The sequence below is a fragment of the Cyprinus carpio genome, chromosome A20 (assembly GCF_018340385.1).
Source record: "Cyprinus carpio isolate SPL01 chromosome A20, ASM1834038v1, whole genome shotgun sequence".
Lineage (NCBI taxonomy): Eukaryota > Metazoa > Chordata > Actinopteri > Cypriniformes > Cyprinidae > Cyprinus > Cyprinus carpio.
In genome coordinates this window covers 16,515,078-16,631,658 of record NC_056591.1, presented here as the reverse complement: position 1 = coordinate 16,631,658, position 116,581 = coordinate 16,515,078, and the positions used below count along the sequence as shown (strand labels likewise).

The following is a 116,581-nucleotide window of genomic DNA, read 5'->3' as shown; positions in this document are numbered from 1 at the left end:
TATAAACTCAGAATTCTGACTTTATTTCTCTCAATTTTGAGTTTACATCTTTCAGTTCTGAGTTTACATCTTGCAATTATTACTTTTTTTTTAAATTCTGAGTGTAAATCTTCTGGGAATTTGGCCAAATTCAAAAAGGTAATTGCAATTTTTATTTTTCCTCACAATTATCTCACAATTTGGACGTTTCATCTCAGAATTAAATTATAAACTTGCAATTGCCAGTTAACATCTATCAATTCTGCAAAAAAAAAGACAGAATTGTGAAATATAAATTCAGAACTGTGAGAAAAAAAAATGTTGTCTGAATTGTGAGTTAAAAGGTCACAATTTCCTTTTATTTTTTTATTTCATGATGGAAACAGGCTTCTATATGATACTGATATATTGCAATCCCTAAAAAGATGATGTGACTAAAATATAGACATGAATAATTCAAAATTTAAAAAACATTTGGCTCAAAACAAAACATAAATACTGCAGAAATACAGAGCCAGTAAATCTTTCTTCTACTTATTACCACCATTGGTTTCAGGGAAAGTCTACAAATTCATGCAGATCAGAAAGAGACTAAAGTGTCATGGGAAACATAATGTATAATGAAGTATACTGGGAGTCAGTTCATTTGGTGGCCTGCTGACCAGGCTTCTGGGAATAGTTTTGCCCAACACTGATGAACATTTAAGGCTGTATAAGTGAGTTTCTATGAAAGTAGGCTGTAGGTACACTGAATTTGTGCATGTGTGTGTGTGTGTGTGAAACCAGCCATTCCTTTATACATCAGGGGCTGAGGTCTGGTGGTCAGGGAATGAAAGAATAGTTTTGCTGTTTTCCCCTGCCGAGTGCCCCGGATGGTCAAAGGTGACGATTTTCCCTGGGTCTGGCTTTGGATTTGGGTTGGACTTGGACCCAGGAATCCCTTCTGAGTCCATGCATACCAAACACACCAAACAAAAAGAGCAAATTCAAGAAAGAGAAGTAGAAAAAAGGTATTCCTGATCATGAGAAAAACAAGGAATTATGACTCCTAACCTGTGATTATTTTTATCGCTTAACTAACAAAAATGCTCACTTTAGCTGTTTATATAAATGCTCACACACACACACTGACATTGCAACCAGACAACGATAACAACCACAGCTAAATGAGTCCTAATTAGACCTCTGAGATTTGTAGTGTAAACATACAAAATCAGATAACATATCAATCGCCTGATCTCTAAACACACTGGTGTGATCATTTACTTACTGATAAACTGTAAGAAAGCAAACTAGAGCACTATTGTTTATGTGATCAGCTCCATCCTTTCAGACCATCATATGAGTGGAGCAGACACACGCATACTAAAAATATCCACAGAAGCAATAATTCCACAGCTCAGAAGGAGATTGTATGTGTGTTTGTGCTTGAAAATGGCCATAGTTACTGTAATAAAATAATGTGTTAGAACTCTAACAGAATTACATCTTCTAAAGAAGGTTATAAATCATGTTGTGAGCCAAACCATTATTGAACTGACTTGGTGTGGTCAAGTGGTTAAGACAATTTGGGATGGTAACCAAAGGTTGTAGGTTAGCTTTCAGCATTGTGCTTTTAAGCTCAACGAGCCTGTGACTGTTATTTTAAATACTGTATTGCAATTTGCTTTTAATAAAAGTACCTATTAAAATACTAATAGTATACACACTTATTAACCTATTAATGTCATAAATTAAAAAAAAAATTAAAAATTAAAAATGTTAAAAAAAAAATGTAAATAATTTTAAAATGTAAACAACACACAATCATGTACGTTTTGCCTTATAAAATGATGTCTAATGCAGTCTGGAAAAAATTAAGGAACTTAGGATCTCCAGCTTGATTCATCATCAGTCACATAATATTCCCAAAAAAAAAACAACACTTTGTATATTTTGTAAAAAAAAATGTTTATACGCTTAAAATTCAAAAAAAACAAAATAATCCACAAAATACACTACATTATTGTTTCTCCTCTATGCCCCGCCTTCCTGAAAAGCGTAATTTTTTACAAAGCTCATCGGTCTGAAAAGCGAGGTGTGCTCTGATTGGCCAGCTATCAAGTGCGTTGGGATTGGCCGAATGCCTCAAGCGTGTGACGGAAATGTTACACCCCTTACTACAATGTGATGTGTGTCCCGGTCAGAACACCGGCACTACAAGACAAAAACAATAAAACAAACTACAAACGAGCCATTTGTTGCATCCAGTAGCTGACCTTGACCTAACACCTTCAAGTTATAAGTAAACACAAACTTTGACTCCTGACCTTTAAAAAAAATAATAATAATAATTTCTTCATTTAAAATGTCAGATGTTTTACTTAAATATATCTGAATAACAAAGCTGGTCCAGGCCTATATTAGCTTTAGCCTACATTATATGAAAACAATAGCGCATTTCTGATTAACCTGAAGTCACAAACCAACCCAACATAACCGTCCCATTGACAAACATTAGTAATGTGTCAAATTCTAACTCCTTCCCATCTGAAACCATTAGCAGGATAAACAAGACATTAAAAGGGTCATATGATGCGATTTCAATTTTTCCTTTCTCTTTGGAGTGTAACAAGCTCTTGGTGCAAAAAGAAGATCTGTAAAGTTGCAAAGACTAAAGTCTCAAACCCAAAGAGATATTCTTTATCAAAGTTAAGACTCTGCCACGCCCCCCTAAAACGGCTCATTCAAACACGCCCCCACATATCTACGTCACTATGTGGAAATATTTGCGTAATGCCACCCAAATGTTCACGCTAAAAAAGAAGGCGTGGTTTCAGTGACCGCAGTTAGTGTTGAAGCGGCCATGTCAGGGAGATGCTGTGTGTATCTAGGCGAGAGCAAAAGCACTTTATTTGGCCTTCCGAAAGTAGATGCATTTAGGAATATTGTAAGATTACTTACAACAGAACAGCAACGCATTTTATGGACGACCGTTTTGTGAACCTAAGAGAGGAGGTAATTCTGACTTTATGACAATCTGGCACTTCTGAATCAGCTTCTGTATGTGTGTTTTGTTATTAAAGTATTTGCTATTGACTGTTCAAATGCGGAATTTTGTGCGTTGTGTGTGTGTGTGTGTATGTGTGTGTGTGTGTGTGTGTGAGAGAGAGAGAGAGAGAGAGAGAGAGGGTCACACAGCTAAGACATCCATCAATGAGCCTCACAACTGACTCTGTCACCCTTTACTCCTTAAACCTATAGTAAAAAAAATGACATTAAAATTAAGGACATTATTAACTGTCTTTACATTTATTTTGAAACATAAAGCTCGTGATTAGGGAAAGGGGAGTTACATTTCTGACGAGTGCTTGTGGTGTTCGGCTAATCACAATGCACTGGGTCAGTTGGCCAATCAGAACAGACTGCGCTTGTCAGAAGGAGGGGCTTTGTAGAAAATGATGCGTTTGAGAAAGGCCGGGGCATAGAGGACCGACAATAATGTACAGTATTTGAAAAATAATGTGTTTTTTGAACAGTAAAGCATGTCAACATATTTTGTTACACCAAATACACAAAATAATGATCTTTAAAAATGCATCATATGACCCCTTTAAGAAACAAGGAACAAGGAATGAATCAACTTTGTTTAACCAAATCTGGCATTATAAACAAACTGAGGTGCAGAGAGCCCAAACAAGCCTTCCCAACACTATTATCTCATACTCCTTCTCTTTCCTATATCAGAGATGTACATTAAAGATCATATAATTCAGTATCTACAACTTTCTAAAGACTAAATACCTTTCACAAAAAATTATGAAGGGCTTCATAAAATCAGGAAATGATCAGCGTGTTTCTCAGAGAAGGGAATTTTTTTAAACAAAGCATTAACACATGTTAGACTGCACCCCATGAACACAATCAAGCCTAGAAAAAAAAACAGTGAACCACCCCTTTAAAAAATTTAAAAATGAGATATGCATTTATACAAATTCACAAACAATTCACCAAATTGTAAAGTGTTTAAGATTGGCATGAGACTGTCTTAAGTCATACATCCTGTCTATTGTTACATGGTAATGTCTTAAGGGCAGGACACTGTTGTCCCTGGTGACACATGACATTGGCATCATTTACAGTATCACTTTAAAAGGGTCATGAACTGAGAAATCAAAATTCCCTTGATCTTTTAACATATAAGAGGTCATTGTACTATAAAATATCCTGTAAGTTTCAGAACTCAAAACTTTCTTGTTAGTCTAAAAATAGCTTATATTGAAGCCAGTCTTTCAAAACGACAGCTTGTGGAATGTGCCACTTTATGACGTAATAGTGTGGATGGTAACATACAAGTTTACATTATACAAATGTTCTAAAGACTGCTGAATATATGAAAGTATACAAGTATTACAGTTTGTATCAGTATGTAAGTGATGCATAGTGGAAGCAGGAAGGGAGCATAAATGCTTTCTTTCGCTCCAAAATCACTCTTACTCTCCAATATCACACCAATTAGCTTATGGCTAACTAATCATCTTTAAGCTAATGGATCATTTTGAAACATTTTTAGCTGAGGGGAATACGCCGCTATCATGCTCTGTTTTTAGGCTGATGGCTTATTTTGAAACCATTTTCAGTGGCCATTTCAGAAATATGGCCTACAATCTGAATCTAACTGGCCAAATTATATTTAAAACATAAGATACTAAATATTTCGTTTTGATTTAAAACTGCTGCATAAAAGCAATTGTATAACTTGTATAAAAGTAATAATAATAATAAAAAAAAATCCAGTTTGCTCATGTATACTGCACTTCTCCATTAATATACACTACCATTCAAAAGTTTGGGCTCGGAAAGATTTATGTTTTTGAAGAAGACTCTTATGCTCATCAAGACTGCATTTATTTGATGCAGTAAAAAACAGCAATATTGTTGAAAAAAAATAATACAATTTAAAATAACATTTTTCTATTTTTAAATATTTTAAAATGCAATTTATTCCCACTAAAGAAAAACTTATTATTATGCATCAATACTCTTGTCTTCAGTGTCACATGATCCTTCAGAAATCAATGTTAAAAACAGCTAACAGTGCTTTTTTGAAATATTGATTCATTTTCAGGATACTTTCATGAATAGAAAGTTCTTGTATTTTGTAACATTGTTATTAATGTCCTTACTGTCACTTTTGAGCAATTTAATGCATCCTTGCAATATTTTTAACAATGTCATTAATGTCACTACTGACAAATTTAATCAATCCAATCAAAACATGATGAAATAACCCCAGTCCTGGTGGAATCACCCCAGTCCTTTGAAGATATATAATATATAAAACTTTGAAGTGCATACATATAATATATATAGAGAGAGAGAGGGTGTATATAGAGGGGGTTTCTGCTGTAGGGGTGTCGGTGGGCGCAGATGGTACGTTAAAGTAGATCTATCATGTTTGGCAGAACTTCAGCCCTTAAGGGAAACTGCATTCTCTTCACCTTAAATCATTACACCAACACAAGGCCATGTGCTCGTCCCATAACATTCACACCCGCCTTTTGTCTTGCGGACCCAATCCATAGTTCATTTCGAGTGCAGCCTTTCAAACTTACATCTAGCATTCGATTTTCTATGTGTGCTGCTATTCCACATATGTGTTCTTCAGGATCAATAATCGCATGACACTTTCATCAATAAGTCATTAACCAGCATATTTTGCGACAGTGCTTAACAAATCCTTAAACAAACAAATACTTAAAAACATAAAGAAAAAATCAAATTCTATTCATTATGTACTGATGACCTGATATATTTTGTTATTGACTTGTTCATAAAAGTATTAACCGTTAAAGTAGGCAACAAGACTGAGTCTCCAAACTTACGTATTTTAATCGTTTTGCTATCAAAACTACGCAACTTCACATTGAATACCGCATAGCGCCAAACAATACTTGATGTCCTCCGCGTGATCAACACAGCCTGAGTCTCAATTCCCAGGAATATGTCACTGGCATGTCGCGAGAGATCGGACAGTTGATGTAGGATGCTGGTGAGCGTATGGCAACAAACTTCTTCCACAGAAGAGAACAAAACTGCTTTGCGAACCCTTCGCCCGTCCGGAGTCATGAAGGTCTTGTCGGAGCCATCGCTCCCTCTCAACCTGCTCACCAGCTGAGGCTCAACGGTTCTCTCGGGGAACGGCATTTTAAATCTTGTTTAAATTTGAGATGTACATCGGGTTTAGGCGATTTAAAATCCAAACGATGTATCCCAGAAGTTGCCGTGTGAAGAAGGTCTGTTTACAAAAGGTCCCGCCATAATTTTTTGAAAGATGCAGAAGCGGTCCGGGACGTTGCCGCTGGTGTTCGGGAGCATCGGGGAACATGAGTTTGAAAGCAGGCAGGGAGTCGAGACGAAACCGTGAAGAGCGAGTATATGGAAAACACGGAGAGGCTTCCAGCCACCTGTAGGAACTGGACCTGGATTGGCGAAATCACACAGCGTTGAGGGAGGGAGAGGTTACCTGCCTTTAAGCGTCTGCTGCGTGGAAAACCCGGGATGGATAAGTTACTGTGGTTCTCGCGGAATTCGAGCCTCTTTAATTGCATTTTCATGTATTTTGTTTGAATGTGCCTTAACATGTAACATTCTTAAACCAATGTAAATACTTAATCAGCATTTAATTAATACTGATTAATGTTTCTTTTTATTAGTATTTATATTTTAAATACAATATTTATTTTATATTTTATTCAAAGGGATGTCATATTTTATTCAAAAAATGTTGGCAGTCTTACAAAGTACATTAACTTAAACAGATTTAATTCTAAATATTATTTAATAAATAATATTGCATAAGACAAAAATTCATTTAAACCATTTAAAAAATTTTTATAAAAAAAATAAAATAAAAATAAAAGAATTATTTTCCATAAAAAGTGAAAGCCATAATTCATATATACACATAAAGTGCTTAAAGACAGTAATCAATAAGTTTGGTATGACTTAAGTTTAACTTAAAATAAGTTAAAATAAGTTTTAATAAACCACAGCGCTAAATATCAAAAGTTAACAGACAATTTATATACTTAAACATTTACAGTACAGTACAGTTCAATTGTACAGTATTTTATTAAGTATTAAGTAGTTTATTTACAGTTGTAAATTAGTTCTTAAAACTTTTGGAATCACAAAATTAATCACGGTTAATTATTTTAAAAATTAAATAAAATTAAATAAATAAATAAATTCTATAAAACCTATTTTGCTTGCGAAATGAACAAAAGCTGGTGTTTTGAAATGCCTGTTTAATATCTACACTATAGCGCCATCTTGTGGTTGCAAATGAAGTATTTTCTTAAAAACCCAGAGTGCCAGGAAGGATCCGATAGTTGTTTTTTTGTGTGTGTGTGTGTTCTGCTGAAGTGTTAAGGAAGAGGACTATTGTTTTTTGCGGCAATGGAAACAGCTGAGACAACATTTCTGGATGTGAGTGATAATACTCACTTTCCTGTTCACATTGAACCTGCTTAAACTTCCTTTTGCATTGGGAAATCATGACCTGTGGCTGACAGGACTACAGTGATAAGTCACAAACTGCTCCAAGCTACCATTATACTAGCCTGTTTGTTTGTACATACAGATTCATAAATGTATAATGAAATGCACAGATTTTTTTATGTTGACTTTTAATTGGGATGCAACTTATTGGTTCTTTAATGTATGAATGTATGCATTTAATTCACAAAATGTGTTTTTCTTTCCTGTGGGCATCTATCAATGTGGGCCATCAGCACAAAAAATAAAAAAGGGGAAAAAATTAAAATAATGTGACAAATAATTATAAAAATACAAAAATCCAGCACATCTATTAAATTATCAGCCCCCCAAAATAATGTATGTTGTGTAATGGATATGTTTAAAAAAAAAAAAAAAAAAAAAACTAACTAAACTTAAACACATTTTATCTATATAAAAACATTGTGAGGCTAGGTGCTTTTTAAAATGAGAGTGATATTTATTTTTACATAACTAAGTGATAGGGCACATTTTTGTTAAAACATTTTAGTAATAGGAGATTCAGTGGAAATGCTATTTTTTTTTTTTTTTTTTTAAAGGTGTAGAACATGTTTTACCCCATTTCTCAAGAATTAGGGAGACGCTAAGACATCGTCTGAGTATGTAAAACATGCACGTGACTAGAAGGGTATCATAAAAGAATCAAGACGTACATACAGAGGAACGCAAGTTTAATCAAATATACGCTTCAGGACACTCATCCTTGAACGCATACAGATCAGATCACACTAGCGAAACCAATACAAAAACACTTCTGTTCATGCCTTTATGGTCAGAAAGTCACTGGAGTTTCCACTTTAAATATGAAGACAATTTTAAAATCAGTTACCCTATTGCTCGTTGTCTTTTTCCCCAAGTGCTGCACTTTCAATACCATGCCAAACGTTACACTTTCACTATACAAAGGCCTGAAGTCAGTATTACACAAAGTGAAAAAGGAAAATACATGGAAAAAAATAAACACAGGAACTTTTGCAACCAATCAATTGTACATGTGACATTAATGTAGTCTTTGGACAGCGTTAGCACGATGGTCTCTATGAACACTGAATCATCACAGCTCTTAACACTCCAACACACTGCTTTATTCATCACGTGAACACAGTGTAACAGCATCTGTGCCTGTATATATGGACGATGTTTGATCACAGTTGGCTAGCAGTGGCTTGCATTGCACAGGAGTCTTTGACATACAATCATGAGCGCGACACATTTCACTCAACAATACAGCCAGTGATGAATCCAGAGTGGCTAGAGCAGATATTTTGGAAGAAAAAAAAAACTCAAATTCTCAGGAACTTCACTGTATTAATCTTCAATGCACTGAACAGGCAATAAATAACAGAAAATTGTTAATCAGCAACTCAAACGCAGCTTTTGATAGTTAGTCTCAATCAGCTATACAAACACTTCATTATTAATATAATGACAATGAGAGATGCTTGTTATTTCTGCCACAGAGAACAGAGTATAAGTGTGACGAGTAGAAATTTAAATCAATATACATTAAGTTTTAAGTTCTTACATGGCTGTTTGTAACTACACGCATTAAGCAACAAAGAAATGACCAAACTGAAAGGCAAGAATATTTCAAACAACTATTAAAAGTCAATACTGATAAATCTCGCATTGACGACAAATGCAAAAAAAAAAAAAAAAAAAAAAAAATCGAACACAAACAATAAATCTCCAGCTCTGTGGAAGCAGAAAAGCGAATGACGGAGAGATGAGATATATGTTATAGGACTTACAGACACAAGCATGACCCTACTCTACCACAGAGATTAATAAATATTAAACGTTTCAGACAATTCATCTGGTTTAGAAAATGCGGCAAAATCTCTTCTCGTAGCAGCCTCCAGATCCACCTTTGCAATGTTAGAAAAGTCCTTTCCATTCGTTTTATCTCACACTCACCAATGCACTTCAGTTCTGTGTGCTGATAGGAGGAAAACATGAGTACAGATGCACGCCATTGGCTGATTTACTCAGTGTTGACCTAAATAAGGAAGTATTCCAGGAGTAAGGCGTGTTAGTGTTTGCTCCGTTGTTAATTATCTTAACATGACATTTGTAGGCCGTTTTAATTAGGATACACTAATTTATCCTGTTCCTCTTTGGATGAAATTAGAAGATGGAGGCTGAAATTAGAATATCAAGCATAAAATCATAGAGTACATCTTTTAGAGTGCAAAACAGAGGTGCCAAGTACATGGCCCATTCCTACTGGACTCAAACAGCATGACAGACACACTCATGAAGTCTGCATATACCTCGAAACACGCAAGCACACACACTCATGTTAAATCTCTTTGTCCCTCACCCAGTAGTGGACATCCCATACATTTCCTTATGTTTGATCTTTCTTTTTATTCCATCTATTTTTTTACATACACGCACGCATTCCTGTCCCACAGTCTTGACTCCAGGCTTATCTGGTGTAATATACTCTGTAGTAGACGGTTTTAGACCTCCAGAGCGAGTAGGAGTTGTCAAACTTGAGCAAGTATATACCACGGCCGGGATACTGGTGACTCCCAGCGTACACCTCCTCATGACAGTCCCGCCGGTACACCGGCACTACCTCATCCACCTGCGGTTTCCCAGCCTCTTTCTTGGCTTTCTCATCCTCAGACTGGCCCTCACCTGAGAGAAAGACAACAGGACTTAAATCTACAATTCATACAAAATACACAAAACGTAACAACAGACAATTAAATTAATCAATCTATCTAAACTAACCGATAATTTTGTATATTTATTTGCGTTTTATATTTAATTTTGTTTAATACCAATAAATCAATCATTTTATGACCAATATTAAAATTCTATATATATAGTCTAAATAAAAAATAAACATTATAATGTACAGTATTAAAATGAGATTTGGCGCTTACAGATTCGCTAAAGATACATTTCGATCTGTTATTATTAGTGTCTTAATGTGAGCATTACATGGGTAAAATAAGTCATCTAAACGTAAAAATAGAAGAAATGAGCAAACGTAAATATCCAATATTAGCCAATAATATGGAACCAAAGAATCAAGGCATGCGTTCCTCACCTTCTTCATCCTCGCCTTCGTCACTAGACTCGCTGACGTGCACGCTGACTGATGCGTTAGTAGAGTCCGTCCATTCAAAGAAGACTCCGAAGCCAACGTCGTAATAGTCAGTGGCAAACTCCCAGAAGAGATAGGAGCCCTCCTCATGGGTGGGAACCCGGACGGTCACCACTTCCCCCCGGCCCACCGTGATCACAGAGTCCACATCCTGACGGATCTTCTCTTTAAAGTCTTTTATCTGCGGCCGGGTCCACATGGAGGGGGCTGCTATTACAGGTGGAGAGTCTGAGAACCAGGAATATGGTACATTACTCAATGTGAATTATTTTTATTATTTTAATATTTTAAATTAGAGCTGGGCATTGACACATTCCACATTTTGATTTGATTTCATATTAATTCACAAGCTTGCAATTCAATTCAGATCTCGATTTAATTTGATTGGATAGACTCGTGTGGATATACAGGTCCTTCTCAAAAAATTAGCATATTGTGATAAAAGTTCATTATTTTCCATAATGTAATGATAAAAAAATTAAACTTTCATATATTTTAGATTCATTGCACACCAACTGAAATATTTCAGGTCTTTTATTGTTTTAATACTGATGATTTTGGCATACAGCTCATGAAAACCCAAAATTCCTATCTCAAACAATTAGCATATTTCATCCGACCAATAAAAGAAAAGTGTTTTAATACAAAAAAAGTCAACCTTCAAATAATTATGTTCAGTTATGCACTCAATACTTGGTCGGGAATCCTTTTGCAGAAATGACTGCTTCAATGCGGCGTGGCATGGAGTTTTTAAAAGCCTCAGGAATCTTTTGCAGGTGTTTAGAGTTAATTAGTTGATTCAGATGATTAGGTTAAGAGCTCGTTTAGAGAACCTTTTCATTATATGCTAATTTTTTGAGATAGGAATTTTGGGTTTTCATGAGCTGTATGCCAAAATCATCAGTATTAAAACAATAAAAGACCTGAAATATTTCAAGTTGGTGTGCAATGAATCTAAAATATATGAAAGTTTAATTTTTATCATTACATTATGGAAAATAATGAACTTTTATCACAATATGCTAATTTTTTGAGAAGGACCTGTATATAGGCTGTTATAATAGGCTTTTTCTTAAGAGGAAATTGAGAAAAAAAGTGTAATAGCTATTTATTGTTCGAATTTTATAATAAGTTTAGACTTTTTTTTCACATCAAAAGTAACAAAGTACAAAGCTTATTGCAATTTATTGGATGCGTGGCAAGTTACAAATAATGTTTAGTAAAGTTTTGTTTATACATCAACTGAAAACAGCATAGACTAAAAGAGAGATTCTTGGCATTTAAAAATCAATATCAGTTATTTGAAAAGAGAACAGATTAAAATTATTTTCAACCCAGTCCTATTTTTAATTGAAATGTACCAGAAAATGAGATTCTATAGCATCCACAAATCCCTTAAATGATAATTAAAAAGCATTTGAAACCCATGTTCTTCTGTAATCTGACATACTGGAAATTCAGCGAGACAAAAATGTTAGACAAGACTTGATTTTACCCAATGGAAATAGACTGGATGCTAAAAAGTGGGTGCTGCATAGCAAAACTCACCAGTGGGTCCATTCTCAGTGACCTGGTCTGCGGGCTCCAGGTCCGGCTCTCGTTCTAAGCTGTCAGTAGTGGACTCTGCCTGGCCGTTCAGTGTGGGAGCCTCCTCTCCAGCAGAAGGCGCTGACACCTCACTGGCCTCTAATGTAGACAGCACTATAGCATCCTCCTGTTGTTTCTGCAGAGCAGCCTGGAGAAAACCGTGGAAACAATGGCATGACACAACTGTAAATAAATACATTAAAAAAAAAACAGTCCAGAATTATGATAAATTACATTCTAGAACTTGGTAAAACTAAATTTCCAACCTCGCTCTCTTTGAAATGATCGATTAAAACACCACTTGTCAAGCTCAGGAGCTACAAGCTGGACCAAGTTGTGAATTTTGTACACAAAAAAATAAATAAAATCAAAGTCCATTACATGACAATAAAACCAGTTTAGCTTTCAGTGACAGATGAGCAAAACACATTAAAATAATCTACTTGGTTACTGCACATCTGCAGAACAAATGCTACCACTGCAGTTTTGTTCTTTATTATACAGTCATTATTAACTGGTGGGTTGCAGGTCTGTTCTGATTGAGAATTATAAAATGTGACTAGTTACATAACAGTGCATAACAAAATAAACAGGCTTAGCTGAGGACATATACAATACCGTTCAAAAGATTGTGGCCAGTAAAAAATGTTTTTGAAAGAAGTCTTGTGTTCTTTACTAGGGCTGCATTGATTTTATCAAAAATACAATAAAACCATTTACATTGTGAAATATTTTACAATTTTTAGATCTCCATTTTAATATGCAATTTATTCCTGTGATGGCAAAGCTGAATTTTCAGCAGCTATTACTCCAGTCACATGATCCTTCAGAAATCATTCTAACATTTGATAATTTGCTGCTCAAGAAATATTATTTATATCCATGTTGAAAAATGTTGTGCTGCTTAATAACTTGTCAGAAACAGTGATCATTTTTCAGGATTCTTTAAATATTAGAAGGATCAAAAGAATAGTATTAATTTGAAATGGAGATATTTACTGTCACTTTTTTAATTTAATGCATCCTTGCCTAATAAAAGTATTGATTTCTTTAAAAAAAAAAAATTATACTGGCTCCAAACTTTTGAACAGTAGGGAAGTTTTTCAAACTGTAGTCATGGATCACAAAAGCATTGTAGACATGGGTGGGTCTGGGAGAATGAATCATGGGCTCTCACCTGCTGCTGAGCGAGCTGCACCTGATACAGCTGCTGCATGTACTGCTGATAGTGCTGCTCCTGCAGCTGTCGAATGAGGATGAGCTGCTGCTCGGGACTGTCGGGGTACTGCTGCGCTGCATACTGCTGGAACTGCACTGCTGTCTGCGCATTCAGTGCAGCCATGATCTGCTGCCTAACACATCAGAGAGAGTGAGAGAAAAGTAATCAAGCGTGTGGCTCACTGGGATTGCTTAGTGTACCCATACACTACATAACTTTGAAAATCTGAATACTACCACAAAAGATAACGTGTTCTAAAATCTGGTCAAAATAGGAAAATATTTTTGATATACACCGACTGGATGGAATCATACTCTGATTCTGGACAAAAGTTGTGTGGTGTATTCCAGCCTTGAGTTTTTCGTCACACATTTTCACACAGTGCTGTTTTACATTAGTTCTGGGATAATTAAAGCAGGTGTCACTCACTTCTGCTGCTCTATACGGAATCGTTCCTCCTCAACTTGTCTTCTCTCCTCCTCTTCTCGCCTCAGCCTCTCCTCTTCCTCATGCCTGCGTCTCTCCTCCTCCTGCCGCAGCCGCTCACGCTCCTCTTCCTCTCTACGCCGCTGCTCCTCTTCCTCCCTCCTTCTCAGGAAAAACAAGAGACCATACACAACATAAGAGACATCTGTGATGTTACAGAGAGTGTTCAGGTTTTCAGAGTTATTTAGGAAGAAGTTTATTTTATGTCAGCATGTCGGATCTCTGAAAGAATTCTATATCTCAAGAGAGGGGAGAACAGTAAATAAGTTGAATTTAAATAAGTGAGACACTAAAAAGGTGAGAAGAAATAATCGATAGAGAAGGAAAATCTATCATCTTTATCTGCAAGTCTGACCTCTTTCTCTCTTGCTCCTCCTTTTCAATCTTGTGTGACGTGACGAAAGGTGCAAATAAACTGCAACATTTATTTAACAGATTTACAAACTCCAGCATGGCCTCGTCCTTCTCCATGTTGCCCAAAGATGCCCATTCTTTTCTGAAAAAGTTACAATTGTTATTCCAGATCCCCATCTGTATATCCACAGCAAAATCACAAACTAAAAAATTTTTTATTAATCAATCAATAAATAAATAGCATTTAAACCCTGTATTTATATATATATATATAAAACACTTCCTATTTATTAAATGAATAACTTTTAATGCATTTAGACATTGATTTATGTAAAAAAAAAAAAAAAAAAAAAAAAAAAACCTCAAGGAAAATTCACTAGCACTAAATGATATTCATAAAAAATTGCTAATGTGACTCCAACAGCAGGGAAGTGCAGTAAGGTCAAAGATCAAATCGATGCTTACCTGCGGTCATTTCCCAGCACATCGAAGAAGCCCACCTCAGGGGAAGCATCTGGGTTGTAAGGGCCCTGCAACACTTGCTTGTGGAGGGCAACCAGACGGAGTTTATCCTCATAGGTCGGGTGGAATGCTTTCCCATCTTTCTCTGAGGGAAAACAGTGCAAAATGATGGATTTCAAATTTCAACTGGCTCTCATTACATTAGAAAAAAAAGATTTCCAAACTTCTTTGTCAGCCAAATCACTCTGATGCTAAATATTTACTTGACGTAAACCCTGAGACAATATTTCACATGCTCATGGTTCTCTGATCAGTCCCATGAGATGCATCTTTTTTTGTTGTTGTTGTTCTAAAATGATTTATTTCATTTTAAAATTAAGATTGATTTAATTAGTAGCTTTACACCAACTCACAAAGGCAAATCCCAGTTTAGTCAAAGCCATGAAAAGATGATTATGATTTTTCTGTAAATTGTGCATTAGAGTTTTTTTTGTGCACATTTGCTTTGAACGTCATGCACCAGATACATAAGACACCTTAATGCTCAGCTGGTATCTGAAACATCTTGAACAGTACATTAGTTGTGCATTAATTAGAGAGCACTTAACAGACTATTGAGCTGATGGACACACAAACAGAATGTATTCATCAGCCCACAGGCAAGAAATGGGTGTAGACCTGCGGAAAGGACTAAATATTTTATTGAACAAAATTTACAGCGCTGGTTTTACCGTCAAGGAGACCTACCTAGTACAGCACTAGTGGTTCACTAGTCTACTTTGAATATTTCTGCCATCTCTCATATAGAGTCACTTTGATTTAAAGTCAGGCACATGACACTCAGTGGTGCTGTCACCGGTTGGGGCAGGCAGTTTCTCTAGAGGTTCCTAACCCTGAACACGGCGACCTATATAAGCAGAACTTTTCAACAACCACCGATAACCGAAACAGGCAGGACAGCGACTTCACTAAATCGAAACAACACCGCGAGATCAACCTGTGACACAGATGTGACAATGCTCCTGCATGTTTGTGTTCAATCGATGTCTATTCGTGTGTATAGTGACATAAGCCTTACCTTTAAAGAATCTGAGCGCCAGTCCGTAGAGCTCGACTAAAGAAAAGCCCCATTTCCTCTCGATCGAACCGCTGCTGGCAGGTTCGCCCTCCTCCCCATCTCCGCTCAGCTCAGGGTTCCCCGCGCTCTGCCCCGCCGGCTGGCCAGCGGACGTCTCGGCCTGTTCCTGTTCGCCCTCGGAATCCGGGCTCAAAGTCAAACCGTCGATAGACACTTCGAGCCGGCTTGAATTTGCACTGTTGAGGTCGCCGCTCTGAACCTCTGTCGCCATCGTGCAGAATGTCAGCTGAAGCAGCCACGTACCTACTTCCGTCCTGCTCCGCCGGAAATTCCGGCAGCATGACGTAGAAATGTTCGAATATAAGAGCTTCAAACCCTTGAAATATTATAATGCAATGTTTATTATGACAGAAGTTCCATATACAAAACATAAAAAGGTCTGACTCAAAAGGATTTTTTAAATGACTTGGATTAAACAATATCGTATAATAAAGTAACAATCTCGTAATGTTTTACATAAAAGCTGTTCGATACCATATATTTATATATAAATGATTTTATGTTTTATTTAAACATAAAATAAAATGTTCTATTTGCATAATTTATCACTTCCATTTGCACATTTATCAATATAAATCACATTTGGGCATGTTTTCAATGTATGCTCTAAATACAAAATAATAATAATAATAATAACAACAATAATAATAATAATAGTAATAATAAAATAAAAAATAAAAAAGAAGAAAATAAAATAAAAAGTTTAATAATAATAATAATGACTAACTATTTACTGATAAATATGCAAAATACTCATCACTTATAGTAAGACACAATTCCCCTTAAAATGAATAAAGAAAATAATTAAATAGGCTATACTTTAATGTTTAAAATTACCAAGACTTGCATAAGTAATTTGACAAAAGACAAAACACACAAAATTCAATGATAAAAATTATAATATTTTGTAAATTTTATTTTATTTTAATTTGATAAAGAACATCATACAGCTGTTTAATGACAAGATGTAGGCCTGGTTACATCAAATTGTTCAAAATACCATAGATACTGCAGTTATTGTGACCACAATAAAACTGTTGTTCGGTATTATAAAATTCGCTATTAGTCATCATGTCTAAATAAATAAATGAAAACAAATAACAATAATCTAAAAGTTTTTTTTTTTTTTTTTACTGTTTGAACAACACCACATTTTAGGTTAAGCTGTTTTATTTTATTTTCCAGTATTAACAATAACTGTATTAATTAATTAACTACTTAACTGGTATTTTGGTAGTATATGTGGTATTATGGTTATTTTATAAGGGTAGGTTCCAACAAGTGCAGTTATGTCAGATGCTTAGACAGCTGTTTGTGAACTGCATGTAAAGATTAGCCTACTAAAAAAAAAAGAACTGGTGAACATCCATATTCATGTTCTCACAAACCATACTACGGTAATCTTATATGGTATAAACCGCTGATTTGACCATCAATGATGATATTTTTTTTTTTTTAAGTACAAAGTTTTTTTTTTATTATTATTTTATTTTAAGCAACTGCTTATACTTTTGTTCATAGAGGCGTACTGCATCCCTCCAACGCATGAGTGTAGTTACACAGCCTATCCAGCAGAGGGAGATTCAAACTATAACCTTGAACTTGAATGGAACCTTGAATTGAAATTTACAAAGAAACTATTACCTAATTTCTGCCAGTAATCACATTGTCCTCATTAAAACACTGTCTAAATACAACTAATAAAACTGACCACATAATAACCATTTGATGCAATGACAATAACTTAATTTCAGCTTTGACTACAACAAGAAAACCTTTCAGCAAGACAACCTAAAGCAGAACCTTGATCCTGCCTTATCTCTCCCAACTTGAATTTTAGGAAACAACCCAGAAATATAGAAAGAAAACATAGCATTGATCTTGGGGGAAAAGGAGAAAAAAATCAACACGTAGGCCTAAATTCAAACGTAAACCCGTAACCTCGAATTTAGGGGGAAAGAAAGACAATAAACGTGGAAATACACAATAAGCAAATATTCAGCGCACATCTGAATCACATCAACCAATAAGCAAACATGATAAAGCTAAATTTGGGAATGCAAAGAAAATAATGAAAATTGGGAAGGCTATCTTAAAACCTGTAAATTATGAAGTAAATGCAGAAAATGCGAAACTAAGCAAAGAGAATTAACTTGTTAATGGGACATTTAATAGAAGAGAGAGAAATAAGGTAGCTAAATATACGGGAAAAAAAAACTAACTAAAACTTGAACAGAGAGAAATAAAAAAAAAATAAGAAAGAAAGAAAGAAAGAAAGAAAGAATTTGTTTACTCATCTGATTCGTGTATACTCAATAGGCATAGTTCAATCCATTTTGTCCAGCTGCTCGCTTTTTATACATTTTCATGCGTTTGCTTGTTCTACATCAAGTGATGTCACTATTGCGACGTCATAATAGTATTCCAAAAGCAATAGCATTCCATTCCATTTGCATTCCAGAGTAGTCAAGTTCGGTTCACTATCCAGCGAACGCTCAAATGATGCTACAGCGCGTGTTCTTCATTCCATTAAAGACAAGTGAATGATTCAATCTATTACCTAGCCTACTAAAAAAAAAAAAAAATGCTTTCGAACCAGAAGCAGTCGTATTTTAGCAAAGCCAAGTTATTAATCTGAACCGTTTCAATCGTATCACAGGTTATTTTATTTAGGCTACTTCATTCGTGATACCTTTGTACTGTAAATGTAAGTGATTCACCGAGTAGCCTAAACATAATTTACCGGGTAGCCCATAAACATATAGACAGAAGACACTTAGCCAGCATTATGACAGTAGATTGTTAGAATGTGGTATATTAACCCCAGTAATTTCTTTGTATCGTTTTGTAATTTCTTTCTCAAGCCAGTCCCTTACCAACAAATATGAAATCTCAGAGAATAAAGATGTTTTTGTTGGTTATGTTAACAGATATGTACACGATAGGATTGTCCCCGATGTTTTAATGAAATAATAGCTTACTTGAAAATATGTTAATGTTTGTCTTTCTTTTCTGTTTAATTTTATAGTTTGTTGGTATGGAGCATCAAGTATAAAAAATAATTTAAAAGTAATTCTCTTGACACTGTGCTCTCATGCTCTTTAATATCAATAGGGGGCAACAGAGGATGCTTTTACTGAGTCCTCAGCACTCACCTCAATTTCTTCAGCCAATTTTAACATGGACAGCGTTAAACAAAAAGCATTTTGTGAATCACATAATCCTTTTTAACTTAATAGTTCTCCCAAATATGATATGACCATCATTTCGTTGCAAACAAATTATTTTCTGTGAAAAACAGAAGATATTTCGAAAAATGTTTTGAATATTGTATCCATACAGAGCAAGTCAGTGGGGTCCAAAACAACACTGGACATTAACTTTTTTTTTTCTTAAAAAAAACGAAGCTTTCTAATACTTTCTAAATGTGCCTATCATTCATTTAGTCTGATGAGTTCTTCATTGCATTTTGTGTTCATTCCACTGTATATCCAGTTCTAGAATTACAGACTGTAGAAGTGAGATATGGCAGTGACAAAACAAATAGAAGTACATTGTTCTGTGTTTGCTTCAGTAATGGAGAAGTTCTTACTTAAGCAAGCTATAACTAATGTAGGTCAATTCTGTGAAACTTACACATAATGAAAAAATGTCCTATTTAATCAAATGATTTTTTTTTTTTTTTTTTAAAGCTATAGCAGTAAAACGATTCTGTCAGTAATTATCAGATATGTAAAAGACAACTGTTTGGGGGAAGGAACTAGTATTTCTAGAGGACTGTTCTGCAAAAGGGTTTGAGAACCTGTATACAGGTCAAAGATAAGATAATGTTTCAAAGGTCATGGCATGTGCAAGACTTTCAATATCATTCAAAACTTGTGATTATTTTTAAAGGATTTTTTTAAACTTATGAAAAAACAACAACAAAAAATTTAACCAGATGAGAAATAAATTAGGCATGCATTATTGCAGCACAAACACATACAAGGTTAATAATAATAATAAAAAAATAAAAATAACCTAAAAGGTTATTTAAAAAAAAAAAGAAAAAAAAAAGTTGGTGAGTCTCAGTTGGTGCACTGGTTCTCATTACTGGATCTCATTTCAGGATGTTACCCTTGAGTTTTTAGTTATTGTGTTGCAGTATTTTGCCTAATTTATTAAGATAAAACTTACAGTGTTTATATCTCAGATACATTAGGAAATGTTAAAGATTCTATGTACAAAAGGTAAATAGTACATATAGAAAAATAAAAACAATCTGCATTAGTACTACATATGGAGCATGTCAATTACAAAATTCATTGATATAAAGAAGGCTTTTTACACTCTGCTGTTTTAACACATAGACAAAAGGAATGACCATCTCCCTTTATGATTTGTAACTGGAATAATTTCTTAAAAAAAAAAAAAAAAGATTTTATCCATCATTTACTCAACCTCATGTTGTCCCAGTCAAAAAAAAAAAAAAAAAAAAAAAAAAAACCTTACAAAAAATAAGTATGACTTTCTTTCTTTTGTGGGACACAAAAGACAGTGTCATACAGGTTTGGAACAACATTAAGGTGAATAACTGATGCCTGAATTTCCATTTTGATCAGTGCTAATCAGTCTGTCAGTCACAATGCTGGGCACTTTGCCCTTAATTAGCGCATTATCACATGGTAAACGAAGTGCCATTGTCATTGTACGAGCCATCCATAGAGCGGCGAGTGGAAATGTACATTTCAGTGGTGGCCCGCGAGGAGCGTCTCGCTGACATGTAGTTCTTCCCCACGCACCAGATGTCCCGTAGGATCTTCCGGAAATGGTTTCTGAAATTCACTCCAATGAAGGCATACAGCAGGGGATTGAGACAAGCGTGCAGATACGCCAAGCTTTTCGTGATGGTCATGGTCAGCGCAAGAGAGTCCTCATGGCTGCATTCCTGAAGTTCAAAGATGTTGATGGTATAATACAACAGCGCCATATTATAAGGCATATGGCAGACTACAAACACAAGGACCACAGTGAGGACCACACGCACTGCCTTGTGTCTCTGAAAGTTCTTGGCCCGAAGGAGGGTAACAATGACACTGGCGTAACAGAATCCCATGATCAGCAGAGGTAAGAAGAAACCCAATGCAATCTGAGAGCTGGGCACCACAGTTTTCATCACACGTGCAGTTTTGTTTGACTTAAACATGAAAAAGCACACATATTCCTGTTCGTTACTGCTTAAAATGCTGGATTCCAATGGGCTGGGTTGGTAGCGCTCATAAAACATGAAGGTGGGCAGTGACAGCAGCAAGGCCAACAACCAGACGGCTGCACAGATCAGGTGGCTGTAAAGCAGAGTGCTTGAACGCAGCCGGTAGGACCGGCGGGCCTGTACGATGGCAAGGTAGCGATCTCCACTAATGCAAGCCAGGAGCAGCATGCCACTGTAGAGGTTCACGCTGTAGATGCCACGCAACAACTTGCAAGACAAGTTCCCCATGGACCACCCGTGCTGCTCGCTGTAGATTATCAAAGGCAAGGCCACCACAAACAGGATGTCAGCGATGGCCACGTTCAGTAAGTACACGTCAGTCATGGACTTGGTTCGCTTGTAGAGAGCGTACGTCACAATTACGAGGGCGTTGCCAATGAAACCAGCAAAACAAATGATGGGGTGAACAAAAAACTGGAGGAGGTTTTCCATGTCATGATTGCGGTCCATTGAACAGGGTTCCACGATTTCATAGTCGGTGTAGTTGAGGTCTGTGCTGTTGTATTCATATTCATCCATTTTCTCCATTTGAGACTGTAAAGACAGTAAGAAAAAAATCTAAATGAATTGGGAAAATTATTAATTTTATTGCTGAGGTCACTTGTCATGATGAAGCTGCCTGAATGAAATTAAACCATTTACTACGACTTTTGCCTCAAAAAACTCCTAATTTGCTGCTTATTAATAGTTAGTAAGGTGGTTGTTAAGTTTAGTTACTGGGTAGGATTAGGGATGTAGAATATGGTCATGCAGACTATGTGCTTTATAAGTACTAATAAACAGCCAATATCTTAATAATAGTTATGCTAATAAGCAACTAGTTAATAGTGAGAACTGGTCTCTATACTAGAGTGTTACTGCTTGTTTAAATAATAAAGAAGAGATTTGTTCCTAATTTTCCCTAAGAATGCATAGGCAGAAGTTTGTCATCATTTTTCTACGGCCATATAATATTCTGTACAAATCTGTGAGTGTGAATTATAAAACAGAAAAACTCTCAGTGCAAATGTTGCTTTGTAATTTGACATTTTACCTTTACAGAAAGAGGAAATCTGCAGAAAATTAGGTCACGGACATATCAAGAGATCCAACGCATACAACAAATATTAACTGGCCATTAGTCTTGAAGATGATGTTAGTTTAGAAAAGTGTAGCATTTCTCAACCAAATTACTTCTTTCCACGCATTCATAAGTTTTATAACAAGCATCAAGTGTGAAAAACTAGGCAATTGATAACGTCATGTTTCATAGGTTCAAGAAAACACATTCAGTTTAAAAAAAATAAAGGCTGTCTTAATTAAATAAGAACACATACAGTATGTCCGCTTCATGTACACAGGAAAAAACTGATGGAACTGAAGCATAAAAACATTTCCAGACAAGGTTTTTTTTTTTTTAATGTTTTTCGTGTATTCGCTAGCTACTGGCATACCTTAGAATCAAGCAAATTCATTTATTGCTATGAAAAAGATCATGCTGTCTATCTATATATTGGTTTATAGCGCATCAAACGTTGTCCTTCTCTCAGTGGGCATATATCAGCTTTTATACTGCATCTCAATTAAATGCAGATCCTGCACACTAAAGCCTTCAAACTTACATTGATTCAAATTTGTTACCCACAACACCAAGACTAACATAAATAATTTATCTCTAGTTCAGGTAATTACATACATCGGTATTAAAACAAATAGGCACAAATAAGACTTATGTTTCAGTCTAAAAATTTAACATGTGACTTAAAAAGAAGTGACTTACCAGTATCTACACAAACAAGTCTAATGGAATGCAGTGACAGGTTTCTGTTCCTTTTGGTTTCTGAAGAGGAAAGGCAAGTTGGGAACGGCTCAGCTGCCTAATAAGAATGACAATTATCAGACCTGAGCGAAAGGCGGCACTTCACTGCTGCTCAAAGAGCGCCGTGTAGGAACATGTAGGTGTGAGTGTGAGACCGTCAAAGCTGTCTGACACACGTGTGCTGTTTAGAACAGATTATGGTTTCATGTAAAAGGTTGGCGCTACACCTCAAACAGAAATACCCAACATTCACTTTTAGCACTTTATTCATTGTTGAAGATTAATTTCACTGTGATTTCTGTAACACTGTCACTGACATTAAAACTGTTACACAACTCAATGACTTGGGTATTATTTTCAACAGAGAACTCACAATTTGCTACCTTTTCATTTCTGTCCTTTCGTTTTTTTTTTTAATGGTAATAAAAAACAGGAAGAGTCAACAGTCAGACTGTAATGAATTATTTATTGTGAACTAAATCCATAAATACATAAAGTATAAAACAAGGAACTGGCATTTAGATGTCAAGCAACATCTTCCATGTAGTCAGCACCCAAACTTATCTGCGAGACGCTCACATCCTGAGTGGTTTCATCAAGCTAGATGAAAAGAAAGTGAGAGAAACCAAATAAAATAATGAGAATTAGAGTCAATTAGATCTAAAATTACAGTCAAGGTAAAACAAAAGGCTATTATTTTTGTTATACTATCCCCTGGTTTCACAGTCAAGACTTAAGCCTAGTCCCAGACTAAAATGTAAGTCTGAGCGGTTTCAACTCAAAGAAACTTGCACCGATTGATCTTAGAATATGTCAGTGCCCTTGTTTTGTCTCAAGATGCACACCAGTGAAAAAAAAAAAATTCTAAGGCATGTTTACAAAAATTACTTAAATGTCCTAATTGAACTATGGCCTAATCCTGGTTTAGCCTAAGCCCTGTCCGTGGAACCAGGCTGTTGAGTACTTATGTTACTTCCTCTCACTGCCTCATCGGGCCCCTTTAAGTACCTATATTTGCAATTAACAAAAACATGTCACTCTCACTTCTTGCCTTTACACAATGCATTCTTATCCATGAGGCCACTCTGTTGACATTTGTCCCTCTTCACATAGAATTGTGAAAAGTGGGGCCATAATTAACTGACATTAAGAATAACCACATCAATGTTGCATTCATACTGGATTATAAATGTCAATCATTTCTTTACAAGCATAATAAGGGAACAGTTCATCTGAAAACGATCAAGACCTAGTCATTTAAACTCCTTTTGAAACAAGCGATGTCAGCACAACTAATGGCACGTTTTTGAAGATGGAGAAAACAATACCTTATCGCTTAAGTCAGGTCCCTCTATCGACACCTCCTCAATCTCCTCATCGATGCTCACTTCACTCTTAGAGTTTTCAGAACGATGACTGAAGAGAAATTATAGAGATGACAAAACTTCATCAATATTCAGAACGAGTAAAAATAACATCTGATGGGAATGTTCTTTACCTGTTGAAGTCATCATCATAGTCAAGATCTTCATCTGCAAAGTATTTATTTTTTTTTGAACAGGAGAAATGTGAAATGTGATAGTGAGTAGAATTTTTTGATTTGATGGTTAAAAAAATATTGAACAAATTATTGAAGAGTTCCTACCCAGCAAAGGGGATGCAGTTTTCTCATTTGGAGCGGGAAACTCTTTTACACCCTTATCTTTAGATCTAGACGTACCTAAGAAAATATGGAGAAAAGATATTAAATCAGTGTCAAATGCATATCAGTTAGGGAAATCTTTAGGCACCTCATGAGTTGATTCAAATATCAATCCAGAAAGTCACAATCCCACTCTGATGATTCATGATGTTTATCAAAATTTTTTAGAAACCTTTGGTGGGTTAAATTATTTGTATGATTACACATAAACGGCATACTAAAATATGTCAACTCTGCCCACAGACAAAAAAATAGCACGTATAACAGCATCAGAAGCAGCTCTCATTCTGTGTAATGGAAACTGTTCTGAATGGCCTGATTCATGTGCAAATACTTTTATTCCCTTTAAATATTTGGTTCATATCTGAATGCAGTTTTTTTTTTTCATGTTGTTCATGTTAGATGTTTTGTAAAATAAATGCATTGTAAAATAAATCTCATTCAGCCTTTTTTCTTCTCTGAAGCCACAGTTTTGTATGCTTAGTGGATATACATATGTCGCTTCAATTAACCCGACATTTACAGTTTTTTGGGGAAAGTTCATGTAAATTTTAGGATCCATCCAGAATCATCTGAGAAGGAATCTTGATTGATTTCACAAATGGTTTGCTACCATTTTTGTCAGATGAATGATCTTTCTGGCTGCTCTCAGGAGATCCTCCTGCACTCTTTAGCTGCATGTCTGCCGTGAATGCTTTTCCTAAACTGCTGCCCAAGCCTTCTCTCCTGGAAAACAGACCAGATGAGACTCTTCGTGAAGTGAGCTGACAGCCATATAATGAGAAGAGAAAGAAGAGAGAAGTGCTGGCAGGAGACAGACATGAAATGGCCCAGCTCACCTAGGTTCAGAGTCAGAGAGCATGTCCTCTCCATCTCCCTCTTTATCACTGCCGATAGCAGACAGGCTGAGGCCAGACAGAACAAGAGTATGTTCATCCACACATACATATACACATAACACCAAAAAGAAGGCACTGAGAGAGAAAGAAACAAAGAAAACATGCAGAGCAAATGCAGAGAAGGAAAGAAAGGAGAAGGGAAAAGGTTAAAAAAAAAATGTGATTGTAGTCACTGCACTACTCCTGTTCTTTTGGTATCAGCTGCTGGATTTTCCTTTTGACAGTATCAGGTAATGGTGATAAGGTTTAAACGTTATGGTATAATAATGGCCACCTTCACACAGGCAGTATTTGACAACTATATTTATTAAAAGTCATAAATCAAATTGTGTTCATATAGGGTCATCGCTAGATCTTGGCTGGGTAATTTATAGACAAGCATAAGCGATATAAGCTGCCATATGATGTCAATGATATGTTTATGATAATGATTCTTATTTTTTATTACATTATCTCACAACTCTACCACTAATAGCTAAAAAAATGAGAGAAAAATAATGAAACCAATTAAAATAAGGATAATAAAGAAATAATCATAATGTTAAATAAATCCTTATTTCATAATTACATTTCACATATACATACTGTATACATATAAGCACTGGATGTCATTTAAATATAGCGATACCCCTGGTTCATTTGACATTTTTCAGTAGTGGATCAAATATTGTCTGTACGAATGAAGCCAAGCTCTAGTTGTAATCAACACTTGTAATGAAAGTGACACAAGTAAATATGAAAAATTGCTATGTTCATAACATAATTTTTTTTTTTATCACATTTATCAAGATATTATTTAATCAGTTTTATTTAAATGTGGTTGTGATAATTTAAGGGGCCAATTAAGATGTTGAAATCGATTATTACTCTTGTTTATAACCAAAGTGTGTGTGTGTGAATACAATGGTAGTAAACTCTGTAAAACTGGACTGACCATAGTATTCTGCTACTGTATGAACATGAACAGCCTCAACTGGAGTTAACAGCCTGATTTTGCACCCATGGGTTAAGATGGATGCAGTGGGCTTGAATGGCAGTGTGATCACTCCATGCACACTCACTCATTGAGGCTAGTGCCCCTCCTCATTTGGGATAAGGATCGCCCTGACAGGCTTCCTTCCCTCTGCCAGTGCTGACTTCTCACAGGGTGGGGGGGGGGACACATACAGAGCACAGACACAGTTACAGAAAGAGGGAAAGAGAGTGGCAGGTACAAAAAGCAAAAGAGGGGCATGTTGCAACATACAACAAAGCTCCAAAATCTACCTGTTATCTGTCATAGTCAAAATCATAAAAATGCGAATACACAAAGAAAATAGGAAGTACTTACTGTTTCTGCCCTGAATAAGGCTTATCTGCCAAAGATAACTCACTGTTTTCACATGCAGCATTAAGAGACAACAGTAAAAAGGAGAAGATACAGGTCAGCACTTCTCTGTATTTTAACTAAGAGCAGAATTGTGACTTAAGGGTTGGTCATATTTAAACAGTAAAAAATGAACTACAGTTATGTGCTTCAAAAACATGAAAAACCCAGATCTATGTTTCTGAAATGACACTCAAAGGTGCCAGCGGTTAAGATCATTTCGTTTTTATTTGCTCTTTTAGTCTCAATAGAACATGTGGGCACTGAAAAAGTCATTGTTCAAAGCGCTGAATAGAAACCTGCTCCCACTATGAGTGTCAAACTAGGACTTTGATGAATGACATTTGACACTGACATTTCTATTTTCATTTTTTATATATAGCATTAACAAATTGCTTTTCATTATTCTTTTGCTAAATGGTTTTCTTTTTGGCATTTAAATAATAAAATAATAAAATTCACACGTGGGAATATTTGTATACATTTTTTGTAGTATTTTATTGTTACATTTAACTAAAATTGTTAAGATAAATTAAATAAACACTATTTCTCAATTTTAAGTAGTGATTTATATATTTACACTACTGTTTTCAATTAGACTGTTATTGTACTCCTTTTTAATTTTTTTTCTATTAATTTATTGCCTCATTTTATTTTTAAGTGGCATGCCTTAATATATCAACAGTGTGACCGGTCCACAAGAGAAGCCATAATTGACGATTTCTCCAAGTGAAGGTATCCTTACCAGCCATAGGTCTTCTGAGGTTTAGGAAGAGGATCATCAAAGAACGAGTCTCCTTCATCCTCATCCTCCAGTCCAAACTCCAGTGCTCTCCTCAGTGTGGTGGGAAGGTTTTTCCCATCACCTAACCCCTCCTCTGACACTTCAGACACTTGAACAGACCCTCTGTTCTTCTGAGACCCCAGTGTTTCACCAGGTCTTCTGTCTCCAGCCTATGGGAAAGTCGCAATATTATCAACATGCTCTAATAACATCATGAGGCCACAAGCGTCAGATTTCACCTAATGCAATAAACATGAACAATAAGCATCATCGGCTATGTTCATGTAAAGTTACTACCTGTACGATTCAGTTTGGAACCAACAGCTGCCCATTTTTGTGTTATGTGTACAAAAGTGAGGTTCCATAATGAGCAAGAAGATAAAAATCAAAGAAAAATGCTTTCCCTTTGACCAAGTGCTTTTTTAAACATGACATTCTCAAGTAAAATTCTGGGAATTCCTAAGAGTAGACGATTAAAAGATTCAAAGTAAAGAACAACTCATACAAGAAAAGTAGGTTGTTAAAAAGCCCATTTTGAAACTGGCCCACGTTAAGAAAAATGCTGCGTCATTCAACCAACTCACAAATCGATCTATTACTTTGTATAGGTCAATTTTCAAAAGAAAGGTTTTTACTTGAGATGAAATGTTACAGAATTAGTGTACATATCCAAAGGCAAGAGGTTAGTTGACATGCTGAATCTGGTTAATAAAAAGGTGTTAGTAAGTGTTAATTCATTTATTTTCTCTATAGTATTGGGTGATTAGTGAAAGCCTTGTCAGTATCTTTGCTCTCAATCTTTTTGCAAAGACTGATCTAATTTGTATTGTGTATTAGCTTAAATCTGCTCTGCAATAGCCAGTTTACTATATCAAGTGCTAAGATGGTTCCAATTCAACCATGGGCTATGTTTAACACCATTACACATAGAAGCGCTTTTTGCATCCTGAATACAAAGCAGTAATTTTGTCTTGAGACGTGAACTTACACTTGCACATGTGATAACAGTAACAGGAAGGAGCACAAATCATAATTTTGTCACGTCTACCTAACAACAGCCAAATGTGTAGACACCACCCATTTATGAATCATTTGTGAGACCTAAAGGAAGCCACATGGTTGAGCTGATCAAAAGCTCCTGTATCAGAGCCGACGCACGTGTGCTTTACCTTTGGGTCAGCCTTTGCTTCCTGCGCTGAACTGTGCTTAACAAATCCTTTATACCTGGGTATCTGAGCACCAGAATACAGCCATCAGCTTCCCTTTTACAACCATGACATGCTACCCTCACTGAATCGTACATGATATGGATGAAGAGAACAAAATAAAAACATATGCAAAACAAAAAAGGAGGAACTGTTGTAGGAATAAAAACACACACAAAAAACAACAACAACTACTGCATGCAACAAAAATGCATGCAAATTTGAATCTGACACATGAAGTAACTTTCATAAAGGTTTGGACAAAAATCTAAATATCTATAACTTTAAATTGATTGTATGTTTGACTTACCCAATGGTATAGTATGTAGAAAACATAAATGATGAATAAATGTCATTTAATGTAATTTGGAGAGACACAGGAATATAGAATTAATTTAAGAATTAATAGATTGATTTGTTAATTTAGGGCCACAAAAAAAAAAAATTCTTAAAGAAAATGTATATAAGAATCTTCATCTAAAATAATCATTTGGTTGCATAAAAATTCTCATAAATTGATTAATGACTAGGTAATTAAATGTTTGAAATTCCCAAATGGTATGGTATGTGGAATAATATGGAATAAGTGAATAACTGTCAAATAATTCATTTAGAAGAAATCACACACACACACACACATACATATATATAAAAATAAATAAATATTATAAATAATATTTATATATTTATATATAAATAAATAAATAAATAAATAATATATATATATATATATATATATATATATATATATATATATATATATATATATATATATATATATATATATATATATATATATAAACAATATATGAATCTATCTATCTATTTATCTATACACACACTTTTTTTTTTAAAGGCATAGGTATGTGCATAATATATGGTGTGTGACACTACATTCTTGCCTACACTCTGGTAAAATCCCTTTCCCATTTGTGAAAAAACTTCAATGACTGCATGAATTTACTATTGTGCATCACCCACCATCTAAGATATAACCCATGATAAAAGATATGCCGATAAATCAAACACAGCTACACAATACTACACCACGCATCTTCTATTCATAAAACCAAAGATGTTCTGGGGTTCAACATAAGGAGCTGGATGAAATGAAAGTAGAACGGATGGAAATTGTGCATGCAATAAAACTAAACTTTTTAAAAACGTGTTGCAGATTTTGCACATGAACAAGCTAACAAAAGCCAGCTGTGGCTTTGTGGTTTGTTATTTTTTACATAGACTGGTAGGTGAAAGACAAAATATTACACACGACAAAATGTAACTCATTCGATACACAAAGAATATCATAGATTATAAACTTGACAGAAGGTGAGAGGAAAATGTGTGAGAAAAAGATAAGCAGAGATAGAGAAACAAACAAAGAAACACAGGAAGTTAGTTTACCTTGCTGGCGGAAGACGAAAAGATTCTATCTTCAGTAGTTTTACTTGAGGAGTACAGTGCATCGCTACTCTCACTGGTAACCTATAAATGATATTACAGGCCTCATTACAGAAATCATAAAAAAAAAAAAAGTGCTAAAATAAATCAGAATGTGTTCAAGGTCACTCACCACACTTCGACACTGTATGAAAAAGCATTTGTACATTCCCAGGAAGTCCTGAAAGTCTACAGCTACGTAAAGTTAAGAAAGAAAGAAAGAAAGAAGTGGAAGACAAAACTCCATTAGCAACTATTGCAGTTTATTTGTCAATGAATGACAAGTTTTCCAGACACATGAAATTTGCATCCCTTAAAATAATGGAAAACTAAACAATATCACAAATACTTACTATTGCTTGTTTCCTTGCCTTTGGTTCTAAATTCCTCAGTGACGTAACTGTCCAGCATGTTTCTTTTTATTTGCAGATACAAAAAAAATAAAAAATAAAAATATTAGTCAACTAATATAGAATATTACATTTACATTTAGTCATTTAGCATACGCTTTTATCCAAAGTGACTTACAAATATTAGTCATATTAGTCATTGAATATATGTAGCCATTCATAGAAACTACAACCAAAATGTCTAAAACCACAGTGCATTAAGTACGATCAATTGATCTGTAATAATGATATTTTCTTAAGAAACATTTATTCTGAAATACACTCTTTTCCCAAGTCACAAGAAAGGCCATGACCACAATGCCAATAACCTCAACCAGACATGATTACAGAAGAGCAAACCAACAATGTGGGAAGATGTAAACGCTTTCAGTCATCACAAAAATGAGGGTTTCAGTACCAGTAAATTCAGACATTTCCTAGAGTTCGTGTCATTCAGAGTCCACAATGCTGAAACAAACCTGCTGAAGTGAGGAAAAAGATTGGCAAAAATGCCAATAACTGCATCTCTGCTGATCTCGCCACTCCTGTTCTGTGAAATCAAATCAAAAGATATAAATTACTCACAAACGTTTTTATAAATAAATATATTATATTAATTTAGCTATTAATTACCAAATTATTATTATACAATAATTATAATGACTAATTATGACCAAAGTAGTATTACAATTAATAAAAAAATATAAATATTAATTTTAAAAACAGTAGTATTTCAAAATTAACAATTATATATTATATGGTATATTGTATGAATTATTAATGAATAATAAAAATATTAATAAAAAGTTACCTTGTCATGACTGTCAAATTTCTTGCGGGCATCAGCAATTTGGCGGGGCAACAATTCCTAAAAACCATTCACAAACGTTACTACAATAATTGCAGATTACACTAAGCAGAAAATTAATATAGAACTCCTAGAACAGTTGAAATTCTTTGATTATTTTAATATTTAAAATTAATATAAAATAGTATTTATTTTATACAAATGTGTAATTTTCATCACATGCTTGGGACAGTCACGTTGTGCACTTACAAACAAGACAGGATGTCACAGTGAACAATTATGAAACTATAGCATTTGAAGTTTTGTCTGACATGACAGTAGTCATGCAGCGCTATGGGCTGGATTAAACAAATGCACGTAAGCTGCCCACAAAACAGGACAAAATCTCTAGAAGTAGGACAAGCTTGTTTTGCACAAGTATCTTAACAGGAAATCCTTTTTTGCAGCAGCAATTAAAGATGTTCATATACATCATCCTTCCCTTGTGTGACCTGAATAATTTGCCTGGGGTTTGTGATGTGTGGGTAAACTGGTGATACGAATCAAACCGAGATGTGCTCTCCAACCACAAGTGAAATAAGTGGGTTAGAACTATTACTAGTCTGTGACTGGATCTGTTCCTGAGAGTGCATCAACCCTACCTGTGCTTACTGTATGTGTGGGTGTCAAAACAGGTTACAGAGAGATCTAGACAGATGACATGGACTCAGTGGTGGTAAAGTACCTTGGGACAAGTTCTCTCGGTCAACCGTTGATCTCCCTAAGAAATGGAAGACAGGAGAGAGAGAAAGTCATGCTATCTGAAAGACATGAATTCATCCGATTGGCTGAAACACAGAGCATCAAAGATCACCTCTGTCTTGTCCTTATGCCGGCCCCTCTTCACCAACTCTAGAAGGAGAGGGGTGTTTTTATTCACCTCCGATTCCGATATGCCAAGCTCTTTAGACAGAGTTTCTCGACTGTCGATCCCATTGAGCTGAATAACACATAGTAGGATACGTTAGTTCAGATGTAAGAGATATGAGGTCACAGAGGACATAGCATAGCATATTCAAATCAATCAACCAATCAAAAAATATTTACATGAATTTCTGAATGACAGCTTCAAACTGTGTATCACTTACAGCGTTGTATATTATATAACACTGACATACCGTACTAATTTCAGGTTGAAACACTGCTAGGGTGAAGTCTAAATTGAAGACTTGCAGGAAGTCAATGATAAGACCTGCTACCGAGCGACCTACAAGAAGAGAAAGACACGGTGAAACGGCATAATTTTCCAAAGCAAACATTTAGAAATGTAAGCAAAACATCAGATCAAAAATAAATACATTTCACAGAAAATTATGTAGTGTATGATGATGAGCAAATTTTTTTTAGCTTTAGTCTATGATTCCATCCAGTCTTATTATATTTTTATATATTATTATATATTTAACATGTTTGATATTTTGAGCTGATTTTAGAACACATCTTGTCATTTCTTGTGCATCTCCTAGCAAAGAGATGCATGTGGCCGCATGAGTTTGTTGTGTTCAGAACATCCTGAAAGTCTGAGTGTGTGATCCTCTGTCATTAAGTGTATGATTATGATATATGTTTTTTTTTTCTGTAACCATTTACAAAGTTGGCAAGCGTATTATGCCTAGTGTTTTAAAAATCGTGTTGTGTATTACAACCTGTTACAACCCAAATCATCATCACATCAAAACCAGACACATACAACTAATAAGAACAGACCTTTTTTATGGAATTCATACTTACCATCCTTTGTGTTAAGGGACTTTTTCAGGTTTTCATTGACAAGAGGGGATTTATTCTATTCAAAAGAGTTGACATCTATATGACACACTGAATTTTTTTCACAAGCAAAATAACGTTCATGCAAAAACATACAATTAACATAACAACAAAAGATACAATTTATGATGAAAAAAAAAGCATTCAAACTATTTATAATTACCTCAACTTTGTCCTGCTCTTCCAAGGCAAGAAAAACAGCTGCACGTAGCTCTGCCTGTAAAAACAGAGAGACCTATCATCACTTCATATGTCCTTTATTTAGACATATTTATAACAGTACGACACCAAACAGACTCACTGAGGATCAAAACAGCTCAAAACTCAAATATATTACTGAAGCTGCAGTTAGTAAAGAAAAACTTGGACAGATACGGTATAACTGCAGTTATAAAAGGTACAGCTCATTAAAGGCATTATATTACAGGTTAAACCAGATTACGTGTTGCCTGATCATTTTAGATGACTTCCTCGATACCTGTGAGTCCAACACTTTACCAAAATAAAGCAAAACAAGTCTTTGGAGCCTTGCCGGTTAATTAGAAAACATGTTTTGTTTAATATTAATACAGCCAAGATAAACAACGACACTGTAGGTCTCATCTTTAGTAACTGAGGGTTATATAAGAGCGCAGTGTCATCACTCAATGTTGTCACACCAGTGGCTGTTGTCCATTTGTTGCCCATAACAACTTTAGCATCACTATGCTATGCTAACAAACACTGCGCTAAAAAAACAAATATGTCCCGTATGAGATCAGAATTATTCCAGCCTCATAAAGACTCAAAACGTGTTTCGAAATAGAAAGGACAAATACCTTAATTTTATTCAAAACACCGCTGTTTTCCAAGTTTTGGATCAGTAGATCTCTGAGTTCCGTGTCCTCCTCTGTCGCAGACATCTTCAGTTTGTGTCATGTGACTATAGGTTGGAAACCTGCGCAACCTGGCGGCTATCCACGGCATTGCATATTATGGACCTATGCTTATGCTACTACTGTATGTTGTAGATTTGTAGATTTTTCTGCTCTAATTAGGCAGTAATTCCCTCTTGCCATTAGGACGGATGGGATCCTAACGGACATTAGACCTGGAGCTCGCCTTAGCTCATGAATATTAAAAAGGTCATTGTCAAGACGGAATACAATTTAAGATATTTTGGATGAAAACAGGGAGGCTTGAGACTGTCCCATAGACTGCCAAGTAAATAACAGTGTCAAGGTCCAGGAAAGTATGCAAAGCATCGTCAGAATAGTCCATCTGCCATCAGTGATTCAACCGTAACGTTATGAAGCGACGAGAATACTTTTTGTACACAAAGAAAACACAAATAACGACTTTATTCAACAATTCCTCACCTCTGTGTCTCTCCAAATCAGCGTAGCACCATTTTGGCAATTCTGAGCAGTATGCAGATGGCATACGCTCTTCTGTGTCAGCCACGCCACAGTGACACATTTTTTACCTGTATTTACGCTGTGGTTTGAAAACAAACAACGCATCGCTGCAACACAGCTGACACAGAAGAGCATATGCCATCTGCGTACTGTTCAGAATTGCCAAAATGGTGCTACGCTGATTTGGAGAGACACAGAGGAGAGGAATTGTTGAATAAAGTCGTTATTTTTGTTTTCTTCGTGTACAAAAAGTATTCTCGTCGCTTCATAACGTTACGGTTGAATCACTGATGGCAGATGGACTATTCTGACGATGCTTTGCATACTTTCCTGGACCTTGACACTGTTATTTATTTGGCAGTCTATGGGACAGTCTCAAGTCTCCCTGTTTTCATCCAAAATATCTTGAATTGTGTTCCGAAGACGAACAAAGCTTTTACGGGTTGGAACGATATGGGGGTAGGTGAATAATGACAAAATTTTCATTTTGGGATGGAGTATCCCTTTAAATTCATGAGTCAACACTTCAACGTTCTAATAATTTACTTCCAAGTAGAAATAAGTGTAGCTAGTTTTAATTGCTCGTGTCAAGGGTTTTACTTCCATTTTTTCCATGACAAAAAAGCCAGCAATTCTGACTTAAAAAGATTTCTGAAAAAGCACATTTCAAAAGCATAAAATACAAAATATGTCTTTGTATTTTACAATGACCAAAAATACTTTTTTTTTCTGATTCATAGTAGACTTAGTAACTTACATATGCTGGGTTATTCGTGTTATGTAGTATGTCCTACCTTCTACTCTCTTAAAATGGATATGCCATTGTTGTAATGTATTTATAAATAAATGTTTATAAATATGATAAACATTTATAAATAGAAAATATTTATATAATATTTTTATTTCTATAAAGTGTATGCCAGACTATCGATGACTGTTAATTATAGCTAGAAAATATACACAATTGTAAGACAATTAACAAGATATCTAACTGGTTTAGTATCATCATGATGGCAAAAGCCCTGTTTTGTCATTAAGGGCTATTCAAAAGTATTTGAGTATTTGAGTATTCTGACAAAATAAACACATTTCCAAGCAACTTAAAAATCTTTAGTATTTTCTTAGATGTTTTGTCAGTGTAACATATCATTTCTGCAGGGCTATTTTGTACTGGACTGTAATGACAAATTTTTCCATCTCTGCTGCCTTTGACACATGATAGTCACATGACATGAACACCCTTGACCAAAGATGATAGCCTCCAGGTCACGTACTGAACATGCAACTGCCACCGAGATGAATGCATATTAATTTTTTTTACTCCAGGTATCATAGGCCTCCTTGATGCAAACCTATATAACATCATTCAAAAATGTCATTACGAACATATATGTTGAATAAAAGGGACATGTAATGTGGCAACACAAGTTTTATTGAGTAAGAGATGTCAACACCAGCATGATAAAAATTGTACAAATTTCACAATTTCAAAATGAAATATCACTGCAACTTATGATCTTAAACACTTAGAGCAAAAAAAAAAAGTATCATACCAACAGAAATCATGCCATGTGGTTGAAAAAAAAATAAGAGAGAAAAACAAAGAGTTGGATAGAGAGTAAGAGAGCAAGAGACATTAAGAAAGCTATGCTTCTTTCTTTCTTTTTTAATAGAAAAATCCTGGTTTAAAATGGTTAATTAAAATCCATTTGAAATGGAAACTTGTAACCTGATGATTTCACAATTATTAATAAGAAAAGTATTCTGCATTCAAGCATGTGACACCATAGATAGAGTTTTCTGTTTAAATAGTCACAGATAACCTTTGAAGTAGATAGTACAATATGTGCCAACTGAAAATGAGCAGCGGAATTGTGCTTAAAATCCCTTTTCCTGTCAAATCAGTTATGATAGTGGATGAGAGGATATTGTATTTTGCTATCAGTGTTGTAAAAGCGTTACTATCTTGGAAATAAGCTGCATACACAAAGCTTTCGGAGAGAGAAATGTGCTGTGGTTGGGGAAGAGATGTCTGGATATTACAGAACAATAAATAAGAGTGACTAGCACCATTTGCATGAGCTCTTGAAAAACATAATGCTAGCCGTAATAAAAATACAAAATCATAGAATTAAAAAACAAAGCCCCATGTAGAGCATCAGCAACAACCGGAGTCATTCCACACTAAAAATCACTGTGACAGTTTGGACTCATGCTCGATAAATACAAACAACTTTAAAATCCACCACTGAAAATCAGCCCTATTTGTGACTTGTCTTGATGCTTTGAATGGGCTTTGACTAAATGAAGATGAACAGGGGGTTCCCAGACTATAACTGTACATGTCCTTAAGATATTATGGAGTAATATGAACTGGTCGAGTCAATAATCAACCCTCTGTATGCCCAAAACTGTCAACACGCTACTGTAATCTAGATTTCATCAAAAATGCATCCAATTTCCATAATTCTTAGAGCTTAAAGTGCCACTGATTTCTCAGAAATGTAAAAAATAAGCAATGAAAGTGAATCGCAGGTTACCACAGAAGGCAAGCTGACCTCTCTTAATGCTGTATATAACTGATTGGAGTTCACTAATTGTAATATGATGAGTTTGCATTGCTGATATAGTCGTATTTGTTGTGCACTTGTGACCAGATGAATCTCTACATGATTGTTTGGACAAAATCTACAAGGCAAGTGCTCCATTACTATGACACAATGACGTATGGATGGTGACATTAACCCTGTATATCCAGCACACCGATAAACATTCACACACAGATTTACTTTCCTCAAAAAAAAAAAAAAACTTCCCACAATTCAAACGTCTGGGCACCTCCTTGGTCTCCTGAAACAAATAAAAACACCAAAACATGGAAACAAAGGTGTCCCTGTGCAAAATCGAACATGAGAAATGTGAACTCATAATGCATTCATCCTTTAGACTTAATCACCCATGTTTAGACCCTAAAACATGACTGTATTAAAAGATTTATATAAAACTCAATACTTTACATTTAGTAAAAAGATTTGTCAGCTTTCTACTATGGTAAGAATAAGAAATTGCATATACCCAAAATTTTGCATCCCATATCTAAATAAATGATTGATTCGTTATCATATATTGCTGATATTCTGTCATACTACCACTAACATTTTACGATCATTAAATTAATAATTAATGTTGGATTGTCTCCTTGAAATTTTCTGTAGTTGGTGGCCTCAACCAGCCGGGTGTTACATTTAGAGAATGGACTTTGAAAAATCTGAAAAGCTGTGAAATATTTCTTGGGATTTACACCAATGAGTTTCCGTGTCATGATGTTTGCATTCACAATTTTTTTTTCTATTTTTCCATCTATTTTGGGAATTAAAACAAGAAAAAAAAGAAGAAAGAAAAAAAACAACTAAACAACCAAGCAAAAATAAAAACAATACACATACTGCATTAGAGTGCCCACACTGACCACTATAAATATGATTTCAGAACCAAAAGACAATGTTTCTCAATATTTTTACAAAATGTACCCAAAATCGAACCACAAAAATGAACCACTGTACACCCATTGAACAGCCTGCACAGCACATTAGTTCCCATTACTTCCATAAAGAGAAGCTCAGATCGAAGCTGATTGCCCTTACATTCCCTCTGCACCTCTTTAGATTTAAAATAATGGATGGTTTTTGTTTACAATTAATAAATACATATACACTAAAATGTGCATACATTAGCATCTATAAACAGTACATCACATTATGTCAGGTCATATGAAAAATGTACAAAACATGAATGTTCCTCAAAACATTTGCCATTGGTAGTCGTCATCTTAAAGCAAGGCAACAAATAAGTTATGTATTTTTTGTCAAAAGCATAACAGAATCATAAATAATGGCAAATAATACAATAAATTACAGCAGCAAAAAAATCATATTAGTTATCCATACTTTTTACATGATGGGTTTCTTTTGTTTCTTAACGCTCTGATCACATGACCCCATTACTCGGCCAATAACAGCCAGTCGCAAAGCTACACTTGGATGCCTTGAACCGCTTGCTTTATGTTCTCCAAGAGGGCCTTGTTCTCCGGGCTCTGGTACTGGTCCTGGTGAGTATACATATCTGTCAAAGTGCTCACGTAAGTGTCAAAGTTTTGCTCGTTCATCGGCTCCTGTGGAACAGATCGGGATCATTGGAGGTCGAAAAACAAACTAATCATAATATGTTCAATCAAACAGACAATCAAGGCTTAAGACAGAAAGGGAAGGGATATATTTAGGGAGGAGTGAACCCACAAAGCTGACTTTAAAGCTAAATATAAGCTAGGGTTTTAGAGAAAATACATCTGAAATGCAGGGCTTGACCAATCACATTAAATGGTCACTATAAGACTACTACACTGTCTATAAAAATATATATCTGATGGATAACAAAAATTAATGCACATACATAATGTATGCATGCACTGGTGTGAATTTCATGCTCATGAGTATGTAGGTAATACTGGCATTCACAAGTGATATCAAACAGATCGCCATGAATAGCAGACAGATATCGATGAGTATCACTGTGCCTGATAAAATAATGTGTTTTACAATAATAACATGAGTTTACTACCAAAAATAAATATGGCTCATATTGCAACCCCAGCTTTCTTATTCTTATCGCTATTCCCTGAAGTGGATTATGTCAATATGTGTGGCACTGATACACTCTATGGACCTTCGTGATGCATACACATCGTACTGTGTGTTACAAAAAGGGGAGGACTAGGGAGAGGAAAATGATAGTGAGGAGAAGGATAAAGTTAGACTATGGAAAATGAATCTCTTACTCTGTGGGGCATCTGTAAACAGCAGTAATTTTTAACAGGGGCCTCTTTCAGTGGCATCGGTTTCTACAGAAGGGAGAGGTGTAGAGAAAAGACTATTAGCCTGGCTCAATAAAACGGACATACTTGACTTTACACGTGGAAGCACAGAAGACCAAGTTCTGCTTGAGCGGCATGACACATGAACAGGCAACAGTCGTCTGATGTTAGTGCAGCTTGAGGACCTCTCGTGCGCACTCTAAATAGCATCCATCAACAGTGGGGGTGGAGAATTCAGGAGCCATATTCAAGAAGACATGTTTCAGTTGTTTACTAACATGGCTGCCACATTTGAACGGGGCTTGTCCAATTGTGCCCCGGCTCAATGTGTAGGTGAAGGCACTGTGATTTGATCATGTGGGAGAATCTGATCCACAGCGGCCATGTTGTTACTCAACTGAAAAGCAGTTGTTGGAGTGGAGGTTGTTTTTCTACAATGGTCTGTAAAGGGGAGTGACCTCAGCACAGAAGCATATGGAACCGCGAGAAACTCAACAACAGACATAAAGAAGCAGATGGGAGAAACAATAGAAACCGGAATTTCATCTCTACTGTCTGAAATGCAAACTCAGGCCCTGGCTTTCAACAAGAGGCAGTCTATAGTCTACAAGAATATTCTAAGCAGATAAACATTTATTGTAGGTGATATATTAACAAACTATTTTTAAATGATTCAGATTTTTGCAATTGTAAATATAAAACATTTTTATCCTGACTTCACTGATATACAGTATATATATATATATATATATATATATATATATATATATATATATATATATATATATATATATATATATATATATATATATATATATATTCTTTTACCCTTACACTCTGAAAAATAAAGGTTCTTTATCAGCATTGATGGTTCCATGAAGAACCTTTAACATCCATGGAACCTTTTCATTCCACAAAAGGATCTTTAGAATGGAAAAAGGTTCTTCAGACTATTCAAATATTCTTCATATTTAGAAAAAAAAGAACTGTTCACTGAAAGGTTCTTTAGGGAACCCAAAATAGTTCTTCTATGGCATCAGTGTGAAAACTCCTTTTTGGAACCTTTATTTTTAAGTGTGTATGTGAGGCCACATGTCTTTTGGCTCTTACCATGTGTGGAAGCTGGATGTTGGCAAGACTGTTGATGAGGGACTGGCTGAGGTTGGCGAGCTCATGCAGCAGCGAGTCATTCTGCTGCTCTATGACCTTGTTTTCCTCCTCGATGGACTTCAGGTTAGTCTCCATGGTGGTGATCTGGCAGGAGGGAGAAAGAGAGATAAAGGCATCTCTGTGACTGAACACATGGCCAAAGCCTGATGTGATAGATGGCAACTGCTCTTACTTGAGTCCTTAATTTTATCATGTCTGACTCTACTTGATTGTTCGATTCGTTCAGGTCTTTGATTTCTTCATCCAGTTGTTTAATCTCCTCATCATTTTCTATGCCTGGAAGGGAACATTGAGAAATTCACTGTAAAAAATGCCACTGATGGCAAGTAATTTAAATAACAAAAAATGACGTACCTTTACTTGCTCTCTGCTTGATTGTGAGCATTTCAACCCCAGTCATCCTTGCCTTCTTCATAGCAGATGTGGCACGGGGACAACCGGATAGACTACCGATGCGTAAAAAACAAAACCAAAAGAAATGGATCATTTTTATTCTCCAATTTAAACATTCTACTGATGAAAAATGTAACATAATTTTACAAGAGTTGAGAAAATAATTTCTGCATTATTGTGCATTTTTTCATTTAGTTTATTGGCTAAACTTAATTTACTTTCCTCAGGTTTTGAGAATGTATGTAGAAAATATGCCTGCTGCATTAAAACTACTTAAAGGAAAATAAATAAATAAATGCATAACTGATTCACATGCATTTATTGTTTCAAAGTTTTCAAAACGACAAACTCACTGCAAAATATAATTTTTGTAATCAGCATCTTTGTCCTCAAAAAAAGAAAAAAAAAAAAAAATCAATAACCCTTAAACAAGATACATTTACCAGCAAAACTTTATGACAATAAGACACGTTTTAGAGAATATATCTTGAAATAATAGTATTTTTGTTTCTTACCCCACTGGCTAATTGTTTTTCTTATTTTAAGAATAAACTTGAGACAAGAAGAAAAAAAGGCCTAAAGGGTACCATTTTTATATTTTCAAAGTTTTATTAATTTTACCATGTGCTTTCGTCATTTTTATTAGTTTTTTTATATTTCTATTCAGATTTATTTTATTTTTAGATTTAGTTATTTTAAAAATTTAAACCTATTTATTTCAGTTAGTTGCCAAAGGAACATATCTAGTTTTCATTCAAATTTTATTTTCTAATATTCATATTTTATTTTATTTCAGCTTTTATTTCAATTACCAAAAGCATTTTTTCAATAGTTTTTGTTTTAGTTAACAATAACAATAATTTTACTTAATAATAAATAAGTTAATATTTTTATGTCTTAATAAAATATATCTTGTTTTAAGAATGTTGAGATATTTTGATTAAAATTAATGCAAAAATACTGATTAAGAAAAGGATCTCTTGCTATATAATGGCCTAGCTAAGAAACGCTCATGTACCTCCGGTGGGTGAGGAAGCTGCCGCTGACGTGGCCTGAGCCATCACAGCCTGGGGTGGGGCAGGTCATGCCGTCTGTCTTGCCAGATTTCCAGGAGAAAGGCGCTCCGTTTACATAACCATCTTTCTGACGCTTGGCGGCCAGTGGGCAGCCGGATGCACTGCGGTGGGATGCATACTTCCCTGTCACATGACCTTGGCCATCACAGCCTGGCACAGGACACCTAAAGACATTGAGCACAGCAGAGACGAGTTCACACACAAAAGCACACACACATAGTGAAGTTCCTTTCGCAATTGTCCTCAGTAGTCGATTTCGACTTCAGTCCTCCTGTAAGTTACTACAAACAATATTCAACTTTCAGTCACTTTGGATCGTTGAAGGAATTTAAAAAAATGCACCTGATTGGCTCCTGGTCATCCTTGTCCTCTTTACTGTGCATTATTTTAATACCACTCTTCTTTTCCCCCGGACAAAACCACACACACCACAGAAAAAAAAACACATACCAAAAAAAAAACGCCAAGGGCTTCTCTTTGAACTTCTTTGAATCCACTAGTGGCTAAAACGTTACGTGAAGTATTAAATCAAATTTTTTATGTGCATATTTGTGAGTCTTCACCTTCTGTGTGAGGCATAGTTGCCTGTGATATGCCCAGAGCCATCACAGCCAGGAGTGGGACACCTGCAAGTAATGAAAACATGAAACAGATTAGTGTAACCTCAGACAGACCTCATTTTGAGGGTCAGTTGAGGTGCTGTGTAAACACGAGAGCGCGAGGGCTTACTTCAGATCCTGGGAGTTAGATGTCATCATACCACGCATGCCCTTGTCAGCCAGTTGGCAGCTTGATAGCCTTAAGAGAGGTTTTTAGAAGCATGAGGCATGGTTTACTAGAACAGCTGCATTATTAAAGCTACTAAGGTGCACTCAGGTCACTTTTTTCATTAAAAACTTTTGTAGATAAATGCAAATAAATGAATTGCATTTTTTATGACTTTAAAATTATATACACTTTTATTAGTAGCCTAAAAATGCTGTTTTATTGTACATGGATGCTAAGATCATATCACCAGCTGAATAATACTGACTTGATCTTGAATTAATTAATCATGACTGCCTGCCAATAGTGCATTTTTACAAATGCATTCATAAATAAAAGCTTTTGCTTATATAGTAAGTCCAAGATATACACACAATATAAATAAAAGAATAATGAGTGTGCATTTAACTTTTGATTATAATTTAACATTTTTAATAGAAACATTTGAAATCATTTTAGCAGCCAGGATTTAATTCAGTCAAATATTTGAATTAAATATTTCTTATTATTGTCAATACTGAAAATGGTGTTGCTTAATATTTTTAGGAAACTTTTTTTAAGGATTATTTAATGAACAGAAAGTCAAAAAATCATCAGCATTTATTTGAAATACAATCATTTTATAACATTGTGTCTTTACTCACTTTTAATCAATTTAATGCAACCTAGCCAAATAAACATTAATTTCTCGTATCAATGGACACAGCAATATTTAAATAAAAAAGAAAGAAAAAATTTTTTGGTAGATGCTAAGCTTACGTGAGGAGCTCCTTCTTGCTCTCCTTGCAGGGAGCATATTTGTGTTTGGGGCTGGGGAGGGACACTTCTGAAAACTGCTGCTCTTCCAATAGATCCTGAAAGGGGTCCAGGTCATCCTGAAAATGAGGAGGGAGAAAGAAAAAGAAAGATTTCAGAGTATATTATGATGCAATATAAAAGGGAAGAATAGTACAATGGCCTGCTAGTAATTACATAATATACAGCGCAGTTCACATTTAAAAGAATACCATGTTTTATAACACTGAGCACAAAATCTCATACAGCCTAATTTGCATTCATTCAAGTTCCCCAACAATTTAGCAAAAACATAAATTCCCTTTTGAAATAATAATAACAACAGTTATTATTTAGCAAGTCTGGGGATTCATTAATGAGTAATTAATTTAATAGAGGAAAATCCGTTTTCAAGCAATAATCTCCAGTGAAGTGAAGGCATGCAGTACCAGCACTCTACACTAGATGTCCTTTCAGTCCTTCAAAAGAACAGCCTACCATCCTTCATATCGCTACAACAGGAGAAAATACAGCTTCCCCAACCAGTTAAGGTTTACACAAGGACAAAGCAACCGTTTGGAAATGACTAAATTGTGCTCCAATTAACATGTCACACGCAAACAATTTTAGATGACAAACAGGTCCTTTTGCTTGGCTACAGTGAAAACGAAAATGGGGGAAGGAAGACTGCGCAGAAATCTCTGCCTATGGATTGCATTGGAAGTGGGCTGAACACATAAGCAGAAAACTGTAATCTTATTATGACTATTGCTCATCTACCAACTGCCTTTTTAGCTAACCAGTTAGCCACTAAAAGCAAGTACCTCCTTGTGGTCCTCGTCCAGGCGTTTGATCTTGGTGTAGTCCACAGGCAGGTCCCAGCAGTCTGCTGTGCTCATCTGGTAGCAGTGGCTGTTGAGCAGGGCCTGCCGCTGGGGTGACATGGGCTGCAGGGGGGTCAACACTGTGCCTCCACTGCCCTCCCCCATCCCTCCAGCCTGGCTCAGATCCAGGGTTCCGTTCTCATCCCCATCTCTGTCATCAGGGCTCTGTCGCAAAAGAGAGAAGAGAGAGGAGGACTGATAAGAGAATAAAGAATAAAGGCAATAATTAATAGGTAAAAAAAATGAGGAAAAAGCAGAGTGAGATATGGAAGGGAAGGATGACAGATGTGGAGGGGTACATGGTTCATACTGTTAAATAGATTTAAAAAATAATGATTTTAATATATAATTTATTATTAGTATTTGTAATGATTTGTTTATATAATAAATGCTGAAAAAAAAGAAACCCCAAAATATTAAATTGTATTTTTTGGTAACATATTAGTCTGAATGTAAATCAAAATTGATAATTATTTTATTTTTTATTTTTTGAATATTGCAGTGTTTATTATAAATGATTTATCCATGCATTTAATTTGTATTAATTCATGCATATTATTTTCATATTTCAAAAATACATAATGATAGGTAAGAAAACCATCACAATTTCTGTTTCATGTCTACTTTAAAGAAATGACAAAAACATAACCAAGGGATCTCCAAGGAGAACCAACATGCGGGGCATTAACTGTGTGTTCAGATACCTAGACTGAAACATTAGTTTTGTGGTTCAGTCCCATTAACTTAGAATTGAATTAACCTTCTTCCCTCTACCCTGAGTTGGACATAAATAATTAATATAGTTGCATTGTTTGAACATTTGCCATCTTTATTTACACTGTTGTTGCTGATTTTGTTGTCACGTGTGGTAATTAATTTCTGGTGATGTCAAGCTGTATTTGTACCTCTACTTAAAATGATTAGTTAGTTAATTGTTTGCTACCCTTCTCACGTTTTCACGTTTCATATAAAGTCTTAAGATCCTGTGGGATATTATGAGCCAACAAGCACTTTGTTCTGTATGTTCACTACCATTTAGAAGTTTGGGGTCAGTATTTATTTTACAACATTTTATAAATGTTTTCTTTTTAAACTTCTGTTCATCAAATAATCCCAAAAAAGTGTATATAAGTTTTCACAACAATATTAAGCAGCACAACTGTTTTCAGCATTGTTAATAATAAATATTTCTTGACCACCATATTAGAATGATTTGTAAAGGATCATGTGACATTGAAGACTGGAATCATGAATGCTGAAAATTCAGCTTTGCCATCAAAGGAATAAATAATATTTAAAAACATATTAAAGTAGAAAAAAGTTATATTAAATGTATTATTATTATTATTATTATTATTTTATCAAATATATGCAAGTGAGCATAGGAGACTTCTTTCACAAAACATTTCAAGTGTTACTGACCCCAAGCCTTTGAATGGCATAAAAACATGATGAAATGTAACGCATAACACTGAACAATTTGCATACAACCCTTAAGCTTAGAAAAAAAAGTATTTCTACAATTCTGGCAAATTTTGACAACATTATTAGTTCAATGAATACATTTACTTATAATTAAGTGGATGAATTCAGCTAAAAAACATGGAAGCAGTTGACAATATTTTTTTTTAAAATTCTACAACCACTTCAGTTTTTTAGATTGGGAAAGGATGGGAAGAGAAAAGATATGAAAGAAGAGAGTGCAAACATCATCTTTGGGTGCCCTACATCTCCATGCACAGCTGCTTATTAGTATATATAGAGCCCTGCAGCTCCTCACTACCTCTGTCCCTCTTTTTCTCTCTCTCTCATTCTCATCCCCACTCCCTCCAGCCTGCTGCCTCACTGTCCTTAAAGAGAGGTCATTGTCTTTCCTATATACCCAGAGGGATGCTGGGAGAGCTGGCTTGGCTCAAACCACAGCTGAAATCAACATTAATTCTACTTGTCTCAGTGATAGAGGGTTGGGGCACCACTACCCCAGCGTTCCTGCAGCTGCCAGTTTCCTCTGGTCTCCTCCAGCCCTGTACTCTCATTATCACCATACAGATTATGTCTGAAATCGATGTGTCACTAAAGCAACTGTGGCTCTTTCAGACCATTAGGCTCATATGATGACCCTGAGTCTAGCAGAAAGGACCTGCAGGAGCTCTCAGAGATGCTGCTGTCATTCACTGTGTGAAATCGCACCCTGTGCAAATGAGCTCTAGGAGAGGACCAGGGGTTTGCCCCGGATGACTCTAAACTTGCATGCCCTCATTTCAGTGCACTACATTTACTACCATACAGCACAGTCACACAGGAAGGCAGTGCAGAAACATTAAGAAATACCCAGTGAGAGAAAGAAAAACATAATATAAGCAGTACAGGTGGGTGAGGATGAGAGAGGAACTGGCAGGAAAAAGTTGTTGACCCTCACCTGTGCCAGGAGCTCCGGGCCTTTCCCAGTGAGGCTCTGGGGCATCTCTCTGCAGCGCGTGGACAGGTTGAGGATGGCGGTGGCAGCCATGTGGGCGGCTTCCATGTCGTGCGTGTAGTCGAAACTGCTCTTGCTGCAGGTGCTGCTGGCGCTGCTTCCTCCTCCCCCTCCCCCTCCTCCTCCTCCACAGAGGAGACTGCTGCTGCTGCTGGGAGCGTAGCTGCTTGTGGTGCTGCTGGCCGGGCTCGAGGTCTTACAGTAGCGCTTGGCTGCACACATACACATACACTAGGTCAGACGGGCACTATGAACTTGGATAGATGGATGAATGGATGGGGGAATAGAAAAACAGACAGATAGAAAAATAGATGGATAGACAATAATGGAACAGATAGAACAATAAACTGAATGATTGTTAGAATGGTAGATAGGCTAATAGAACGATAGATAGAATGATGATAGATAGATAGATAGATAGATAGATAGATAGATAGATAGAAGGGCAGATGATAGACAGAATGGTAGATAAAACGATAGATTGATAGACACACACACACACACACACACACACACACACACACACACACACACACACACACACACACACACACACACACTTATTAGATGATCTGATTTTTCATGAATGCTGTCTGAAATTGAGTGTAAGTCAGAAAGAGAGTGTAGAAGAGGGGGAGAAATGGTTTGACAGTGTATCTAAGACCTGCATGGGAAGCATCTATACAGCATTTCGTTTTTATATAAATCCACATTCATTGAGAAACCCTGGTCTGCAACCAGACACAACAGAACACCGAAATCTGTTATTGACTCAGGAACTGTTATTATCCTCCAATACTGGAAGGTGACAAATCAGCTGCTAAAATGCAGTTATAACCACTTATTCAAGATTTATACTACTCTCCCATTTGATCGTATTTTTCATCCAATTTTGCATTGAGACAAATAGCAATGCTTTCATTACAACTAAACTGGGTGTAACTAATTGATGTTGCCAACTGAGTCTAAATGAAGTGCAGTTAATTCCTAACATTAATTAAATGTTATTCTCATTATTTTTTTTCCAGGCTTAATTTTCTTAATTTGTCTCATTTATCAAAAAACTGCATTTCTTTGATAAAGCATATACAGGCAAGTAACATCACTTGCAAGAATGCTCTTTAATTTTCGAGATGTGGTATGTGTTCTGATTTCAATAACATTGTCTATATTATCACTACAGGGCATGCTGTAATGCTCCTTATGGGCAATCAAGACTGTCCTGATGTAATAACCATGAGTTATAATGAAAATGAGTTATTTTAAGCACAGCTAATGAAACCGTACCAAAATATCCCACTGAATTCTGTTGACAGGAAATCTCTACGATTTCTGGCTAGGGCGTGAAATCAACTGCTACCATTTTGAACAAAATCGTTCCAGATAATTTGATTCCTTCACAAATGTAAGTATGCCCATTTATCAAGAACACGGCTGCAGTTGCGAGCTACAACAATGCACATAACCAATCACAAAAAAACTTCAAAAATGAACTGAACAAAGAAAAACAATGTTGGACAAAACTGACAAACACACATCCAGACTTTAGGTTTTTAAATCTGGCATCATTCAAAGATCTGTCTGCATCTCTCACTGTGGACCAGTAATGGAAAAGTTAACACCTACATAACTACTTTCAATATCAATAAATGCACACATATTTTTTGCTATTGTTAACTGATAAGAGAACATCTCATTAATTTCAATCAGCCACACATTTAATGTTTGCAAAATATACAGAAAGAGAGAGAATATCGTGATATATGATAAAATGTTCATTTACAGATGAATTTATTCTTACATTCTTTACAAATACGCATTTGGTGCTCAAAAATATCTATCCAGCCATAATTAAATTAAAGGAGCTGCATGCAAATTAGATATCCCTTCATTGGGTTTGTGTACCTAGGTTATTAATCATTTCAGAAGCCAATAAGTAGAGTAGGATTTCCAATAAAGGAGCACTGAACTCGATGACTGCCTGTGAAAAATCCAAGCTAAAGCTTTTATTAAGAGAAGGCTTTCACTTCAAAATAGAAAATAAAAGTAATTGTAAATGGAAAATACCACAAGGACATCTGGTAGTATAAAACTAATTCTAATCTTATTTCCATCTGATCCCCTAGAGAAAGACCAGTTTATCAATTCTGACTCTTTCTACTTCACCAGCTTCAATAACAGAGGAAAGAATAACAAAGCCAAGCTTGCCATCATATTCTTTGGGTGAGGTGTCTCGCCCATGGTTCTTCGGGGTGAGGGACCTCTTGCCATACGCATTAGGCTGGTTGTCATAACTGCTGCTGTAGTCAAAGCTGGCTTTGGAGTACTTCTCCAGCTCCTTGGCCAGGTTGGATCGCGGAGTACTGGTTGGGACGTTATTTTTGTACCCATACTGTGGGATCTCCAGCTGTTTTACAAAGCACATGGGTCTGGAACAATTAACAAAGGCAGGGAATCAAGGTCGGGAATCAGAGTCCTAGACATATATTGTACTTAATGTCAACATGAATCACAGTTCTCAACCCATGCTATATTCATTATGTAACACATTTTCAATCCTCTGGATTCATCTCAAAGACGTAGTTCCCCCCAAAATTAAAAAGATATATATATATATATATATATAAAATGTTTAAATTACTCAAATCACTAAAGCACTATGAAAATACTTTTACACATGAATAGGATTAATGTACTGTTCTTACAAATATTCAAAGCAATACTTATTGCATTACTAAATATTATGGCACAGAGGGTCTCAAAGTACCTAAGGACACGGTCTGACGCCTGGTTGGACTTGGAGCTGTCGCAGGGGTGATGTTTCTCCTGAACCTTTGCCATCTTCTCGGCGGCGGCTATGGGACATCCCGAGAGACTGCAACAGCAGCAGAGCAATTTATGTAGGGTTAACATTACGTTACAAGCAGCATGTAAGGGCACACACACATACACACTCTCAAATGCTCACACATGCCCTAGCAGAGAGCAGAAGTTGGAGTACAAAGTGCGATATAAGGGAATGTATAATTCCAGCATATGGAGACAAGTCTGTCAGAGAGAATAGTCTGCTTTTTATGACATTCTCTCAATACAGACTTCCAACGTGTTTGCAAAATCCTGGTACACTTGTGTGCGGTACATGGGGATATTTATGTATGAATTATGCATCTCATGTGGCCTACTTCTATAGTATGAAGGCAAAGCTTTGCAGATATCTGCTGGGCATTTCTGGCTGGCTGGCTTCAGAAAGCTCCTCACAGCGAGATACCGCAGTCATTTCAGAGACACACTACAGCAAACTGAGCTTCAGAACATCCAGCTACGCTCCCTTGCTCTCCTTTTTTCTCCTTTCTCCCTTGCTCTCTTTCTCCCTTGTTGTTTCTTCCTCTCATTACTCTCTCTATCTTCATCTCTGTTTGTTTATCCCATATTTCTGTCTCATTTCTCTCATTTTTCTATCGTATTCTCTCTCTCTCTATGTAATCCTTTGTATAGTTGGGAACTGTATTCTTATCGTCTATTTTCTTATTGTTTTCTGGTTATACGGAATCCATTCAGTCACTCTCAAAAATAAAAAATAACCAGTAAGAGACAAAAATAAAAACATAAAAAACCCTCACGCTCTGAAATTTCAGAAACACATAAAGCATAAAAGTACTTGTGCATTTACAGGAATGGAATTTGTGCTGACTGAGAGACAGAAGGACGGCTGTCGCTATGCTGAGTTGCCATGACAACCATGCGATGAGGTAAGTGTAGACAAACCATATATACTGTACAAGGTTGTTATATTCCACTATTATACATTTTGTTTTCTTCAGCTCAACCCTTCTAATAGTGTGTGTGTGTGTGTGTGTGCTTGTCCCATAGGAGCTGTTCCATATAACATGGCCTGCAGCAACTTCGGGTGGAGACTGCATCTGTCTGAATGTACAGCATATGCACATGGAGGCACATCTTAACTGCTTAAGTGTAAGTCTGTGAGTGTTTGTACATGTGGATCTCTCATTCTTAAGATACCAAATTCTCTAGCTTCTTATGCATATAAAATTGTTATTATTATTACTATTGTTGTAGAAAATTTTCAATTTTTATTATAAAAAATGTTTTTGATACACACACACACACACACACACACACACACACACAGATATACAGCACATATATGTATATATATATATATATATATAATATATATATATATATATATATATATATATATATATATATATATATATATATATATATATATATATATATATATATATATATGTATATGTATATATATATATATATATATATGTATATATATATATATATATATATATATATATATATATATATATATATATATATATATATATATATATATATATATATATATATATATATACATACTGTGCGTGTTTGTATAATTGTATTATATACAGTACAGTATCCTTAACTACAGTATCAATTAAATATAATTTTAAAAATAATAAATATTTATAAATACTATATTACCATATTTATTTTATATTTATATTATTTTATATAAATGCTTATTTATATATTTTTAGAGGCTTTTTTTAAGGTTTCAAAAGTTGACCAAGTCCCTTGTTCCATGTGGGAACAGAATCCGGAATCTCCAGTCTGCATGTCAAAAGTGGCAATGTGCAAATAAAATATTTGAGCCTAGAGCTATGTGTTTCTACGATCCAGCCGAGCTCAGTACAACATAAACAAATCAGTCCCTCTTCTTCTTCCTGAAAGAAAGGCTTCATCTAAATCTACATATTCTTCTTATTCCCTATATAAAGTGTGTAAAAAGACTGGAATATCAGTCCCCACAGTGCTGCCTTTTTCTTCTCTCCACATCCCTTCCAGCTACTCACCTGCGGTGGGAGTTCCTGTTGCTATTTACATGGCCGCGTCCCGAGCAGCCAGGCGTGGGGCACTTTAGAACATTCTCATACATTGCAAGAACGGACAAACAGAGAGGAGAGGGCGAGAGAAGGTTAGAAGGATCCAGAGTGAGTGTGAAAGCCTTGTGTTCCATTAAGCAGAATGGGCTCAGTGACAACAGCATGCACATGCTCCTAAGAAACGTTCCAGCTGAAATCAGTTAATCATAAAGTTAATCACGGCCACACCATATGGTGAAAGAAGAATCTAGGCATGCAATGTGTTAATGGCATGCACGTTGTGTGAAAGCATTGGCGTACAAGGAAAAGAAACCTCTCTTCAATAAAAACGGATTTATTTTTGGTGAATTAAATGAGTCTTGCCATTAGGTTGTATATGACAACCTGCAGCGCTACGTCTCCGGGCCTGCAGTAAACTGACTCAGTGACATGATCCTCATCCAATTAGAGCTGTGACTAGAGGTAGTGATGAAAAAGTTGCTTTGCATCTGAGAGATCAGTGCAGCCATACTGAGAAACAGGCTAAAATTACACATAAGCACCAATCAGCACATCCAGACAAGCAGAGGTTGTTCATATGAGAAAGAGCGCCACTACTTCGGGTGGAGGAAAAAATGCACTCAAAACATGCCCGCAGCACAGATGGCATGTAGCAAACAGGAATGGGAACCAATGTGCAAATAGCCTTTCATATTCGGCTTACTTTCTGGTGGCACGCGGTCTTTGTGGGGGCAGCCGGACAAGCTTCGATGGTGAGGATAGAGTCCAGTGACATGGCCCGTGCCATCACAACCCGGGGTTGGACACTTGCTTTCTTTTTCTCTCCCCTTGACTCTGTAAGCAAAGACAGTTATTGGCATATCCTGTTACAGGCACAGTAAGCGAATCCCATTAACCTGCTGGATTCTTTGTGATAACATTTATGTTCCTGTTACAGCTATTTTCAAACACTGTCTGTTTGCTTTGAAATTGGATACTGGATAAAGAATATAGCTTGAATGAGACTTGTGGCTGAGATTGTGTTGGATTGTAATTAAAAAAAATTTAACAGTCACGGCGCAGAGGAATTTATAATCTATTATAATCTAATATAATTAATATAATATATAGTTTCATAAAGATGAAATATACAACTGTACGCACTGAGAAAAAAGAGATGATTTACAATCAATTTACAGTATGAAAAGGAATCGCATAAAATGAGACAATCGAAATAGGAATCAGAGTCTTTCCTTTATACATATAAATGTATCAATGATTTCATCTCATATCATTTTATTCTACAAAGACATTTTACTACAGGTTAAAATGTTCATGTGTGCTATTGATATTACAAGCAACCAATTCATATTCCTGCTGTTAAATAGGTTAACGTTTCCACTATACCAGTTCCCCAATTTTATCTTGCAAATGAAAACCTGCAAGAAAAATATGTTCAGTTTTTACTGGTTTTGGTTCGCGGTGTGCATAGCTTCTACCATGAGACTAGGAAGGGAAAACCAACAAACAGCAGTTTCTTCTAAAATCGTGGATACATTTATCAGTACATGCATTCTCTTTTATTCAAACCAGTTTACCTAAGTGAACACATTTGTAAATCTTCCCTCTTTTATTAGCCAAAAATAACTGTCGTAGAACTCTACAAGCATGCAAAAATAATGCTCCTTGTCAGTCAGAACAGTGAGATCACTCGACATGTTTAATAATGATGCTCCAATAATTAGCGCCAAGAATAGTTTCTGGAGACGAGGTGTGAAATCATGGTGTAATTCTATAATTACACGACCCTCTGACTTGCTGTGGTCGTGCACTGAAAACAACAGCAAACTGATCTAAGATAGGAAGCACAGAGATGCAAATTGAGCAAATGGAAGAAAATGTGCCATCTGAGCAGAGACAAATGATGAACCTTTTAAAGTACTATATAGGCAGAGCTTTTAGGTTTGGTAACCAGAGTTGATCTGAGGATCCTCAACACTATAACGTACATTTGTTAAATGTGATATTGAGATGCTCCTATAGTTTCTGATTGCTAATATCAGAGGACGAGGAGATGGCTCATTCCCAAAGGTAGTGGGTGTGGATTGGGAAGGATTTGAGGTAACAAACCATGTATTGGATCCAAGGGATGAGATTTGCCTTCTTAACGGGCCGTGCAGATTGCCATTACTCATGCCTGACAAGGTAAGTCTCTGATGTTACCATGTCAGCCTATTTTAGCAGCATAAGCTGTTTTCATTATGGAAGTCGCTACCAGGGTGACCTGAGTGTTTAAACAAGCCCCAAAATGTTTCCGTCTCACCAAAGTGACCCCATAGTCATCAATGTCATCGGAGAAATGTGTGAAGGAATGTTAAGTGACCCAAGACACTGGGGAACAAATGCTGCAACAGCTTTCAGGACAAGAAAATTATATTCATATTCAAAAGGACTCTGTTTGTGCAAGTATGCTCCTTAATGGAAACTTGATTCCACCTCAGAGTAAAAAATAAAACTGTTAACTGTGCAAAATGTTTAAAGTAAGAAATAAAAAGTCACACTGGAATATATAAAGTTGCATTTACAAGAAACAGTCACACTGTGACATATAAAATAACACAAATAGGAGGAATAAAGACACAATTGTGAAATATGAAGCCATATTATGAGATACAAAGTCACAATTGGGAGAATTAAAGTCACAAATGTGAAATATAATGCCACATTGTGTGATTTAAAGTCACAACAACAAAGTGTGACAGATAAAAAAAGGTAATTGTGAGAAAATGTTTCACAATAAGAAATAAAAATTCATATATAAAGTCACATTTATGAGAAAGAAAGTCACATTGTGAGATATAATATCACAATAAGGGAAAAATAAAGCCACATTTGTGAGATATGAAGCCACACTGTGAGACATAAAGTCAAATCGAAATAAAGCAGCATTTGTGAGATAAAATTTCTCAGTATGAGATTTAAAGTCACATTTACCAAAAATAAAGAAATAGAAAAAGGAAATTCTGACTTTTTATCTCACAGTTGTGACTTTATATCTCACAATTGTGAGAAATTAACAAAATCTTACTAAAACCTTTTTATTTAATTCCTCAGTGGCAGAATATGACTTACTATCTACTGAAATCTCTGCTGAAATGCAAAATCTCATTAGAAGTTTTATTTTTACCTTTAGGGTAATATGCTCTTTTTGCACCATCATGATGGAGTCGGGCCTTGCGTTCTTCTGCACTGCTGCTCAGCCTTGGGCTGTGCTCTCCATGAAGACGCTGATTGTCCCTCCGAGCCACCATCTGTTCTGATGCCATTCTGTCTCGCATAACCTTGGCACGCTCGGATTCGAGAGCAATGGCCTTTTCCAGCAGCGACAGGTTGCCTTTAGTCATGTCAAAAGCTTCATCGGAACGTTCGGAGGCCACTGACGTAGTGTCCTCATCCCCTTCCTGGGCACAGCTAGAGGGGTAGCCTCTTGAAGCAGGGCTGAGCTGCTCCTCCAGTTTCATCAGATTGACCATGTCTGAGTAGTTCCTCTCAAGAGGTCTGTGCTGGTCCATCTGGCAGCTGTCATACCTGGGCATGTGATGCATTGGAGGCTGCTGCTGCTGCTGCTCGGCCTGGTGCTGCACTTGGTCCTCCACCGTGGACCGCTCGGACGTTTGGGTCTCACTAAGTTTGCGGGCCAAGTCGAAGCACTGGTTACGCAGACACTCCAAGCTACTGAGACACACTTCCTCCTCACTCTCGTCTGCATGGCCCCGTCCGTTAGTGTGGCCAGCTGAGCCAGTATCCCCAGACCCGGCATCTGCGTATCCCTCATCGGGAAGCACGGCCCCGTGTCCCTGGGCCAGAAGCTTCAGGGAGTCCACGGTCTCGCGAACCACATCGCTATTCAAGTCAACGCTCAACTCTCCCTTATGACCCCCTTGTTCGCTCCCTTCATCTTCATCCTCGTCGTCATCCTCACCTGCACTGTTGGAGGAATTGCTGTTCATCTCTGATTCAGTCATGGCCTGGTAGGCAGCATCCTCTGCGATTTTACCAAGGTTGAGGAGGGACTTGGCCACCAGCTCGTCATAATTCTCATACTCCTCATTGTTAATGCTGTTGTTGTTGTTGTTATTGTTATTGTCCTTCTCAACTATTTGACTGGATTTTGATTGTCCACCACTGCAATAATTGTCATCTGAAGAGAAAAGAGAATAATTTGTTGGTTAAATGCAAAAAAAAACACAAGGAATTTGACATCACTTTATTTTAATAGTCCATTTTAGACATTCTGCTAACAACGAGTAACTTTGCAACTATCAGTCACCTACCAGTCTTTAGAGTATTAGTATCTGCTAAAATTATTTTGATGTTCCTCCAACAGAAATTCTACTGTTTGTAAGTAACTTTGTAATTACATGTCAACTAATTCTATTAACCCTAACCCTAGCCTAACAGTCTACTACTACTCTACTAATACACTAAGGAGATTAAGTTGACATGTACAGTAGTTGCAAAGTTACTCATAGTTAATAAATTGTCTTAAGTGAATTATTGAAATAGATTAAGATTTTCTAAACCGCTCCTCAAATACATTGCGCACTAGGGCCTTCCACCCTGTTAAAAGCAAGTGGCTTGAGCGGCATGATAAATTCACAAACGAAATGTCAGTCCTCTCTATAATCTGAAGCAGCCTGAACACTATCATTATGAAAATGTAACGTCTCATGAACGATAGCATTGATGCAGCAAATCTAAGACAAATGTCACGCCAGGGTTTCATGTACAGCTCGATGACACAGGTATAAATTGATTTAAATAATCAAATGCAATTTAGCAAGATGGTAACTGCCATTATGCTGCTGAAATATATTTAAGTATTCGGCAATAGAAACAGATGAATTTTAGAGAAACGGCAATATGGTACATGAATCATCAGGCAGCCTTTTAAATGCTTCACTAGACATATTCGTGTTCTATAACATGTAAGCAGCACAGGCTCCTCTGAAAGCCTCTGAATTGTATTGAAAAGATTTTAGTGTTGCTAGTATTTGGGACAGAGGCAGATGAGACTGCAGGGATAAGCAGAGGATGAGGTGCTCTGTTTCTGGAGCCAGAAATATCCTCAGGAGGAGCCCATTTTCACCAGGGAGGGGTGGGGGGCTGAGTTTATTTGACACCTCCTGGAACGGTGGCGTGCATGTGTGGAGGGGGGCCAAAGTTAATAACTCAGAGAGCCTCTTCTCTCTATTACTCTGGAAGTACTGTCACAAGCGATTGAGGACACCAGAGAGTGAGGGTGAGTCGCATACTAAGGAAGCAGTCACATCTGCTTTCCTTCAGTGGTGAAATGGGAGTTGGATTGTTCCATGCTGTAAAATTCGCATTAATTAGGATGGTGAAGGCCGGCCATTCTCTGCAGGGTGTATGTAGATTTCATTGTGATTCAGCAAATTACACATACTGTATGACTTGAAACTAAAACAGCCAATTTAAGAAATAAAACATTGACTTTAATGACTGTATATTCTGTCAGTTATACTCCAAAATGTCGGTTGACCTACAATAAGCTGCCCTTGATTCATATTTCATGAAGCATTCTGTGTGTCAGAGCAACAACATGTCCTTCTGTAGATTCTAAACATTACATTTCCTACTAACATTTTCCAGAATGTTCATATAACCAAGAAAGAAACATTTAAGCATAAAAAAATGAACATTTTCAACGTTTATGTAACTTTCAGTGTTAACTGGGCATAGCTAACTGGGAACATTCTCACAATTTTGGCTAATGTTGTGTAAAAGTTATCTTAAATATCTTGTAATAACATGAATAGAATGTTCTTTCAACATGATCAGACTTGATAAAGTTTTTTACAATTCTTAAAAACAAACAAGCAAGCAAACAAACAAATGAATAATGAATCAAGTGAGAAATGTCTTTGGAATGTTCTTAAAAATCATACACTTTATTGTTTCCTGTTTTAAAACCATTGTTTCCTGTTTTAAAACCATTGTTCCATAACTATAAACACTTTATTGTTTCCTGTTTTAAAACCATTGTTCCATAACTATACAAATGTTCTGGAAATCGTTAGCAGAATATGCAATCAATCAGAGAAGACTTACCTTGCTGATGACTATGATTTTCATAGTATTCCTCTTCCTCATGGTCATCTTCATCATCCTCCTCTTCGTCCTCTTCCTGCTCTTCATCATCCCCATCCTCCTCCACCACTTCCTCATCCTCTTCTACCTCTTCCTCCATTTGCTCTATCTCCTCCACCTCCTCTCTCTCCACCTCTCCATCTTCCTCTTCCTCGTCCTCTTCTTCCTCTCCCAGTTCCTCATTGTCATCTGAGCACTCCTCTTCTTCATCGTCCCCTTCCCCCTCCTCTTCTTCCACTTCCTCTACTTCTTCCTGTTCCCTCTCCTCTCCCTCCTCCATGGCCTCATAACTTTCATACATGGTGGGCACTCCATCAGCCATGGTTAGAAATGGACGGTGTTTGGAAGCAGGCTCCTGTGGAGGTTTCTCTTGAGTTTTCCTTTTCTTAGCCAAGGGGCATCCATACACACTGCACAACAAAATGAAAACAAAAACAAAGAGAATTATGCTCAACAGTTCTGAAAAATTACCTTGAATCTGCGAAGAGTGTCTGTGCCAAAGCTCAGCCCTCAGAGATAAGAAGTATTAGAATTCTTTAAGACATAACAAAGCATTAATAACCACTGGCACATTTATTCATGTAAATGCGTATGCTGCTTGAACTCTGGTCCCACAAGACAGTGTTATTCCTAAACCACCAAGACTCGTTTATGAGACTCATCCTCCAAAATATAAACAAGGCAAAGCTAATTCTAGCCTTAGCCTTAATACTCTTTTTCAAAGTATATTTCTGATTGCTAATACTTTTATTAATTTAACCTTATCCTCGAGCTTCCTTTAGGTTTGTAACCTCAAACCTTTAGCTCAGTTAACAACTGGGATTCACAGTAGAGTGAGGCTTTGTAGATATAAACTGGGTTGCCTAGAATCAGAAAAGCAAGCCATCACACACACTCACACACATTTTGAATGAGAGAACAATCAAAACATTTTTATAACCTGTTCTTGTGGCTGTTGTGCTTGTTCAGGGCTCATCAAACTGTGAAACTTTCTAAATTCAGATCCTTTTGCAGGCAGTTATCTTTCGCATCCTCAGATGAGGACATGCGGACAGAGGGCTGCTGGAAATAAAATTCTGTATGTGAGTTATAATACTGTATAATTGACAAGGGTTCAGCCTGAAAAAAATGGCATGGGAACCAATTTTAAAACAATGATATAGCAAACTCGTTACAATTATGATTACAATAACAAATAATCTGGATGATTAAAATACTATTTTTCACTGAAAAGTCATAACCTGAATATTAGCAATTTTGTATTATAAATAAGTGTGAAAATTATATAATAATTAAAAATAAAAACTGCTTCACAGCATTAGAATTAGAATATGGTGGAGACAAAATCAGATAAAAAGGTGTGTGTGTGTGTGTGTGTGTGTGTGTTGGTCCCCCTAAATGACCACCTATGATGATCACCACAAAAAATAAATAAATAAATAAATAAATAAATAAGTAAACAAAAAAAAATTACTGAAATATTCTAAAAGCTTATTGGACATATTAAAGCAAATCCAATCCTTAAAATCTGCACCGTAATAATCATTCATTAGGATTTTATAATACTAACAATAACTGTGGTAACAATGGCATATTGGCCACTATGTCTTAAGAGTCCATAAAATCACATTTTTCAACCTCATAACCCTACAACACATCAGTCGGGCTGTTGGTGTGAGGTTCCCATTTTCTCTTCATTGTTTTATTGTTTGAAACAGGTGCTGGTTATAGAGGCTGTGCTTCTATGTGATGGTGTGTTGTGCGGGCAGGCAGCCAGCATCGTCTGTGTGGGTGAGAGCGTTTCGCGAACGACTCGGAATGACCTTGGACACCTTCGCGTTTCCCACTGGCAGGCCACGCCAATTAAAATTCCACAGGTAATTAAACCACATTTGAATACGGGAGCAGCGGAGGCAGGCTTTGAGTGGGACTAAGGTAATTATGGCCGAGAGAGAGAGTGAGATAGAGAGAGAGAGAGTGAGAGAGATCTGCGAGCCTTTCAGAACTGCCGGGAGAAATAATGACTTCAGTCAGACAGCTCCTGGTGGACAAATCCTCTGATGAACTTGACTAATACCAGCAATGGCCAGAATATTAGCCCGGACCTGCTCCGTTTGATCATTTCCACAGCAACCGTCATAATAACGGTGCAAATATTGCTGTCAAAGTGGCAGAATGATGAACGAGAATAATTTCTCCGTCTGTTTCTAAAAAACATGCAATTATTTTTTAATTAAAAGTCTTCAAATAGTCATTTTGTTACAATGAGGGACCTCAGATTAGCCAACACAAATGCTCTTTGGTTTTAATTGGCCTGAATACCAAGAGCATGTTCAGGCTGCAGTCTATTGTGGATTCAAGCTGCTGTGGCACCAGGTACGTTCTCGCAGAGTATGACACTATAGGGCCGTGGAGGCGAATTCAGCAGCTACAGCTGGCTGTTCGTGTTCGAGTTGCCATAGGAGCGCGCAGCTCCTCCGTGCTCCTACACTGCAGCATCCACAGGCATGCGTGGCAAGGCGCTGTCACCATGGTGATCTCCCCCTCAGGAGTGGGATTTGATATTTCAGCAGACAGACAGAGTGAGAGAGCGAGAGAGATCAGTGATTCTGAGCCTGACAGATACTCCCTGCTAACTTCCCTTCATTCTGTGCCCTCCCAAAAAGCAGAACAAAGGAGGTGCTGGTGTTGTGCATTCTGCAAGGTGCTTTCTGTCTCTGCAGCTCAGTTGCCTTCTCTGCCACTGCGGAGCCCGGTCCCCCTCTGCCTAAAAACACAGTGTAAAAACATCACACTACCACACTCACTGAGAGGCTGTTTGCGGTGATTATGTCCTTGGTGGTTCAATTTACCGCAGAAGCTCGTGAAATCTGACCCTGAAGCGGGGTTTTACATCTCACCATGGCCTTGGGAGGCATAAGTCTGCCATTCACACAGGTTCGGATCTACGTGAGATATCAGATGGATGGAAATGTAATACAGAGGGAAACTACAGGATTCATCCAATGGGAAAAGCATCTCTCTTAATTATAAAGGCATGTTGTATGGGTTAAGATCACACAGGTACACACATCAGAAACTTCTGTGTGTATAGCAAACTGGGGTCTGTCTAAAATGGCCAGGGAAAATAACTGAATTGTGAGCAAAAATTGCACTGCAAGCAATATGAACTAGTGCAAGGATATTTCAAATTCATTTTTCCCATTTCTTCACAAAACAGTGCCTTTAGTTCATAATAAAAACACAAAATATATATAAATTTGTCATCACTTTAGCTTGGGGACAAGTTCTCAATATTAATTAACTATTTTAATATGACGTTTGCCTCAGTAAACTCCTAAATACTGCTTATTAATTGCAAAATTTATATATCTGGAAAAAAAAAAGACAGACTTATATTAGTAATGGAAGTTTATTAGTAATTGAATAAATGATCCAATTACTGACTTATTGGAACAGCATACTGCTCTTACTATTTATATGATATAAAGATATTGCAGAAATATTAAAAGTAGTATGCTAGAATGCAATACTGAATTCAGGTAGTGACTTGTTTTGTTCCTTAATGAATCAGTATTAATGAATGAATCATTTGAATGAATGATTCAACAGCTCACTCATAAAGACAGCCAGTTGTTTTGTAACTAAATGAATCTGTGTTATTAAACAAATCATCTGAATGAATCAATCAATGACTCACTCACAAAGACAGTCATTTGGTGTCACCTACTGCAGTATCAATGTAACCTGCAGAAAGAGTCACTGAAAAAACAAAAACAAATGCACAGCCCGAAAGTCTGTATAGAAGCAAAAACAGACAAGTGAAGTGATACAAACAGTATATCAGTGGACTATATATCATCATTTGCAGAGGCTACTCATCCAATCAAATATATGAATAAGAACTGATTGCAGTATGAAATAATCTATATTAGATGCTACAAAATATTCAAACACAGAAGCTTAAGTTGAATACAAGATTGTCTAGTTGATCAGAAATTTGACACGCTGCATCACAAAAGATTAGACACAAGAGATTCAGTGTTATTTGTATTGCTTGCAAGTAAACTCTTGGGGTTATGAAACAGGTCCAAAGTTCAAAAAAGTTGGATATATCCTGTTGCATAATGTTTTGCTGACAGACTACAGTATATAAAAGAGTCATATGGATCATCCGCACAGTTGAATTAACAGTTTGGGCGAATTACAAACCCCTCACAGATAACAAACAAGCCCTCGGCATGTATAGCACAGATAATTTAGAATGACTTGACGAGCACAAAGCCAACAGACCACATAGACTGCATCCCGAAGACCCATCAAAAAAAGCGAGTGAGTGAGAAGAGAAGACAGGACAAAACTGCATGTGCCACCCACACAGTCCAGAGTCCATCTGTTTGCATGCTGCTGGTGAGTTACCGGCACACAAATATGATTTCTCCCTGCTACATGGAACGAAGGTGTAAATTATGGCCTAAGGCAATAAATGAACACCATCTGTAAGTGTCCATCATGCTAAATCTCAATCAACTCTTGAGAAGGGAAAAGACAAAGGGATCCATCAGCAGCTCTGTCGCAGCAATCGAATTGCTGTGGTCACAGTTCCATTGACTTCCATTCAACCCAAAAGACATTAATGTTGATAAAACACTCCATTAGTGCAAATAGCATTTTACATGTGAGTGGTTCTTAAATAACTATCGCACAGACTTATATTTTTTGACCTTAGAATACTTTGTTACTGCTAATTTTTAAATTGAAAGTGGCACTATTCCCAGTACTAAAAAAAAAAAAAAAAAAAAAAAAAAAAAAAAAATGGAAATGGCAGCTCTAAAAATATGCTATGGTATTTTCAAAACAGCAGACATCTGATATATTCTGATCATTTTGAAGCTGTTAAGGTGGTCCCTCTTTGATTCAAACATCTTTTGGCATTTAAACACATCTGTTTCGTTTTAACCATTGTGAATTTTTATGAATGGCATTTTGTGCCGCAACTAAACAGCTGTTTGAGAGCAAAGTTGAACTGCGTAATTCATTAATGTACCTTTCTAAACAGTCATTCAGACCATTTCTCAATGAAAACAAACGTGTTTCAGCTGAATCAAACTTTAAGTTTTGAGAACTGTTTTTTTTTTTTGCCTCATTGCTAAATAATAACGAACTGACATGTCAAGGTCTGCTGTTTATTATCAGAAATATATGCTTATCCTCCTCTTGAATGTATAAATTGTGTAGGTTTTTCATGGTCTCTCCCACAAGCTTTAGTACAACATGCTTATTTTCATCCCTGTATTGGCCTTTCACACTTCACATATTCCCTTACAAAACACTGCATCTACATTGTCTCTTTGTTTTTCTGGTGGGAGAAAATACAATGGTGGATGAAAGAGGCTGGCATTAAAATCTGTGCACTGTGGCTACCACAAAGGAAGAGAGACCAGACTTGTATAGAGCAGGGAAAGCAGGCAGGGTGTTATATTGATGAAAAAAAAGAAAAAAAAAAAGAAGAGTGAGCATACAGCTATACCATTCTCTGGCCGCTGCCACCAGCTCTTGGCTCAGTTCCCATTCTTTTAGTGAGTGCTACCTGTCAAGCCCTGAATTATACAGCCCTTGGCTTCAGCCTACGTGAGTCATCCATCAGAAAGGGAGGGAAAGCGGGAGGAAGAGAAAGAAGACTGGAAAGAGGGATGGAAAGAGAGCCACAGAAGGAGTAAGGGAAAGGTTGAGGAACAAAGAGACAGGATGTAGGGAAGATAAAAAGAAGGAGGAGCGCAGAGAGGAATAGAAAATAGGAAAGTGGAATGAGAGAGAGAGAGAGACACAAATGGAGAAGAGGAGGAGGAGAAAAAGAAAGAAAGAAAGAGAAAAGGGGCACTAAACACAATTTGCACAAAGCAATTACTAAACCCTGTTAAAATCATAGCTGTCACACCTGTACTGACACATCCTCTTATTATGAGTCTCTGCGTTTGCTAAAAGGGATACATTAAAATGAGGAATGCACAGATAACATGTTTTTAGGAAGGGTATGCAACATGGAAGGTTTTTAGATAACAAGAAAATGGCACATTCAAGGATATCTCTGTTATTTCTAACATTTTAACATAAATGCAACACCATTGGTCCATTGCAGCAGTGCAGCAGCTATTATAATTGGGAGGAAAAATACATTTATTAATTTGTCTCACCACATTTTGTGCTTAATAATTATATTTTAAGAACTGAATTTGCTTTTCAACTACTGGGCAAATATTATGTCATGTAATTTATATTTAATTCCAATTTAATAATTATTAACAGCAATAAATGAGTTAAAGTGCAGTTGCATTTACTGTTGTTAAATTCAAAAGGAATCCGTGCAATCAGGAGTTTTATGTGAGGGAAAAGTTCCTCAAGAAAATTTGCTGCGTTTTTTGTATCACTCTGCAGACTAAATGAAAATTGCAATAGATCTGTCGCTACTTCCGTTTCATTGCGACTTGTTACTATAATGTTGTGTTATTTTTCTTATTGCTACACTAATTGTTTTGTACTATTTTTATTTTAGCAAGAGAATTACAATAATATACTGGAATAATATACATTACAATATGACTTAAATTCAAATTAATATTTCATATGTATGTATTTTCCTATTTGGTGAGACTCAAAAAATGAATCCCTTACATACACTGTTAGAAAAATACACTTTACAATAAGGTTCATTAGTTAACAGTGTTAACTGTATTAGTTAACATGAACTAAGCATGAGCAATACTTCTACAGCATTTATTGATCTTAGTTAATGTTAATTTCAACATTTACTAATACATTATTAAAATCAAAAGTTGTATTTTTTAACATTATTTACTGCACTGTGAACTAACATGAACAAACAACGAATAACTGTATTTTCATTAACATTAACAAAGATTAATAAATACTGTAACAAATGTATTGACGTGACATACAGCCAAGTATGGTGACCCATACTCAGAATTCATGCTCTGCATTTAACCCATCCAAAGTGCACACACACAGCAGTGAACACACACCCAGAGCAGTGGGCAGCCATTTACGCTGCGGCAGTGCCTTGCTCAAGGGCACCTCAGTCATAGTATTGCCGGCCCGAGACTCAAACCCACAACCTTAGGGTTAGGAGTCAAACCACTCTAACCACTAGCCCACGACTTCCCCTCTGTTCATTGTTAGTTCATGTTAGTTAATATATATAACAAATGAAACCTTATTGTAAAGTGTTTCGGAAAAATATCCTAAAAATGTTTACATTTAAGGGTACAACAGCTTGTTAGTAGGGCAGTATCCTTGAAGGGACCACTTTGTACCTTATCTACCCTTATAAGGTGCATATTAGTACCTTAGAATAGTAATGTGCACCCCTAAGGTACTATGAATCTTTTAGGGGTAAATAATGTACCAAATTGTACCTTTAAGAGTACTGCCCCAGTAAGAAGTCATTGTATAATTTTTTTTTTTTTTTGCGTAGTGTGTGTTTGTTATGAAGAGCAAAAGGCTGATGTACACATACTGTTTTGCCCTGAGAAGCCATTACAATACATAAACTTACAATATATACATTACATCAGTTCATACCCCCCATCAGAACAGCTATACATTAACCTCTGCTGTGATATAACCCAATGTATGCCGCAGGAGACAAACACTGTTTTTGTTTTGTCATTATTACTCTTTAATGGAATGGTAAAGGGCGGCAGATGCTGTGTAGCCTTCACAGGTAACGCAGTGTCCTCATTACAACCCTGCCATTCCCACAATGTTCCCACAAATGCCCCCCAAATGTTAGCGTGCTCTGAGAGCACAGTCGGAGCGCCGTTCTCTCCCCACCCTCTCATTTGAGGGTAATTCATCACTCTCTCGCCCTCTCTCTGCCTTTTCAGTGAGAGGTCTGCTGGAGGTACCATTTGTCTGTTGCAGAAATGCAATTCTGGTTGGTGGTTCACAGGGCTTGGCTGATGAGGTGACACTGTAGACGTATCCATCAATCTTTTCTGTTCTGCCTTTCTTGTTTTTTATCTTTCTTTTGAGGTACAGTAAATAGCATCAAGAGGAGGGACTGTTAAACATGGAAGTTGAACAGACTGAGAGTGACTTTGACAACAGTTGTCAGATCAGATGCTGTTAGCTTTGCAGCTACAGTGCAATGAAAGCCTAAATATTTAAAACGCTCTACTTACTTCAGTATAAACATGAATTACCTCAAGTTGCTTGTTAGCGAAAAGGTGCCATTTGTGTTGCTTTAACAATTTGTTCTTAAAAAAAAGATTTTTGTCAAAGAGGAAACAAACAGCATGATCTTGCTACACTCGACAAACTGATTACAATATTAATGATGTCACGCCTATCATCAGATAGGCTTCATGTATTCCTGATGTATAAGAGCTAATGAGAGTTAGATATTCCAGACCCATTGTCCATTTACATCTGATTTTAAAGGCACAGTCCACCCAAAAATAAAAAATTCTCTCTTTGTTTACTCACCTTCATGTTGCTCCAAATCCATAAGATTTTTGAGAAAAAAGAAACCCACATGAATGGAGCGGTTTAATCCAAATCTTCTGAAGAGACATGACTGTTTTGACAAACAACATATAATGCATGTATAGAGCTCATCAAATATAATAAACAGATGCTCAACTTGACACATGAGAACAACCATTGGTTCTTTTGCTTTAAGCAAGCATGTTTGACCTTCAGTTTATCATTTCTAATGAGCTCTATGTATGTGTGTTGATCAAAGAATCAATCATACACTGAAAAAAAAATGGTAGTACAACACTTTTCACTCAGAAATTGATATCAAAAAGATCTGTTTTACAGTGTATGAAGCAGTCTCTTTAGAAGACATTAAAATGCACGAATCATACAGATACATTTTTGAGTGAACTATCCCTTTAAGTCTACAACAGCTACATTCAAACAGTTCAGTTACATGAAGAAAGTTTTTAGGGTACAAAGCAAAAAAATGCTAATATACTGAGGGCTAATGTTAAGTACTGTAAGTACTGAAGTAAGCCATTCCATTAAAATATTACATTTTTTACCGCTACAATCCAGAAAACATATCATACTTTGTAAAAACACTTCACTTTAGTAAATGCCAACTCTGTTTCATTGCAGTTTAACATCTTTTAACTGCACTTTCACAACTTTTGGCTGGTAAAAGGATGTACATAAAGAAAAGAAAGTAGGCCTTATTTAAATTCAGTTGACTTAATTTTGCTATTGGTCTTGAGCTTTTCTGTAAGTGGCTAAGTGCTTTCATTCTCACAGTCTTAAAGTGACTTTCAGGGGTGGGCACACATTCATATGAATGAGAGGTTGGTGCTTACCTTCTGTGTCTGGTGTATTTGCCGCTGACATGTCCACTACCATCACATCCAGGTGTGGGACAGCTGCAGATGAGAGAAATAATTAATACAAGACTGACGTCACACATGCGCACACAGACACACATATGCTCGTTCTTGCTGACTATGTTTGAACCGTGGCACATCGGCCTTCATTACAGATTTAGAGAGCTCCCAGTGTCCTCCAGGCTGATGACTCACCAGGCTCCATATTTCATATTTCATATTGTATATTCCTCTCTGCCTGCTCCATTTAGGTCCATAGCCAGTTAAAAGCCATGAGGGAAAACATCCAACATTAAAACCCCAAACCAACCCAGCAAACAAGTATCCTAGTTATTAACATGAAACTACCCACATTAGTTACAGTGTCAGTGATTGCCTAAAGTATTCATTAAGCATTTACTTGATTGGCAGGGGTATTTCTGTGTATTAAAAGTCACATTCTACCAGTACTGGACAGTGAAGCCTGTTTCACGCCAAACGCAAAAACAAAGTGTCAGTGGAGCAGCAGCACAATGTTAACAGCATCTTTGAATTGTGCATTCACACTAAATGCAACACAATAAACTAGAAAGCATACAGTTTTGTAATATTTGTATTATCGAACAGCAGCATCTATACACTACCATTCAAAAGTTTGGGGTAAGTAACCAAATACTTTTTATTTAACAAGGACACATACAAATAATCAAAAGTGACTTTTTATATGGTACATGTTTTAAACCTGAAGCTATTTTAAGCTTGGGATTTAGCAAAAGAGTGGGAAATTGGGTGGGAACATGTCTCATATCCGGCTTAGCACAAGAGTTGCATCTCCCCTTGATGATGTTGGCTAGGGATCTGTGTCTGATCAAGCTGGTGACCCATCAGTGAGTGTAACTGGTGTTAAAGATGCCTGCAGCTACAGGCCAGGACCTGCTGATGAAGCAGATTGTCCTGATGATTGGGAAGGAAAGAGAGAGAATAGAGGGAATTTCACTTCTCATCTCAGTCTGATTCCATAATAAAGATGACATATTAGAGAGCTGCCTCTGGAAAACCGGTCATACCACACTCCCACAGTCACACACCCCTGTGTCCTTGCCGCTGTCATTGTAATTGGACACGTAGCCAGAAAATATAAAAAAGAGCCTTTTTTAACAACGGCGTGGGTGTTAAACCATTCATAATGAGGAAAATGCTGCCATTTAGGAGGCCTGTAAATTGTGCTTAAGGGAAAGATATGCAGGGGAAAAAGTGACGGGCAGATATGAGTAAAACGACTCACTGCCCTGGAGGAAAAACAGGCCATTCACTCTCATGATGCATGATTTCATTAGAAGTGCAGGGATATTTGCTAATACTAATTGGGAGAATCATATATTCTCACTAAAGGCAATTACACTGAAATATCTATTTATAGGTTCAGCCTGCAGTACTTGCCATATTGAATAAATCACATTGAAAAATATCAATTAGCAAAATTATACTTAGATGCCACCTTGAACAGAAATGCACATTGCATCATACACCTGTTTTAGTTGCAAGGTGAGATAGCATCTGTGAGCAAACCAGTTCAAGAAAGTACAATTTCCAGATTTTTAAGTTAGTCTCTTCTTTGAACTAGGTAACTATAAGTTAGACATAAAGACGATCCTGTGCTACATGAAAGCCAACATGAAATCAAAATCAAGCTTATTTACCAAACATTTATGATCTTAAAATTATAAAACAAAATGGATTAAACTACCATTCAAATGTTTGGGGTAGTAAAATTTCAAGAAATTAATACTTTTATTCACCAATGATGCAATAAATTAATTAAGGGTGACAGTCAATACTTTATAGTGTTACAAAATATTTCTATTTCGCATAAATGCTGTACTATATTTAACAGAAAATACTGAAACAAAGTTTCCACATAAATTTTAAGCAGCACAGCTGTTTTCAGCATTTATAATAAAAACAAATGTTTCTTGAGCAGCAAATCAGCATATTACAATGATTTCAGAAAGATCATGTTTCAACTGAAGACTGGAGTAATGGCTGCTAAAAAAAAAACAGCTTTGCTATCCCAGGAATAAATTACATTTTAAAATATATTAAAATAGAAAACATAGTTATTTAAAATTGCAATAACATTTCACAATATTACTGTATTATTTTACTGTATTTAAAAAAATTAAATGCAGCCTTGGTGAACATAAAATACTTTTTTCAAAGACAAAAAATTCCTACCGACTCCCAAACTTTTGAATGATAGTGTATATAAAACTCGCTTCATGAAGCGAATGTTGCCATTTGGATTTTTTTTCCAGTTAAATATCCTTTTTAGCTCATAAATACATCACATTATGAAAGTAAATAGGTTGCAAACTGTAAGTGAATAATGATTCCTTTACTGTTTGTAGACTGACCTAAACAGCTCTTGTGCAGCCTCCACGGCAACTGCAAAAAACATGAAAGCGAGAACAATTAGTGAGCAAACATCTCAACATGAGCTTTATCACACAATGGAATCATATTATTATGAGCAGACTAATTTTCTGGGCTCTTCTGGTTCACTTGTCTAATCAATAGCTCAGGTTCATCACTACTGATGTAAGTGATGATTTGTGAAAGGCAATAAAAGTCTCAGTTGTGGACTGAAAGTGGGGAAATGGATTTGGCCGTAGGTTGAGACTGCAGCTAATACTATGTGAGTGCGTTGTACCTCGCACACCTTTAGATCGTGTTCGATGACGCTTCTCCGCCGCATCCACCTCCATCTGGAGAAAAGAAGCAGCAATTAGCCTGACCTCCATCTACTAGCTACTGAAAAGCAAGTTTAAAAGGGCAATGATGTCTGCAGCAAGGATGGTTATGAACTGCATTGAACTGCACGAGAGACAGATCATAGATAATAAAAGAATATGTTTATTATGTACAATACAGACTGTGAACCACGGATAAGTATTGGTCATGCGGTACATGTGGCTATAATGCATCAATGTTTATATTGTATTAAGAGGTATGCTGTGTCTCATTCTGTGTTGCCAACTTTGTGAATCAGTTCATAATGAGAACAAATTTGGGCACTTGCATGGGTCTTGATTCACTGAACACTAGGAAACATCACTGTATAGCATGCCAATATCCTTTTGTTATGACTAGTTTATCTTACATTTTTGTTGTGGCTTTTAAAAGTGCAGTATCATTAACAAATATACACTTGTCCTGATTTTTTTAATCAAGAAAAACAATTATTGTACATAAGATATTCAAACATAAGATATTCAAACATATGAACAATAACAAATCTTCTAAGTACTTTAATTCTTGTGTAATACTTTACAGTTTCCAATATTGCTTCTCTTGCACATTAGGGATGAAAGATAATTAGAAGCAAAAAAAAAAAAAAAAAAAAGGCTGTGTTTTCTTACAACTTGAGGGGCTTCAGAACAAATGAATATAGAAAGGATTTGATGCTTGGTGCATTCTAGGAATTAATGTGCACTGGAACAATTTTGACAACAGGACAGCAAAAACAACTCCTTGGTTAGTGTACTTAGTACTAGGGATGCAACAATGCAGTTCAACACATAAAGTTTTTTTTTTCTTGTTTTCATTTGGGTTCTGTTTTGATGGCTTGGCACATCAGAGTGTTTTTTGTTATTCTATGATCAGGGGACAGGAACATTAAGAGGTTAAAGAGAAAATATATATATATACTTTTTTATTGTTATCATGTGTTATACAGTTTTTCATTTAAATCAGATGGTATAATTTCAAAATTTGAAGCAAAAACAGAATGGTCCGAATATAGCTTTTTGAAATTATACATAAAACATCTCTGCACAAGACAAAAACAGCAGATGGGCTGAATGAGAATGCAAATTCACTCTCTGACAGCAGGTGGGCTCATGGCGCAGCGTTTCCTTGGTTACTGCTATACAAAAACAGTGCTTTGCTTATGCTTGTGGCATCCCTTCTTACTGTACCAGGGAGCAGATTGAGACATACCCCCAGTCTTCTAGTGCTAGAACGGGTTCTCTCTCTCTCTCTTTCTCTCTTTCTCTCTCTCTCTCTCTCTCTCTCTCTCTCTCTCTCTCTCTCTCTCCTCTCTCTCTCTCTCTCTCTATATATATATATATATATATATATTTATACATATCGTGCTGTTTTTTTGTTCAGGCCAACAAAATATGATTCAACATGCACTTGTTCAAAAGTTTGAAGTAGGTACGATTGTTAATTTTTTTTTTTTTTTTTTTATTTTTTTTCAACGTAATATTGTGAACACGTTATTTAAATTTAAAATAACTGTTTTCTGTTTTAATATATTTTAAAATTAATGCTGTTGATTCCTGTGATGCCATTACTCCAGTCTTCAGTGTCAGATGTTCCTTCAGAAATCATTCTAATATGTTGATTTAATGCTCAAGAAAAATTTCTTCTTATTTTTATAATTTATTAATGTTAAATAGTTTAATATTTTTGTGGAAACTGGAAACTGATTCTCTGATAAATAGAAAGTTCAAAAGAAAAGTGTTTGTTAGAAATATAAATCTTTTTTTAACATTACAAATGTATTTATTATCACTTTTGATTCATTTAATGCATATTTGCTGAATGTGTTGATTTCAAACTTTTTAAGGGTAGTGTAAAAATGCTTTATTGCCCAGAACAAACAAAAAGTAAAGCACATTACCTGAGATTTATTGGTTGATGGTGGGACAGATGTGTTTTCTGAGGAGCGCCTCCTGTGTGGTGCGATTAGGCAGAATTCTCCGCTGTGTGTCCCTCAAAGCTGTTCCTCAAAACTCATTTTCTGTTAAAGGAAAAGAATGCACCATCATTTGTCATGAGCTGCAGTCGTGTTAAATCTGCAGACTGATATGCAGTACTCTTATAAGAAAAGACATACAGATGTCTGAAGTTATTCATGGCCTCCATTATCACAGTATCACAGCAAGAAAAAAAACCTGTCATTTTGCATTTGTTTTAAAATATAATAAGTGACAGGAGCAGCTTTTTAAAGTTCTGGTACATGCTCTGTTCATAAGGAATAAAGTAACCTATATTTATTTTTTCTGCCTGTAGAGTGAAAGTTGTACAAAAGGTAAATGTCTGGGGAGTTTTTATTGGTACATTTAAAATAAAGAAACAAAGTCACTTGATTCTTTTCTGAGGTGCTCGTTTATAATATAATATAATATAATATAATATAATATAATATAATATAATATAATATAATATAATATAATATAATATAATATAATATAATATAATATAATATAATATAATATAATATAATATAATATAATATAATATAATATAATATAATATAATATAATATAATATGTGACCCTGGACCACAAAACCAGTCGTAAGTGTAATTTTTTTTAAATTGAGATTTATACATCATCTGACAGCTGAATAAATAAGCTTTCCATTGATGTATGGTTTGTTAGGATAGGACGATATTTGGTCAAGATACAACTATTTGAACATCTGGAATCTGGAATCAGGGTGTAAAAAAATCTAAATACTGAGAAAATCGCCTTTAAAGTTGCCCAAATTAAGTTCTTAGCAATGCATATTACTAATCAAAAATTAAGTTTTGATATATTTTCAGTTTAGGAAATGTACAAAATATATTCATGGAACATCTTTACTTAATATCCTAATGATCTTTGGCATAAAAAAAAAAAAATCTATAATTTTGACCCATGCAATGTATTTTTGCCTATTGCTACAAATATACCCCAGCAACTTAAGACTGGTTTTGTGGTCCAGGGTCACATATCATATAATATAATAACAACAAACAATGTCTTTTCTTTCAGAAAACCATCTTTCAGCCACATACACTAACATATTGAGTGTTCCAGTCCTCTGTCAACAAGCTAACACTTCTCATCTCATGCTCTTTGCAAATCGTGTTAATGTGCGTGCTGTTGGTGCACTTGGGGGGTGTGTTTGTGCGAGAGAGAGAGAGAGAGAGAGAGAGGGGAACAGATACAGATTCACATATGCATGCAAGCATTTGTCAGTTCCAAGGCCAGTGACACAAAGGGTGCTCTACAAATGCTGGAGATGTCTATTGAAAACCTTTCAATGACAGAAATACAGACTTGAACGAATTTCCTTAGAAAGATGGATCTCTGTGTGTAACACCTTCTCACGTCTGCACTGCACACAAATATGAGCTCGCTCTCACACTGCCCCTCTTTCCGCTGATAGATCGCTCAATCACTCACACTGGGGCAATATGGGAAGCTCTCATCTGAACTTCACTTGGTCAAATCAAAGCATATGAGCTCCAGCTGTCCCCCAGTGGCAGCGATCTAGCCCAGCTTGCTTGTAATTGGGGGAAAACACTGTTTAGTATTCATGCCCAACACCCTTCTGTCTCACATAAAGTGGTACATACAGCTTCAAAATCAAATTCTCTCTCTCTCTCTCTCTCTCTCTCTCTGGAGTGAAGAACTATGGGCTTTTTTAGAAGAGTCTGCAGTCTCAGAGCTCTGCACGTTCTATCCAAAAGCAACATTTCCCCATGCGAAGTCTGCATACCTGCAGGCTGCGTCGCACAAGTTACACAGTTTCAGTTATGACAGCAGATAGCCTCAGGTTTATCTGAGCTTGCCAAGGTTTTGATTTTTGAAGATTAATTCACCCAAAAATGAAAATTCTGACATCATTTACTCACCCTCAAGTTGTTCCAAACTGCTATGGCATTTTTCCTTCTGAGGAACATAAACAGGGAAAAGAGTGGTGCATATGACTTAACAGCCAAATTTATTTACTGAAAATCTAGATATCTGCCCTAGCTCTTCTACTTGTGTTCATGGAATCATGCCTTGATTCTTTTTTTTTTTTTTTTTTTTTTTGAGAGAGTCAGGTCTTTTCATTGAATCATTTAATGTAGCCAGTCTGAATGATCTGCTCACAAATCAGACTGAATTGGTTTGTGAGTTCAGCTCATCGATTTGGTCACAGCATTAACAGCTCACTGGAGGGGAAAATGTCAATAAATTACAACTTAAATGCTGTTTTTTTTTTTTCAGACAAAACTATCATATAAATTGGAAGTTGGTACAGTCGTATGGACCACTTTTTGGTACTTTGGTCATTTTGCATCTTTCCGAATCTTATAAGCATCTAATTTCATGGAATAGAGTGACTAGCACACAGTAAAAATGTCCTTTTGTTTTTACAAGATAAAACTGGCAGTTGTGGTTGCCAGAATAATTATGTATAAAATACAGTAAAAATGCTTTACAGATTAACCTGTACATTTTACAGTTTAAAACTGTTGTAATTAAAAAAAAAAAAAACGAAATCAGTTAATCCAACAGCCATTTAGCATAACCATGCTGATACTAATCTTTATTTTTATTTTTATACTTAAAGGGATACTCCATTCCAAAATGAAAATTTTGTCATTAATCACTTACCCTAGTGATGGGAAGTTCTGATCATTTTACCGACTCGGACCATTGAGTCTCGTTCAGCAAAATGAACGAATCTTTTTTCAAGTCATTTTGTGCATTTCAGTCTAGAGCCGGAAAGAGAATTGATTAGTTCATCTCTTGGGTCTTCGGGTTTATCGAGTCATTTGTTCATCACGTGACAGACCCATAAGCTTATAAAAGGCTTCTTTTGTCACGTGACGTGACAGCATTGGATAGAGAAATTAACTTACAAGCTTCCTTACAAACGGGAGCATAGTTAATATTATTATCATCATCATCATTATCATCATTATTATCATTACTATAATTATTTACTCTTGCAGTTACGGCGTTTCTTGTCTCAAATTGTAGCTTTTTACTTCTTACAGTTTATAAATGTGTGAATTTCTGTCATGATGGTTATCTTCCATACACTGAATGTTGTAACAAAGGTAATAAAGAGCTGGTTATTGTTATTATTAAGTCTGTTTCCGACTAAGACTGCATAGGTTAAAGCTTATTCTGTCACGTGATGAACAAATGACTCGATAAACCCGAAGACCCGAGAGATGAACTAATCAATTCTCTTTCCAGCTCTAGACTACATTGGTTACACTTATGGGTCTGTCACGTGATGAATGAATGACTCGATTAACCCAAAGACTTGAGAGATGAACTAATCAATTCTCTTTCTGGCTCAGACTGCATTGACTGAAACAGGTGAACTACTACTACCAGTACAGAACCTATAGAATATTGCACATGTGCGACTGAACGAATCACTCCCCGAGATGGTTTGGAATGACATGGGGGTAAGTGAGTAATGACAAAATTTTCTTTTTTAGGTGGAGTATCCCTTTAAACACACAACTACCATAATAACACAGGTGGTAAAGTGAAAGAAACATCATTAATCAAAGATCATCATCAGTATCACAAACTGAGGTATACTTATATATAGAAGCTGCATGTACTTTTAACCAATCAACAGGTTTTTACAGTATCACTGTAAAACATTAATCATGGGTCTTGTTATTTTCATTTAAAAAAATAAAGGTGATAATTAAAAATAGTGTGTATATTTCATTAAAAAAATTCAGTGTTGTATAGAAAATATTGAGAAATTTTCACTAATAAAACCAAGAGATTATGTTTTCCCCATTTTTTAAGGAAACTGAAGCAGTTTTGAGGCTTGAATTCAGGAACTGATTAAGCTGAAAAAATGTAAAGAAAGAAGGCTACCTATTTATTTGAAGAGAATTAGCTCAATTTTGCAATTTTATTTTGCCGGTGATTGTTAATACCCAGCATGCTTTGCATATGGCTGGATATGGAGAGTAAATATTGAAATTAGGTGCTACTTTATGTGTTTTTGAATAAAGGGCATTAATGTCTATTAATGTTTAATGTTCAGTTATGTTTGACGTTTGAAATAGTTTTTGTTATGTTTAAGTTTCTATCGTTACCATTGTGCAGAAGAGTAGAGTTTATGGTTATGGACAACTGCATTTACTACCACTATGAGGCATGATGCTTTGTTCAATGAGCAGTAGCTTGACCAATGCTAGTGCAGTAAAGTTTTTTCCTATTTGAGCTATCTTTCAACATAAAAAAATAACTAACTCAAAAAAAAGCCTCAGTCAAATACAAACAGGCCTTACTCAAAATCACGGATGGAGTTGAGAATCACCTTAAAATGAGCACATTTCACTAACAATATTAAAATCGTTGTGTCATAGATTAAATAATTCAGGAGATTTTACATGATCTATTCAGGTAGATTCCATTAAAAAAATCAAGCCTTAAAAACTACTCAAAAATATTATGTGTAATATTGTTACCATAATTTTTTTTAAGTAGACAGCTCATGCCATTTTTTACAGTCTTTTACTGTCAAAATTACAATCATTCTTTATTGTGTGCAGTTTCTCTTGTTGTTTTCCACAAAAGTCATACAGGTTTGAAATGACACTTTTAAAGTAAAAATGTAATGATGAAATGTTCATTTTGTGGAAATCTTTTCTTTTACCAGAATAAATTAGGGAATCTTCACTATTTTAGCATTCTGCCAAACTCTTTCCAAAAAAAAAAAAAAAAAAAACAACAAAAAAAAAAACAAACAAAAAAAAAAACCTTGCACAGGCATTCGCCTGGCAGGGCTGTTGTCACATCTCATTCATCTAAAAACTGCTCCAGATGCACAGCACCACTGTGAGCCTGTCTGCCCCCACGAAAGTGTGTGCATGTGTGTTTTTGTGAGTGTGCATCACGCCCAGTCATCAGGAACAGAGTGACCAAGTCAGAGAGACATGACCCTACAACCCTCAAGGCTCAGCATGCAATCTCTCCAGCTAATTTCCCCTCAGCCCTGCCTAACATCACCCCACCAGACAGTCCAAAAAAAACACGGCACATACAAATCCGAAATCATATTTTCTGTCGATTCATGACACATGTTTGTCTGTTACATTACTGCGCTGGTGTCAGTGACCCTGAGATTGGTCTGGATTTATGTGGTGTGACTGGTCAGATTTGCTTGGCTGGTTGTTGCCTGCCCCCAATTCAGATGGCATCATGTCTACAAGAGCCCTGAAACAATCATGTCATGAGACATTATTCATTTCACATTCTCTCATGTTAAAAAATGTTGGCTATGTTTGCAATGGAATCCTTACTACTCTGCACTAAACACTGCACATTATATATATTATTACATTATATATATATTAATATAGTGAGAGACATCATTCCTACGCTACATTGTTATCAGCTCTTAAATACAAAATATAATATATAATTAAAATAATTATAAAATAATTTGGAGCCTGATCAAATAATGAGTGAAGAAAAAGATATTAAAATTGTTACCTACAATAGTGTTCAAAAGTTTGGGGTTGGTAAGACTTTGGTAATAGTTGGTAATGTTTTTTCAAAGACACCTTATGCTCACTAAGCTGCATTTATTTGATCCACAGTATACAGTAAGAATAGTGATATTGTGAAATATTGTTACAATTTAAAATAACCGTTTTCTATTCGAGTATATTTTAAAATGTAATTTATTCTTTTGATGCAAAGCTGAATTTTCAGCAGCCATTACTCCAGTCTTCAGTGTCACATGATCCTTCAGAATTCATTCTAATATTCCGATTTGTGCTCAAGAAACATTTCTTAATAATATCAATGCAAACAGTTGTGCTGCTTAATATTATTGTGGAAACTTTGATACATTTTTTTCAGGATTCTTTGATGAATGGAATGTGAAAAAGCAGGATTCATTGAAAAATTGAAATCTTTTTTAACAATCTACAAGTCCTTGCTGAATAAAAGTATCAATTTCTTAAATAAATAAATATAAATGAAAAAAAAAATTGAATTTTGAAAAACATTGAATGGTATTGTATATTTCTTCCTTGTTCCTCTATCACAACTGAAATGGCATTGAATTGCATTGCAGCACTGAATTCCACACAACATGCATTGTTGCTACTCATTTTGGCATATATATTGTAGTAGGTAATTTGTGTTTCCATTGCAAGCTAAGCATAATATACATACTATATATTGCAGAAATAGCGAGAGTAGCATGGTAGTTTGCTACATCCATTGTGTTTATAGGTATCCTATTGTCTGCTGGATAATAAAATCTGATGGTCAGTGTTGGAAAATATGTGGCCGCTCAATAGGGTAGTATATTTAGTCAAGCGCTTCAAAGAGTCTAGACTTCTGCTCTACCTTATCAGTCAGCGTGACTCACTCGGTGTGAGTGCGACGGTAATGCAAATTTGTGTGTGTATGTGTGTGCACATGTAATGCAGATGCCTGCAAAGAGTCTAGTCAGAATTCCAATCACTGCACAGAGTGGAGAGTGTGGGCTGCTCGCATTTTCCAGTCCTCATTTAGAATCAGAGCACATGAACAGTAGAGCTCTTCATTATTAGCTACATGACTAGCCATGAAGCCATAGGTTATAAGCAGAATGCGAGCAAGAAAACTGGATGAGGCTGAAAATACAACTACATCAGCGACCCATAATTGTAGGTATTTTGAGAAGACACTTCCTTTCCTTCAAAACATAGTCTGGCACATTTCCTGCTTTGAGATGGCACCCGAGCTCTGAGGACATTTCTCCTAAGTTTCCTAATTTAAGTACTAATGGAAACAGTCACAATCTGCCAGATGCAGCTAATCTACAAATGGCCTTGCGTTGAGGGCTCTCAGAGCTCAGAGTCTGACTCAACCCATACAGTGCATGGCATGGATGCAATCCACAAAGACATTCTGCGCTAAACAATAAAACAAACCCATCTTCCACCCCGATGCTGGAGAACAATTTTTTCCTCTCCATCTCAACTCTCTCTCTCTTTACCTCTCTGACTCCTGTCTCTCTCTCCTGGGGCCTCATTCTATCCCATCAGGCAGAGAAGAGCTTTAATTGCCCCTGCCATTCTCGAGGCTTGCTTATGGAGAGAGAAACCCGTGCCATCAGGTCTTAATGATGCCTGGCAACCACGTGGGATCCAACCAACACGTCGTCAATGGCAACGGAGGCACCAGAAGTCCTCTCTCCCAGCTACGGGAAAGGCGAAGGCTTCCTGAGACTTCACGTCCTCAGAGAGAGAGGAGTAGTTCAGTGGAAAATAGCTTTTGGCCCTTCATTCGACAACCTAAGTTGGTGCCAGGCCCGGAGGAGACGTGGGCATCCAGACTGCAAGAATCGTCTGACAGGAAGAAATTGCATGTTACCCATCAGATTATACCAGCAATGACTAGCTGAGAGCTAATGGCTGCATTCAAATGTATTCGACTTTTCCAGTAACTCTTATTCCAGGATTTGCGGAAGCTGTGTCCTTATTTCACCCTGAATTTCTGCCACTTTCATTTAAAGCCTATTTAATAATTACACAAAAACAAAAAAAGCCAATTCAGAACAAAATAACAGAAAAATCAGATACACTAGCCTAAGCATTTTCCCAAATTAAAGCGCACACTGAAAAACACACAAACCTCTATTAAATACAGCACAAATGCCATCCTATGACACATAATGTAGGTGAAAATGTCATGATGAACTTTGTAGAGCTTAGCTTGTTCACAATGTGGGGCACCTTGCAGCTTGATCTGGCCGCTTTCACACCGTACCTGCTAATTACATCTCCTCCTCTACACTACAGCAGCCCGCTGGGCACCACCACGCGTTACCTCTGCAGCTGGTGAGCGTGTATGTGTTCTCATGTGTGTTTGGGATAGTGCTCAGCTCGGCAAGATCTTACACATAGATAGGTGTATTTCACACACAAACACATGTAGTTGTGCATGGAGAGCCTGGAAACCCATGTCTGTTAAAAAAGAAACCATTCCAAAGAGTGTCAAAGATGTTTGTGAAGCCTAATGCACTATTTGATTTTTAAAGCCACTGACAATTCAAGGCAAATGCTTCCAAAACCTATTGAGCTGCCTATGAAGGCTGCATTTTAATCCTAGACACATTCCAAAAAGTAGATATATTTTCACCATTTTGCAGAAGCAATCCCGTAATGCGTTGCGACAAGCTTATGCAGCACTCAAGTCATGCCAGAATGACTGCATTTGTGAGTTCTGAAAAATTAGCCATATTTACCAGTTACTTCCTTAGTTACTTTCCAAGAGCCCAGACTTCGGAATATCTTTAAGTCATGGTGTTTTAAATACTTTGCTTTTGGGATTTGAAAAAGTGTTTAGACCCAGAGACCGTGATGCAATATGTCAGCCTTAATGAGCCAATTGGGGTCATGTCAATTACTGCGAAACAAAATTGTTATTTGTTACAATAAAATGAATTTGTGAATGTTGACTGCACAATTTAGTTTGGTATTTTGTGTACTGTTCATGAAGAAAAGCAAATACATTTCGTCTTATATATTTCCACAGCTGACACAACTGTGAGGGAGAAAAAAATTAAGATGTTGGAGGAAGCAACACATAATTTTATTTTATATAGAAATCATTTAAAACCAAAAGTCATGATTTTGTCTACATTTTTTTCGAGTCTCTCATATAGTCAAGTCTTTTTGCGTACAGTACCATCTACCAATGCTTTTCTTCCTATGTGGTGTTTCAAATCACTCATTTACAGTTATGGCACCTATCTAAGCAGCAGACAGGGAGTAGGTTTTGGAACAGAGCTTGAGCTTTTATCAGCTTACAACCAACCGAACCACATGAGCGCTTGACATCTATAACCAAACCTATACACCTGTCCAAAGCTAATGAGTCTTTCCAGGCTCGGTTCAGCGCACATCTGTCCAAAAGCGTATGAGTTCTAATTCTCCCCATTTTTATTAGCTCAGTGCAGTGCCGGAATGTGATTAGTTATATTTTGCATTGGGCTCTGTCTCCAGCTTTGTCACCAGCGAATTCTAATCAGTGAGGCAAATCAGCACGGATTGAATCGAGATGGAGAGGAAATATGATTTTAATCAGCATGCAGTGCTCGTGCTCCTGTCTGTCTCATTCACAACACATTCAGAGACGGAGAAACCATGGAGCAATCAGCCAGACCTCCGCTGCGTCCTATCGAGAAGGACGTGCTTTAATTACCACCAGCCAAGGCTCCCTTTCTCTCTCTCTCTTTCCTTCTCACTCTCTGTTTCTCCCTCTCTCACTCCCGCTTCCCTAAAATGAATAATTGCAATAATGAGGCAATTTCATCTAGCTCTCCTTTACCAAAGGATGACAAAAATTACTCAGCTTGTTAAAAACCCATATCTACCGCAATGTGTATGTGGGAAAAGGGAATATGATGTTGTTCGGTGTGCTTAGAGCTGTGCGCAGGCTGTGTACTGTAGGCACATTTGGCCCTAATGAATAATTAGCAGTGTGTTTTAGCTGAGTCACTGTGTTAAAGGGCCTGCACTGGACTCTAATGGAGGTGTTGCCTCACGTCTTCCATCACAGGACTGTCCCCAGTGAGCCAATTGCATAGCAGCCTGTGTGAGGCACGGCGGAGTGTGTGCGTGAGCGCGTGTGTTAAAAATAACAGCTCTCCCACTTCATGACTCATTCTATGAGCTCTCTGTCCGACACTCCCAAACAGTGTCTGGAAAGAAACCCTAGAGCCAACTCCTTAATTTACTGACTGGTCATTCCTTACCATCTTTGTGTGTGTGTGTGTGTGTGTGTGTGTGTGCTGCTATACTTTCTATATAAATATCCCCATAGTTAGTTGGTAAAGGCAAAATGTGATGCTCTACTGAAGGTTCGTGCCAGCCCTGTTACATGATGTTGTTATGTAACTTTTCACAGGGCTGGTCGGCAATGACAACCGAAGGTGAGAACGACAGATGGAACACAGATGTCACCAGTGCGTACATGATTTAGTCAGACTAGAGACCAGACCAACTGTGGCAGACTAGCAAAACTGCTAAAATCCATCACTTCAGACCTGTTTACAAAATATCAGAGATGAATAGAGCAGCATTAGTGATCCTGGATGTCATTTAACACACAAACATAAAAAAAAAAGAAAAAAAAAAAAAAAAAAAACATCTTAATCTTAAAATTGCGATGAAATGGAAGTTGCAACATCTTTTCTTCCATATTGTGATGCAGATCTAAGTGAAGCAGATTATAATAAATAAATAAAGAAAGACAGAAAAAATCTAGGACGGGACTTGATTCTAATCATTGGCTGTTGATTGGATGGATGATCTGAATGCAAGCTTGCAGTCGATTTTAAGAAAGGGACGGGAAGTGGAAACAAATTATTGGAGAAGTCCAACATATGTCACCAGAGACAAGTCTGTTGTTTCACCAAAATTGGGTTATGATATTCTGATTCAAAATTACGAGGTTAAAACATTAAAAAAGTGAAACGTGCACAGATGAATCATTCACGATAACATGCATTTAGAAAATAAATAGGGTGAATTTTTACTTCATGTCGACTTTAATTATTGGCAAATTGTTTTAAGCATAAATTTAATTAAACACGTGACGTTTATTATATTAGAAAAGAAAAAAAAAAGAGAATAAAATTATTTGCAAGTAGGGTAAGAAAAATAAACTAGAAAATACTTCTTAATATTCTATGCAATTTTGTTAAAAGTAATTAAAAGTAATTTGATCTTGTTTTAAAGATGTTTAGATATTTCTCCAGCAAAACAAGACAAAAATACTAAGTGATTGAGCACAAGGAATTTTTTTTTTTTTTTTTTTTTTTGCAGTGCACAATAGGAAGCATGACTGAATATATAAACATTAAAAAGCAATTAAGACAGCACTTTCACAAAAATGCATCCTTCTGTCATCTTCTGAAAATTCGAGAGCTGTATCTTCATCCGATGCCAAGGCAGCAGAACCTGTTCACCTCTTTAGAATGCTTTGTATTCTGTTAACACACTCCTGCAAAAACAACCCCAGCAACCCGTGTCTATAGCTGCAGACGCAAAATACCCACTCATACCCATTTGAGCTCTCTAATGTACTCCATCCTCTTTTCTTTTTAGAACAACACATAAAGTATAAAGACTGAGCAGAAACCAGATGATCTCTTAAGAGCTGAACTCGTGTAATCACCCCAGATTAGTTATTAAGGAAAATGCCCCCGCTGCACAAACACACACACAAAAGGAATACTTTTCACATTCAAAAAGAAAGATGATGAGGCCCCTCCATTTACTCCCCCGTCCCTTCCACTGGTCTGCAAAATGCAACAGGAAATAGGCCTTCATATGTGGCCCCAGCTCATGTTGTGAGATGCTCTCACCGATTGCAGTGAATCATCGCCATTACTGGATAGCCATGTGTATGCATTGCGCTTTCAACACACAGGCTCGATAGCTTTCCTGAGTCACTGTGCATATATGGGCAAATCAGGTCAGTACTAATTTGAAGCGTGTATGCAGTCTGTGGGGACTGGGGATCTATGTGGCTCTGTGGGGAGTTTATACACCAGTGCTTGTTTTCAATGGCTGCCACCAGTCTTACAAATTCCCGACGATCAGATTCACTTGCAGAATTGAATTCAATGATTCATAGACTCCTGGATATGGCTGAGAATGACTGACTCTGTATTTATGAGAAGAACAAAGGTGCATCCCAATTTGCACTACTGCCATTTTGTAGTACAAATAGTGTAAGTAGTGTACTCAATTGGAAAATTACAAGATTTTACATTTCAAATACACAGATGATAGACATATTTAATCAAAAAAACAAAAACAAAAAAAAACAAAGTGTGGAACATTGGACAATTCATGCACACAACAGAGTAATCATCAAAAATTCATACACTAGACCTTAGCGTATATTACATAATTTCAGGTGCAACTCAACTCTAAAACTTCCTTTTCCCCCTTTTGTTTCTCTCAGATAAATACTGCTGTCAGTACATGGCACCTCTCTGCACATTATACTGGTTAAATTTTTATCCAACACTGTACTATATTTAATGTATAATATAATCTAGATCAAGTTTTCCTTTACCTTATGTAGTATAGTAGTTGTTTTTTTGGAGATGAGGGTCATTTAGCCTATCCATGTTGCTAACTAATTTGGCTGATTGTAGCATATGACAAAAGAATTTGAGGCAAAATACCATTTGATTGGATGTAGGGCCTTTGGCAACAAGATATAGGAAAAATTTGTCTCATTGGAAAAGGTTTATAAGCCTATTATAGCCTTTAGAACACTTGGTTTCTGATTGGTAAATTGCATCATTCAGTGGTTGGATATTTCCTAATATTCCATGTTGTCCATAGCAACATTTAATATGAAACCATTCATGTAGGTATCTGATAGTCTGGCACTACAGTATATTAATCTCTCTCATATCACCACAGACCTGCTTTCTTGTTGATTGTAAATACAAATGCATTTAGCACAAGCTTGCATCTCAGTTATCAGCTGCAGCGGAAAGGAGCGCTGCTGAACAGAACTGCAATAAATAAACCCTGCTGTTTTTGGAATAACTTTCCTAATATGACCCCTGAACTCCTATCCCCAACTCATGCAATTGGTTGAGTAGGCATTGCTGTGTAGAACGAGATGGTTCAGTTATAGTTTTTGGTTTCAGTTTTCGAATGGCTTCTAAATGACAGGTAGATGTACAAGTTGTCTCTGCATATTAAGCTGTGAAGAAGAAAGTATTTTATCGCTGAAAAGTGACATACGACTCTAAATTTGTTCCATTCTTTGTTCTATCTTGTTACTAGATTGTTTTGTAACTCATAAAGATAATACATGCAGAATTCTAAAATAGTATATAAACTATATGAATTATAAACAGCTATCTGTTTGTTGAGAAGCCTTATGCATTTTGGATAATTGCATGTTTAGTTGCAGTTTATTATTCTATCATTGATTTCCCATGCTGTCCCCAACGTTTTTATTTTATTATATTTATTTTTTTTAATAAAATTACATTTTGCAACTATATGTCATTTAAAACTACCATAGAGCTAATTTAGCCTGAGACACTGTTGGGGTGCTGATGTTTACAAAGGGTGAGAGGTAAGGCTGGATTAATTTACGCTGCATGCCTGCTGATCCTGAATCCTGGGATCTAACCTGGGCTGCCCCTGATTGTTTAATTCACCCTCAAACAAATCTCTCATTCCCTGTGTTTGGTTGTCTCACTCTTCCCCTCTCTCTCTCTCTCTCTCTCTCTCTCTTCCTCCCTCTCCATCCCTCTCTCAACTAGGTCACAGCAGCATCTAATGTAGATCAGGGCTTCCCATGAAAATGGCAACAGAATAATCTAAAAGAGTGTTGTAGCCTTCAAATACAATAACTTGTTTGTACAGTATAAGAAAAACTCTCTTAAGAGTGACAGCTTTCCGGAGAAACAAATAACCTCTAAACCATGACCTATATATGTAAATAATCCACCTTTATTCATAATACATCTGTTGAATCAGAGCTACAGCAGACTTTCTCAGTGCCTACACTGGTCCTTCCATCTCTGAATTCTATGGGCATTGTTCACAGAGACAATTTACTAGTGAAAACATTGGAAAATGTAAAATTGGATTTCTGTTCTTAGAATGAAAGATGTTTTTCAATTCAAGCACACTATAATGCTTATTTTCAAGCATCCAATATAGTGACACTTTGCCATTCACTGTTGCAGTCTGCCAAGGTTTTGATGCTAAATCCTCAGTTTCATGTCTATTTTGAGTATTCAGAAAGCAAATATAAGATTCACTGATCTTTACATTGGCTGAATGTAGAAAACAATTTGTTCTAAAATACAGTATTTTTATTATAATTTCTTTATTTTAAATATTATTATATTTTTAATTATATTTACCTCTTTTTTATTTTTATTTTTGCCTTTTTGTTTATGCAAAAATAAATGTGCATACACACCATGAATGCGGGTGTCAGAAAATATACTCTTACCATTATCTTTATATTATTATGTCATCATCACAAACCACTGCAGAGTGAATCATATGCTCACAAGCACCAGATTTATTGATTCAGCCAAAACTTCCCATATAAATATTCATACACTGGAGAGAAAAAAAAAAAGCAATTGAGATATTGTGGTTCTTCGACCTTAATGAGCATGGTGTGAACACTGAATGGCCCGCTGGGTGTGTATGTGTGTGCCCATGCTCATCAGCTAATAAAAGCCTGTCTTTCAGCCTGACAACATTCCTGTGGCACCACATGATTCAGCAAAACTCCACCAAACACATGAGTTTAAAATATTCTAGCTGAGCCCCCAGTGTGAGTTTTTTTAGGCGACCGTTATTTTAGAATGTATAGCCTTATTGTTTCGATGGTGACGCGTCATGCTTGGCATGTGACACACATGAATAGCTTTTATTTATTTTTTTTTACTTTTTTATTATTAATATTTATAAACATACTCATTATATTATGAAATATCTGATATTCCGATTCTGAAATATGTGCAAGTAAATGTATTTGGTAGTTTAAACACTTTTATAATGACCCTGTTAGTTGATCTATAGGCCTACCGGGTGACGGGCAGCGCCGTGTTAAATTCATGCTGAATCTGAGCTGTGGGATTTTTTAAAACACATAAATTCATCCTTTTCTCCCAAAAGACATTAAAGTAAGTCTCCGGAAAACTGGGAGAAGAGCAGATTAAACTTTAAAGTTATCTACAAAATCTGTACATGATATTAATAAAACATGTCATCAGTTTATATTTGTAAGGATCACTATTGCTGCTTCCATAGACATCAGCGAATTCAGCAGTTGATGACGTGACGCACTGAACGTTCAAATCACACCGGTGTGATCGTACACGTCAAAGGGTTAATACCATCAGAGCTACTTAACCTTTCTGTAAGCCTTTTGGTACTGAACACAGTAGATTGTGTGACGGCTTTCAACTTTAACACTAAATCATGAATTTATTATTAAACAGCTTGGTAAGTGTCATGCTAACACCAAGAAGTCCAGGAGTTTCACTCAAGCTTGAAGTAACATCTGCTGGAACCAGAGGGGAACTGGAGAGGAGTTTGGCAGAGCATGGCATGAGTTTGATAGGTAGGCTGGAATGAGAAAATCTCACTCACTTTGACAGCATAAGCACTGACTATCATTGTCTGTTAGTGCGCTGGTATAGGGCTACAGTATAACAATGAGAGCATTTGCATGCACAGTCTTATGCCAATTATGCTAAAGAACCTGACAACCTACACATATATTTTTGCATTTTACATTGGTTTCATTCTGAATGGCATCGTCTTATTCAGTGTGCTCATGTCTGTTTACATTCTGATGTCCAAAAAAGTTAACACATTGTCACTTAAACATAATTTTCTTGTGTTATCCATTTTTTTATAACGAGCTGATTTTTGAAAACATTTTGTTGTACATATAAACACACTCATTGTCAGCATTGCAGTGACCTTATTATGACTAGAATGTGATTCCCACATGGACGGTTTTGACATTACAATGAATGTAACACAAAAAAGAGTGCAGGTGGTATTGAAGTATCACTATAAAAAATATTAAAACTAGTCAATCATTTCTCAAAACACAAACTCAGTAAAAAAGTCACAGACAAATTAGCAAAACATACTGGCATAAGTAAATGTGTCAGGATAATATGCATGTACATTAAATGTAATATCTGCATAAATTAAATCTATCCAATTTTGTTCTTTTCCCAAGCTGCCTTCACCAACGATGCTATTTTTATCTGTGCCATTGCCACACATCAGACAGAGTGGTTAGTGTTTGTGAGTGTGTGTGTGTGTGTGTGTGTGTGTGTGTGTGTGTGTGTGTGTGTGTGTGTGTGTGTGTGTGTGTGTGTTTGTGAGTGTGTGTGTGTGTGTGTGTGTAAGGGGTGGTTAAGGGGTGGTAGGGGTTGGTTGGCGACTCATTAAACCTGTAAGATTGTGAAATGGGCAAGGTTTTTCTCTGTTTCCCTTTCCCTCTCCCTCTCCTTTTCTCACTGTCTTTCTCCTTCTCAGCATATAAATGGCTCACTGAGGCAAGGAAACCCTCTGGGGTCATGGAGCTTCTAGCCAGACAAATCACATCTTCTCCTGGGGACCCTTTCTCCACCTCAAACCCAAGCTTACCCTCAGCCTGCACAGGTTCTGATCCTAAATGCGGCACTTTGCTGACAGGAGTACGCACGAGTTCGGCCGCTTTAAATGGGAATTTCTCTACTGAAGCTTTGTGATAATTTAATGTCATCTCTTGTAGTTAGCCAGTTAGCTCACCAAACCAAACCAGGAGCTAAAAGAAAAACAAGAACACAAAGAAGAAATGAAAAAAGCAGAAACACAGTATATAAGTCATATTGCAAGTCTATATGTCACTGTCATATCAGCATTTCTAAGAATGTTGCTATTGTAAGATTAACTTAAGCAGCAAGCACTGTTATCTATAAAGTAATGAGATCATATACAGTATTCATAAGTGTGACAGCTCTCTCCTGAACTCCTGCTGAGACGTCTTACTGCTGATCCAGGATCAGAACCTCCCACTTGAACTTCTCCTGAGCTATTATTATGACTAGATATGACTGCTTTCTGATCAGCTGAAAAGGGCAAGTGTGACAACACCCCCATTCAACAAAATCACCCTTCATTGCATAAACATGCGTTCAGATGTTTGTACATATGAATAATGCACAAAATCTTCTCTAAAACTATACTCCATCACTGATGCCGATATGCACTGCCGTTTATCATTGTGTGTGAGATTGCACACCAGATAATCTACATTCATTTACATTTATGCATTTAGCAGGCGCTTTTGTCCAAAGTGACTTGTGCAAGACATTTTAAATGTTTTAATTAGTATCATTAGGAAATCTTACAACCAACTAAGTAGAAGAATTATTATTATTTTAAATTATACTTTAATTATTATAATTATTGCAGTCCATTAATTAATATTAGTTGATTTTATGATAATAACTAAACAAAATATGAAAACTTTGTTTATTATCATAAACATTATGTTTAATTATTATATTTAAATAATAGAAACAATAATAAAAAAGTTTTGGTCATTATAAATTATTATAATATTTTTATTAAATATAGTGTTAAGAATTGTGGTAAAGTTATTATTATAAATAACAGCTATAATAATAATAATAAATAACAAACATCATCATTAATATTATTATTTTTATTAAATAATAATAATTATTTGTTGTGTTGTTGTAATTATTTGAGGGTGTTGTCATTTGATAATATTTTAATCCAAGAAAAAAAAAAAAGAACTTTCCATGATGGAAGTCAATAATAATAATAATAATAATAATAATAATAATAATAATAATAATAATAAATAATTAGAAAATATTTGAATCCAGGAAACAGGGAAAAAAAAAACTCTCCAGGAAAATTAACTCTCTATGATGGAAGTCCAGTGCATACCAAATCAGATTGCCCTATGGCGTCACTGGTTGACATTATATAACAATATATTCACACCTATGGCTGCATTATCAGTGGCTGTTAAATAAGCCCCAGTTGAACAAGCAACTCTTCTCTTCTTTTTGTTCCACAGGTAAATCTACAACAGCCCCATCCAGCAAAGCCCTGCCGCAACTCACATTTAACTTCATAATCACTCAACTTTCGGAGTCACACAGTCATTCTCCTGAGGTGAAAATGTGTAAGACGCTCCTGTAATTTTGCTCCTAAACATGCAAAATTAGCCAAAAGGGAACAGCATTCAAAATCATGATTTGCTTAAAAGTATTACATAAGAATATACTGTCAGGCTTGGTTGAAAAATCATTTTTTTGGACGCTAATTATTGAGTGTCATGCACATATGTAGTTGGGAACAACCACTAGTCGGTCAGATAGCTATAGCATTGCAGTTCGAAAGGCAAAGAGGTAGCGGAGCTTACTTTGTCAGACAGCTACTCTGCAGCCCTGTGTGTTGGAATGCAAAAGTGATGTCTTCATGAATGCATTAGAATGCCTTCTTCTCTCAAACACACATACACGCAGACAAACATGCAAACTCCTTGTTTGTAAACGAACATAGATTATGAGGCCATGACATGCCAGCATGGCAAAACAAGAAGAACAAGAAGTAAACAAAGTGAAACCTACTGAAATGGCGACACTGTCTTTCTCTCTCCCTCTCTCTGTCTCCTCACACACCGTAGGTCTGAAAGTCTGCAACCGTCTTTCTCTTTTGCTCTTTAAAGCGCTTTATTTGTCCCTCAATGCACACTCTTTCACTTCTCTCCTCTGTTCTCCTGAGCTTTCTTTGTCTGAGCTCGGTATTCCGCCAGCACTTGGAGAGATGGAGGGAGAGAGAGTGGAGAAGCAGGGAACTGCAGCCGCTCTGGAGAGGCAGTAGAAAGAGCGGGAGAGCGAGGGAGAGAGAGAGAGAGAGAGGAAGGGAGGGAGGGAGGGAGAGACACAGACAGACAGGGAGGAGGGGAGTGAGAGAGTTGGAGCATATAGGGAGGGAGCTGTGAGCAGAATGTGTGAGGCGGTAGAGAGAGAAGCGTGTGAGCCGGTCTCCAGAAGTGATGAGACACTGCAGCAGCAGCAGCGAGTGTAGAGCATGCAGAGCCAGACTTACCCACCTCTTCTGACTGACTGACAGACAGACAAACAGACAGCTTGGACCCTTGGCTTAGGAGATGCACAGGCTGCTCGGCCAAAAACAAAAGGAAGAAGAAACTGTATCATAAAATAAACAAACCCAGTCTGCCTGAAGCCAGAGAACAAAGGACAGGCTGGAAATGTATAACCTTAATCAGTCTCTCTCATATTAATTCAGCCGTAGACAGTCTGTTTCTAGTCACTCCCTGCTCTGCTCTCCCCACAGACTACAGAGTCTACAAAGCCATATGAGCATGCTAGCGTGTGCACCAGTGTGGGTGTCTGTATTTGATATAGAATATGAATTATGTGCCAGTAAAAATGTGCCTCATTGAAAATTAAGCAAACACCGTGGTACACAACGGCTACGTCTGCTTTAAATCCCTGCTGACAATGGCTTCATTTATGAACACTTTCAATAAAATCTCAGTTGATTTAGTTGGGTTCTATTTTTAATCAAAACCAAGACAAAAATGACGAACAAAATTCCAGCGCTTTTCAAAACTGTTGAACTAATTTGACAGGATTTTAAAAGCATTTTAGGACAGCTAACACTGTTATTTTATGCATTATTTGCAGAATCTGGAGATCCCAAAGTGCTGAAACACAAGCGGACAGCGCCTGGTGCTGAAACAAGGGGAAACACTGGGCAGTCCCTGGTGCTGAAATGAAGAACCTACTGGACAGCTCCTGGTGCTGAAATTAAGCAGTGATTGCAGTTCATCTCAGATTTTTTCCCCAGTCTCCTCTCTACCCATGTAAGCAAAACCTACAAAAACAAGGCAGCCTGGTTGCCTCTCAATGGTGTGGTGCATATAATGGCAGCTGTCTTGAAAATGCCTTCCTAATCACGTTAATAGGTTTAATCAGTGAATTAGCAGCAGGAAAATGTCAGAGTGGCCAACAGAAAATGGACAAGCTAATTAATGGAAAGGGAGAGTGTCTAAAATGCCAGTGCTGGGGACAGACATGAAGGGTGCTGTTCCTCATGAGCATTGCTCGAGTGGGGCTGCTGTGAAACGCAACCCTGTGGCAATTACGCATATGAGAGCAGACTCCCATTAGATGAAATGCATATGTACTTGGCTGATATCCCAGAACCCATGTCTACGCTTTCAGTATTCACGAGCAAGGCTAACCATTGTGACTATGAATGCATGTTGCCGTCTTTCTCTAAAGCGGAGAACATATGACACACGTCGTTCAGTGTGCACATGGATTAGTGGGTTTCTTAGAATGGCCTACCCCTTGTCTGCTTGAAAAAACAGACTGATCGATGAACTCTGAATACAGTCATGAGTTTACACACAAACTCGCGCACACACACACACACGTTCAAATCACCAATAACGAGGCTCTTGTAGCCGCAGTGCTTGGAGGAGCCTGTCTAGACCCTCCGATCCATCAGATCTCTACGTTCTGCAGGAGATGGGATCAGAAATCAAATTCTTAATCCTAAACTCAAGAAAATTAAAAACAAAGCTCTAGAACCAGGAGAAACAGGCATTGTGGTGGGAAATGAGGAGACAGGCGGAAAGAGGCAGGGGGAACGAGAGCAGCCTCTGCCACGGAGAGCAAGGGATTTGGGGGTGGAGGGGATTGGGGTGGGTGGAGGGAGGAAAGAGCAGTAATTAAAGGAGAAAGCCAGGGGAGGCTGGGAGGAGAGGAGACTGGAGGAGACATGTACACACGCACACACACATACACATAAGGGAAAGAGCTGAGGCAGCGAGGGAGAGGAATGGAGGGGTGCAGACATGTCTTCCCTAGTGGAAGAGACAAATGCATTGTGATAGGCTGGTAAGCCTCATAGGAGCTGATTTATTTCCACAGACGGTGTGTAGGGCTGTGACACACTCACGCACAGACACACATACAACTGGGCCTACTTGCAGTGACTTAGATCAACATATGCATAAAAATGCATATGTGAAGTATAAGAGAAAAGTAACACACTCAAATAACGACCATAAATTATCGGAGGCATGCAAAAAATGGTCTGTATCAAAGATGTAGATCTTCTACGGATCTGTTTTCATGATTCTTTCTCTTTCCTCTCGCCGTATCCTTCATCATTAATTTCTCTGTAGGTCTCTGACTCGCTTTCTCACTCTCTCTCCTCTCTCACTGCCAAAATTTACTGTTGCAGAAGCGACAGAACGCGACCTTCCGTTCAGGCTGCGCCAAACGAGGAGCGCTCATCAGCCATGCAAATGAGTGTGCATTCATTAGCGCTGACAGATGGCCTGCTGGAGAGATGATGATGGAGGAGAGAGGAGGGAGCGTTTCTCACACTCATTTGCTGCAGAGAGGTGGAGAGAAAGGGTAGAGTGTATCAGAGGTGTGAGGGGTTGGCTGAGGCAGGGTGGTTCAGATCCATTCACCAAACTGCTATCATCAGCTTTGGGTTTGGATACCATGTGACAGTGACAGGTGCTGGTCTTAGGATTCCATTGTATGTGTGTGTGTGTGTTTGGATATGTGTGTGAGTGTCTTCCTATGTCTGTTTCATCCACCATATTGCATTCTTCTTATGATTATAGCTTGTGTTGGCTCGGTTATACTGTGAATGGTATTGGAGAAAGCATATGAAGCTTTGCAAACAGGAAGTGAATGTTAGACAGAACAAATTGTTGTCTTCGTTGTGGAAGTATGTGAAGTGTTTCTTTCAGTCTGTGTTATTCTTTTGTTAAGTGTACAGATTACATAAGAAATGCACACCCACACACCTATACATTATATATAAGTATATATACATACAGTATTTGTATATGTACACAGACACCGACACAATGTTAACAGCAGAGCAAATAGATGGATGGTTGGATAGATCGATGGATAGACATGGATGGATGGATTGAAAGATAGATTCCACATGCACAAACACACACACACACACACCCTCTCATGCCTGCACTATTGCCCTATGTGCACTATTGAATTTCACACATCAATCAGTGGTTTGGTGAATATTCAGAACAAGGAAGTTGGAGAAGACAACATGTCTGTGTGTGAGAGAATGTGTTGTGTGTTTATATTTGTGTGTGTGCACATGCCTCTGCTACCTCCCCGATCCAGGCGTGTTTGAAGGCTATGGCGGTGTGACCTAGTTTAACTGCCTGGCTTGAATAATGTATCTCGCAGAGACAGAGAGAGAGAGAGAGAGAGAGAGAGAGAGAGAGAGAGAGAGAGAGAGAAAGAGAGAAGAGGGGGCTAAGAGGCGTGATAGAGAGAGAGAGAGAGAGAGTAAAATGAGTGCGAGAAAGAGGGAGAAAAGGAGTGCGATAAAGAGAGCGAGAGAGAGAGAGAGAGAGAGAGGAGGAAAGCAGAGAAACCCACAGCACGGTTTGTCATTCACACATCACTGTCGATATGCCTCAGTGTCAACAAACAGTCACCACCAGTGTGGAGTTAAAAGCAAAGCTGGAAAGAGCGAGAAAGAGAGAATGAGGCAGGGAGAGAAAGAAAGGGCGTTAGTGCAGGGTTCAGATATGAGAAGAAAGCCCAGGTCTTTAACAGTCTGCAGTGGAGCCGCTTAGCTGGAGATGAGGGGAGGGGGCACAGATAGGTCGCAAGCATCCACACAAATGCTGCTTTATCCAGCATATCCTTGTCACTTTTTTAAGACAAGTCCCTCTTTAAGTTCCCTGCTGAAAGGACCAGCATAGACTAGTTTGAATTTCTGGCTTGTCTAGCTGTAGAACTGTCATAGCTATGCTGTTTGCTTTGACCACCAGGTCCACCAGCATTACCTTTCTGGTGAAGATTATTGACCCAGGTACACCACAAACCCAGCCATCCTGGTGATATTTTTGAATGTTTTACATAGGCAGCAACTCTGTACTTCACACAAATAGCATGGGTGGCTCGACTCCCAATTGATTTTAATAGATTTTGGTGTTCTATCATATTTGAAATACAAAATTATAAAACACTGATAATGAACGTGGATTTGCGCAGCTTATCAGTTAACAACGGCTCCATGTAGTTACAGCGGTTCTATGTGAAATCACGCACCTGATGGAACGATGAGATGCACATTAATTATTGGCCGATATTTATCGTGCACCCATACTGCATAAGTTATTTGGACCTGTTTTCATAAAATTAAAATAAGTTAATTCTGTCTTTCTGCATTGGCAGATTTTCAGTCTTAAGTTAAAAACAAATAAAAACAAATATGTAAATTTATCTTGTTTTAAGGATTTTTAGATATTTTTGCTATAAAACAAGACAAATCAAAACAAGACAATTCTCCTTAGGAATATGAATTTTTAAACATTTTATTTTTTGCAGGGTACTGGATAGTTAAATCATTTTTAATTACAGTGAATTTTCTTATATATATATACCTTTCAGTATTAAATAAAACATATTGAATGTAATCATCATTCCACCCACCTCCACCATCTTGGATGCACTTGCCACAATGCATTCTGGTATCCCCCTCCACAAGAGACACACATATACTCCTCTAAAAAATATCCAAAACTGAGATTTTTGGAACAACCTTCAGGTTGGGAAAACACCTTTTCTAGGCACCACTACCCAAAACAAAACATATGGAGGTCGTATCAGAAGGAGTAAGATGGACAACATTGAGGAATAAAACCACTCTCTTATCACCAGTGCTTGTTATACATTCAAGCTGTTTTCGCAAGATTTAAAAGATGGAAAGTATTTTGCGTAAGCCTGGAGCATATATTTAATTTAACCCTAAGCTCTCTAACCACTCCCTGTGTCTGTCTGCTATGTGTGAAGAAGGTTTAAGCAGCACCATGGAGACTCATTCAATAGACATATGTTCTCAAAAGGTGTAGGTGCACACTGACTAATACTTGCGGTGGCTAATCGGATAATTGCAGTAAAGCCACTGACTCAGTCTGTTGATTGTGTGTGAGATTCTTGCCCACGGTGTTTAGAGGTGCCTGAATGCAAGGATAAATGACCCACATCCTCCATCTGAAACCAAGAGTGCTAAAGGTCTGTGTCTGTTTCCCTGGTGTATATGATGACGACATTTATCATCATGTAGACAGACTGAAAGCAAGGAACAAAACTAACAAGCATTTTTTCAAGCATTAACAAATTTAGTTTAAAGGTGAAATGCGTCATTGTCTTATAACTATTTAACATGTAGAGACAATTATAAGTAAGCCTTTTTACAAGTAAGCCTGTATACAATGATGGACAAAAATATTGGCACCCCTGCATTTGTCAGATAATGCACTACTTCTCCCAGAAAATTGGTGCAATTACAAATGCTTTGGTATTCTCATGTTTAATTCTTTGGAACAACAACAACAACAACAACAACAAAAAGCAGAGAAAAAAAAGCCAAATATGAGACATTCTACACAGATCTCCAAAAATGGACTGATCAAAATTATTCACACTTAATATTTGGTAGCACACACTTTGGAAAAAATAACTGAAATCAGTCGCTTCCTGTAACCATCAATGAGTTTTTTACAGCTCTTTACTGGAATTTTGGAGCACTCTTCTTTTGCAAACTGCTCCAGGTCTTTCAGATTTGAAGGGGTTCTTCTCCCAACTGCTGTTTTGAGATCTCTCCGCAGGTGCTCTATGGGATTTAGATCTGGGCTCATTGCTGGCCACTTCAGAACTCTCTAGTGCTTTGTCTTAAACCATTTTTGGGTGCTTTTTGAAACATGCTTTAGGTCATTGTCCTGCTGTAAGACCCATGACCGTTGATGGAGACCCAGCGTTCTGATACTGCGTCCTACATTGTGCCCCAGAATTCTTTGGTAGTCTTCAGACTTCATAATGCCATGCACACAGTCAAGACATCTAGTGCCTGAGATAGCAAAGTAACCCCAAAATATCAGTCAACCTCCACCATGTTTGACTGTAGGGAGAGTGTTCTTTTCTTTGAAGGCCTCATTTAATTTTCTGAAGACAGCAGAATGATGTGCTTTACCAAAAAGCTCTATTTTAGTCTCATCTGTCCACAAGACATTCTCCCAAAAGGATTTTGACTTCCTCAGGTATATTTTGGCAATCTCCAGTCTGTCTTTTTTATGTTTCTGTGTCAGCAGCGGGGTCTTTTTGGGTTTCCTACCATAGCGTCCCTTTTCATTCAGATGGTGATGGATAGTGCAAGCTGTTACTGTTGTACCCTGTGCCTGCAGGTCATCTTGAATTTGTTTGGAAGTTGACCGAGGTTCTTTATCCACTCTTTGAACAATCCTTTGTTGCAATCTTTCATCAATTTCTCTTTCATCCATGTCCAGGGATATTAGCTTAGCTACAGTGCCATGGGTTGTAAACTTCTTGACAATGTTGCGGACAGTGGACACAGAAACATAAGATGTCTGGAGATGGACTTGTAGTCTTGAGACTGTCCATGCTTTGCTGCAAATTTGGTTCTCAAATCCTCAGACAATTCTTTACTCTTTCTTTTATCCATGCTCAGTGTGATACACATAGACACACAACACAAAGGTTGTGTCAACTTTTCCCCAGTTTAACTGGTTGCAAGTGTGATTTCAGTATCTGAGTACATTAATTGCTAGGTGAGTTTAATTACAAATTAAAGGAGCATCACATGCTTGAAATACAATTATTACTGAAGATTCAGAAAAGATGCCAATAATTTTGTCCAGTCCGTTTTTGGAGTTCTGTGTACTGTAGAATGTCTCAGATTTGGCTTTTTTCTCTGCTTTTGTAATTTGTAATTGCAACCATTTTCTGGTAGAAATAGTGCATTATCTGACAGAAATGCAGGGGGGCCAATATTTTTGTCCATGACTATTCACACACACACATATTATAGAGGTGCACCGATGTATCGGCCAGTAATCGGTATCAGTAATAATTATATCAATAATAATTATAACACTATCAGCCATAGGCAGATTCAAAATCATCTGCTGATCATGGCTGGGGCCGATTAAATCCTTTCAATCAAAGGTGGCGGCGTTTGCACCAAATTCTGTCACCATATAAGTGCTGTATTGAGCCAACCTACTTCTAAACCATTCTCACTACAACGCCCAACAAACTCAAACAACACACAGCTACAATAAAACACTGTAACACCGCAAAACGGCAGACTGCAACTCATACTGTGTGTTTAGAAAATCTCTCTGATGAATTTAGGGCTGTCAAAATTAACGTGACAATAACGCATTAAAACAGTTAAAAACAGCGACATTAAAGCAGATCACTGTAGCACCTCAGTTCAAGCAGAAGCGTGGAGCGCGAGTCTCTTTAATAAGTTATAGCACAAAATAAACATGAAAGAACATCAGAAGGTATGTTGAAAGATACAGTATAGCTTACCAAAATATATCATGTCTAATGTAATCACTCAATCAGTGTTTTAACCGTGGAAAGATGCCAATAAAACAGATTGTGAACAGTATGTCACTTAATATTAGTGTCCAACCGTGGAAAGATGCCAATAAAACAAAAAGAGAACATTATTTCAACTAACAATTAAACAAGCATATGACAACCACCGATCAACATACAAAACAAAACCAAAAAACAACACCAAATAAGAACTTACAATTATATATGCATGTGACGAGTGCGTTTGAATAAATCTTTAAGACTATGTGCAAATGAGTAGTAAAGAGACATTTAAGTTTTTATTTGATTGTAATTATGATTGATGATGATGAAAATAAATAGCAGTTTAATATAGTAGTAATGTGCCAAATGATATTCGAGTTCCCTGGGTAGCTAACAGCATCATTTAGAAGAGATTTTCTTTCTTACGAAAATCAGTATCAGCAGTATAAAATCCTAATTGAAATCAGTATTGGCAGATAGGATTTCATTCTGAATAATCAGCTATCGGTATCGGCAGAGAAATATATATATACATACATACATACATACAAACATACATACATACACACACACACACACACATAATTTAAATATAAAAAAAATATTAAAATTAAATAAAATAAATATTGTATTTTATGTTTAAAAGTTTGGGGTCTGTATGATTTTTTAAAAATTAATTAATACTTTTATTCAGAAAGGATGCATTCAATTGATCAAAAGTGCCCTTTTTTCCTGTACATTTACTGTATACACACACACACACACACACACACAAACACACACACAAAAACACAAAATATATATATAATTAAAAAGTTATCAGATACAATGACAATGTGATATATATATATAATAAAATCCAAATAAATGATGTTCTTTTACACTTTCTATGCATCATTCCTGAAAAAAAAAATGCTATCACAGTTTCCACAAAAATATCAAGTAGCATAACCATTTTAAAATTGATAATCATAAGAATTTTTTTGAGCACCAAATTCGCATATAAGAATAATTTCTGAAGGATCATGTGACACTGGAAACTGAAACAATGACTGCTGAAAATTCAGCTTTGCCATTACAGGAATAAATGACCTTTCAAAATGTATGAAAACAGAATTGAGTTATTTTAAATTGTAATCATATATTTATTATATCACAATATTACTATTTTTACTGTATTTTTGATCAAATAAATGCAGCCTTGGTGAGCATGAGACACAAAAAAATTTTACTGACCCCACCATTGTAGAGCAGTAGTGTAATAAAAAAATTATAAAAACATATCATTATATAATTAAAAATACATGTGTTTATGAGTAATCTTTTTCCATTCTATTTGTTGCCAGTAATGGCACAGAAATTACACAATTCAGCTTTACAGTGTTTACTTTAGCTGTTAATTTAGCGTGCTGGAGCAAAATCTGACATCTACAGTAATCTACAATCTCTCATTTCATTCTTTAAGCTTGGCAGAAGGTAAAAAATCACAGAAGAGAGAGACATGAATCTTCTGAACCACAATGCATTATGGTCACTCTTTCAGTGGTAATGCAGCTTTTCAGCTGAAAACTCTTGTATATAAACATCAATCCGCTGTAATGTCAGTGGATTTATATCGGGTGTGTGTGTCCCATTGAGGCAGTGACATGGATCACAAGGTTCAGCAAAGCTCCTCGCCAGTGCTTCCATGCTGTGTATGTCACTCAGTCTTAGAGTACCCACAATGCTCTGGTCCGAGGCATCTCTCAAGCCTCTGTGAAGGTCACCATCCCCAGCAAAGGTAGACCAGAGGACACGCTTCATGTGATGACCCGTCGGGAGTACCAGAGGAGGCTGAAGGGGAAGGTTGTTTTAAAGTGAAGAGGATTTTGGTGCATATGCATTCTGCTGTGTGGGAGATGAGAGTACAGCCTTTCCCAGCAGGCTTTAGATGCAGACAGAGCCCTCTGTCTCACACCCCCTCTGTACTTGTCTGAAAAGGGAAGGCAAGAGGAGAGAGTACAGGCTTGTCCTGACCCGCCTGGCTGTGCCAGTTGTGTGTTTGTGTACACATTTTTTGTTATGCAGGCTAAACAATAAAGCATTCCAAAACCTGACTAGCTGCCTCAATATCTACTCCCCAGCAGAGAAGCAACACAAACAGCACTCTGAACTGGAGAACCGCCGATTGATTTCAAAAGTTTGACATTAGCATGTTGCTAAGCAGTGTAAATTGCTAATAGGCATATTTTTTTTTAATTTCATTTAACTATAAGCTAATTTATAATCAAAATATCTTTCAGCTCATACACCAGTTTTGGATTAATTTTCATGTTTTTTAGTATTATTTATATACTATTACAGTATATAAATATTAGTATTTTAAATTAGCTTTTATTTTATATTTTCAGTTCGCATTTTAACTTGTTTGTTTTAGAAATCTAGTTTTTTATTTAAATTCCAATTTAGCTTTCATTTATTTATATTTTCAATTTTAGTTGTATTAAATTTACTTCAACTTCAACTTATTTAATTTCAGTTAGTAGCCAAGGCATAATTTCAAATTTTTGTTTTTTAAAGTTTGTTTTTCACCTAATATTTATATTTTATTTTAGCTTTATTTACATTTTTAATCATTTTAATAGTTTTTTAGTTAAAGTGATCAAATCTGTCATTTACTCAACCTCATGTTGTTCAAAACCTGTATGCATTTCATTCTTCTGCTCAGCGCAAAAGAAGATATTATAAAACAAAAAAAAAAACAACAAAAGCTCGTAACCAAACAGTTTTGGTTCCCATTGACTTCTACAGTATTTTTGCCCATACAATGGAAGTCAATGGGAACCAAAACAATTAAACTGAGTAAATGATGACAGAATTTTTGGGTGGACTATTCCTTTAACACTAACAACCAGTTTTTATTTATGTATATTATTTATAATTTTTTGTCTTTTATGCAAAGCATAGTGATTCCGCTTTAAAATGTGGCCTTAAGAAGGTATCTTAGGCGGCAGCATAATTGCGACGACCCTTTGAGAAAGACTTTGTGTCAGAAGAGCGCCTATGAAGTTTTAAAATGCCGGCTCCGTAGGCGGCTCGCTAGGTTTTGAAGCTAATATTTTTTTTTCAAAAACATGTACACAAATACACAAAACCTACAACGCACAAAATACAACAAACACACGTTGTTGCGCCACCACGGCTCCGGTCCTTCATCATGCCGGAGATCACAGGGCTGAAGGTCTTGTCAGTCAGCCTTCGATCAAAGCAAAGCCAGGCTCTCTACATGGCGCGCGCTCCCCTGCATCGATTTCCCGCTTTTTCATCTCGGCTGTGTGATGTTCACTCAAGATAGGGCTGAGGTTTGGGACGGAGCCGCCTGCAGCAAAGAAGAGCTCGCGTTGGATAACACTGCGCTCTGCTGAAGAAGAATGGAAGAATGTTTAATAAAAGAAGCATATTGAGTAATTGCTTTGTCTGTCCTCAAGGGGGCAGTAATGTTAGAATTCCTTTCTGTGAAATTGGAATCAACCGAGTGAAAGAGTCTTGAATATTTATACAGGCATGAACACATACAGCCGCGCACACACCGCGATGCATGTGGAGGTTTAGAACAATGGAAACAGAGAGAGAGGATATTTAGGAGAGAGAGAGAGAGATTGCTGGTTGAGTGAGCTGATAAATGAGAAGCCAGCTGAATGAGGGATGTGCATGGCTGGCTGGCTGCTACTGCTGCTGTGTGAGACTCAGCTTACACCGGCAGAATGTAAAGCAGCAGCAGGCACACTGGGGTGCAGCGGCTGTCCCAGCCCCCTACAGGCATGAACACAAACACACACATACACATCATTTTCCCTCACATTCTCTCCTTCCTCCTCGCTTTTGCTCATTGGAACAGGATTGGAATGATCAAAAACAGTGCAAGCTGAATAATTGCACAACATGTTGTCAAACTATTACATCAAATGATGGGAAGCCATTAAGAAAAGATTTCAGAAATAATGGGTACTTCAGAATCCTTTTTCCTCTGAACGTTTTTTCACATCTTGGACAGTCCGCTGGGCTGAGAACTGGTAGATGAGCGTGGTAGCAAATAAACACTGGAAAAACTGTTATCGGGGTTCCTAATGTGTAGATGGAAATAAACAAAACACAAACAAAATCTCATAGCTCAGCTAGTTCATGTTTTTATGTACACTAGATTGTCTAAGGATCGTACCTGGAATAATAATACAAAGAAGTACATCCATTTAAAGAGAATCTTAGATTGTAACGCACTAAATCACGTAATTAGCCTGAAGAAAAAAAATATTTCATTGTTTTAATAACAAATTACAACATAATTTAATATTAAAAATAACTATATTGTATAATTATATAATAAAAATAATAAACAAAAAAATAAAGAAATTAATGATTAAAACATTAAAAACATAAAAAACAAAAAAATAATACAATAAAAAAAAATAACAATAGGGCTGTCAAATGATTAATCATGATTAATCACATCCAAAATAAAAGTTTTGTTTACATAATATATGTGTGTATATACTGTGTATATATTATTATGTATATATAAATACAACACACACATGCATGTATATATTTAAGAAGAATATGTTATGTTTATATATTAAATATATTTATATATAATATAAAATATAAGAATATAAATATATAAATGTATATACATGTAAATATTTTCTAAATACATAATTTATGTGTGTGTATTTATATATACATAATAAATATACCCTGTACAGATACATATATTATGTAAACAAAACTTTTATTTTGGATGTGATTAATCGTGATTAATCATTTGACAGCCCTAAATTAGAAAGATAACAAACATCAAATTAATATGTAGGGTAATAATATATTTGAATTACATATATATGCAATACTGTTCAAAAAAGGTTTTTCTTTTTCTCTTATGCTCATCATGGCTACATTTATTTGATAAAAAATAAATTTAATGGTAATATTATGAAATGTTATTACAATATGAGAAAATTGTTTTTTATTTTAATATATTTTAAAATATATTTTATTAATGTGGTGGTAAAGCTGTATTTTCAGCAGCCAACAATTGTGCTGCTTAATATTTTTTTTCTGTGATCTTTTGATGAATAGAAAGTTTAAAAGAACAGCATTTATCTGAAAGATTTTTATTTTATTTATTTTGCAACAGTATCCACTGTCACTGTTGATAAATGTAACACTTTCTTGCTTAACAAAAGGATTAATTATTATTATTTTTTTTAATCTTACTGATCCCATGGTTTTGAATGGTAGTGTATTGTTTACATTTTTAAGGATCTATTGACATGTTTACTGAAAAGCAAAACATAAATACCAACTAAGACCATGTGTTTTGCATTGTGTGCACATACACCACAGTGCAGAACTCAAATAAGATCTTAAGATCTGTCTGGTGTACTTTTTGCATGTGAACGATCTCTTTGAGCCTGTAATGTTCCAGACATAAAGAAACCACTCTCAGCTGACCATGAGGAAAGAAAGCACAAGAAAGTGGGAATAAGCTGGAGGGTCTCATTTGCCTTTACTGCTCTTACAGTGCTGTGGGCTCATTAAAAGCACTGAGGATGCCCTGAAGACAAGCACATTAAAGCCTGTGGAGTAACATTCCAAGACTGTGAAGCAGACCAAGTAGAAATATGAACAAACATGGCAAAACAGATTTATAGCAATGCAGATTTTACCTCGTTATGTGTCCTTGAGAGTCTTTTTACAGCCTAATAAAACTAAGGGGTGATAACTGTAATAAAACAAAAGTAAGCAGATAGAGAAAAGAGGGAGGAACGGAGGGAGGGAAAGAGAGAACAATATGAAGGTATGGCAGTACACTTGAAACGCCTTTGGCCACACGCACAAATTCTAGTGTACAGGCATCATTAAAAAAAATTAATTAATCTTAATTAACTTCTCCTTTGTCTCAGAGTTCTTTATTGCAGGCGGAATGATTTTCCTCACAAGGGGAAGAATTGGGCTCAGCCTAATGCCATAATCAGCGGTCTGCAGGAGGCGAGGCACTCACGCTGCTGATTGCTTTTTGACAGACTCACGCTCTGACGTGCTGCTTTTCTTTTCTCTGCTTTTCTTCCCCCCCCACACCCCTCCCTGTTTTCTGTTGTAGGAGCAATCTACATCAGGCACAATATGAAATGGAAGACGGCTAATCCAAAGCAGTGAAGAACTTAAGGTTTTGCAGAAGAGGGTATTTTTGTCAAGCCCCCCTGCCACTTTGTTCTCTGTGCCAACGGGCAGCTCTCTGTGTCCGTTTAACAGGGATAAGTGTGTGGACTGGAATGGGTTTGCATCCATGTATGCATGGGAGACAAACAGAAAAAGAGGACAAGAGACAGAGAGAATCCAACTCTCTTCTCATCCTCTCTCGTTATAATTGTTTGAGAGCTGGCTATGATGATACGTGCAGTGAATCGCAACTCAGTCTATCACCCACAAACAAACAAGAAAGCAAAGAAGAACAAAGACCTTCTTCTCGGTTACACAATGTAGCAAAGCTTGATGGTTTCTAAGCCCATAAATGCTAAAGTTACTGCAATCAGCTGAACATCCAAACATTCAGGCCTCAAGATATACCCTGGTTGTCAAGACACTGAATTATTCTGTGCTAAAAAAAAAAAAAAAGTTAGATCAGCATAAATGGCAATGCTAGTTCAAGCATGTTTGTGTTGCGTATAACAAGCTAGACCAGCTAACAACTATATACCAGATTATATATCTAGCTACAATCATTCTATGAGAATGATGCAGCTAGCAACTAGCTAATTGCTTAAGTTACTACATCAAAATGATCAGAATTATTGTTTGGGAATTAAGTAGCAAGCAACTAGCTTAAGTTGCTATTTTACAATGATCAGTTGATGGCAATGATGTAGTTAGCTACTAGCTTAGCTACATCAGAAGGGCTGTCCTTGTTGACTATTTTTTTCATGGGTTATTCTTATATAGATAAACAAGCTAGCTAGTTGACAGCAACATCATTCTTTATTAGAAAGCCTGGTAATGACACTAGCATCCAAACCATCAAGATCAAATTTATTCATCTCTTTTAAGGTCCAACTTTTAATTTCTGTTCCATCAACCCACACAGACAAATAAAAAGGATTTTCGCTACAAATTTGTGTTTGCGTTCAACAGTCTCCAGATGGTCTTTGTTTGGTGCTGCGGTGTGAGGTAAATATGGAGGAGGGCAGAGAGCGGCACGCGACACTTGGGAACCGGGGGCTGCCGGGAGTGTGTAGCGGCCATCTTGCCTGCGTTATCTCTCTCCCATATGTTCACCCCAGGCTGGCTCATCCTGCCGTAATTGACTTTCTCCCATGGAGCCCAGCCATAGCTGCAGGCTGGAGTGCACTTGTGTGCCTGTGCTCACCCTGATAAAACTATTACACACTCCCCCAGCGATTCAGTGTGTGCATGGCGCATGACGTGAATGTGTGTGTGTTTGTTTCTGAATTGGAAACTGTACTCCAACCACTGCTGTATAATTGGAATCTAGAGAGGCAGTGGGCTGTGGTGACACTGGCACAGATCCTTGACTTTGCCTGAACTTCAACCGGAAAGCATGGTTTAAATTTATATCCCTTTTCGAGGAACCTGATAATGTTCCTCATGGCCGGAGTCATGTGAGTGCACAAACATGAGCAGAAACAAACAATGCACACTAAAGCAGACTGTAACTCTCCTATAGCTGTGCTATAAAGCGTTTACTCCTTTCTAGCTGGTGTTGTGTTGAATAGCAAAAACCTTTCTGATGTTTATGTGCTGCACAGCCCCATTGAGCTTCCTGTGAGTTGCTCCCAATGAAGTCTCACCTGTGGCGCTGTTATTTTCTCTCTCGCTCTCTTTTTTTTTTTCCAGTGATGTGCCTCAGGCTCTTGGATCCAAGCCTCTATCCGGGTCCTTTGAGTGGCAGTGCACTGATTGTCACCGGGGCTTGTTAAATACGTTAATTGTATTGAAGGCTGTCACGTTTTCACGGGAGGGAGAGGAGCTGTAAATTATTCATTATCCCTTGAAATGCAAAAGACAGCCGAGGCGAGGGAACGGTGCTATGTAGGTCACTTCCTTCTCTCCCACCCCCCCAAACCGACAGTCACAGGGAGAGAGAACGAGAGAGCGACAGACAGAGTGAGAGAGTGCTTAACAGCAGCACAACCATGGAACTGCGGCTAGGAAGCCCCACAGGAGGAATACTGATGACAGGAAGCTCTTGCCAAGACTGCTGCACTTTCAGTGTGTATATACTTCAGTTTGGAGCTGGCTACAACTTTTAAAGCTTAATCAATCCTGAGTGGCAGTACCTCTCTGTGTCCCTGATAAAGCCATGCTCAGGCCTTGTTTCTGATGCAGTAGGGCATGCAGTGGAACCCAGGAGTTAGAATAATGTGAGGGCTGCACGATTCATTGAAATAAAACTGATTATCAAATTGCAAAGGCTGTCATTTAATTAAATATATGCACTGTACATTTCAGAGTGAAGCACAGCACTGTTCTTTTATACACAAGCAGCTCATGATCCCGTGTTTTCAGCATCTCAGAGCGGCTCGGTTCACTGCAAGTTTAGGTCAATTATAACGTGCATTTGGGAACGCAACATGCACCAACCATCTTCTCGAAATTGCAATGAGAAGCTTTAAGGGCTCTTTACATTAAAAACTTGATGGTTTATCATTTGAAAATGAACATCCATAAATCTTTGTAAATTTTAGTATTGTAAAATTATTATTACTGCTATTAGTAATAGTAGTAGTAATAGTATCTTAAAGTATTTTTTACAGTGAAATTTTACAATAATAATATTTGTATGTAATAATGTATGTATGTATTTATTTATTTATGATTGTTATTGTTATTACTAAATAAAAATGTAGGGCTCAACAATTTGGCATAAATGCTTCAATTACATATCAATATGACTATAATCATCATCATCACTGTCATTAATATAGATTTTCTTTTGGTCAAACTGTGCAGGCCTACAAACAAGCACAACAAACCAGGAGCTTAAAAACAAACTAAAAACAATGTAAATCACAACTGCAGTTTTTTCTGAAAATTGCAATTAGAATATTCCCCCAAATCATGAAGAATTAATTTATACATAAAATAACCTCATTAGACACTGGTGCAATCTCTAAAGATGGGGCTTAAAAAGCTTTTATAATGCCTGCATCTCTTTGTAGCACCTAAACCTGCATGAAATGCACAACAAATTTCCCTTGCTTCTTGAAGTTTAAAATGTGAGGTTTTGCTCATATTTCTCTTTCATTACGGTTCTAAGTCAGTGTGCTTTTTAGCTTGGTGTGGCAGCGGGGGGCGCCTGTACTCACGGTGGGAACAGGCAGCCATTTTGGCTCCACACAGGGAACCTGATGGCGTAAATACGGCTGCCATCAATCAATCCCTGGAGCCCTGCAGCGACACCATCCCTGAGATCCTTCTCTCTCGCCCTTTCTTTCGTTCTGTATCATTTAAAGACACACACATCTTTAAGATGACACAACCTCTATATATGCATTTGAAAACGGGGAAAATACAACTTATGAAAAACAACTCTAAATAGATTTTAAAAATCTGCTTTCCAACTTCATCCATTGTGATGCATGTAAATGACAACTGTGTGTCAAAATCAGCATAATCACTTGTGAAATAATTAAGATCTTCTACAGGAATTAGCCAGTATAATCAACACCATTACAGCTACATGAAAGAATCATTAGTGGAGGTGTTACAGTAGAATAGTGCTGATGGTGAGTGGGTGTACGCATGCACTGAAATAACTCAGGCGGTCATCTGGACGAGACTGAAACAACATCGCGCTTGGAGGTGGTTCAGAATTCACCAGGAAATTAAGTTACTGTGAGAAGAGTCATAGAGCGGAAAACTATGGCAACAAAAGCTGTGAATGAGAATGATTTAAATGGTATTAATGCCAAACTGGTAGGTAAAATAGTTTAGGTAAGACCTACAGTAAACCTTTCAAACCTCACTGATGAAAAGACCAAAGTAATGGTCAGCAACATACAGTATGTTGTGTTTGGATGCTGGTGTGATGGTGTCTGAGAAATACCTACAAATAATATAAAATCAAGAATAGACTTTATTGGATGGCACTTAATGCAGAAAGTTGTTGTTTGCAAATGTAGCAGTCTGCACTGAATATAAACGAGACAAACTGCCCACTATAAACCATACCAAAAGAGTGCTGCAAGGATGACATACTTTTGCAGGCCAAAACCTGGACATGATTTAGCGTTTTTGCACTTCAGGATAAATCGTCCCAAAGTCAATGAGTTTTTAAATGGGATTTTGGTTAAATGCCTGTAATAAGGTTTGTGGTTAACACAAAATTTAAGATATTTTCATGTTTTATTCTATGACATGTATTTTAAATTCATCTACTGTATAGTCCACTTTCACAGCCTTGTTGTGTTTACAATCACAGTCTTGCAAAATATTCTAACTTAAACTTCCGTTTATAGCCTACGTTTAGCTTTGAGTTGTATTTAAACTTCAAAATTCATAAAAGATGTATTAATTTGTTAAAAAAAAAAATCTAAAAACCAAAAAAAAAAAAAAGAGGTCTGGAAAATCTTAAAATTCCACGGAGAGTTATATAATGTACATATATTTTTTCTAGTTTTGCCATGCTCTTACACAGACAGACCCCTTTTAGATGGTGTAGCTAATTCATCTACCATACTAACAAGACAAACCCTGACCACTTGAGTCCAACTGTTAGACCAGCAGCAGAACAGCACTAACAGCTTGGACCAGCATGGAAATTCTTGCCAGTATGAGTTGGTTTTTTCATTATTTATGTGGATTAGTTGGTCATCTGGACAGTCACTGATAAACATCTCTCCTGTGAGAGACAATTATTTTTGGAATAAAATAGATTTTTCGATTATAATACATCTTGCAACTTTACAAAAAAACAACATCAAACAAATTCTAATGGTCTCAAACAGATGCAAAAGGATGAGATCTGGGTGAAGGAGAGCAAGCCCACAGAAGACAGAGGGAGCGAGAGTAAAAACCTTGTAGGTTGAGACTGTAGGAGGCTGATTAACATTTAATAAAGATCCATGAGCCAGACTGAATGACACTGGAGCAGTGGGCAGCCCAGACGGCTGCTGTTCAGGCCAAGGGGAGATGGGCTCTCAATACTAACAAAAGAGGGAAAGGTCATAATGCAAGGGCACAGCTTTACACTTTCTCCCTTATAGAAGTTCTCTCTGTTTCCAGGGCAGGACATGCGTCTGCTGTTGCATTTCACCAACAGTACTGTGTTTCTCACATTTTACACTAATGTAAATCAATACCACTGTGCGAAAAGCAAATGTACATTAACCTTTAGCACTCTGAGCTCAACGCACTATGGGCAAGGACGCTCCTGCTGCCGACATGTCACATATTGATTTGTACACCCACAAAGCTGGTAGTCATGTGACTAAACGTGACCTTCAGCTCAGTGCATCTTAATATATCAGCAGGGGTCAGCTTTAGAAAAAGGAGAGAGAAATATGGGAGAGAAAGCTACAGTTGTTCTTTTGCAATGCAAATGCATTGCTTTTAAGATAAAGTAAGATAAAGTAAATCTAGAATGAAAGTGAACAGTGAACAACTGTGAACACAACAGTGGTCAACAGTGCATCCATATACAATGTATACAATTGTGTAAAAAGAAATGACTGACATACACAACCGTATATAGTATACTTTTTGTTTCAGCAAGGATGTCTGAAATTAATCAGAATTGACAGCAAAGACATTGAGAGTGTTACAAAAGCTTTCTATTTCAAATAAATGCTGTTTTCTATTTTCATATACAAACTTTAGAACAGTAGTGTAAATGTTTGATTTCATCTGCAATAGTGAAGATGAGCCAAAAACAATAATTCTGACAATAAAAACTTAAGTAATGGATTGAAAAAAAAAAAAGTAATAAAAATACAGCACTTGATCAACTAAACCGGTTATCAGGTAAATTAGCTCAATGAAATGTATCCTACAGTATGTGAGATGAATTAGAACAGAAACGAATGCACAGGTGAATTTACATGCTTGTCAAAAAGGTGTAGCTCACGCTGAAATGCACTACACACAATGCAATGTGCTTAACATTACATTTAAAATATGGAAAATGAACTGCAGTCTAAAGCATGAAGAATACTAAACTTTTAAAAGTAACACTAATTTTTAAAATGGACTAGTGAACAGGACATGATGAAATATGGACTCAATTTCAAAGACATTTTCATGTATGACTTCAGAAAATATATAAACCAACTGCACACTGAAAAGCACTTTTTCAATCTGGCAAGGTCTAATCTGATTGGGTGACTTTACACAACTTCCAAGAGTAAAGGAATAAAGGACTTTTTTTTCTTTTTCTTTTTTGAGTTGATACAATTAATTAACAACAAAACTGAAGAATTTTGAAGAACACTTAGTAGCAAGTAGTATTAGAAAACCATTAAATGCATGTTCTGCTTTATTTTTGCATTAAATACATTTTCTCTCTTTTTCAACTGTCTATTTTGTGGTGAGACCCTTAAGCAAGACACTGAACCCCCAAATGCTCCCTGGGTGCCGCAGCAAAAATGGCTGCCCATTGCTCTGGGTGTGTGTTCGCGGTGTGTGCACATGGATGGGTTAAATGCAGAGCACAAATTCAGAGTATGTTACACCATACTTGGCTACATGTCACGTCACAAAACTAGATTGCTCTAACTGGCATGTAAAACCAGAATGGTTTTGAATGGAATACACTGCTATATGATCCAGACCTTTTGCTGTTTAGTAAAACCTGGCAACATGAGACTAGGTGCGTGTGCACTGCTGCATGTGATCCCATCCCATTAGTAGGGAATCTTTCAAGTACTGGCCTTCCTCCCTTAGTGGCTTTCCATCTGAAATGCCGCAGTGCCCTCAGTTGGTAATGTCACTTCTTAGTGCTCTCCTGCCTGTCATATCAGAATGACTTCAGACCTGGAGCCAAACCAAGAGAACAAGCTTTTCCGACCAAGACTCTACTCTGATCCTTAATTTAATCTACTCCCAAATCAACAAAGACAACGCTAATTTATGTTAGGGGTAGTATAAAGACCTAGAAACACAAAAAGGGGCATTGTGGTGAGGAGGGGAAAGAGAACGAGGGAGAGAAATAACGAACGGCTGAACACAGAGTGAGAACGAGCAAAAGAAATCAATAGCTAGGTTTCATGCAGGGCAGGTTGCTGTGGGCTGTGTTGTCAAGGTGACAGAGGAGCTATGGGGCTTGGTGGCGCAGGCTGATGAATGGGCAGCGGTTGAATGACCTCATGCTACCCATACTGCTCTGCTCCTCTCCAGCCTGACTGAACCTGCAGCGCACACCTTCTACTACTGTATCAACACCAGCTCACTTCGTGCCAGCTGCTCTTCACCATGCCAGGGCCAGAAGTGGGCACAGATGCTTACACAAGCCTGGCTGTGTCTGGCAGCAATTTGCATGTAAATCTAATCAACAAAGGAATATGGTTGTTTCTGCTACATAAAGATGCTGAAAGCAAGTAGCTGCATATAATAGTTGCAGGACAAATTATGTGAACACTGACATGGATTTCTGTATAAAATGATGATAAAATGTTGTCTGATTTTGAGTCACAACAGTAGACAAACTGCTTAAACAAATAATACACAATGACACATTAATCAAAACATGAACACATTGTAAATATTCAGAATTCAGCATAAAAAAAAAAAGTATGTGAACACCTTGTATTTCAATAACTGGTTGACTCACTGCAATAACAGTGTGTGTGTACATCATATATATATATATATAAGCTATTCTATATATATATATATATATATATATATATATATATCAGGTTGTTGGTCATATAATTAGAATATCATCAAAGTTGATTTATTTCACTAATTCCATTCAAAATTGAAACTTGTTTATTATATTCTTTCATTAAACACAGACTGATATATTTCAAATGTTTAAAAATATCAAAATATAATTATTACAACTAAAAACTAAGCAATAAAAATCTTAAAGCATGAATATATATATATAACATAAAATGTAAAAAAAATAGCACTATAGAATTTTTGCTAGTAGAGGTGAAGCTCTTAGAGTTGGAAAGCATGCAATATTAAAACATGAAATAAACAACATAACTCCCCTAACACCTAATGCCCATAAAAATATATATAGAAAAAAAAAAAAAAAAGAAGAAGAGACAAAGATAGAGAGAGAGAGAGAGAGAGAGAGAGGGAGAGAATTGACGCATACTCATGCACTGAGTCGTGCCATCTGTTCAACTTGGCAGCTTAACATTATATATGGGTAGAATGCCCCTCCTTCTCTCTCTCGCTTTTCTCTCTGATGATCAATCAGCAGTGGTTGCGGTCACCACAAAGTTATCTGCGGGGTCACAGCAGGCACAGTGGGCACAGCAGACATTCTGGGCACTAGTAGATCAGCAGGGGGGAGCATTCATTCAGAGAGTGCAGGACAAACACAACACTCATAGAGCCACAGCTCTGTTATAAAACAGAAACAGTTAATGTGAAAATAAAATATGAGCTGTAAAATAAAATATGCTGTTACTTTGCTTTTTTGACTAATTTTTGTCAGAAATTATCAAGGCACAGTCTTTTGGCACTTTTTCCTCAAGGGAACTATCAACTTCTTGACTTTTGAAAGACTTTTGAAACAAAATATTAAATGGGTTTGTGATACTTGTGATTTGTAAATGTATAATAATTATAACAACAGCATTAACACTCAAGCAGTGTACTGCTGCTATGGTTACTACCTCAGGTGAGTGGTACAAGTGGCTATTTATCACTACGCCTGCGATTAATAATACAATCCTTAATGCGTTAAAATAATTTAACACAGTTATCTATATATATATTAGGGCTGTCATCATTAACACCTGCGATTAATTTTACAATCCTTAACGCGTTAAAATAATTTAACGCAGTTATCGCAAAATTACTGAAGCACAATTTATATTCTAATCCTTTAACACAAATGTGCTTCTCCGCTTGTGATCAGATCATTTTAAGCTGCTAAACTCCGGTAAAGTTTTCAGTCCAATGATCCAGGAAGTGAATGCGTACAAACAATCTGTCCAAAACAGCGCTAATATAAAGCAAACCAGGCTGATTACATCAAATATTGCAGAGCTCTGTCATAGTAAATGTCTCTGAAGAGCGCAAGTTGTTACACATTACGCTGTGTGAAGTTCAGACTGAACGGGTTGGCCAAAGAAAGCTGCCATGAATTCCAGACCTAGCCGCAGTCTGAAGGTCTGGCTACGCGAGACTAGTGTACAAGAGTCGTACAGTAAGCACACACTTAAGTCGTACAGTGGGAAAGTCGTGTCCTAATGGTTAGAAAATTTGACTCCTAACCCTAAGATTGTGGGTTCGAGTCTCGGGCCGGCAATACCACGACTGAGGTGCCCTTGAGCAAGGCACCAAACCCCAACTGCTCCCCGTGCACCGCAGCATAAATGGCTGCCCACTGCACCGGGTGTGTGTTCACGGTGTGTGTGTGTTCACTTTGGATGGGTTAAATGCAGAGCACGAATTCTGAGTATGGGTCACCATACTTGGCTGTATGTCACGTCACTTTCACACGTAAGTCCATTATAATAATGCGTGTATGAGTGCTCTTGATGCACTGATCGCACAGTAGACATGTCTGTATATTCACATTGTTTCCACACACGTTAATGATAATGAATGGATCTGTCTACAGTAGTAGATATATGCAGTCAACAGGCGGTTGGTTTAGGTTTTTTATTTTCTTTTGACATCTCCATGTGGTCCTGTTCGGTATTGCAACTTGACTTCTCTAAATGTAAAAAAAAGCTCTTTGCTGTTGCACTGCTACTATAAAATTCAGATTTTTTTTTTTCTTTCATATGTGGTTATGGGCTCCTTTGGTGTCCTTTTGGAGTTTCTAAGTTTACTTTTTTGGAAAGACATCTAAATTTATCTTGAAAAAGCTTGCAGAAAATACAGATTTTTGAAATCACCCTTTAATCTTTTGGTTTACTTTGCTGGATATAGCAAATGATGACAAAATAAACATTTGAAACAAGATAAATGGTCTATGCTTAATTTCATGATGTGTGTAATTAATCGCGATTAATCACAGAAAAAGGGCAAAATTAACTACATTAAAAACACAAATCAATATACAAAAAAAATATATATACAAAAATATATATGTATATGTATATATGAACCTGGACCACAAAACCAGTCATGAGGGTCAATTATTGAAACTGAGATTTATACATCACATGAAAGCTGAATAAATAAGCTTTCCATTGATGTATGGTTTGTTAGGATAGGACAAGATACAACTATTTGAAAATCTGGAATCTGAGGGTGCAAAAAAATCAAAATACTGAGAAAATCACCTTTAAAGTTGTCCAAATTAAGTTCTTAGCAATGCATATTACTAATCAAAAATTAAGTTTTAATTTATTTACAGTAGGAAATTTACAAAATATTTTCATGGAACATGATCTTTATTTAATATCCTAATGATTTTTGGCATAAAAGAAAAATCAATAATTTTGACCCATACAATGTATTCTTGGCTATTGCTAGAAATATACCCCAGCGATTAAGACTGGTTTTGTGGTCCAGGGTCACACACACACACACACACACACACACACACACACACACACACACACACACACACACACATATATATATATATATATATATAATTGAAATATGTATTTGTGTATTATATATATATATATATATATATATATATATATTATATATATATATATAATATATATATTATATATATATATATATATATATATATATATATATATATATATATATATAATACACAAATACATATTTCAATCATAAAGGAAAACAAGCAGCGACCTGTTGCTACTGTTACTGCCTCAGATAAATGGCAATATTTATAGCATGAGACAATTCCATTTATTATTATTATTGATATATAAAGACCCACCCACTTAGACAGGTAGAGACCATCTGACTGACATGCAAAGAAACCAAACATGGCGTGTTAACCATTATCTACACCTAAAATATGCCTATAGACATGTTGTTTCATGGTCAACGAGAAACCAGGAATATGTTCTACTTGGAAGATCACAGCCACCTCTTTTTCACTTATAAGAGTTATAGAAATAAGAAAATAGATGTCTTTTAAAAGAAAATAACAGTATACTATAGTGCCTGCTGTTGTTTGCCCACAAGCTTGGTGCATTTGTGTAGTAGAAGGCCATGCTCCAGCGAGATAGAAAATGAGGCACAACAAACCCTCTGACTCATCTCATATAAGAAACAGAAACAATGTTCCTTCTCTCTCTTTGCAACTACCCCACCGGAAAGCTATATGTGGGCCAAGATCAACCTCACTCTCTCTCTCTCTCTTTTCCCTCAATCTATCGTTGCTCTGAGACCAAGCCCCACAGCGGGAAGACATTCCTTCACATCTGATGGACTGATAATGGTGGCCCCTCTCCATTCACTTGACCGGACATGTTCGGCACACTCTGTCGCTCTCTCTCCTTCTTTCTGTCACACACACACATACACACACGCACAAAATGCGCCCGTTGATTCAGGCTGATGCCGTCAGAGGAGGATCTCAGGGGAAGCTAATTAAGTTGAAGGCAGGCCCTGCTGTCTGCTGATGAGCTGCAGAGACTCAGACTAGCCAGCATCTGAGTTCTCATAACTTGCCTGTATTATCTACAGCACTGCTTTCATATAGTTCGGTTCTGCCTGTCTGGAGATTACTGTCTGTCGTTTATGCATAACTGGCTAGGAGTGGAAGATTAGGAAGAAAGAGAGAGCGAGAGAGAGAGTGAGAAGATGGATAAATCAGTCTGTGAGCTGGTTTTGAGAAGTCAGATGGTAGACAGGGGGCACCATTGAGCATTCCATGCTGTTTTATCATTTGGAAATTAATGCACACCTCTATTATACCCTTGTTTCTGAAATTGCACCCATACACTTATTTAGCACATTAATTGAGTGGACAACGATTTGTAAGGGTGTCCAAAAAAATAGTGGACATTATCAAGTGCACTAGTTCAGTCTCACAATGCTCCTCAATAATGAGTATACAAACAACGTG

The 116,581-nt window shown here is 36.7% G+C and overlaps 4 protein-coding genes across 11 annotated transcripts; all 4 read right to left on the bottom strand.

Annotated features, from left to right (window-relative positions):
- Positions 1–8,193: 8,193 nt before the first annotated feature.
- LOC109112938 (Golgi resident protein GCP60-like) lies at positions 8,194–16,184 on the bottom strand. Of its 2 annotated transcripts, none has more exons than XM_042777849.1 (8): positions 15,847–16,184; positions 14,772–14,913; positions 14,308–14,448; positions 13,896–14,054; positions 13,425–13,599; positions 12,209–12,395; positions 10,604–10,867; positions 8,194–10,185 (listed from the first exon to the last, which is right to left on the bottom strand). In XM_042777849.1, exons 1-8 carry the CDS (start codon positions 16,115–16,117, stop codon positions 9,971–9,973), a joined length of 1,554 nt encoding a protein of 517 aa, XP_042633783.1. In that variant the 5' UTR covers positions 16,118–16,184; the 3' UTR covers positions 8,194–9,970. The 2 variants fall into 2 exon arrangements, with proteins under 2 accessions (XP_042633783.1, XP_042633782.1); XM_042777848.1 differs by having other exon boundaries at positions 10,604–10,888; positions 15,847–16,183.
- Positions 16,185–16,864: 680 nt separating this feature from the next.
- On the bottom strand, positions 16,865–23,268 carry LOC109112656 (C-C chemokine receptor type 6-like). Its single transcript, XM_042777847.1, has 2 exons — positions 22,917–23,268; positions 16,865–21,691 (listed from the first exon to the last, which is right to left on the bottom strand). Exon 2 carries the CDS (start codon positions 21,683–21,685, stop codon positions 20,564–20,566), a length of 1,122 nt encoding a protein of 373 aa, XP_042633781.1. The 5' UTR covers positions 21,686–21,691; positions 22,917–23,268; the 3' UTR covers positions 16,865–20,563.
- Positions 23,269–23,401: 133 nt separating this feature from the next.
- On the bottom strand, positions 23,402–34,328 carry LOC109113500 (centrosomal protein 43-like). 7 transcript variants are annotated; one of them, XM_042777839.1, is made up of 21 exons: positions 34,173–34,328; positions 33,518–33,571; positions 33,319–33,373; positions 32,706–32,794; positions 32,402–32,527; positions 32,273–32,308; positions 31,552–31,608; positions 31,220–31,290; positions 30,705–30,766; positions 30,485–30,546; positions 30,316–30,396; positions 28,876–28,938; positions 27,668–27,876; positions 26,887–26,928; positions 26,618–26,692; positions 25,497–25,562; positions 25,271–25,383; positions 24,601–24,675; positions 24,454–24,487; positions 24,284–24,371; positions 23,402–23,555 (listed from the first exon to the last, which is right to left on the bottom strand). In XM_042777839.1, the coding sequence occupies exons 1-21, from the start codon at positions 34,254–34,256 to the stop codon at positions 23,481–23,483; spliced, it is 1,617 nt and encodes a 538-aa protein (XP_042633773.1). In that variant the 5' UTR covers positions 34,257–34,328; the 3' UTR covers positions 23,402–23,480. The 7 variants fall into 7 exon arrangements, with proteins under 7 accessions (XP_042633773.1, XP_042633775.1, XP_042633774.1 ...); XM_042777841.1 differs by lacking the exon at positions 26,618–26,692 and having other exon boundaries at positions 34,173–34,327; XM_042777840.1 differs by lacking the exon at positions 28,876–28,938 and having other exon boundaries at positions 34,173–34,327.
- A 1,837-nt stretch (positions 34,329–36,165) lies between these two features.
- LOC109108462 (myelin transcription factor 1-like protein) lies at positions 36,166–90,816 on the bottom strand. Its single transcript, XM_042777838.1, has 24 exons — positions 90,565–90,816; positions 72,260–72,379; positions 70,292–70,337; positions 69,987–70,017; positions 67,570–67,632; positions 58,175–58,623; positions 55,230–56,243; positions 53,845–53,852; positions 52,767–52,890; positions 52,034–52,124; positions 49,927–50,034; positions 49,368–49,588; positions 47,103–47,371; positions 44,624–44,848; positions 43,785–43,900; positions 42,990–43,058; positions 42,825–42,886; positions 42,603–42,687; positions 42,203–42,424; positions 41,146–41,237; positions 40,964–41,067; positions 40,732–40,875; positions 39,586–39,648; positions 36,166–38,922 (listed from the first exon to the last, which is right to left on the bottom strand). Exons 3-24 carry the CDS (start codon positions 70,335–70,337, stop codon positions 38,782–38,784), a joined length of 3,747 nt encoding a protein of 1,248 aa, XP_042633772.1. The 5' UTR covers positions 72,260–72,379; positions 90,565–90,816; the 3' UTR covers positions 36,166–38,781.
- Positions 90,817–116,581: the final 25,765 nt, after the last annotated feature.

What these genes read in the sequence shown, in the direction of transcription:
- LOC109108462 (XM_042777838.1), bottom strand. Translation starts at nt 70,337, where the DNA reads ATGGAGGTGGATGCGGCGGAGAAGCGTCATCGAACACGATCTAAAG. An exon ending in CAAGCAGAGAGCAAGTAAAG is followed by an intron (nt 41,068 to 41,145) that starts GTACGTCATTTT and finishes GTTCCCTTCCAG; the next exon opens with GCATAGAAAATGATGAGGAG. An exon ending in GTTTACAGATGCCCCACAGA is followed by an intron (nt 38,923 to 39,585) that starts GTAAGAGATTCA and finishes TCTGTTCCACAG; the next exon opens with GAGCCGATGAACGAGCAAAA.
- LOC109113500 (XM_042777839.1), bottom strand. Translation starts at nt 34,256, where the DNA reads ATGTCTGCGACAGAGGAGGACACGGAACTCAGAGATCTACTGATCCAA. An exon ending in AAGCAAAGGCTGACCCAAAG is followed by an intron (nt 27,877 to 28,875) that starts GTAAAGCACACG and finishes ACTTTCCCATAG; the next exon opens with GCTGGAGACAGAAGACCTGG. An exon ending in GACCTGACTTAAGCGATAAG is followed by an intron (nt 23,556 to 24,283) that starts GTATTGTTTTCT and finishes CTTTTCATCTAG; the next exon opens with CTTGATGAAACCACTCAGGA.
- LOC109112938 (XM_042777848.1), bottom strand. Translation starts at nt 16,117, where the DNA reads ATGGCGACAGAGGTTCAGAGCGGCGACCTCAACAGTGCAAATTCAAGC. An exon ending in GTGCTGGGAAATGACCGCAG is followed by an intron (nt 14,449 to 14,771) that starts GTAAGCATCGAT and finishes TAACTTTTTCAG; the next exon opens with AAAAGAATGGGCATCTTTGG. An exon ending in TGCAGCTCGCTCAGCAGCAG is followed by an intron (nt 12,396 to 13,424) that starts GTGAGAGCCCAT and finishes GGTTTTCTCCAG; the next exon opens with GCTGCTCTGCAGAAACAACA.
- LOC109112656 (XM_042777847.1), bottom strand. Translation starts at nt 21,685, where the DNA reads ATGGAGAAAATGGATGAATATGAATACAACAGCACAGACCTCAACTAC.